This window comes from Leucoraja erinacea, chromosome 12 (assembly GCF_028641065.1).
Source record: "Leucoraja erinacea ecotype New England chromosome 12, Leri_hhj_1, whole genome shotgun sequence".
NCBI lineage: Eukaryota > Metazoa > Chordata > Chondrichthyes > Rajiformes > Rajidae > Leucoraja > Leucoraja erinaceus.
In genome coordinates, this window is record NC_073388.1 from 6,022,530 (window position 1) to 6,154,646 (window position 132,117).

The window sequence follows — 132,117 nt, forward strand, 5'->3', positions numbered from 1 at the left end:
CACATGTTTAATCGATAATGGTTTATTATTAATGTTTAATGCTTTGTGTGTCATTCCTAACTGTCACTGTATGTCATGTTGTCCATTGCGGGCGGAGCACCAAGGCAAATTCCTTGTATGTGAATATACTTGGCCAACAAACTTATTCATAAACTTCATAAACTTGTTCACAGAAACATAGAAACATTGAAAATAGGTGCAGGAGTAGGCCATTCGGCCCTTCGAGCCAGCACCGCCATTCAATATGATCATGGCTGATCATCCAACTCAGTATCCTGTACCAGCCTTCTCTCCATACCCCTTGATCCCTTTAGCCACAAGGGCCACATCTAACTCCCTCTTAAATATAGCCAATGAACTGGCCTCAACTACCCACTGTGGCAGGGAATTCCAGAGATTCACCACTCTCTGTGTGAAAAATGTTTTTCTCATCTCAGTCCTAAAAGACTTCCCCCTTATCCTTAAACTGTGACCCCTTATTCTGGACTTCCCCAACATCAGGAATAATCTTCCTGCATCTAGCCTGTCCAACCCCTTAAGAAATTTGTAAGTTTCTATAAGATCCCCCCTCAATCTTCTAAATTCTAGCGAGTACAAGCCGAGTCTATCCATTCTTTCTTCATATGAAAGTCCTGCCATCCCAGGAATCAGTCTGGTGAACCTTCTCTGTACTCCCTCTATGGCAAGAATGTCTTTCATCAGATTAGGAGACCAAAACTGTACGCAATACTCCAGGTGTGGTCTCACCAAGACCCTGTACAACTGCAGTAGAACCTCCCTGCTCCTATACTCAAATCCTTTTGCTATTCATAAACTTCATAACAAATACCATACATGGTTGCAATCGAGTTGTCTACAGTGCACAGATACCGGATAACAGGAATAACATTTAATGCATGATAAAGTCTAGTAAAGTCATGTATGCGAACTGCAGCCATTAATCTATTGTATCCACACTCTGTTGTATCTCAGTGCCGATCCTGTATATTGGGGCAGATTTTGGGACAAAACAACTTAGTTGTTTTAACGAACTTCTCATTAACATGGGACTAATTAATTTCTGAAGGCACCCAACAGATAGACACAGTGGAGGCAGATGGAGAATACAAGGACAAATATCTCACTCACGGGAGATGCTTCCAGGGGATCTCAGATCAGAGACGGAGTTACTATTCACATGGAGAAACCAGCAGTCATTACAAACATCTACTTATGTGGTTCCATCACTATCTATTACTGTCATAAAGTCACAGACTCACAACAGCCCAACTTGCCCACACCGACTGACATATCCCATCTACACCCGTCCCACCTGCCTGCGTTTGGTCCATATCCCCCGAAACCCGTCCTATCCACATACCTGTTCAATTGCTTCTTAAACGTTGCGATTGTCCCTGCCTCAACTAGCTCCTCCGGCAGCTCGTTCCATACACCCACCACCCTTGGTCTGAAAAAGCTACCCCTCAGATTCCTATTAAATGTGCTGGAGTAACTCAGCGGATCAGGCAGCATCTCTGGAGAACATGGATACTGTAGGTACCGTTTCGGTTCTGAAGAAGGGTCCCACCAAATAAGATGTTGGAAATACATCAGCCCCATCCTAGTTCTCCGACTGTCTTCCTGATTGAATGTTACTGATTATATGCCTCGTTGTCACCTTCCCCTCCGCTAACAATGATCTATTCTACATTTACCCTGATCGTTGTCCCCTTTGATCTCTCGTTTTCACACCTTACCCTTCCATATCTCAATGCTTCCCTCTCCCCTGACTCTCAGTCGGAAGAAGGGTCTCGACCCGAAACGTCACCTATTCCTTCTATCCAGAGATGCTGCCTGTCCCGCTGAGCTACTCCAGCATTTTGTGTCGGTCTTCTGCATAGTAACACAGCTAGTATAGCTGCTGCCTCGATCCTGACCTCGGGTGCTGTCTATGTGGAGTTCGCACATTCTCCCTGTGGCCACGTTCATTTCTGTCAGTTTCCTCCCACATCCTAAAGACGTGCGGGTTTGTAGGTTAATTGGTCTCTGCAAACTACCCCTAGTGTGTCGTGAGTAGATGAGAAAGTGGGATAACAGAGAATATTGTGTGAATAGGTGGTCGATGGTCAGCATGGACCTGATGGGCTGAAGGGCCTGTTTCCATGCTGTATCTCTGAACGAAACTAAATACTTTATATACTGGAGGTCAGCGCACATCTGAATGCAATAAATGATGGCACTAATATTTCATATTTCACCTACACCCCCGAGTCAGGTCGGGGGGAGTTCCCCCTCGCCACGGGTACCATGTAATTCCGTGCTACCTGCTCCATGGTCGGATAGTCGGCGACTAAACCGTCTCCCCCACCTGGTTTGCCAGGTGAGGAGGGGGCTGTGGACCCCCAGCAGGACCAAAAACAAGACCTGTCAAAGGGTGATGAGCTCCTAGCGAGCCAACGGCCGTCCACACTTCAGTAGGAGTTGCGATCACTGTCGTACACGGCATTGTAAGGCACTGTGCCCGTTGATGTTTTCAATGATGATGATGATGACATTTCAATTGCACCCATTTCATTGGCACCCCCATTGAAACTCTACAAAGACCAGCAGGATATAACCATCCTGTGTTGCCCGAACAAGCTCTCAAGATATATAAAAATTAGACCAAATCCCATTTATTGTGAGCTTTGAATAACTTGGGAATGTTTTTCCCTAAAATAGAAACATGACTGATTTTCCTGCACCAACGCAAGTCCCATATCCAAACTGTTGTTATTTAATTCATGAGATTTTAATTCCATCCTCTCCAAGATATCAACCCAATTTTCAGACGTAATATTCTACAATTGGTGGCACGGTGTCACAGCGGTAGAGTTGCACCAGAGACCCCGGTTGGATCCCAACCACGGGCGCTGTCTGCGCGGAGTTTGCGCGTTCTCCCCGTGACCTGCGTGGGTTTTCTCAGAGATCTTCGGTTCCCTCCCACACTCCAAAGACGTACAGGTTTGTAGGTTCATTGGCTTGGTATAAAATGTAAATTGTCCCTAGTGTGTGTAGGATAGTGTTCGTGTGCGTGGATCGCTGGTCTGCGTGGTCCGATAGTGTTATGAGGGATCGCTGGTGGGCACGGACTCTTTATCTCTAAACGAGACTAAAAACTAAACGAAATCTCCAAGAGATCGACCAAATTTTCAGACACAATATACTACAGCTCTAATCCGTATTACATGTGCGTTAGTGTTTATTACATTTTATAAAATCCTTGGGGGTGTTTGTGGTAGATTACCAAGTCTACTTGCTCCACAGTAAATGTGTTGTACGTTTGCGTCATGCCAATATTTAGCAGCAGCGTCAACTCTTGAAAAATTGGAATGAAATTAAATGTTTCTTCGGAGAGTAGATTGTCAGGAGAAGATTGATTGCACTCACCACTTCTCTGCTCTCAATCTGCTACTGATAAACTGCTTAACGTTAAGTTATTGACTTTCAGAAAATGAAATGAAAGCTGATGTTGGCTTCATAGAAAATAGAATTAACTCTTCAATGGATGGTGATATGTTTCTCCTCGTGAATACCTGGCTCAACGCACTCACATTGGGACTTGATCTCCAATGTAGTGAAAGGCCAGGATGGAGTGGATGTGGAGAAGATGTTTCCACTTGTGGGTGAGTCCAGGACCACAGGTCATAGCCTCAGAATTAAAGGACATTCCTTTAGGAAGAAGTTGAGGAGGAATTTCTTTAGCCAGAGGGTGGTGAATCTGTGGAATTTGAGGCCGTCAATCGATATTTTAAGGCGGAGATAGATATATTCTTGATTAGTACATAAAGGCAGGAGAATGGGGTTAGGAGGGAGAGATAGATCAGCCATGATTGAATGGCAGAGTAGACTTGATGAGCCGAATGGCCTAATTCTGCTCCTATTGCTTATGAACTTATGAACTTAGACCAAATAATTCTTAAATTCTAGAGACACAGCAGATGCTAGAATCTGATGATGAATCTGTGAATTCATTGCCACAATTGGTTGTGGAGGCCAAGTCAATGGATATTTTGCAGGTGGAGGTTAATAGATACTTGAATGGTAAAATAGTCAAGGATTATGAGGAGAAGGCAGCAGTTTAGTTTATTGTTACGAGGTACAGCGAGAAGCTTTTGTTGCGTGCTAAAGGGCCTGTCCCACTTGGGTGTCATTTGCGTGTCATTTACGAGACAGGCTGGTAGTGACTGACACGGGACTGTCGAGCAAAAAACGTCTAGCAGTACAACAGTCGCGCGCCAAGTGGTCTTGAGGGCCCTGCTTCTTTTGGGAGCCATTTGTGATGTCGTTCGTACTTAGTCCGAACTCTGTGGCAAGGATTTTCCCAGTGAAAAATGTTCAAAACTACGCGCACTTTGTACCCAGGTGGTCACGTGGTGCGGCGCTCAAATGACGCGCAAATGGCGCGCCGACAGCGTACGGGCGGCGCATGGTTACGGACGTTGACGCATAATAAATTAGCCTCAGCAATGTTCGTGCGTCACCGTGCGTAACCATGCGTCACCACGTGCTACACGTACGCCGTCAGTCACGTCAGCGTATGCAAGGTCAGCGTATGCAAGGGATACGTCACGTAGGTGGCGTGCGAGGATTTTGAGCATTCTAAAATCCTTTGGCGCGGCGCGTTGCCACGTGTCAATGCATATGCCACCACGCGCTATGGGCGCATCACGACACGCCAACCAATTTTTAGGATGTTGCGTAAATGACGCGCAAATGACACCCAAGTGGGACAGGCCCTTAACCAATCAGCGGAAAGACAATACAAGATTACAATCGAGCCATCCACATTGTACAAATATGTTATAAAGGGAATAACTTGAATAACGTCTAGTGCAAGATAAAGTCCAGCAAAGTCAAATCAAAGAAAGTCCGAGGGTCTCCAATGAGGTAGATAGTAGTTGAGGGCTGCTCTCTAGATGTTGGTGGGGTCTTGAAAGTATCCAGAGAACCGGCCTCCACTGCCCTCTGAGGCAGAGAATTCCACAGACTCACAACTCTCTGTGAGAAAATGTGTTTCCTCATCTCCGTTCAAAATGGCTTACCCCTTATTCTTAAACTGTGGCCCCTGGTTCTGGACTCCCCCAACATCGGGAACATGTTTCCTGCCTCTAGCATAGATCCCAGGAATTACAGTAGCTGCCTTACAGCACCAGAGACCCGATTTTGATCCCGACAATGGGTGCTGTCTGTGCGGAGTTTGGATGTTCTTCTCCTGACCACCACGGGTTTTCTCCGAGAGCTTCGGTTTCCTCCCACACTCCAAAGACGTAAAGGTTTGTAGGTTAATTGGCTTCAGTAAAATGTAAAAATTGTCCGCAGTGTGTGTCGGGCAGTGTTAATGTGTGGGGATCGCTGGTCGGTGCGGACTTGATTGGCCGAAGGGCCTGCTTCCGTGCTGTACCTCTAAGCTAGACCAAACTAAGCTAAACTAAAAAGCTGGAATAACATAGGGGGCAGTCAGCATCTGTGGAGAGAAGGAATGGGTGATATTTCGGGTCGAGACCCTTCTTCAGACTGAGAGTCGGGGGAGTGGGAGACATGGAAGGGTGCAGAGAATTAACCATATTTCTCCAGCCCTCAGGCAATTAGCATGGATCACTAATGAAATTAGTCCATGGTCTGGTCAATATAACCTGGGTCATTTGAGTTCAGACAAAGAACATGATTTACTGCTGAGATACAATATAATTCAAGCCTCCCAAACTTGAACGAACTGAACAGCTGATTATATTTTTTGTTTTTATAAATGAGCTTTCAAGATAATAATAGAACATGTTTCTGAAAGGAGAGGGAATAGATGGAGTAACCAGCATGAACAGCATGCTTTTGATTGATATCAACATTAAAGCACACAGATTAGGCACAGTTGAATCAAGGCCTTGATCTATCACTCTACCTTGTCCTGTCTTCTGTTGATTATACTCTTTCAATTTGTAAAGCGGAGAGTCCAAGCCAAATATCGTTCATCATCGCACATACATATTTACACAATAGTGTCTGCAGTCACTGGAGTTTAGAAGGATGAGGGGGTACTTATAGAAACATTAAAATTATAAAAGGACAAAACTTACAAAATTCTTAAGGGGTTGCACAGGCTAGATGCAGGAAGATTGTTCCCGATGTTGGGGAAGTCCAGAACAGTTTAAAGATAAAGGGGAAATCTTTTAGGATTGAGATGAGAAAAACATTTTTTACACAGAGTGGTGAATCTCTGGAATTCCCTGCCACAGAATGTAGTTGAGGCCACACAGTTCATTGGTTATATTTAAGAGGGAGTTGTGCCTAAAGGGATCAGGGGGTATGGAGAGAAGGCAGGTGCAGGATATTGAGTTGGATGATCAGCCATGATCATATTGAATGGCGGTGCAGGCTCGAAGGGCCGAATGGCCTACTCCTGCACCTATTTTCTATGTTTCTATGTTTCTATGGGCAAGCTAGATGCAGGAAAAATGTTCCCAATGTTGGGCGAGTCCAGAACCAGGGGCCACAGTCTTAGAATTAAGGGGAGGCCATTTAAGACAGAGGTAAGAAAAAACGTTTTCACCCAGAGAGTTGTGAATTTGTGGAATTCCCTGCCACAGAGGGCAGTGGAGGCCAAATCACTGGATGGAATTAAGAGAGAGTTAGATAGATCTCTCCTGCATCTAGCTTGCCCAGTCCTTTTATAATATTATATATTTCTATAAGATCCCCTCTCATCCTTCTAAACTACAGTGAATACAAGCCTAGTATTTTCAATCTTTCCTCATATGACAGTCCCGCCATCCCAGGGATCAATCTCGTGAGCCTACACTACACTGCCTCGATCACAAGGATGTCCTACCTCAAGATCTCTCAAGATCACATTAAATAGAATACTATTGCTTAAATATATAGTTATTGGACCTTGCATTTCGGAAAAGTCCCAGCTGAGAGGAAGACAGCAAAATACTGAAAATATTGGGGGCGAGAATGACTTCAGGACAGTTTGTTAGGAAAATGAAGGAAATGGTAACAGAATAATTATACAGCTGAGTGAGTATAATTTTATGGATGAGAAATTGTGTTCAACCAATTGATGACTTCTTTGTCAAAGTAACTAGCATGTTAGATAACGAGGAAGCCAATAGATGTAGCAAATTTTGGTATACAAAAATGTGGTCCTTGAAGTGCCCCATACAAGATTAACGCATTAGATAAGCACCTGTGGATTTGAACGTAATAGGTTAAGTCCAGGGGGTCAGATATGGGGCTTTATGTGTGGGCCAGATATATTGTCAGTGCAGAGGGGCTAGGAGCAAGGCCAAGTGTGCATCCAGAGTCAAGTTCAGGAATAGTACTAGGTGTGCAGTCAAAGCTGGGACAATGGGAGTGTTCAGCTATGATCAGGGGAGAATAGGGGGGGCAGGTGTAAGGCTGGACTCAGGGTCAGGAATGAGAGAAGGTATGCAACTGGAGTCAGGGTCAGGAGTAGTACCAGGTGTGCAGTGAGACCCAGGTTGGTCAACATGGACCGTGTTTGATTATAATCTGATTTCCATACATGAATACACTAAGATCATTCATGTGCTGCACCTGTTGATCAGAGCCTGGGCTCTACTGTGGAATGTAATTAGGAATGTAATTTAGTCTAACCTTATTCATAGCTAATCCAATTTAAAGCATAAATATTGCATTCAAGTGTAAGTTAAATGACAGTATGCACCAGATTGCACAATTTCAAGCTGAAAAATGCAAAAGCTCCCCGCCAATGAGAGGGGGGGAACCCACCTCCCACACCCTTCCCCTTCCTCCCCCCCCCCCCCCCCCCCCCCCCCCCCCCCTTGGTCGTTACACTCCCTCGGGCTTGGTCTCTCACCCAATGTTGGACACCCTGCAGCCATCCACCACAGCATTCTCCACAGTGGTGGAAGGCAATACAGTTCAGACAGTCCTCCTCCTCCTCCTCCTCCTCCCTTGTTCACCCATGGTTGGGGCCCTGACCCTCCGTAGTCGCTGCTACGGACGGCCCGATGTCCAAGCCCTCTGGTCGGGATGATCAGATCGCTGACGTCGGAACAGGTCGAGCACACGCTGCGGCCCGGAGCTCCCAATCGGCCACCTCCTTACCAGAGACCGCGGCTTTAAGATGACGTAGGCCGCAGGCCGGCGGTCGGAGCTCTTCTCCGGCGACCCCCAGCGAGGGATCGGCCGCTCCACGATGGAAGGTCCGCTCCACGCCTGCTGCCAGCAGCTCTATAGACCGAGGCTCCAGGATGTTGTAGGCCGCAGGCCAGTGGTCAGAGCGCTTCTCCAGCGACCCCCCCGACAATGGATCGCCCCGCTCCGTGATGTTAAAGTCTCCGCTGCGCCGGCGCTGAAGCTCTGGGCCCGGTTCCGGGAAAGGCCGCACCAAACCAGCAGTAAGGCCGGGGGGAGGGGGGGGGGGGCGATGAAGCGACAAGGAAGGAAGTCCCCTCTCCGTCGAGGTAGGTGCCTGAAAAATAGTTTCCCCCCTATTCCCCCCCAACACCCCCCACACAAGACATACAGAGAAACACTAAAACATACTTTTGGACATACTAAAAAAAAAACACTAAAAAAGTTGAAACAACAAACCCGCTGTAGGCGAGGCAGCCAACTGGCAGCGCCACCAGAACCGGAGTCTGGTGCGAGTGTGGACGGCTTTCTGACTGTACGTGCGGAGAGAGTGACAGCGGTCGGTACAACGCTGGTCACATCACAGTGAAGGAGCGCGTGTGTGTGTGTGTGGCCCGGACATTGAACTGATGGCTGTGGGTCTCCGCTTATGCTGTGTGTGCCCTGGGGACTCTCACACGCCTCTGTGGAGGCTGTTTAAGTCTATCTTTAATCTTTATATGGCTATGTATCTTGTTGCTTTTGTGTATGACGTTATGGCAAACCAAATTGCTTGTAGGTTTACATACTTGGCTAATAAATTAATTACAATTGCAATGAATCCCCTCATAATGTTCTATATTTTATATGGATCACCCCCTCAGCCTCCTGCGTTCCCGGTTTGATCTTGGAGAAACAAAATAGCCTTTTCCTGCCACTAAAATTTCACAAGTGCAGTTCTCAGCTCAACACTGCCCAATCACTGGAACAGTATTAAATGACTAATTTGTTGCTTGAAGTCAGCTAATCGCTCCTTGGGCATGGTCCCAGATTTGATCGGCCAAAGTACAAGCCAGAAACTCACAAAGGAGTAATGAAGAAATCTAAATAGAAATGGGCATGCAGAGAATGGAGGGATATTGATCATGTGCTGTTTCACCTTAAACCGATGTCCTCTGGTTTTCGATTCCCATACTCTACCCTATCTATTCCCCTTAATTGTGTAGGAAGGAACTGCAGATGCTGGTTTAAACCGAAGGTAGACACAAAATACTGGAGGAACTCAGCAGGACAGGCAGCATCCCTGGAGAGAAGGAATGGGTGACATTTCGGGTTGAGACCCTTCTTTAGACTGATTACATACCTGCCCCTTACATTCTCTGCCACAGAAGGTAGTTGAGGCCAGTTCATTGGCTATATTTAAGAGGGAGTTAGATGTGGCCCTTGTGGCTAAAGGGGTCAGGGGGTATGGAGAGAAGGCAGGTACAGGATACTGAGTTGGATGATCAGCCATCATCATATTGAATGGCGGTGCAGGCTCGAAAGGCCGAATGGGGTACTCCTGCACCTATTTTCTATGTCAAGTCAAGTCAAGTCAAGTTTATTTGTCACATACACATACAAGATGTGCAGTGAAATGAAAGTGGCAATGCTCGCGGACTTTTGTGCAAAAGACAAACAACAAAACAACCAAACAAATTATAAACACAATCATAACACACATATTCTTTTACATAATAAATAATGGAAGGAAAAACGTTCAGTAGAGTTAGTCCCTGGTGAGATAGGCGTTTACAGTCCGAATGGCCTCTGGGAAGAAACTCCTTCTCAACCTCTCCGTTCTCACCGCATGGCAACGGAGGCGTTTGCCTGACCGTAGCAGCTGGAACAGTCCGTTGCAGGGGTGGAAGGGGTCTCCCATGATTTTATTTGCTCTGGAGTTGCACCTCCTGTTGTATAGTTCCTGCAGGGGGGTGAGTGAAGTTCCCATAGTGCGTTCGGCCGAACGCACTACTCTCTGCAGAGCCTTCTTGTCCTTGGCAGAGCAATTCCCAAACCAGATGGTAATGTTCCCGGACAAGATGCTTTCCACCGCCGCTGCGTAGAAGCACTGGAGGGTCCTCGGAGACACTCTGAATTTCCTCAATTGCATGAGGTGGTAAAGGCGCTGCCTTGCCTTACTCACGAGTGCTGAGGCGTGTGATGCCCATGTCATATCCTCGGAGATGTGGACTCCCAGATATTTAAAACAGTTCACCCTATCCACAGGATCCCCATTTATCCTCAATGGAGTGTTTCTATGTTTCGATCCCCCTACATACCCAAAGCATCTCTCAATGTGACACAGTGCTAATCTCAACTGTGAAGCTGTACGGGCTGTAGAAACAAGGAATTGGGCAGCACAGTGGTGCAGCGGTAGAGTTGCTGCCTTGCAGCGTCAGAGACCCAGGATCGATCCCGACTACGGGCGCTGTCTGTACGCAATGTGTGCGTTCTCCCCGTGACCGCGTGGGTTTTCTCCCATGATCTTCGGTTTCCTCCCACATTCCAAAGATGTAGAAACACAGAAACATAGAAAATACGTGCAAGAGTAGGCCATTCGTCCCTTCGAGCCAGCACCAACATTCAATATTGTCATGGCTGATCATCCAAAATCAGTACCCCGTTCCTGTTTTCTCCCCATATCCCTTGAGCTAAATCTTACTCTCTCCTGAAAACACCCAGTTGGCCTCCACTGCCTTCTGTGGCAAAGAATTCCACAGATTCACAACTCTCTGGGTGAAAAGGTTTTTCCTCATCTCAGTCCTAAATGGCCTACCCCTTATTCTTAACATATGACCCCTGGTTCTGGACTCCCCCAACATCGGGAACATTTTCCCTGCATCTAGCCTGTCCAATCCCCTAAAAAAATTAATATGCATCTATAAGATCCCCTCTCATCCTATTAAATTCCAGTGAATACAAGCACAGTCGACCCATTCTTTCATCATATGTCAGTCCCGCCATACCAGGAATTAACCTGGTAAACCTACGCTGCACTCCCTCAATAGCAATAATGTCCTTCCTCAAATTAGGAGACCAAAACTTCACACAATACTCCAGGTGTGGTCTCACCAGGGCCCTGTACAACTGCAGTAGGACCTCCTTGCTCCTATACTCTAATCCTCTCACTATGAAGGCCAACATACCATTAGCTTTCTTCACTGTCTGCTGTACCTGCATGCTTACTTTCAGTAACTGATGTACAAGCACACCCAGGTCTTGTTGCACCTCCTTTTCCTAGTCTGACACCATTCAGATAATAATCTGCCTTCCTGTTCTTGCCATCAAAGTGGATAACCTCACATTTATCCACATTATACTGCATCTGCCATGCATCTGCACACCCATCCAATCTATCCAAGTCACCCTGCAGCCTCATCGCAGCTTACACTGCCACCCAGCTTTGTGTCATCCGCAAACTTGGAGATGTCACATTTAATTCCCTTGTCTAAATCGTCAATATATATTGTAAATAACTGGGGTCCCAGCTCCGAGCTTTGCGGCACTCCACTAGTCACTGCCTGCCATTCTGAAAATGTTTAATGCTGATAAATGTGAGGTGCTACACCTTGGCAGGACAAATCAAAATAGGACGTACATGGTAAATGGTAGGGAATTGAAGAATACAGTTGAACAGAGGGATCTGGGAATAACCGTGCATAGTTCTTTGTAGGTGGAATCTCATATAGATAGGGTGGTAAAGAAAGCTTTTGGTATGCTAGCCTTTATAAATAGAAGCTGGGATGTAATGTTAAAATTGTACAAGGCATTGGTGAGACCAAATCTGGAGTATGGGGTACAATTTTGGTCGCCCAATTATAGGAAGGATGTCAACAAAATAGAGAGAGTACAGAGGAGATTTACTAGCATGTTGCCTGGGTTTCAACAATTAAGTTACAGAGATAGGTTGAATAAGTTAGGTCTTTATTCTCTGGAGCGCAGAAGGTTAAGGGGGGACTTGATAGAGGTCTTTAAAATGATGAGAGGGATAGACAGAGTTGATGTGGACAAGCTTTTCCCTTTGAGAATAGGGAAGATTCAAACAAGAGGACATGTCTTCAGAATTAAGGGACAGAAGTTTAGGGGTAACATGAGGGGGAACTTCTTTACTCAGAGAGTGGTAGCGTTGTGGAATGAGCTTCCAGTGGAAGTGGAGGAGGCAGGTTCGTTGGTATCATTTAAAAATAAATTGGATAAGCATATCGATGAGAAGGGAATGGAGGGTTATGGTATGAGTGCAGGCAGGTGGGACTAAGGGAAAAAAAGTTGTTCGGCACGGACTTGTAGGGCCAAGATGGCCTGTTTCCGTGCTGTAATTGTTATATGGTTATATGGTTATATGACCCATGAATTCCTACTCTTTGCTTCCTGTCTGCCAACCAGTTCTCTATCCATGTTAATAACCTATCACCAATACCATGTGCTCTAATTGTGCACACTCATCTCTTGTGTGGGACCTTGTCAAAGGCTTAATGAAAGTCTAGATACACCACATCCACTGGGTCTGCCTTACCCATTCTACTTGTTACAACCTTAAAAAATTCCAGAAGATTAGTCCAGCATGATTCCCCGTCATAAATCCATGCTGAGTTACTCGGTATAAGTGTAAATTGTCCCTAGTGCCGATCCTGTCACTGCTTTCCAAATGCGCCTCTACAACAGACGTACAGGTTTGTAGGTGAATTGGCTTGGGTTCGAATACTCGGTATAAGTGTAAATTGTCCCTAGTGTGTGAAGGATAGTCTTAGTGATACATGATGAGGGAATAACGTTTAGTGCAAGGTAAAGCCAGCAAAGTCCGATCAAGGATAGTCTGAGGACATTCTCCAATGAGGTAGATAGTAGTTCAGGGCTGCTCTCTGGTTGGGGTGGGATGGTTCAGTTGCCTGATAACAGCCGGGAATAAACTGTCCCTGAATCTGGAGCTGTGTGCGTTTTCACACTTCTGTACTTTTTGCCCGATGGGAGAGGGGAGATGAGGGAGGGTGCGTCTCGCACCCTGGCCATTCCCTCTTCTCCCCTCTCCCATCGGGCAAAAAGTGTTATCTATGTGTATTGTATTTACAGCTCCGTTGTTGCCCCTGCGAGCAAAGCACCGAGGCAAATTCCTTGTTTGGATACATATTCTGCTAATAAATTTAATTGTTATTATTTATTTATTAGGCTGTAGAGGTACCGATCTGTGATTAGTGCGGGTTAGTGCGGGTGTTATGGGGAGTGTGGCATGAGAATGAGGGAGAGATAGATCAGCCATGATTGAATGGGGGAGTAGACTTGATGGGCCGAATGGCCAAACCATGCTCCTATCCCCCATTAACATGAACAATGAAACACTCTCGACTCTCGGTTCTCTTTTCATTTGCTAATTCCACAGCGCCATCGTGTGGGTGAAGTTCTGAACTACAATCTCTAAAGAACAGAACAGAAGGTAGTTGAGGCCACAGTTTATTGGCTATATTTAGGAGGGAGTTAGATGTGGCCCTTGTGGCTAAAGGGATCAGGGGGTATGGAGAGAAGGCAGGTACAGGATACTGAGTTGGATGATCAGCCATGATCATATTGAATGGCGAATGGTGCAGGCTCGAAGGGCCGAATGGCCTACTCCTGCACCTAATTTCTATGTTTCTATGTTTCCATGTACAAACTCCGTACAGGCAGCACCCATGGTCAGGATCGAACCGGGTCATCTCTGGGCTTTGTGAGGCAGCAACTCTACCCGCTGCCGAACCACCGTGTCGAGCCTTCTGGCGGCTGAAGGTACTCAACCAACCTCCTCAATTACTGCCAATAATCCCCCCCAGACAATTTATCATTTATTCAAATCATTTGCTATGTCGCTCTGAAGAAGAGAACCCTAACAATGCATTTCGTTGTCTCTGTACTGTACACTGACAATGACAATGTTTAATCTGAATCTGAGTTACTCCATTGATTTGGTTTTGTTGTCTACCCTCAGAAAAAGGGCCCTTGAGTACATTGATCATAGCTGCGATCCCCGCATGCATATACTGTAGAAATCCAGTGGAATTATGGGCTGAAGATAGACACAAATAACCATATAACCATATAACAATTACAGCACGGAAACAGGCCATCTCGACCCTTCTAGTCCGTGCCGAACACGTATTCTCCCCTAGTCCCATCTACCTGCGCTCAGACCATAACCCTCCCTTCCCTTCCCATCCATATAACTATCCAATTTATTTTTAAATGATAAAAACGAACCTGCCTCCCCCACCTTCACTGGAAGCTCATTCTACACAGCCACCACTCTCTGAGTAAAGATGTTCCCCCTCATGTTACCCCTAATTCTTCAGTCCCTTAATTCTCAAGTCATGTCCCCTTGGGCATTTGAATCTTCCCTACTCTCAGTGGGAAAAGCTTATCCACGTCAACTCTGTCTATCCCTCTCATCATTTTAAAAACCTCTATCAAGTCCCCCCTTAACCTTCTGCGCTCCAAAGAATAAAGTCCTAACTTGTTCAACCTTTCTCTGTAACTTAGTTGCTGAAACCCAGGCAACATCCTAGTAAATCTCCTCTGTACTCTCTCTATTTTGTTGACTAATAGCTGGAGTAACTAAGCGGGTCGGGCAGCAAGGGTCATAGAGTCATAGAGTCATACAGTGCGGCCCATCTTGCCCATACCGACATCGTGTCCCAGCTACACTAGTCCAACCTGCCTGCATTTGGTCCATATCCCTCCAAAGCTGTCCTGTCCATGTACCTGTCTAACTGTTTCTTAAACGGTGGGATAGTCCCAGCCTCAACTACCTGCTCTGGCAGCTCATTCCAAATGCCCATTACCCATTGTGTGAAAAAGTTACCCCCCAGATTCCTATTAAACCGTTTCCCCTTCACCTTAAACCTGTGTCCTCCCATCCTTGATTCCCCTACTCTGGGCAAATACTCTGTGCATCTACCCGATCTAATCCGCTCATGATTTTCTACACTATAAGATCACCCCACATCCTCCTCATGCTCCAAGGAATAGAGTCCCAGCCTATTCAACCTCACCCTGTAGCTCACATCCTCTAGTGCTGTCGACATTCTTGTAGATCTCCTCTGAACCCTTTTCAGCTTGACAACATCTTTCCTATAACACGGTGTCCAGAACTGAACATAATATTCTAAATGCAATCTCACCGATGTCTTATACAACTGCAACATGACCTCCCAACTTCTATACTCAATACTCCGGCTGATGAAGGCCAAAGTGCCAAAAGCCTTTTTGACCACCCGATCTACCTGTGACTCCATCTTCAAGGAACCTTGCACCTGCACTCCTAGATCCCTCTGCTCTGCAACAATCCCAGCGGCCTACCATTCACTGTGTAGGTCCTGCCCATGTTAGACTTCCCAAATTGCAACATTTCTCTGCATTAAATTCTTTACTCAGAGAGTGGTGGCTGTGTGGAATGAGCTTCCAGTGGACGTGGTGGAGGCAGGTTCGATTTTACCATTTAAAAATAAATTGGATAGGTATATGGACGGGAAAGGAATGGAGGGTTATGGTCTGAGTGCAGGTAGATGGGACTAGGGGACAATAAGTGTTCGGCACAGACTAGAAGAGTCGAGATGGCCTGTTTCCGTGCTGTAATTGTTATATGGTTATATGTTATATGGATTCCATCGACCATTCCTCAGCACACCTGGTCAAGTTGCTGCCTCTCAGCGCCTGAGACCCGGGACCGATCCTGACCTCGGCTCCCTGCCTTTGTGGAGTTTGCACGTTCTGCTTGTGACCGCCAGGGTTTCCCGACGGTGCTCCGGTTTCCCTCACACATCCCAAAGACAAACGGGCTTGTTGGTTAATTCGCCTTCGTAAATTGCCCCAGTGCACGGGAATAAGTGGGATAAGTGTGTACGGACGATGGTTGGTCGGCACGGACTCGGTGGGCCGAAGGGCCTGTTTCCGTGCTGCATCTCCAAACTAAACTAACAGTCTTTGTGATATACGATCCAATTCTGAAATAGCCTGCGTACAATTTCCTCATTAACAAAAGGTATTGTATTTCATTAAGCCTAAACATTAATGATGCCAATATTAACTTTCATTCTTCCGTTGAACAGTGAACCGCGATGGTTGCCGTGGGAACCGGTGAGAAACTATCAGTCCCACAACTGGGAAGCTGTGTTTTAATTATTTTTAAACAATGCATTAACAGTACGTGAGTGTACGCTTACATGCAAAAATGAGTGGAATCTGCAACCACAATAGCTCGTGGACGCCGGTGAATTAGTGGTAAACGGTGGCAGTATGGTGAAATAACAGAACCTGCAGACTATCGAACAGAACACAGAGTGCTGGAGTAACTCAACGGGTCAGGCAGCATCTCTCCAGGACGTGGGATAGGTGACGCTTCCGGTCAGGACCCTACGTCTTTGTGCGAATGAAACATAAACCAAAGGAATAGTTGGGTCTCAAGCCGGGTGTTGAGCAGCCAGGTTGATGTCTCTGTTGGCGTCAATGTCTGCCAGGCCCTGACACAGCTCCATTTGGTGGGTGGTAGAGCGGGCACCCAGAGATGACATGGTTGGCTGTCTGTTGTTCTGCTCCACATTCACAGGCTGGGCTCTAGCGGAGAGGGCCCACATCTCCGCACGCTGGCATTGAAACGCCCAACTCCAGTACCAGGTCCGTTGAGCTTCACCCACGCTCCTCTGGGGAGGTCAGACCCTGGACAGCTTTTATCTGGTGAAGAGATGCAGCTGTGTAGTGGAGATAAGGTTGCCTTCCACTCCTGTGACCACTTGGTGGCTATCCAGTGTGCTTTTGTCTCAATTGGCTGGATGGATGCTAGGAGTTGTTTTCCATGTGGAGCAAAGGGGTGATGGGATTTCAGTTGGGGTGGCCTCTGCTCTTTGGGACCCTACTTCAGTCTGAATTACTCCAGTGCTTTGTGTTCGACACAAGATTCCAGCATCTGAACAGGACAGGATTAGCAGGATAGACATACTCCAGCTCCAACGTGCTGGAGTAACTCAATGGGTCAGGGGGCATGTCTGGAGAGAAAAGATGGGCTACACGTCGTGGTGATGTCGGGGGACCCCGGAGCACCAAGACTGAAATCCACGAGAGGAAACGGTCACGGGGGGAACATGGAAAATCCGCACCCGAGGTCAGGATCGAACCCGGAGTCTTGGCGGCGTGGTGGGCAGTGGCCTATAGCTTGTTGCACCTCTCTGCCACCAAACCTGTTGGGGGGTCATTTCGAGAGGTGTTACTCCAGGGGTGCTCCAAGAACGGGGAGGGAGGTTGGCTATGGGGAGGAGATGGGAAAATGGGACTAAGAGGCAGGAGATCTTTTCCATGATTGAATGGCGGACCCAAATGGCCTGATTCTAATTTAAATAACCCACTAAACAGACTTATATAAGGTCGACTTGAATGAGCCAAATTCGTACAATGTGTAGATTGAAGGGAAAGATACAGAGTGCAGAATATAGTTCTCAGCATTAATAATGGAGATATAATGCTGTGGAAGTTCTGTGTACAGTAATAAAGTAGGCAGGAACAGGAAGGCACATTACTATCTAAATGGCGTCAAGTTGAGAAAAGGGGAATTACAACGGGATCTGGGGGTCCTTGTTCATCAGTCTATGAAAGTAAGCATGCAGGTAGTGAAGAAAGCGAATGGCATGTTGGCTTTTATAACAAGAGGAATCGAATATAGGAGCAAAGAGGTCCTTCTGCAGTTGTACAGGGCCCTAATGAGACCACACCTGGAGTATTGCGTGCAGTTGTGGTCCCCTAATTTGAGGAAGAACATTCTTGCTATTGAGGGAGTGCAGCGTAGGTTTACAAGGTTAATTCCCGGAAATGGCGAGACTGTCATATGCTGAGAGAATGGAGCAGCTGGGCTTGTACACTCTGGAGTTTAGAAGGATGAGAGGATCTCAAACTGTGTCTCCAAACTAAACTGAACTAAACGAATTGGTACGATGTACAAAAGATTAGGTTTCCAGTCCAGGAATGGAACGGAAATAATTCTGATGAAGCTGAAAGCAACGTAAAGGTTTTAACGGACTTGGCTTCAGACATCACCAACCGACACACAGTTCACCAGTCCATAAGCCAGCGGGAAGCTGAACTCACGCCAAAAGTTTAGAATGCAAGTCAGATAAACTCGTGCCCAAAAGTGAAAATGTTCCTTAGATACAAATCCAGTTCCCGTTGCTTAGAAACAAGAGAGTTTTTAAAGGATTGAATGAAGTCTACAATGAACCATAAGCCAAACTCGCAGCCCCGCAATCTGAATGATAAGACCATAAGACCAGAAGATCTAGGAGCGAATTAGGCCATTCGGCCCATCAAGTCTATTCTGACATTCAATCATGGCTGATCTATCTTTCCCTCTCAACCGTATCTCCTGCCTTCTCCCCATAAGCCCTGACACCCGTATTAATCCTTGATTAGTACAGATGTCAGGGCTTATGGGGAGAAGGCAGGAGATAGGTCTGACAATCTCCACTTTAAAAATCCCCAATGTCTTGGCCTCCACAGCCGTCTGTGGCAAAGAATTCCATAGATTCACCACCCTCTGGCTAAAGAAATTTCTCGTCATCTCCATTATAAAAGAAAAGATTTACAAAGATGTTGCCTAGACTCAAGGGCCTGAGCTACAGAGAGAGGTTGAGCAGGCTAGGAGGAGGATGAGGGGTAATCTGATGGAGGTGAAAATATCATGAAAGGAATATATTGGAGTAACTTCACAGAGTATTTTACCAACCATTAGTGGAATCGAGAAGCAGAGGGCATAGGTTTAAGGTGAGGAGGGAAGATTTAAGAGGAACATGAGGAGTAACTTTTTCAAACAAAGGGTGGTGGGTGTATGGAAACAGAAACATAGAAAATAGGTGCAGGAGTAGGCCATTCGGCCCTTCGAGCCTGCACCGCCATTCAATATGATCATGGCTGATCATCCAATTCAGTATCCTGTACCTGCCTTCTCTCCATACCCCCTGATCCCTTTAGCCACAAGGGCCACATCTAACTCCCTCTTAAATATAGCCAACAAACTGGCCTCAACTACCTTCTCCGGGAGAGAATTCCGGAGATTCACCACTCTGTGTGAAACAAGTTTTCCTCATCTCGGTCCTAAAAGATCTCCCCCTTATCCTTAAACTGTGACCCCTTGTTCTGGACTTCCCCAACATCGGGAACAATCTTCCTGCATCTAGCCTGTCCACCCCTTAAGAATTTTGTAGGTTTCTATAAAATCCCCCCTCAACCTTCTAAATTCTAGCGAGTACAAGCCGAGTCTATCCAGTCTTTTTTCATATGAAAGTCCTGACATCCCAGGAATCAGTCTGGTGAACCTTCTCTGTACTCCCTCTTTGGCAAGAATGTCTTTCCTCAGATTAGGAGACCAAAACTGTACGCAAAGGCCAGGTGTGGTCTCACCAAGACCCTGTACAACTGCAGTAGAACCTCCCTGCTCCTATACTCAAATCCTTTTGCTATGAATGCTAAGATACCAGAGGACCTACTTCACTGCCTGCTGCAGGCATGCCTACTTTTAATGACTGGTGTACCATGACACCCAGGTCTCGTTGCATCTCAAACAAATCGGCCCACCATTCAGATAATAGGAATGAGCTGCTGAAGGAGGTAGTTGAGGCAGACCAACATGTCCCATCTACACTAGTCCCGCCTGCCTGTGTTAGGCCCATATCCCTCTAAACCTGTCCTATCCATGTACCTGTCTAAATGTATCTCAAATGTTGTGATTGTACCTGCCTCAACTATCTCCTCCAGCAGCTTATCCATGTTCTCCAGGGATGCTGCCTGACCTGTTCAGTTACTCCGGCACTTTGTCTCTTTATTGTAAACCTGCATCTGCAGTTACTTGTTACTATATTAAAAAAATATCCTACACACACTGGGGACAATTTACATTTATACCAAGCCAATTAACCTACAAACCTGCACGTCTTTGGAGTGTGGGAGGAAACCGAAGATCTCAGGGAAAACCCACGCAGTCACGGGGAGAACGTACAAACTCCTAATATAGTCAGGATCGGCAGTTGTGAGCCTGTGGAATTCTCTGCCTCAGAGGGCGGTGGATGCAGGTTCTCTGGATACTTTCAAGAGAGAGCTAGATAGGGCTCTTAAAGATAACAGATTCAGGGGATATGGGGAGAAGGCAGGAACGGGGTACTGATTGGGGATGATCATATAGCTATAGCTATATTTAAGAGGGGGTTAGATGTGGCCCTTGTGGCTAAAGGGATCAGGGGGTATAGAGAGAAGGCAGGTACAGGATACTGAGTTGGATGATCAGCCATGATCATATTGAATGGCGGTGCAGGCTCGAAGGGCCGAATGGCCTACTCGTGCCGCCCAAATTCTTTTAATCCTCTACTGCCTTTCATGTCATTCTTGTTACAAATGTTGACATCACTGTCACCGACCGTCCTGAAAAGGACGCAAGTTTCCGGCGACTATCAGTGGGAAGCCATCACTTGTCGCAATAGATGATGGTGGTAGCAGAATTCGCTCGGGATACTTCCTGTTTCCCAACCCCGCCACGACATGGACAGTTCTGCTACGGGTCTATTCTTCTAATAGGACTTTGACGACGTTGATTTCAAATGGCTACTTCGTCAAATTCTAGGATTCAAATTAACCCGCAGTGGATAATCTGTAACGGTCAGGGGCCACGTTTAAGAAGGAACTGCAGATGCTGGAAAAATATCAAAGGTAGACAAAAATGCTGGAGAACCTCAGCGGGTGAGGCAGCATCTATGGAGCGAAGGAATAGGTGACGTCACTCCGTAGATGCTGCCTCACCCGCTGAGTTTCTCCAGCATTTTTGTCTACCGTCAGGGGCCACATCAGTAACAAGATTTTTTAATACTAAAGTGCATTGACTTTCCCCGCAAGGTTTCAGGGGTCCGGTGTAAACCGGCAGTGCTTAAACTCCCACAGAAAAGTGCTCTCCAATGAAGTGAACTCATGCACAATGAGCGATGTGGGACATTTTCATTCCCTCAGCTGCTGGTCAGAAGTCATTGAATTCTTGGGAGGCCTGGCAGGAGTTTAGGTTATCAGATAAAATGAAGTGTTTTTAAAGAAACTAATGGAGACCACATGGAAACGATTCAGCTTCGGGAAAGCTCAGAGCGGAGTTGAAATCTTGTTGGGTTTTAGAGGGGGGACATCAGCATCTGACTCACCCTATTATGCAAAGATGTGCGCACACATGCATAACCTGATATACACTTTAGAGATAGTGTGGAAACAGGCCCTTCGGCCCACCGAGTCCATGCCGCCCCGCGGACCCCGCACATTAACATCATCCTACACTCACTAAGGACAATTTTTACATTTACCGAGCCAATTAACTGACAAACCTGTACGTCTTTGGAGTGTGGGAGGAAACTGAAGGGTGGGGAGGGGGGGAGGGGGAGAATGCTTCCTGCAGCCGTCCTTTTTATGGCGCGGGAGTTTAGACCACCCCCCTTGACCACCTCCAGCCAGCCCTTTGTCCATGGTCCTTCTTTGAATATTTGCTGGTGGAATCCTAAATAGACACAAAAAGCCGGAGTAACTCAGCAGGACAAGGCAGCATCTCTGGAGAGAAGGAATGGGTGATGCTTCGGGTCGAGACTCAGTCTGTATAAGTATCTCGACGTGAAACGTCACCCATCCCGTCTCTCCAGAGATGCTGCCTTGACCCGCTGAGTTACTCCGGCTTTTTGTGTCCACCTTCGGTTTAAACCAGCATCTGCAGTCCGTTCTTACATCGTTCATAACCCTTGCCCATGTTGATGCCTGTGACTTTTAACTCCGCAGAGGGATTATACTTACAGTAGATGTATTGGTGCAATACATGGTGGAATGCTGGAGAAACTCAGCGGGTGAGGCAGCATCTATGGAGAGAAGGATCTATAATATAGAAGAATAGAAGAATTTATTCCTTCGCTCCATAGATGCTGCATCACCCGCTGAGTTTCTCCAGCATTTTTATCTTCCTTCAATTTTTCCAGCAGTTCCTTCTTCAGCACATTGTGGAATGTTCACTTTCAGCTTGGACACACCAGCTGGTTCGAGTTATACCCGACATAAGATGATCCATGTGCTTCCAATTGCTTTCTGGCAGTGAACAGCAATATCTGGAAGGGGGGAGCGATGGAATTTCCCTGCAGTTACTCAGCGTGGGCTCAAAGTGCTCTGGGTTTTTCTTGCCACTAAATGTCAGTTCAATGCGAAAAGAGCCACAGAACTCTGAAGATAAATGTGGTCGGAATGATTTAGTGGGATGGGACCACATACTCCCCAAACCTCACCCCATAAAACGTGCATGAACACTGCTGAGAAAACAAAATTCACGACATTTGCGTATGAGAGAGGGGAGGGGGACAGGGCTGGGATTTGGGGAATTGAATTTAATTTTCTCCAGTACGGGCCTGAATAGAGTGGATGTGGAGAGGATTCTACAATTCATTTTGTTAATAGAAACATAGAAACATAGACATTAGGTGCAGGAGTAGGCCATTCGGCCCTTCGAGCCTGCACCGCCATTTAATATGATCATGGCTGATCATCCAACTCAGTATCCCGTACCTGCCTTCTCTCCATGACCCTCTGACCCTCTGATCCCCTTGGCCACAAGGGCCACATCTAACTCCCTCTTAAATATAGCCAATGAACTGGCCTCAACTACCCTCTGTGGCAGAGATGTCCAGAGATTCACCACTCTCTGTGTGTCCCCAAACCTCACCCCATAAAACGTGCATGAACACTGCTGAGAAAACAAAATTCACGATCATTAAGCGTATGAGAGAGGGGAGGGGGACAGGGCTGGGATTTGGGGAATTGAATTTAATTTTCTCCAGTACGGGCCTGGATAGAGTGGATGTGGAGAGGATTCTACATATGTGCATATATAATGTGCATGGATATTTAATGTGAATATACCTGGCATTTTTGGAAAACGTGGTAGACTGAACGGTAGTGTGGGTGAGGGGAAGCCTTTAGACTTTAGAGATACAGCACAGAAACAGGCCCTTCAGCCCACCGAGTCCTCGCCGACCAGCGATCCCCGCGCACTAACACTATCCCGCACACACTAGGCACAATTTACAATTTTACCAAAGCCATTTAACCTGCAAACCTGTACTTCTTTGGAGTGTGGGAGGAAACCGGAGCACCCGGAGAAATCCCACACGAGTCCCGGGGAAAACGTGCAAACTCCGCACAGACAGCACCCGTAGAAATAAACGAAGATGAGGATGCAGCAAATTTGTAAGGCAAGCTATACTAAGCTAAACCTTAACCTTCATCTGATCAAAAGGACAACTAAACAATGGACACACTATCCAAGATCGGACCGGTTTGGGGGGATATGGGCCAAACGTGGGCAGGTGGAGCCAGTGTAGCTGGGACATGTTGGCCGGTGTGGGCAAGTTGGGCCGAAGGGCCTGTTTCCACGCTGTATCACTTGATGACTCTAAACAGTGGGCTGTGATAGTTCAATTTGACTTGTGTCTCATTAAAGTACGAGGGGAAAGTATTAAGGGGGGGGGGGAAATCCAAAAATACAGACAGAGGCACTTTCAAATGAAGCACTTGCATGGAATCAATTAACCAATTAAAAAAACACACACAAACCAGTTGCTCCTTCTTTGTATGGGATTTATTGCCGTGATACAAAGGCAGGTTAGTTCCAAAGCAATGTTCACCTCCTGGCACGGTTTGCATGTTAACTGTGGTCTATGGTGTGGAACAGGAACTGCAGCATTCAAAGGTCCAAGATTTAATAAGAATCCATCCTGTTCCAGTCTCTCCTTCCCTCCCCCACCCAAGTCGTACCGGCCTCAAAGTTCTCCTGTGTAGGAAGGAACTGCAGATGCCGGTTTAAACCAAAGATAGACATTGGACATAAAAAGCTGGAGTAACTCAGCGGGACAGGCACCATCTCTGGAGAGAAAAGATGGGTGACATTTTAGGTCGAGACCCTCCTCCAGACTCAAAGTCATCCTGTTGAGTCTCATTGTCTTTAACTCATTTTCACCCAGGCCACAGCTAACAATGGCCTGGTTCCTTTATCATCGTTACTTTATTTTGCATATCATTCATTTGTTCCATATCTCTCTACATCACCGTCAGTATCTCTTGTTTCCCTTTCCCCTTAACTCTCAGTCTGAGGGAGGGTCTCGACCCGAAACGTCACCTATTCCTTCTCTCCAGAGATGCTGTCTGACCCGCTGAGTTACTCCAGCCTTTTGTGTCTATCTTCGCTAATCACAAAGCTCGGACTAAATACAGCCCCTCTCACCAGCCAAGCAAAGATTTAACTGCATTTCCTGTTTTAGATTCCTCAAGCTAGGCTTGTGATGGATGGTTGTTGAAACAAAATGTTAGCTTGTTTTCCAACTCCTAATTGAGCAGAAAAGTTAACCCTTAGCAGGTGGCGTCTCAACTAAGTATAATGCATGACACAAATGCTGGAGTAACTCAGCGGGTCAGGCTGCATCTCTGGAGAAAAAGGAATAGGTGACTTTAGGGATAGGCGAGTTATATAGAGCTCTAGGGGCTGGTGGAATCAAGGGATATGGGGAGAATGCAGGCACGGGTTATTGATTGGGGACGATCAGCCATGATCACAATGAATGGCAGTGCTGGCTTGAAGGGCCGAATGGCCTCCTCCTGCACCTATTTTCTATGTTTCCATGTGACGTTTTGGGTCATAAAAACATAGAAACATAGAAAATAGGTGCAGGAGTAGGCCATTCGGCCCTTTGAGCCTGCACCGCCATTCAATATGATCATGGCTGATCATGGTCCAACTCAGTATCCTGTACCTGCCTTCTCTCCATACCCACTGATCCCTTTAGCCACAAGGGCCACATCTAACTCCCTCTTAAATATAGCCAATGAACTGGCCTCAACTACCTTCTGTGGCAGAGAATTTCACAGATTCAAGACTCTCTGTGTGAAAAATGTTTTTCTCATATCGGTCCTAAAAGATTTCCCCCTTATCCTTAAACAGTGACCCCTTGTTCTGGACTTCCCCAACATCGGGAACAATGATGTTGCCTATTTCCTTCGCTCCATAGATGCTGCTGCACCCGCTGAGTTTCTCCAGCTTTTTTGTGTACCTTCCTGCATCTAGCCTGTCCAACCCCTTAAGAATTTTGTAAGTTTCTATAAGATCCCCCCTCAATCTTCTAAATTCTAATGAGTACAAGCCGAGTCTATCCAGTCTTTCTTCGTATGAAAGTCCTGGCATCCCAGGAATCAGTCTGGTGAACCTTCTCTGTACTCCCTCTATGGCAAGAATGTCCTTCAGGGTCGAGATGCCCTGAAGGGTCTCCTCCCGAAATGTCACCCATTCCTTTTCTCCAGAGATGCTGCCTGACCCGCTGAGTTACTCCAGCATTTTGTGTCTATCTTCAATGGAAACCAGCATCTGCAGTTCCTTCCTTAAGATAATTATGAAGCTTCAAATAACCAGGGATCAGATTTTTTTCAGTCACTTCAAACGTTGACGCTGGAGGAAGTTTTCTTTATGTGTAGGAAGGAACTGCGGATGCTGGTTTTAATCCGAAGATAGACACAAAAAGCTGGAGTAACTCACTTGCCCTTCATTAGATCAAGGCATCTGCCTTCTAGATGGGAAGAAATGATGGGGTTGGAAATAGTTAAAAAGAAATCCAGTGTGAAAGAGCTGTTCTTATGACTTGTGCTCACATCCCATGAGGTAACATGAGCCTGGCTGCAGTTGCCTAGGCAACGAGTCCATGACTGCGGTCACTACAGTAGTGGTGGAGTTAGGCCCCAATCCCTGGAGACCAGAGCGGAGGAGAGAAGCAGTGGGTCTTTGCTGCGTTCAACAAGGCCTCTGGCCAAAAGCTATAACACTGTTACACCGTTTTCGGAACAGAGAACGGGTTTAAAAAAGCACTTAAAAAAAATAAAAACAAGGGTGGCACGGTGGCACAGCGGTAGTGTTGCTGCCTCACAGCGCCAGAGACCGCGGTTTGATCCCGACTACGGGTGCCGTCTGCATGGAGTTTGTATGTCCTCCCCGTGACTGCGTGGGTTTTCTCTGGGTGCTCCATTTCCCTCCCATTAGGGTTGCCACCTTTCTCACTCCCAAATAAGGGACAAAAGGTCAAAATAAGGGGCAAATTCCCGACGGTAATTCATTTTTACCGACTCGGCCGTGGCTAGGTGAATGGTGAGTTCGTCCGGGTGCTGGACTGTACACGAGCCAGCCGAGGAGTTTTGGGCCGGGCGTGACGTTGCGCGCAAAGTCCGGCACCCCATCCACCTCATGAACTGATGATCGGCCATGGGAAGGAGGGGTGGTGGTGGTGTCGGCGGGAAGCGAAAGTCCGAAGGTCGGACAGCTGGCCGGGCTGCCGACCGACAGGGCCACATGCGAGGCGCTGCTGCTGCTGCTGCACTACATCGGGACGGGTGAGGCGGGGCTGGACACGGTGCTCCAACCCGACAGTCCCTTCAACCTGAATAGTTGCAGTCAAATATGGGATAAGAGTGGTCCCGTACAGGACAAACTAATTTAGCCCAATATATGGGATGTTTCCGGCTCATACGAGACAGTTGGCAACCCTACCTCCCACATTACAAAGACATGTCTCTAGTCTGTGCAGGATAGTGTGCGGGGATCACTGGTCAGTGCGGTCTCGGTGGGTCGAAGGGCCAGTTTCCTCACTGTATCTCTAAACTAAACTAAAATAACTAAACACCCAGTGCTTCAGGAGAAATACAACCAAACCTGAATTGACGTTTGAATTTAATGTTACTAGACTAAGTGGGAGCCATTGGGCTAGGACAGGCCTGATGGGCCGAAGGGAATCTATTTAAAAAAAACAAAAAATCTGCTTGAATTTTATGGACTTTTCCTGGCCTGGCACATGCCTTTTGGGCCAAAATGCTCATCCTGGGCTAACACAGGCATTTTGGGCAAAAGGGACTGGTTTCTCGGCTAATAGGTGCCTTGTGGGCCGAAATTGGAGGTTTCAAGCACGCCAAACAACTCATTTCATTTCATTTCCATTTCAAATTCAAGCACAGGGCAGGCCAAACAACTCGTTTCATTTTCAATTCATTTCCATTTCCATTGCAGTTTCAAGCACAGGGCAGGTAAAACAACTCATTGCATGTTTATTTCATTTCCATTTCCATTGCAATTTCAAGCACAGGGCAAGCCAAACAACTCATTGAATTTTCATTTCATTTCCATTGCAGTTTCAAGCATAGGGCAGGCAAAACAACTAATTTCATTTTCATTAAGGGTTAACAAGTAATTTATTGCAAGTACATTGCAGACTCACAGTTCAGTTGCTTCACAGCTTAAGATCACAATTGTGGCCTCTCCCTCTCGATCTGCCCCCTACAAACACTACACACACTAGGGACAATTTACATTTAGACCAAGCCAATTAACCAACAAACCGGTACATCTTTGGAGTGTGGCCGTGTGGGAAGAAACCGAAGATGTCGGAGATGGTTCACTGATCATTATTATCTCACGTTCCAAGGTACATTTTTTTGTATACAGGTCAGCAGATTATTTCCATACTTAAGTACAAGCCCTCAGTAAGTACTGAATGCATAGAAATAACCCATTGGATCCACGTGCAAGATTTAGTTTAGTTTAGAGATACAAAGCGGAAAGTGGCCCTTCAGCCCACCGAGTCCGCGCTGACCATTCACTGTTCTTCGAAAGAGTTCCCAATGATGCAGCAGTGGTCTGAATGTGATTTGGGTAATTCTGTGAAAATAGAAACATTGGAAAGCTGTTTGTCTTAAAACCATCAAAGTGGCACATTGTCAAATCTAGAACTGGAGAAAGCAAATGTAATGAGGGAATGTACGTAACGTTCAGTGCCAAAGAACATGCTTACAACCCAGTGGTATGAATATTGATTTCTCCAACTTCAAGTAACCCTTGCTTTCCCTCTCTCTCTCCATCCCTCCACCACCCTGGTCATTGTACTAGTTTCACTATCGTCCTGCTGAGTTTCACTGTTTGTATCATTCGTTATCACCTTCCCCGCAGCCAACAATGGACCATTGTGGGCTCCACATTTCCTTAATCATTATTGCCGGCTTTGATCTGACTTTTTGCACATCTTTTATTAATTTGTTCTATGTACCTTTTCATATCTTCCACTCAGTGGAAAGAAGGATTTCGACTCAAAATGACACATATTCCATCTCTCCACAGATGCTGCCTGGTCCGCTGAGTTACTCCAACTTTTTGTGTCCATCTTAAGCTTAGAAACAAGCCCTTGTTCTTTGTAAGTCGTTAACTCCTGGTAACTTTTTAAATTTAGTTTTGAGATACAGTGTGGAAACAGACCCTTCGGCCCATCAATTCCACACTGACCAGCGATCCCTGCACATTAACACTATCCCACACACACACTAGAGGCAATTTACATTTTTACTGAAGCCAATTAGCCTGCAAATCCTGTACGTCTTTGGAGTATGGGAGGAAACCCGGAGCACCCGGAGAAAACCCACGCGGTCACGGGGAGAACTGGATCAGGATCTGGATGTAGTACGCTGAAAAATTCTCGTTAGAGCATCACTCAATACTGGACATTTTTTTTACATTTTATTAAGCCAATTAATTGTCAAACATGTACGTCTTTGGAGTGCGGGAGGAAACCGAAGATCTCAAAGAAAATCCACGTAGATCACGGGGAGAACGTACAAACTCCATACAGACAGCACCCGTAGTCGGGATCGAACCCGGGTCTCCGGTGCTGCATTTTGCTGTAAGACAGCAACTCTACCGCTGTGCCACCGTGACTGCGTACAAACTCTGTATAGACAAGCTCCCGAGGTCAGGATCGAACCTGGGTCTCTGGCGCTGTAGGGCAGCAACCTACCTACTGGTAATATAGCAACATCTCTAAACCTGATAAATAGTGGTTGAATGGGAGAAAGCACACGGAAATAATTCGTCTCCTTGTTTCAGAAATAAATATGAAGAACCTTTCACCAGTCAGTTAATTACTACCACATTCAGATCCACAGAGGTTGTTATTTATTTTCAGTGTGTGTTGTGTTGCTGCTCAAAGTATTTATTTTGATGATCCGGGAGGAATTGTAGGCGGATGGTAAAATCTCTCTCTCTCTTTTCCGGATCTGAGCTATTGACCAAGTTCTCCTGCAGAGAGAAGGACAGGTTTTTCCCATCGTAGGAACTGCTGTCCCTCTGTTGATTCTCAAATCCACCCCATCCGCTGCACGAGAAATGTTAAACCAGCTGATCTGGGCGCCTGAGGTTGGCCACAAATTTAGTTGATTAGTCGAGAGATGCAGCATGGAAACAGGCCCTTTGGCCCACCAAATCAGAACCGACCAGCGATCATCCCGTACACCAGCTCTATCCTACACACACTGGGGACAATTACCAAATTTTACCGAAGCCAATTAACCTATAAACCTGCACGTCTTTGGAGTGTGGAAGGAAACCAGGGCACCCGGAGGAAAACCCACGCGGTCTCAGGGAGAACAAGGGAATGGGATTGAGATGGAAAGATAGATCAGCCATAATTGAATTGCAGAGTAGACTCGATGGGCTGAATGGCCTATTTCTGCTCCTTGAACTTATGAACGTGATATTCTGCGTCTAGGCTCTTTTTTGAAATGTAGCTGGGAAGAAAGGCCTTTGGCCCATCGATCACTATGTTCTCCCGCTTCCTCATCCACTCCCAACACACCAGGGGCAATTTGCAGAGGGCCGATTAACTTACAAAATCGCACGTCTTTGGGATGTGGGAAGAAACCGGAGCTCCCAGAAGTTAAGCCTGAGGTGAGAAAAAACTTTTTCACCCAGAGAGTTGTGAATTTGTGGAATTCCCTGCCACAGGGGGCAGTGGAGGCCAAATCACTGGATGGATTTAAGAGTGAGTTAGATAGAGCTCTAGGGGATAGTGGAATCAAGGGATATGGGGAGAAGGCAGGCACGGGTTATTGATTGGGGACGATCAGCCATGATCACAATGAATGTGGACAAGCTTTTCCCTTTGAGAATAGGGAAGATTCAAACAAGAGGACATGACTTCAGAATTAAGGGACAGAGGTTTAGGGGTAACATGAGGGGGAACTTCTTTACTCAGAGAGTGGTAGCGGTGTGGAATGAGCTTCCAGTGGAAGTGGTGGAGGCAGGTTCGTTGGTATCATTTAAAAATAAATTGGATAGGCATATGGATGAGAAGGGAATGGAGGGTTATGGTATGAGTGCAGGCAGGTGGGACTAAGGGAAAAAAAGTTGTTCGGCACGGACCTGTAGGGCCGAGATGGCCTGTTTCCGTGCTGTAATTGTTATATGTTATATGAATGGCGGTGCAGGCTCCAAGGGCCGAATGGCCTCCTCCTGTACCTATTTTCTATGTTTCTGTGTGAAACCACGGGGGGGAAACATGCAAACTCCACACAGACAGCACCCGAGGTCAGGATTGAACCCAGGTCTTTGGCGCTGTGAGGCAGCAGCTCTACCAGCTGTGCCACCGTGCTGCCCTGTCTGTGACGAACTTGTTCCATTTCGCAGAGAAGCCGTTCTTAATGTGTAGACTAGGAACCACAGCTCAGAGATGGGGGATGTGGACTGTATACCCAGCAGATTCCACGAGAGTCCGGCTTCCAAACTAAAAACCACAAACAAATGAAAAGGAACGAGGGAGATGTCTCTGAGATTTCTCAGCCGCACACTTCCAAATGCTCTTCAACAGAGCTACGCTGACCAGGAATTGTGGACACAGCCCAGGCCATCACACAAACCAACCTCCCTCACACTGAGTGCAGGAAGGAACTGCAGATGCTGGTTTGCACTGAAGATGAGACACAAACGGCTGGAGTAACTCAGCGGGTCAGGCAGCACCTCTGGAGAAAAGGTTTTGTTGCGTGCTAACCAGTCAGCGGAAAGACAGTACATGATTACAATCGAGCTGTGTACAGTGTAAATGATACATGATGAGGGAATAACGTTTAGTGCAAGGTAAAGCCAGCAAAGTCCGATCAAAGATAGTCCGAGGTAGACAAAAATGCTGGAGAAACTCAGCGGGTGAGGCAGCATCCATAGATGCTGCCTCACCCGCTGAGTTTCTCCAGCATTTTTGTCTACCTTCGATTTTTCCAGCATCTGCAGTTCTTTCTTAAAGACAGTCCGAGGGTCGCCAATGAGGTAGATAGTCGTGCAGGACTGATCTCTGGTTGTGGTAGGATGGTTCAATTGCCTGATAACAGCTGGGAAGAAACTGTCCCTAAATCTGGAGTTGGATCTGATATCATCTGAAATATGATATTCAACATTGGAATGGTTGTGGGCTTTAGCCTGTTACAGATACGAGTGAATGTATTAAAAATGTCAGCGTGCTAACAGATGGCGTACCAGATTGCGGTCCGTGACAGAGGAAGCATTCTGTACATTACCAGTGACTGCAGTTTGAAGAAATTGGAGGGATTTTCCAAGCCCGGATATTTAAAGATCTTAGACTGCGTGAAGCGGAGGCTTGGGAACAGGATGCAGGATGTGGGTGGGAATGATACTGCAATGAGAGGAAGCTTCGGCAGCTCAAACCAAACACAATCAAACTTATAGACACCAAATGGAGTAACTCGGCGGGACAGGCAGCATCTCCGGACACAAGGAATGGGTGAAGAAGGGTCTCGACCCGAGACATCACCCATTCCTTCTCTCCAGAGATGCTGCCTGTCCCAAATTTTGCGAATATCTTCGGTGTAAACCAGCATCTGCAGTTCGTTCCTACACAATGAAACGTATAATCCGATCTTGCAGCCCACAAATAAATCATTTTGTGTTCACTCATTTGGAATTAATGGGAGTTCTGTAGTGTATTGAACTGTCCTACCTGAAGGGAAGTGCTGGCTCGAAGGGCCGAATGGCCTCCTCCTGCACCGATTATCTATGAAGTTAGCACATGATTAACAAAGGTGAAATGGTTGGACTTGTCAGGGGGGAAGATAGAGCAGATAGATGATAAATGTCAGCACGGTGGCGCAGCGGTAGAGTTGCTGCCTCACAGCGCCAGAGACCCGGGTTCGATCCTGACTACCGGTGCTGTCTGTGTGGAGTTTGCACGTTCTCCCCGAGACCCGTGTGGGTTTTCTCCAGATGCTCTGGTATCCCCCCCCCAACTCCAAAGACGAACAGGTTTGTAGGTTAATTGGCTTTGGGGAAAAATTGTGCGTAGGATAGTGCCAGTGTGGTCGCTGGTCGGCGTGGATCTGGTGGGCCGAAGGGCCTGTTCCTGCGCTGTATCTCTACACTAAATTAAAATAAACACTGGTCGATGTCACCCTGGTACATGTGACAATAATAACCTAAACTGAACTGTGCGCCTCTAAACACAAACTTTATAAAAACAGCGTTATATTTAATCAGGGAGATCGAGGAATCTTGATTATCACATAATCGCTCTACACTGGAGTCTCACGAGCTTCGTTGGCTCGTCTCCAGTTGGTCCAAAATGCTGCCGCTCGCCCCTGTCATTGCAAAGTGCTTTGAGCGGCTGATCTTGGCTCACCTCAAAGCCTGCCTCCCCCCCACACTGGACCCCCATCAGTTTGCCTACCGGACCAACAGGTCTACAGAGGACGCCATATCGGCGGCCCTACACTCTGCCCTGACCCACCTGGACAACAACAACTCCTACATCAGGCTGCTGTTCATTGATTTCAGCTCTGCCTTTAACACGGTCGTCCCCGCCAGCTTGATCACCAAACTCAGTGGACTTGGCATCTCCACCTCCCTCTGCAACTGGACACTGGACTTCCTCACTAACAGACCACAGTCTGTTAGGGTCAATAACCTCACCTCCTCCACTATAACACTGAACACCGGAGTGCCACAGGGCTGTGTGCTCAGCCCTCTCCTCTACTCCCTCTTCACCCACGACTGCATCCCAAAGTACGGATCCAACGCCATTATTAAGTTTGCTGACGATACCACAGTAGTAGGACTGATCAGCGACAACGATGAGTCAGCCTACAGGGATGAGATCCAGCACCTGACAGCCTGGTGTGCCGACAATAACCTCATCCTCAACTCCAAAAAGACGAAGGAGATTATTGTTGACTTCAGGCAGACCAGAGGAGGCAGTCATACCGCCATCCATATCAACGGGACTGAGGTGGAGCGCGTCTCCAGCTATAAATTCCTCGGAGTGCATATCTCGGAGGACTTGTCCTGGTCCCTCAACACCTCCAAGCTGATCAAAAAGGCACAGCAGCGCCTTTACTTCCTGAGGAGGCTCAAGAAAGCTCACCTGTCCCCCCAGATCCTGACCAACTTTTACCGCTGTACCATAGAGAGTATCCTGACCACCTGCTTCACAGTATGGTACAGCAGCTGCACTGCTGCGGACAGGAAAGCACTACAACGGGTGGTGAAAACCGCGCAGTACATCATCGGTGCCCCGCTCCCTGCCATGGATGCCCTCCACCGAAAACGGTGTCTGAGACGGGCTGGGAAGATCATCAAAGACCCCTCACACCCCAACCATGGACTGTTTGCCCTCCTCCCATCAGGGAGGCGGTACAGGAGCCTCAGGTCACGTACCAGCAGGATGAGGAACAGCTTCTACAACAACACAATCACACTGCTGAACTCGGAGTCCCGGCGATAGATTTCTCTGGTCCCTCCGTCCCCCTTTGTTTAATCATTCTGTATTTCCTGATTATTCTGTATCTTCTCTCTTTCTATTTTTTTTTTTTCTTGTTTTTTCTCTTTATGTACAACTACTACGGACTGACGCAAAACTGCATTTCGTTGTACTGATACTTGTATTTGTGCGATGACATTAAAGTTGAATTGAATTGAATTGAATTAACCGGAACTCGAAAGAGGGAGCACATTACGCCAATTTTGGCCTCCCTTCACTGGCTCCGAGTTCATTTTAAAATTATTTTATTTGTTTTTAAATCATTGAATGGCCTCGCCCCGCCTTACCTCTCTGAGCTGCTCCACCTATATGCTCCTGCCCGGTGCCTCAGGTCAGCGGATCAGCTGCTCCTTGAGGTACCAAGGTCTAAGCAGAAGCTCAGAGGGGATAGAGCCTTTTCTGTTGCTGCCCCGGCACTCTGGAACACCTTGCCACTGCAGATCAGATTCAGATTCAGATTCAGATTCAATTTTAATTGTCATTGTCAGTGTACAGTACAGAGACAACGAAATGCATTACCAGGCCCCTTCACTGTCCATCTTTAAATCCTCCCTAAAAACTCACTTTTATTCACTGGCTTTCGACACTGGCTGAGACATTGTTCCTGTTTTAGTGCTTTTAATGTCTTTTAATTTTTTTACTGTTTTATAGTCCTGTCGTCTTAATGGTTTTAGTAGTTTGTAATAACTTTTTGTTGACTTCCCATGTACAGCACTTTGTGGTAACTGATGTTGTCTAAAAGCGCTTTATAAATAAAGTTATTATTATTATTATTATAATTGTTGTCACCGGCAACCCTTGAATTGTTAGAACCCATCCACAAGTTCATGGTCATGTGTTGTTCATAAGCAGAATTAGGCCATTTGGCCCATCGATTCTACTCCGCCATTCAACCATGGCTTCTATCTATCTCTCTATCTACCCTTTTTCTATCTATCCATCTATCTCTCTCTCCTAACCCCATTCTCCTGCCTGAACCCTTGACACCTGTACTAGTCAAGAATCTACCTATCTCTGCCTTAAATATATCCATTGACTTGGCCTCCACAGCCTTCTGTGGCAATGAATTCCATAGATTCACCTCCCTTTGACTAAAGTAATTGCTCCTCATCTCCTTCCTAAAGGGACATCCTTTCATTCTGAGGCTGTGAGCACTGGTCCTAGACAACCCTCCCACCCCTGGGGAAACATCCTCTCCACATTATGGCATGAAGGGTCATTTAAGAATGTACTGAAGGCTAAACTGCCAAAATTCACACACAAAGACCACCCAAGTATTCCAAGATTTGGAAAACAAAATCCTTCGACATTTTAAAGCACATATTTGTGGACATTTTTGTTTTTGAGATATTTTGGTGTTTATGTGGGTGACATTACGGCAAAAATACATTAAGCAAGAAAGACAACACAGCTGATTTGATTACAATTTAGAAAACATGTCTATTAAATACACAGTAAACAAATGATGGCGAAAGTACAAAATAGTTGGCATTAACTTACAGAGCAAAAAGCCAGCTTTAAATGACTAACAATAGTTTGGACTATATACAACAGAGTATAAAAAAAAATGTAAAGGCATCACCTTATCTGATGGTTATTTCCTAGCTGTTAAGTGCACAATGCAAATATTTATTGCATTATCAAAACCTTGAACATGGACATAGTTATCACTAGTTTAAAAAAGTCTGTGCCTGCACTGGCCTGTTCTACCTTCCCCCCCCCCCCCCCCCCCCCCCCCCCCCCCAATCCCAACAAAACTTAATGAGCCAAATTTTGAAAACATATATATAAAAAAAACACACAGCTTATCAAATGCTATACACTGTCATGAGTTGGTATTTTGAAATTAGGCTATTCACAAATCTGACGAAGAAATGACTATATATTGATGACCAATACAGTGCAATGTTATGGGCTTTACAGCCAAAGCCATTTAAATATATGTACATTATATACCTTGCCCCATTCAAATGGTTTAGTGCCTCGACATACATCAGGGGCGGCACGGTGGTGCAGCGGTAGAGTTGCTGCCTCACAGCGCCAGAGACCCGTGTTCAATCCTGACTACGAGTGCTGTCTGTGCAGAGTTTGCACCTTCTCCCTGTGACCTGTGTGGGTTTTCTCCGGGTGCTCTGGTTTCCTCCCACACTCCAAAGCCATGCAGGTTTGTAGGTTAATTGGCTTCGGTAAAATTGTAAATTGTCCCTAGTGTGTGTGTGTGTGTGTGTGTGTGTGTGTGCGCGCGTGTGTGTGTGTGTGTGTGTGTATGTGTGTGTAGGATAGTGCTAGTGTGATCGCTGGTCGATGCAGACTCGATGGGCCGAATGGCCCGTTTCATCGCTGTATCTCTAAAGTCTAAACATGTTGATGAATTGACTGTTATTTAATAAGTTTAGCTGGGCAGTTTATTTTTCAGGTCTAATTTACCTCTTAATATCTGGCACTGAAATGATCTGCCGTTCTAGACTGGGCATCCAATCCCACAGGCAAGTCATTATTAGCTTAGAATGTCTAAAGGAGCGAACCAAAATGTCACCTATCCATGTTCTCCAGAGATGCTGCCTGACCTGCTGAGTTCCTCCAGCACTTTGTGTCCTTTTTGTGTATTAACCAGCATCTGCCATTCCTTGTTGTCTAGCTTAGAATGCCGTCTTCTTTTTGAAAAAAGTAAGTCATGTACATTGTTGTTTGCAAGGTTCTGAATTTATAATTACATTTGTGTTGAGCTCAACCCAATTCATTTACCCCAATGCAAGCTTGAAAAGCGGGCACTACTTTTAACACCAGCCATTTAAGGGCCTGTCCCACTTCGCCGTCATTTGCGCCTCATTTACGCGTCATATGTAAAATAGGTCGACGCGTTGTGATGCGCGACGTCGCGCACAAATCACGCGTCAGCACAGCCGTGTGGTGCGCGTGATGTCATTAGAATATCCTGCGGCGCGCGGCAACACATGGTTACTGACGTTGACGCACGGTGACGTAACCATGTGTCACCACGCGATACGTCGGGATGCCAGCGTGCAACGCTAATGCATCAGCGTGCGTACGCGATACGTCACGCAGGTGGCGTGCGAGGATTTCGTTACATTACAAAATCCTGGACCTCATGCGATCCCACCGCATGCGATTCCACGCCTCACCATGCGCAATGCATGCGTCACCCACGCGTCGACCTATTTTACAAGACGCGTAAATGAGGCGCAAATGACGGCCAAGTGGGACAGGCCCTTAACTTCACCAGCCTTAGTGCATCTAATTACATCCAACTTGAAAACAAAAGGTAACAAAACAGTTAAGCCAATTCCGAATCCAACCTTTCTGTCCTGGGCCTCGTCCACGGCCAGAGTGAGGCCCACCATAAATTGGAGGAACAGCTCCTCATATTTCGCTTGGGTAGTTTACACCCCAGTGGTATGAACATTGACTTCGCCAATTTCAGGTAGTCTCTGCTTTCCCCTCCCCTTCCCACCTCTCCCAAAGCCCACTGTCTCCGCCTCTTCCTTTCTTCTTCCCGCCCCCCCCACCCCATTAGTCTGAAGAAGGGTCTTAACCCAAAACATCACCTATTCCTTCGCTCCATAGATGCTGCCTCACCCGCTGAGTTTCTGCAGCATTTTTGTCGACCAGCCAAATATCCAAAATACATTTCCACCGCATGTTATATTTGTACTGCAATCTTCTTTGCTTTGCCTGGACTTAATGCTCAGGGCTGAACCAGGATCCGTAAAAGGATCCTTTGGCCTTTTAAGGGGACTCGTCTATTTAAGGGCACATTGCAATATTTATATCTCAGGCACATTTCTATACAGGTCCATCACTGATTCTCCGGCAACTGGTGGTCCGGCACCTCCTTTAATCCGGTCAAAATCACGAGAGCGCGCTTGAAATCCACCCCCCGGAGGTCCCTCTGAAAATGTGTCGCCTAGGCCGGGTGAGGCGGCCGATCTCGACCTCATCGGGACTTCCGCGGGCGATCCGGGAGTGGAATTTGCCCCTTTGCGGCCGGGAGCTCTGGAACTCCGGCTCGGCCAATCCGTACTCACGGCCGACTTCCGAGGCCGATTCGGCGGAACGTTCTGGCACCGTTGGACACCTCCCGAAGGCCGTGACCTCCGTTTGTCCAGCAACACGTTAATCCAGAAAGGCTCTGGAACCAAGGTTAGGCCGGAAAGTCGGTGATGGGCCTGTACCTTCGGGACTACAATACTAACAACTGACTTGTGTACTAAAAGACATCAAGTCACAACTATGGTAGAAAATTAGCCAGATCTAGATAAGTTATACACATTCCTTGTACAAAATTATTATCAGAAATGTTTTCAAAAATATTGAATCCAAAAGCTAAAGGCTAATTTATTCTAAATACGAATGCAAATTCACCCGCCTGTGAATACAACCATCCCAACAGAAATGGTACCAAATAAAATGGGCCTCATTTTCACTCTCCCAGACGAGACAAGCTGACTTGGCATTAAAAAGGACAAAATATAGAGATCTTTTATTTATTCTTTGAGCCTGGCAAATGTCACTGACTGGGCAGGAATAGTGAACAATCCAAGCTGGAAATTTAAATTTTGGGGCAGGGTGGAGTTGCTGCCTCACAGCGCCGGAGACCCGGGTTCGATCCTGACTACTCATGGGTGCTGTCTGTACGGAGTTTGTACGTTCTGCCCCGTGATCTCCAGGTACTCTGGTTACCCCCCACAAAGACGTACAGGTTTGTAGGTTAATTGGCTTTGGTGAAAATTTCTAATTGGCCCGAGTGTGTAGGATACGGGGATCGCTGGTCGGCATGGACTCGGTGGGCCGAAGGGCCAGTTTTCTCAACAACAATAAAAGGGAATCATCTGCGGCATCTTAACATTTTAATGAAGCTCTTTTGTGGACCACTTAAAGTTGTGTGTATGTCGAAACATCCAATTGTCTATTTATTATTGTAACCTTTCCAGAATGCGCAACATAAGTATTTACTACCATGTATAAATGTCAGTGGCGTTTACAATAGCAGCTAAACCAAATGTAATTATTTTTCCATCAGTGTATTGGTAAAATAATACTCAATGAACTGTACACAAGGCTGTAAACTGCGTTGCTATTTCTTTCCCTCACAATTTTGAGCCATTATAAGACGACAGAAATGATAAAATACTCAAAGGACGTATGGATTAAGAGCATAATGAAGGGTCTCGACACGAAACGTCACCCATTCCCTCTCTCCAGAGATGCTGCCTGTCCCGCTGAGTTACTCCAGCGTTTTGCTTCTATCTTAAGTGCATATTTTGTCTCATCCAATTCGATAGAACAGAAGATGGCGTTTTCTGCCAAATAATCACCAAAATCCAAGTTTGTGACTCAGGAAGACTAGTGACGACATCACATGAGTTTCAGGCAATGGGATAAAAGTCTGACACATTTTGGAAATACTGTTTCAACCAAGAGACTAAGATAGACTTGAAAATAAACTGCCTCAGATATAAGATATTTTATGAGGGAATTCTCTCCGCAGATGCTGCCTGAGCATTAGCTTCAGTGTTAATGTCGATTGTGATACCTTTAGTTGGAGAGAATGATTTAAGGGATATTGAATTTGAGTCTTGGGCTAGGCTTGGTCATTACAGATTTTGGGGTGTTTTAATATAGAAAATAACTCCCAATCCTATAACTGGATTAAGGGATATACGTATTTTAAACAATCCACATTGGCAGAGGTTGAATAGGCTGGGTCTCTATTCCTTGGAGCGCAGGAGGATGAGGGGTGACCTTTTTGAGGTGTACAAGATCATGAGAGGAATAGAAGATTCCGTCTCTCCAGAGACGCTGAGTTACTCCAGCTTTTTGTATCTATCTTCGGTTTAAACCAGCACCTGTAGTTCCTTCCTACACATGAGAGGAATAGATCGGGTAGATGCACAGAGTCTCTTGCCCAGAGTTGGTAAATCGAGGACATAAGTTTAAGGTGAAGGGGAAAAGATTTAATAGGAATCTGAGGGGTAACATTTTCACACAAAGGGTGGTGGGTGTATGGAATGAGCTGCCAGAGGAGGTAATTGAGGCTGGGACTATCCCAACGTTTAAGAAACAGTTGGACAGGTACATGGATAGGACAGGTTTGGAGGGATATGCTCGCAGGTGGGACTAGTGTAGTTGGGTCAAGTTGGCTGGTGTGGGCAAGTTGGGCCGAAAGGCCTGTTTCCCACACTGTATCACTCTACGACCCTGACACATAACCGCACTTTTACTTGGGTCGAATATACGAGTTGAATAACCTTGAGCAAACATGGCGGGAAATTTAGGGAACTTTCCTATTTTGAATAAATGTTGAGCCAGGAAAGCTAACTCAGCCTCAGATTCACGTTCATGTGATAGGAACAGAATTAGGCCATTTGGCCCATCGAGTCTATGCCACCATTCAATCTTTCCCTCAACCCCATTCTCCTGCCTTCACCCCATAACCCCCGATACCATTACTAATCAAGAATTTGTCAATCTCCGCCTTAAAAATACCCAATGACTTGGCCTCCACAGCCATCTGTAACGATGAAACCACAACACTCCAGTTAAAGAAATTCCTCCTCATCTCCATTCTTAAGGCATGTCTGAGGTTGTGGCCTCTGTTCCTAGACTCTCCCATTAGTGGAAACATCCTCTCCACATCCACTCTATCCAGGCCTTTCACCGTATAGCAAGCTTCAATGTGGTCCCCCTCATTAATTGACACAGATTAGAAAGTGTTATAGAAACATAGAAAATAGTTGCAAGTGTAGGCCATTCAGCCCTTAAAGCCAGCACCGCCATTCAGGCTGATCATCCAAAATCAGTTTCCTGTTCCTGCTTTCTCCCCATATCCCTCGATTCCCTTAGCCCCAAGAGCTAGATCTAGCTACATCCAGTGAATTGGCCTCTACTGCTTTCTGTGGCAGAGAATTCCACAGATTCACAACTCTCTGGGTGATAAAAGTTTTTCCTCATCTCAGTCAAAAATGGCCGACCCCTTATGGAGGTTTGCCACATGGAACTGAACCAGATTAGGGTGTTAGTCTTTCATGATTCAATCACCCTCACATCGATGCTTGGTGTGTCCATCTGAATAAGACATTGACAGAAAATAGGTTCCTGCTATAGATGGCAATATTCAATATTGCACATTGATGGCATCAGAGACCGGTCAAAAAAAATAAATATACGGGGAAGCACAGGAACTATTTAAATTTAGTACTACGACAGATTTTCCAAAAATCACACTAGGCGACCTATACACAGGTTTAACTTTGTTAATGAAGTATATCATATGCCTTAAGGGCCTGTCCGACTAACACCAACACAGCGCACCCGTCATAGTCTCAGCAGGTCGCCGAAAATGTTACAAATGGTGGAAATCCACCGGCGACCAGAAAAAGGTACGACTCTTTGGGCGACTACTCACAACCATACAGGCGTCACCCTGCGACATGTTGCTGGATTTTCAACAGTTTGAACATTTTCGGCGACCTGTTGCAACGATGATGGGTGCCGGCAAGTCGCTGAAAAAAATCCCGTAAGTGGGACAGGCCCTTTACACACAACCAAGAGCGTTTAAGAAATCTCCCTTTAAACATTGTGTTAGGTTCTTTCTCCACCCCCCCCCCCCCCCCCCCCCCCCCCCCCCCCCCCCCCCCCCCCCATAAAACATTCCCGAATACAAACAGAAGGAAATGATATTCTCAAGATAGACACAAAAAGCTGGAGCAACTCAGCGGGACAGGCAGCATCTCCGGAGAGAAGGAACGGTCTCTGGTCGAGACCCTTCTTCAGATTGAAGAAGGGTCTCGACCCGAAATGTCATCCATTCCTTTTCTCCAATAGACAATAGACAACAGGTGCAGGAGTCGGCCATTTGGCCCTTCGAGCCAGCACCGCCATTCAATGTGATCATGGCTGATCATCCACAATCAGTACCCCACTCCTGCCTTCTCCCCATATGCCCCGACTCCGCTATCTTTAAGAGCCCCATCTAGCTCTCTCTTGAAAGCATCCAGAGAACCAGCCTCCACCGCCCTCTGAGGCAGAGAATTCCACAGACTCACAACTCTCTGTGAAAAAAAATGTTTGCTCATCTCCGTTCTAAATGGCTTACCCCTTTTTCTTAAACTGTGGCCCCTGATTCTGGACTCCCCCAACATTGGGTATATGTTTCCTGCCTCTTGCGTGTCCAAACCCTTACGTTTGCTGCCTGTCCGGCTGAGTTACTCCAGCCTTTTGTGTCTATCTTCGGTTTGAACCAGCATCTACAGTTCCTTCCTATACAGAATGACATTCTCGCTGGCTTTGAAAGGACTAAAGGTTTGGTCCACTATTGGCGGCAGCCATTTTTGTTCCTCGAAGGTCCCCTGTCCTTCTTCAGTAAGACCTTTGCTGGTCAAAGACATAGTTGCCTGACCTCTTCCTCCTTGCATTCATAATACTTCCATGTAAAGGCATCCGCTCCAGTTGGAATGTTACGTACGAGGCAGTGCTGGCACTACAAACAGTTTATATCAGGCAGGGGTATGAAGAGTTCACTCTTTGTATACTCCTTATAGGACAGGAAAAGTACAAGGACAAAGGACCTGCATCCTTTCACCTATTTTTGTGTCTTCGCCCTGGGCATTCTGTTATAAAAGCGCCTCTAGTTCGGATCAGTGTCCACTTTTTACTCAAAATGCCAGAGTAACTCAGCGGGACAGGCAGCATCCCTGGAGAGAAGGAATGGGCGACGATTTGAGCCTGGAGAAGGACCTCGACCCGATACATCACTCATTCCTGCTCTCCTGTCCTGCTGAGTTACTCCCAGCGTTTTGTGTGGCCCATCTTCGGTGTAAACCAGCATCTGCAGCTCCTTCCCACACTCGATACTCTCTCGTACTCCTCCAGACTCCATCGGCCCAAGAGTTCGGGTACGCCCCTCGGATTGTCTGCAGCCGCGCCTGGCTCCGTCCCGGGTGAAGGCAGGCTTTAGATCAGGATTTCCACCATCTCGTTGTCGGAAAAGTCCTGGGCGCTCGGCATCAAGGGGCCTCTCCTGTCGAGCGTGCTGCTTAGAAATGGGGTATAGTCTGCAGAGAGGAACAAAAAAAAAGGAAAACAACAGTTAACAATACCGCAAACGTTCTCAACAATCCCTTCCTCGCGAACCTCAACTGGGCCAATCGGTGAGAAGTCAACCCAACCTGTCACACACGTGACCAGACGCTGACTTCAAACACAGTAAATAAGTTTTCAAAAAATCCTTGGAAGAGATTAATCTCGTTCATTGCCGTTTTCCCACCTACAGAGCTATAATGCGTGCCTGCCAAAGATATGCACAATCCAGCTTTTTAAAAATTCACAGGGTTTGTAAGATAAAACCCGAGTTACCGAAACAATGCTTTCGTGTCGGGTCACACACGTGACCGGCCGTGTTTGACCTCCGACCCGAAAAACAAACATTGTCGGCATACGTGTGTAAAAATTTCACTTGATAAACTTAAAAAAATATATATATATATGGATGGTATATACATACGCACAGTACAAAACAATATACCTGTAATGCTTTCAGAATTAGAACAGATGTATTCCACAGTTTTCCCATATTTTGGGTCACACACGTGACTACAAATGGCCCAACTTCATTTTATGAAGTGTTGAATTTTTCCCACTTTAAGTAACTAACCCACAACAGCCTACTTCTCCCTCCCCTCTCTGCGCCTATCTATGTCTTGTGGTCTGATGAATTTTGAATTTGATCTTCCAAATAGATTAACGGAAAACTGGGCATCTCAATTCACCGTAAGTTCATATACTATAGGAGCCGAGTTGGGCCATTCAGCCCCATCGAGTCTACTCCGCCAACATTCAATCATGGCCGATTTATCTTTCCCGCTCAACCCCATTCTCCTGCCTTCTCCCCATGACCACTGGCACCCGTACTAATTTACAATCTGTCAATCTCCGCCTTAAAAATACCCAACGACTTGGCCTCCACTGCCTTGTGTGGCAATGAATTCCACGGAAAATCACCACCCTCCGACTAAAGAAATTCCTCCTCGTCTCCTTTCTAAAGGCACGTCCTTTTATCCTGACAGCTAGATTGTGAAAGGTTTACAGATACAGGCACAGATAATTAAGTATTCTAACGAACTTAAATGCTTGCAGTATTATTGTGTTATTAGGAGTCATGCAAATAATATCTCTGGAATGTTACCTATCAGGTTTAAGGAACTATACAAAACAATCTGTAAGGACATCCGGGAGACTTGTTGTTTGTCTTTGGTGTGAAATACTTTGCTAAATAATTCACACAGGAATCCATTTCACCTTCACAGTGAAATTTAAGTTTCCATGAAATTAATCATCACCTTATTGACAGTTTTTAGTTTAGTTTATTGTCACGTGTACCAAGGTACAGTGGATGGCTTTTGTTGCAAGCTAACCAGTCCGAGGAAAGACAATACACGATTACAATCGAGCCATTTACAGTGTCTAAGTACATGTTAAGGGAATAACGTTTAGTGCAAGGTAAAGCCAGCAAAGTCCGATCACGGATAGTCCGAGGGTCACCAACGAGGTCTGAAGAGTGGGTCTCGACCCGAAACGTCACCTATTCCTTCACTCCAGAGATGCTGCCTGAGTCACTCCAGCTTTTTGTGTCTACCTTCGCTGTATAGAGTAGTTCAGGACTGCTCTCTGGTTGTGGTAGGATGGTTCAGTTGCCTGATAACAGCCGGGAAGAAACTGTCCCCGAGTCTGGAGGTGTGCATTTTCACACTTCTGTACCTTTTGCCTGATGGGAGAGGGGAGAAGAGGGAGTGGCCGGGGTGCGACTGGTCCTTGATGATGCTGCTGGCCTTGCCGAGGCAGCGTGAGGTGTCGATGGAGACAGCGGTCAACGCTAAACTAGGAAAAAGACGCCTTTTCCAAATCATTTACTACATTTTTGTTCTCTCATTGAACCTTCTAGAAATCTTGATTAAGTATTTTATGCGTGGCACGGTGGCGCAGTGGTAGAGTTGCTGCCTTACAGCGCCAGAGACCCGTGGTCTGATCCCGACTATGGGTGCTGTCTGTACGGAGTTTGTACGTTCTCCCCGTGACCTGCGTGGGTTTCCTCCGGGTGCTCCGGTTTCCTCCCACATTCCAAAGACGTACAGGTTTGTAGGCTTCGGTAAAGATTGTAAACAGTCCCTAGCATGTAGGATAGCGTTAGTGTGCGGGGATCACTAGTCGGCGTGGACTCGGTGGGCCGGAGGGACTGTTCCCGTGCTGCATCTCTACACTAAACTAACTTTTTAGGGCCAATAAATGGAAAAGGTGCTTATTTATGTTACTGGTGGGGTCACGTTGAACATCTTCTTCTTAGGCCCTCTAGGGAGCATAGGTCCATGGACTAATGTCCTCCTCCTCCCTCGGTTGTTAGAAGTTCTTTCGAGATCTCCACAGTTGAGCCCACTCTCAGACATTCCTGTCTGGACACCTCTTCTCCAGCTGTTCCTGGGGCGACCTCTTTTCCTTTACTCCCTTTGGGGTTCCATTTCAGGGCTTGCCGGGCGATGTTTGTGGCAGGTTTCCCGAGGGTGTGTCCAATCCAACTCCGTTTTCTCCTTCCAATTTGTAAGTCAATGGGCTCCTGGCTTGCTCTTCTCCACAGGTCCACACTGCTTACTTTGTCTCCCCACCAGATGTTTTCTCCTAAGGCAGGTGTTAATGAATGGCTGCAGCCTGTTTGTAGTGCGGTTGGTGGTTTTACATGTCTCTGATCCACACAGCATCACCCGTTTCACATTTGAGTTAAAGATGCGTATTTTTGTGTTGATTGAGATGTGTTTTGAGCTCCAGATCTTCCCGAGCATGTTAAACACCAGCCTAGCCTTATTGATTCTACTTTTTATGTCTGCCTCTGCCCCTCCGGTGATGTCCACAACACTGCCTAGGCATGTGAATGTTTCTACCTCCTCTAGAGCAGAAGGATGGGTTTGCTGGTTTTGGAGTGGATCCTCATCACCTGTGTCTTGGCCGTGTTGGGTGCACGACTAAGTTGTGTTGCAGCTTGTGAGAGTCTGTCTGTCTTCTCTTGCATCTGTATCTGTGTGTGTGTGTGTGTGTGAAAGGAGAGCTACGTCTGCAGGTCAGGTAATGTAGAAATAGTCTTATGGACAACAGGCTGTGAAGATTTTTGACCTCATCGGTGGCCAGGTCAGTTACCTCATCAAGAGTGAAGAGTGGTTTATTGTCTTATGCACCGAAACAGAACATTTGTGATCATAATTCAGCAATCCCTGTCGGAATCTAAACCCATGTATTATACGAGTCCACCACTGATTCTCCGGCACCTCCTTTAATCCGGGCAAAATTACTGGAGCACACTTGAAATCCCCCCTGGAAGTCCCCGACCTCATTGGACTCCACTCGGAGGTTGGTCCGGCAAAACGGATAAGCCAGAAAGTTCTCTGGAACCAAGGGTGCCAGAAAATGGGTGGTGGGCCTGTAGTGACCAGGGTCAGAGGTCAACTAGCCTCGGGCACCTACATAGTCCTCCCTCTCTTCTCCACAGCTCATACAGTTTACCAACAATCAAATGTGCAGGAAGGAACTGCAGATGCTGGTTTAATTGGAAGATAGACGCAAAATGCTGGAGTAACTCAGCGGGTCAGGCAGCATCTATAGAGCGAAGGAATAGGTGACGTTTCGGGTTGAGATCCTTCCTCAGACCAAATGTTTGGCACAGACATTTTGGGCTGACGAGCCTGTTCTTCTTGCACTGTACAGTTCTTTGTTTTGTATATTTCAAACAATAATATATTTTGCGCCCATATTTATACCTGGGCCCATGTTTTATTTTGAACTATGCACCAAGATAATAATAAATGTCATGGTTAGCAAAAGGTTGCTCAATCTTCAACAAGGGTTATGCAAGGTCAGCAAGTCACGTTATCGAGTTGTAACACAATGATAAATCACAGATTAGCCTTCGTGTAACTCAGGATGCAGCGTTGCATCAGGAACAACTGGGTCTTGAAAAATACACCAAACCCTGGTGACTCTGTATACTGAAGATGCACACAACAAGCTGGAGTAACTCAGCGGGACAGGCAGCATCTCTGGGGAAAAGGAATAGGTGACATTGCGGGTCGAAACAGGACACGCAAGAGGCAGGAAACATGTGCCCCATGTTGAGGGAGTCCAGAACCAGGGGAGTAAGCCATTTAAAACGTAGACGAGGAAACAATTTTTCTCACAGAGAGTGGTGAGTCTGTGGAATTGTCTGCCTCAGAGGGCGGTGGAGGCCTGCTCTCTGGATGCTTTCAAGAGAGAGTTAGATAGGGCTCTTAAAAATAGCGAAGTCGTCAGTGGATATGGGGAGAAGGCAGGAACGGGGTACTGATTGGGGATGATCAGCCATGATCACATTGAATGGCGGCGCTGGCTCGAAGGGCCGAATGGCCTACTCCTGCACCTATTGTCAATTGAGACCCTTCTTCAGACTGAGAGTCTCTGGAAAGGGAAGCGAGAGATATAGACGGTGATGTGGAGAGATATAGAACAAATGAATGAATAGGCAAAAAAAAAACGATGATGAAGGAAACAGGCCATTGTAAGCTGCGGGTGAGGTGAAAACGAGTTACAGACAACGAAACTCACCAGGACGACTCTGCAATCCGTCTCAGTGTACTAATCCTATACACAAGCTCACAAGTTACTCCCAGCGTGATAGGAGCAGAATTAGGCCATTTGGCCCATCAAGTATACTCCGCCATTCAATCATGGCTGATCTATTTTTCCCTCCCAACCCTGTTCTCCCCATGATGCCTGTCACCCGTACTAATCAAGAATCTATCAATATCTGCCTGAAAAATGCCCAATGACTTGGCCTCTACCGCCGTCTGTGGGAATGAATTCCATAGATTCACCACCCTCTGACTAAAGAATTTCCTTTCTCATGTACACTTGTCCTGCATGTAAGATGTGCTTAGTTTAGTTTAGTTTAGAGATACAGCATTGAAACAATCCGTTTGGCCCACTGAGTCCGCACCAGCCAGCGATCCCCGTACACTAACACTATCCTACACACACTAGGGATAATGTGCAATTTTCACCGAGGCCAATTAACCTACAAACCTGCACATCGTTGGAGATGTGGAAGGAAACCGGAGCACCCGAAGAAAACCCACAGGGTCACGGGGAGAACGGACAAACTCCGTACAGACAGCACCCGTAGTCATGATCGAACCCGGGTCTCTGGCGCTGTGAGGCAGCAACTCTACCGCTGCGCCACCGTGCCAGCCTCTTGCGCCACCCGTAGCCGCGTGACAGGCAGCATCTGGAGAGAAGGAATGCCGTGGGACCAAGAGAATAAGAGAGCTGTGAATCGTAAGTTAGGGAGGAACTGCGAGATGCTTTCGGATTTTCAACTGATCGGATAGGTGGGGACACCAGAAGGCTGGGGGAAGGAGACAGCAGGGGCCGAGAGGGGACTCAGCAAGTGACAAAATTGGCAGAATTCATGTCTGGAGACTCCCCAAAGGAATGGGTGGCCTCCAATTCGGGCTGCTCGAGGACCCTTCTTCGGAGACGGAGTGGGAGGGGGAGTGAAGTTAGGGGAGGTCAGCTTGGTTATTGGGAAAGGTGTTCGGCGAAACGAGAGCTTGGTCTCACCGATATAGATCTGGACATCTAGAGCAGATGCAATAGATGAGGTTGGAAGAGATGCAGGTAAACCTCTGTCGCACCTGGAACGATTGCTTGGGTCCTTGAACGGAGTCGAGGGGGGAGGTAAAGGGACAAGTGTTGCATCTCTTGCGGTTCTTGCAAAAAAGTAACGTTGGTAAAGGAAATAAGCCATTGTTAGATGTTTGTTGGGTGAAAATGAGAAGAGTTGTGAGCAGTTCAGCTTGGAGGGAGACAGGATCAAACCCCTGCATATATTTAGCTTAGAGATACAGCTGTGGAAACAGGCCCTTCGGCCCACCGGGTCCGCGCCGACCAGCGATCCCCGCACATTAACACTATCCTACACACACACACACAAGGGACAATTTTTACATTTACCAAGCCAATTAACCTACAAACCTGTACGCCTCGGGAGTGTGGGAGGAAACTGTGAAGATCTTGGAGAAAACCCACGCAGGTCGCGGGGCAAACGTACAAACTCCGTACAGACAGCGCCCGTGGTCGGGATCGAACCCGGGTCTCCGGCGCTGTGAGGCAGCAACTCTGCCGCTGCGCCACCGTGATGACTGTCCCCCAAGTGACATTGGATGTGACATGAACGTACCATTATAGTTGCCTGTTGCTTCCAGCTGTGTGGAGCTGCTGGTGCTGGTGCTGAGCTTCACGGGCGCGAGTGACACAGCGCCCAGCTTGTTGTGCTCAGGTCCACGCTCCGTCTGGGTGCTGCTGTCACGACTCCCCGTCTTGGAGTGGGCTGACGGGACGGGCGTGGAGGGCAGGATGGGGGAGGAGGAGGAGGACTGCAACTCGTTTCTGTCCGGGCTCAGCAGGAAACCTGAAAGAACGGGAGGGACACAACTGCAACTAAACAACCGGCTACGTTTCACATCCCGGTATCAACACGGTGGCACGGAGGGTGGTGAATCTGTGGAATTCATTGCCACAGACGGCTGTGGAGGCCACGTTAAAAGATATCTTTAAGGCGGAGATTAGCAAGGAATAGGAGCAGAATTAGACCATTCGGCCCATCAAGTCTACTCCGCCATTCAACCATGGCTGATCTATATTGATCTGAATAACAATATTATTATTATTATTATTATTACTATTAATGTTTAATGTTTTATGTGTCATTCCTAACTGTCACTGTAAATCATGTTGTCACTTGTGGGCGGAGCACCAAGGCAAATTCCTTGTAGGTGAATATACTTGGCCAATAAACTTATACATTCATTCATTCATTATCATCTCTCTCCATCCGAACCCCATTCTCCTGCCTTCTCCCCATAACCCCCGACACCCGTACTAATCAAGAATCTATCTATCCCTGCCTTAAAAATATCCATTGACTTGGCCTCCACAACCGTCTGAGCAAAGAGTTCCACAGAATCACCAAACTTTTGACTAAAGAAATTCCTCTTTATTTCCTTCCTAAAGGAACGTCCTTTAATTCTGAGGCTATGACCTATAGTCCTAGTCTCTCCCACTAGTGGAAACATCCTTTCCGCATCCACTCTATCTATGCCTTTCATCATTCTGTAAGTTTCAATTGAGGTTAACCTCAACTCCAGCGAGTAGAGTCCCAGTGCTGTCAAATGCTCATCATATGCTAACCCACTCATTCCTGGAATCATTCTTGTAAACCTCCTCTGGGTCATTCAAAGGTAGATAAAAATGCTGGAGAAACTCAGCGGGTGAGGCAGCATCTATGGAGCGATGGATTAGGCAAAGTTTCGGGTCGAGACCCTTCTTTAGACTGATGTCGGGGGGGGGGGGGGGGGGGAGAAATGAAAGGAAGGGGCGGAGAGTAGGCTAGTGTGAGAGCTGGGAAGTGGAGGGGAGGGAGGGAGAAAGCGAGGGTCATTCAAATGGGTTCCGGGCGAGGAATCTTTTGACGAAGATGTTTACCTAAACTGCCCTTCCAGCTCCTGTCCTCCTTCTTCTCCTCAATGATGGGGTTACTGGACAGCAGTGAGGAGTAGGACGTGGGCCCAGAGGTGGCGTTGGTGATAGAAACCAAGGACTTTGACGGTCTTAACGCAGTTGGCTGTTCCGTTTTCACTTGCTCCCTCCTTGACCTCTGCTGGAGGACTTTGATCATCGCATCCTTCTCAATTATCTGAGCATGAAGGGTCTTAATCCTAAACAAATCAAGACAGGGGATACAGAGGATCAAGAAATGTCAAAGTCCAGAAAAAGTTATAACAAATCTTCCTCACAATATCACAAGTTTAGTTTTAGTTTTCCAGACGCAGCGCGGAAACAGGCTCTTCAGCCCACCGGGTCCGCCCGCGCCGGCCAGCGATCCCCGCACATTAACACGATCTTGCACGCACTGGGGACAATTTATGATTTTCCTGAAGCCAATTAACCTACAAACCTGTACATTGTGGGAGGAAACTGGAGTACCCGGAGAAAACCCACACGGGTCACGGGGAGAATGTACGATCTCTGTGCAGACAGCACCCGTGGTCGGGATCGAACCCGGGTCTCTGGCGCTGGAAGGCAGCAACTCCACCGCTGCGCCACCGTGCCGCAGAAAAAGTTGTAATTTATTGGTATTGGTTTGTGACATATAGTATAGGAGCGAGGTGTCACATAAACCTATGTAAAATATATTGGGTGTGTATACCAATTGTAAGCAATATTGATTTCTCTAACGTCAAGTAACACCCGGCATTTCATCCCTCCCCCACCCAAGTCGCAACAGCCAACAATGGCCCGTTTCCTTCATCATTGTTACTTGTTTGCATATCCTTCATTCATTGTTCTTTATCTCTCTACATCACCGTCTATATCTCCCCTTTCCCCGACTAGTCTGAAGAAGGCTCTCGACCTGAAACGTCACCCATTCCTTTCTCTCCAGAGAGGCTGCCTGTCCCACTGAGTTACTCCAGCTTTTTGTGTCTATCTTCGTAAACAATATCTACTTATTTTACATCAAACGTGGCCACCCGCTCGAATGACACCATTGCATATTCCCCACCTGCTTTCCATGTCAAGACACCTCCGATTAGCCATGAGGATTTCTTCCTCTTCCTTCTGAATCCTGGCCTCCAAGGACGTTTCGTAGCTTCCATTTGGTGAGTGGCCCAAGGCTGTCGTATCCCTACCAATAAACAAGCCGGGACAATTATCACCAGAGTTTAATCCTACATTCATACACAAGTCCAGAAGTTCTCGGAGCAGAATTAGGCCATTCAGCCCCTTCAAACTCTGTACAGACAAGCACCGGTAGTCAGGATTGAACCTGGGACTTTGGTGCCGTAAGGCAGCAGCTCAACTGCTGAGCCACCGGGATACTCGTACACAAAAATGAATTTCCCTGTACATGTGACAAATAACATACCATAAACCATAACACAACAAAGAACGAAGGTAGGCACATTAAGCCAGAGTAACTCAGCGGGCCAGGCAGCATCCCTGGAGAGAAGGAATGAGCGTCTCCAGAGATGCTGCCTGTCCCGCTGAGTTACTCCAGCATTTTGTGTCTATCTTCGATTTAAACCAGCATCTGCAGTTCCTTCCTTGACGATAAAATGATGAAGTGACAACTTTATTGTCTATTATTAAGTGGGGGTGGGAGATTGCAACCTTCACGTGGTCCGCCTTGTTTCGACGAATGCTATCAACCCGGCGTGCATAATCAAGTAAGATCAAATAGAACAAGTCCTACAACTTTAGGCTGTGCACCCCATACATGATAATAACAGTAAATCGTTTAAGAAAGAACTGCAGATGCTGGACAAATCGAAGGTAGACAAAAATGCTGGAGAGACTCACACGCTAAGTTTCTCCAGCATTTTTGTACAACGATACATCGACCATGTTTTGAGTACACTAGAATCTGGGATCACAGCAGCAGCTTAGAGCGGGGGGGGGATTTTTTGTGGAGCTTCTCGCCACGTGCGTACCTTTGAGCAGCCACGGTTGCGGCCGCATCCAATGCGAATTGGCGCATCACGCTTTCCTCCAGGTACTTCTGTTCCCACTTGGTCATGTCCGCCTCCAGCGCCAGGATCCGCTCCTCCTTTTCACGCAGCAGCTCCATCAAAGCCGTGGCGTTATACTCTGGGCCGCAGGCAGTGTGCGTTGTGCCCTGGCGCTTGACAAGGACAAAAGGAAAAGGCAGTCAAACAACCGTGAGGAGGTGTACAAAAGGTGCAGCAGCGCCTTTACTTTCTGAGGAGGCTCAAGAAAGCCCACCTGCCCCCCAGATCCTGACCAACTTTTACCGCTGTACCATCGAAAGCATCCTGACCACCTGCTTCACGGTACGGTACAGCAGTTGCACCGTGGCGGACAGGAAGGCACTACAACGGGTGGTGAAAACCGCTCAGTACATCATCGGTGCCCCGCTCCTTGCCATGGATGCCCTCCACCGAAAACGGTGTCTGAGACGGGCCGGGAAGATCATCAAAGACCCCTCACACCCCAACCATGGACTGTTTGCCCTCCTCCCATCAGGGAGGCGGTACAGGAGCCTCAGGTCTCGTACTAGTAGGATGAGGAACAGCTTCTACAATAATACCATCACATTGCTGAACTCGGAGTCCCGCCGATAGATTTCTCCAGTCTCTCCGTCCACACTGTTCAATTATTGTTTGATTATTCTGTATTTTTATTTTTATTTCTATATTGCACTATACTACGGACTGACGCTAAACTGCATTTCGTTGTACCCATACTCGTATTTGTGCAATGACATTAAAGTTGAATTGAGTTGAATTGAATTGAATTGAAAACCTCGAGTAGAATAGTGTCGGAAGGAACTGCAGCTGCCGGTTTAAACCAAAGATAGACACACAAAAAGCTGGAGTAACTCAGCGGGACAGGCAGCATCTCCGGAGAGAAGGAATGGCTGACGTTTCGTGTCCTCAGTCTGGAGAAGGGTCTCGACCCGAAACGTCACCCATTCCTTCTCTCCAGAAATGCTGCCTGTCCCGCTGAGTTACTCCAGCATTTTGTGTCTATCGTTAGTGTAAACCAGCATCTGCAGTTCATTTCGAAATTTTTTATTTTAGTTTAGTTTAGAGATACAGCACTTAAACAGGCCCTTTGGGCAGGTCACGGGGAGAACGTACTAACTCCATACAGACAGCACCCGTAGACAGTGTCGAGCAGGGGTCTCTGGCGCTGTAAGGCAGCAGCTTTTTCACACAGAGGGTGGTGGGTGTATGGAACGAGCTGTCGGAGGAGGTAGTTGAGGCTGGTACTATCGTATCATTTAAGAAACATTTGGACAGGTACATGGATAGGGAAGGCTTATAGGGTTGTGGACCAAACACGGGCATATGGGACGAGTGTAGATGGGGCTTGTTGGTTGGTGTGGGCAAGTTGGGCTGAAGGGTCTGTTTCCACTCTGTACGACTCAATTTTCACCCAGTGAGTTGTGAATTTGTGGAACTCTCTGCCACAGAAGGCAGTGGAGGCCGATTCGCTGGATATATTCAAGAGAGTTAGATATAGCTCTAAAGGAATCAAGGGATATGGGGAGAAAGCAGGAACGGGGCACTGATTTTGGATGATCAGCCATGATCATACTGAATGGCGGTGCTGGCTCAAAGGGCCAAATGGTCTCCTCCTACACCCATTTTCTATGTTTCTATGAATATGACATATTACTATTTTATACTGCTGGAAATAGGCTGGGGCTGGAGGCAAAATGGAGGCAAAAGCTGCAACGGGCCTTTGTGGTCAGCTGCAGTTAGAACTGTAAAATGGCTTCTCTTGCATATGGACTCCAGTGGGGACTTCTGTACATTCTGTACTAACCGGGGGACTGTGCTTATGTACGGGAATAGTCTGGCTGCGCTGAATGCAAAATGTATTTCATTGCACCTTTGTACACATACTAATAAAGGACCCATAAGCTAAACGAAAACTAAATGAAACTTAAACGAGAACTAAAACTATACTCAACCAAACTAAACTATACAAAACATTTTGAGGGTTTCAGTTTGCTATTTCCCAACTCTCTCCCTTCCTCTCAAAGGCGATGGCCGACACCACAATGAGGTTCAAGAATTAAAAGCCATTCAGCAAAATCTCCAAGAAGTTATTGTTCACATTTACTCGAGTCGGGATGGAAAGGAAATTCAATGAATGTCTGTTAGTGGAGATAGCAGGCAGGCCTGACCTCACAAAGGTCAGGGGTCACATACTGCCACAACAAATCCATGGACTTCCTTCCTGAAAGGTCAAATCGTGAACTAGAGGGGCTTTTAGATTTTCCCGAAACATCTTCACCATTTCAATAAACAATAGGTGCAGGAGTCGGCCATTCAGCCCTTTGAGCCAGCACCGCCATTCAATGTGATCATGGCTGATCATCCCCAATCAGTACCCCGTTCTTGCCTTCTCCCCATATCCCCCGACTCCGCTTTCTTTAAGAGCCCTATCTAGCTCTCTCTTGAAAGTATCCAGAGAATCAGCCTCTATTGCCCTCTGAGGCAGAGTATTCCACAGACTCACAACTCTCTGTGAGAAAAAGTGTTTCCACGTCTCCGTTCTAAATGGCTTACCCCTTATTCTTAAACTGTAGCCTCTTAGTCTGGACTCCCCCAACATCGGGAACATGTTTCGTGCCTCTAGCATGTCCAAACCCTTAACAATCTTATATGTTTCAATAAGATTCCCTCTCATCCTTCTAAACTCCATGTACAAGCCCAGCCGCTCCATTCTCTAAGCATATGACAGTCCTGCCATCCCTGGAATTAACCTTGTGAACCTATGCTGCACTCCCTCAATAGCAAGAATGTTCTTCCTCAAATTAGGGGACCAAAACTAATTTCACCAATATTCAACCAATACTCCAAGTGTGGTCTCACTAGGGCTCTGTACAACTGCAGAAGGACCTTTTTGCTCTTATACTCGACTCCTCTTGTTATAAAGGCCAACATGCCATTCGCTTTCTTCACTGCCTGCTGTACCACCATTTTTAATTTAAATTCCAGACATGTCCATTTGATTTCACAGCAAACCAACACCTCTCCTTCCATAAAAGGCTTAGGAAGTTTGGCCTGTCCCCAACTACTCTCACCAAATTCTATAGATTCATCGTGAAAACCATTTCATTGGAATGCACCGTATCTTGGTTTGGGAACAGCTCCATCCAAGACCACATGAAATTGCAGAGAATTGCGGACACAGCCCAAACCATCACACAAACCAACCTCCATTCCATTGACTCCATTTACACCTCACGCTGCCTTGGCAAGGCCAGCAGCATCATCAAGGGCCAGTCGCAGTATGGCCACTCCTCTTCTCCCTCTCCCATCAGGCAAAAGGTACAGAAGTGTGAAAACGCACACCTCCAGATTCAGGGACCGTTTCTTCCCAGCTGTTATCAGGCAACTGAACCATCCTGCCACAACTGGTGAGTGGTCCTGAGCTACTATCTACCTTATTGGAGGCCCTCCGACTATTTTTAATCGGATTTTACCTTGCACTAAACGTTATTCCCTTTATCCTGTAACTGTACTCTGTGGACAGCTTGATGGCAATCGTGCCTTGTTTCTCCGCTGACTGGATAAACACGGTACAAAATATTTTCACAGTACCTCAGTAAACGTGCCAATAAAACAAACTAAACCAAACCTGGCCGTTATGCTCCTTATACCTGCGTAAACTATATGAAACATTTTGTGGGGTTAATTCTGCTATTTCCCAACTCTCTCCCTTCCTCTCAAAGGTTAAGGCCGACACCACAATGCGGTTCGAGAATTAAAAGCCATTCAGCAAAATCTCCAAGAAGTCATTATTCACATTTACCAGTGTCAGGAAGTAAAGGAAATTCAATGAATGACTGTTGGTGGAGATAGCAGGCAGGGCCTGACCTCACACAGGTCACGGATCACATACTGCCGCAGCAAATCCACGGACTTCCTTCTTGAAAGCACAACCGCGAACGGGTCGGGCTTTAGGTTTTCCCGAATCATCTTCACCATTTCCATCATTTTTAATTTAAATTCCAAACATGTCTAATTGAATTTAAGTTCCTCCCACGGCCAACAAATGAGACTTGAACTGGTAAGGGCGACACGGTGGCGCAGCGGTGGAGTCGCTGCCTTACAGCGCTAGAGACCCGGGTTCGATACAGACTATAGGTGCCGTCTGTACATTCACTGTGTGGGTTTTCTCCGAGATCTTCAGATGCCCTCCCACATTCCGCAAAAGGTATCGCAGTATAAGGAGCATAACGGCCAGGTTTCGCAACAGTTTCTTCCCCCGAGCCATCAGACTCTTGAATTCCATGTCATGTGCCGCCACTAGTATCTATTTTATCTTTTTATCTATTTTATCCTTATGTTAATTTATGTTGCACGGTGAGCCAGATGCAACGAAATTTCGTTCAGACTTGCATTTGTTGGTGTATTTTTGAATGACAATAAAGTCTTTGATCGATTGATTGATTTAAGCTGGTAGCAAGTTGTAGTGAATTTTGTTCTCATTTGTATAGATTTCAGCTGACAACGTACATTTAAAAAGTATATCGAACACTTATACACTTTAAATTACGTTTTAAAGTATACGTTTTAAATTACGTTAATTCATCTGCAACTTATACAAATAAGATGATAACTCAGTTTCTTCTCCGACTCAGCAGGCCGCGGACGCCAGCAGGATCAACAAACTCATCAGGAAGGCTGGCTCCGTCCTGGGAATGGAGTTGGATTCATGGGAGGTGGTGTTGGAGGGGAGGATGCTCCTCAAACTGCGGAGCATCCTGGACAATACAGCTCACCCCCTCCATGACACACTGGTCAACCTGAGGAGGACCTTCAGCAACAGACTGGTTCCACCAAGATACAGCACAGAACGCCACAGGAGATCCTTCTTCCCTGTGGCTGTCAAACTGTACAACCTCCCCCATCGGGCGTCAGGTAGACAGACTCTTCCCAGACTCTTCCCTTCCCAATCTTTGCACATCCCCAATCCTTTCCACTCGTCAGTTTAATTTCATGTGTCATGTATGTTGTGTTTTAGGACGGTTGACAGATCAATTTCCCTCCTGGGATAAATAAAGCTCTATCGTATCGTGTGAAGCTGGGAGGAAGTTGCAAGGTACCTGCTGCATTCGAAGGGATTCCAGTTCCCTCTCGAGTCGGGTCCGCAGCCTGTGTTCAAGCTGTTCCCGTTTCTCGCAGGCCGCCTGAAGCTGGATCAAGGCCTGCTGCATCCGCTCCACCTTGTCCACGTACACCTGCTTCCTCTTCAGCTGCCATCAGGGTGGGGAGAAACGAGAGTCAGCACAGCAGACGTGGCACAGACAGACAGACATGCAGACAGAGACATGCACATGCAGACACACTCACAGACACGCTCACACACACACACACACTCGCAGACACACACAGAGACACACAGAGACACACACAGACACACACACAGACACACACACAGACACACACACACACACACACACACACACACACACACACACACACACACACACACACTCGCAGACACACACACACTCGCAGACACACACACACTCGCAGACACACACACACGCAGACGCAGACACACACACACACACGCACACACATCCTCCCCATCATGCATTGGGAACCTAGGCTTTGAGGATAACAACAATGGTGTATCTTGGGTAGCTCACAACCGAACAGTAATGGCGTCACGGTGGCGCAGCGGTAGAGTTGCTGCCTCACAGCGCCACAGACCCAGATACGATCCTGACTACGGGTGCTGTCTGTACGTTCTCCCTGTGACTGCGTGGGTTTTCTCCGGGTGCTCCGGTTTCCTCCCACACTCAAAAAAGACGTGCAGGTTTCGAGGTTAATTGGCTTTGGTAAAAATGTAAATTGTCCCTAGCATGTGTAGAATCGCTGGTCGGCATGGACTCGGTGGGCCGAAGGGCCGGTTTTACCATGCTGTATCTCTAAATTCTAAAGTAGGAACATTTAAATATCCAATTTTAGGCAACCTCTATCAACCCCCCCCCACACCCCCCCCGTCTTCCCTTTCTCCCCTCCCCCCCCCCCCTCACCCCTTCCCCCGTGTCCCACCTTGACTTGCACCTATTTCTCTCTCCCGACATTCCTTGCTTTAGTTTTTGTTTTGTTTAGGGATACAGCGTGAAAACAGGCCCTTCGGCCCACAAGGTCCATGCTGACCAGCCTTCACCCCTACACTAGTTCTATCCTACATGCCAGGGCCAATTTACAGAACGCAATTAGTCTGCAAACCTGTACACCTTTGCAGTGTGGGATGAAACGGAGCACCCGGAGGAAACCCAGGGGGTCACGGGGAGAACGTGCAAACTCCACACAGACGGGCTGGATGGACCCAGTGGGCCAAAAGGCCAGTTTCCACATTGAATCTTGCAATCATTTCTACAGATAACAACAGCATCCAACCCCTCATCTTACCTCGTCTTCCAACTTGACCACTTTGCCTTGGGTGTTGTTCAGAGCCTGATCTCGGATCTCAATGTGCCGCCTTTGATCCTCGTTATTGGCCCTGAGGGCGGACAGTTCCATCTCCAGCTTCTCCTTGTCTCTCAAATTTTCCTTATCTGGAAAGGCAACAGGTAAATAACGGAGGGGGGGGGGGAAAAAAAAATCATTCATTGCAGAAAACAGGAAATTCCTTTAATTGCAATGCATTCACATCGAGGGCCGGTGGGTACATGGAACGAGCTGCCAGTCTGAAGAAGGGTCCCATTACAAAACATCATCTATCCATGTTCTCCTGAGATGCTGGCCGTTTCACCCGCGGAGTTACTCCAGCACTTTGTGTCTTTTTCCGAGCTGCCTGCTTGAGGACAATAGACAATAGGTGCAGGAGTAGGCCATTCGGCCATTCGAGCAAGCACCGCCATTCACTGCGACCACGGCTGATTGAGACAGCAGAGGGAGGTAGTATAACAACATTTCAAAGCCATTTAGACAGATATATAGATAGGACAGGTTGAGGGGGATATGGGCCACATTCAGGCAGGTGGGATTGGTGTAGATGGGACATGTTGGTCAGCGTGGCCAAGTTGGGCCGAAAGGCCTGTTTCCACACTGTGTGTGACTATGACTCTAGAAAGGGCTTAATACACATGAATTCCTTCCAACACATTAATATTATTCTCATTTCTCCCTCATGCTACACTTTAGGTTGTGACTCCTCTAATTTAAACATATTTGTGCTTTCCCCTTTAACCTTCCTCACACTTCCGTGCACCTATTTAAAATACTCTTAGATGCCGCTGTTGTATCTGCCTCCACCACCACCCCTGGCCGTGTCCTCCAGGCACCCACCGCCCCCTGTGTACAAAAGCTTGCCCCATACATCTCCATTACTCACTAATAACGTCATTAGAGTATAATCACCCTCCATTCTTATGGCTATCTCTAAAGTAAACCACACTAAACCATGCCTTCCAGAGATGGACATTTCCATCCTGGGGTAAAGGTTCTGACTGTCTACCCTATCTATTTATTTATTTTTTAATATTTATTTTACTAGAAGCAATTGTACAAAGATAAAACATTCGGCATCTAAAATTAGACAGTTATTGTACAGCTTCATGTTTAACCTTATAACCTAAATTATGAAAATGAAAAAAGAAAAAAGGAAAGAAAAAGAAAACAAGAAAGGAAAAAAAGTAGAAAGTGAAAATATAGATCGAAAAAAACAAGAGAAAGACCCCTAAACTACCAAAGTAGTTGTGGCAGAAAGATATCGAGCCTGCACCGCCATTCAATATGGCTGATCATCCAACTCAGTATCCTGTACCTGCCTTCTCTCCATACCACCTGATCCCTTTAGCCACAAGGGCCGCATCTAACTCCCTCAGGAAAAGCTCCAGCTGGTGCATCAGTCAGCACTATGATGGCGGTGACATGCGAGAGACGAGATGAAGATGCTTTTGCAGTTGCATCTTTGTATGTGTTGATGGTTTGGAGATTTCCGATGCTGGCTGGTAGGCTATTCCAATCCCTTGCTGTCTTGAACAAGGGGTCACAGTTTAAGGATAAGGGGGAAATATTTTAGGACCGAGATGAAAAAAAAACATTTTTTACACAGAGAGTGGTGAATCTCTGGAATTCTCTGCCACTCAGTATCCTGAGAACCAGTGGATGTGGTGTACTGGACTTCCAGAAGGCTTTCGACAAGGTCCCACATAAGAGATTAGTATACAAACTTAAAGCCACATGGCATTGGGGGTTCAGTATTGATGTGGATAGAGAACTGGCTGGCAAACAGGAAGCAAAGAGTAGGAGTAAACGGGTCCTTTTCACAATGGCAGGCAGTGACTAGTGGGGTACCGCAAGGCTCAGTACTGGGACCCCAGCTATTTACAATATATATTAATGATCTGGATGAGGGAATTGAAGGCAATATCTCCAGTTTGCGGATGACACTATGATGGGGGGCAGTGTTAGGTGTGACATGCTAGAGACGAGATGAAGATGCTTTTGCAGTTGCATCTTTGTATGTGTTGATGTTTTGGAGATCTCCGATGCTGGCTGGTAGGCTGAGGTTATCCCTTTGCTGGCTTGAAACAAGGGGGTCACAGTTTATTAGGATAAGGGGGAAATTTTTAGGACCGAGATGAGCGAGACCTGGGTTTCATGGTACACCAGAGAGTGGTGAAGGCATCTGGAATTCTCTGCCACAGAAGGTAAGCGAGGCTTTCCAGTTCATTGGACCACACCTGGAGTATTGCGTGCAGTTTTGGTCTCCAAATCTGAGGAAGGACATTATTGCCATAGAGGGAGTGCAGAGACGGTTCACCAGACTGATTCCTGGGATGTCAGGACTGTCTTATGAAGAAAGACTGGATAGACTGGGTTTATACTCTCTAGAATTTAGGAGATTGAGAGGGGATCTTATAGAAACTTACAAAATTCTTAAGGGGTTGGACAGGCTAGATGCAGAAAGATTGTTCCCGATGTTGGGGAGTCCAGGACAAGGGGTCACAGCTTAAGGATAAGGGGGATATCCTTTAAAACCGAGATGAGAACTTTTTTCACACAGAGAGTGGTGAATCTCTGGAACTCTCTGCCACAGAGGGTAGTTGAGGCCAGTTCATTGGCTATATTTAAGAGGGAGTTAGATGTGGCCCATGTGACCAAGGGGATCAGAGGATATGGAGAGAAGGCAGGTACGGGATACTGAGTTGGATGATCAGCCATGATCATATTGAATGGCGGTGCAGGCTCGAAGGGCCGAATGGCCTACTCCTGCACCTAATTTCTATGTTTCTATATAGTTAAGAGGGAGTTAGATGTGGCCCTTGTGGCTAAAGGGATCAGGGGTTATGGAGAGAAGGCAGGTACAGGATACTGAGATGGCGGTGCAGGCTCGAAGGGCCTACTCCTGCACCTATGTTTCTATGTTGAAGAAAAATGAGTTAGAAAGTGCGAATGAAGTGCCGTGCGGAATGAAACAATTTCCAGGTTGGTAGCATCTGCTTGCCGTGCCCGTGGGTGCTTGGGTTAACTGGACGAGGTCCTCCATCCTTAAATCAATAGTGGTGTTCTTGATCTTGTGGAATGTTGTCAGTCTGATGAACTTGCGAAGTTTAAGGTCCAACTTTCCAGAAAAAACAATTCAAGTCTATCCATCCTCTCCCTGTAGCTGAAAACCTCTAATCCAGGCAACTAGATATGATATTAGTCAAAGTTAGTGCGAGTTCGAGACTGTACTCTGCTAGGCCCAACCCTAGGCCTGGGGTAATCGCCTACACAAATTCATCATTGGCCATCAATGTAGATTTTATTGAACGTTTCACTTGTCTAACAGGTTTTCAGGTGCAGTAGGGACACACCCTGGAGTTTTCCGATTAGACGGTTGTTGGAGTTCATGCAGCACCTGTTTATTGATCAATTTTAAATTCATTGTGAGGCCCGGTGGCGCAGCTGCCGCCTCCCAGCGCCAGAGACCCGGGTTCGATCATGACGTCAGGTGCTGCCTGTGTGGAGTTTGCACGTTCTCCCTGTGACCTCATGGCTTTGCTCGCTGTACTCCGGTCTGTGCGGGTTTGCAGGTTAATTGGCCTCCGTAAAAACTGCCACTCATAGAAAACAGGTGCAGGAGTAGGCCATTCAGCCCTTCGAGCCTGCACCGCCATTCAATCTGATCAAGGCTGATCATCCAACTCGGTATCCTGTACCTGCCTTTTCTCCATACCCCCTGATCCCTTTAGCCAACAAGGGCCACATCTAACTCCCTCTTAAATATAGCCAATGAACTGGCCTTGACTACCTTCTGTGGCATAGAATTCCAGAGATTCACCACTCTCTGTGTAAAAAATGTTTTTCTCATCTCGGTCCTAAAAGATTTCCCCTTTATCCTTAAACTGTGACCCCTTGTTCTGGACTTCCCCAACATCGGGAACAATCTTCCTGCATCTAGCCTGTCCAACCCCTCAAGAATTTTGGAAGTTTCTATAAGATCCCCCCTCAATCTTCTAAATTCTAGCGAGTACAAGCCGAGTCTATCTTGTCTTTCTTCATATGAAAGTCCTGACATCCCAGGAATCAATCTGGTGAACCTTCTCTGTACTCCCTCTATGGCAAGAATGTCCTTCCTCAGATTAGGAGACCAAAACTGTACACAATACTCCAGGTGTGGTCTCACCAAGACCCTGTGCAACTGCAGTAGAAACTCCCTGCTCCTATACTCAAATCCTTTTGCTATGAATGCTAACATACCATTGGCTTTCTTCACTGCCTGCTGCACCTGCATGCCTACTTTCAATGACTGGTGTACCATGACACCCAGGTCTCGTTACATCTCCCCTTTTCGGATGTGACAGTGAGCTAACAAAGAGCGAGCGTTTATTATTGTCACGTGTAACAAAGTACAGCGAAAAGCTTTGTATCCAAACAGGTGAGACATACCATACATATATACAATCAAGTCAAAATCAAGAGCGAAAGAGGATCAATGGCTGGCATCAACACAGTGGGCCGAAGGGCCTGTTTCCATGCTGTATCGTCGAATCATTAAAATGTTTAAAAAGGAACCATCCAAATACTTTTAAAAGATTTTTGCCTCCAATGCTTCTGCTTTTAAAATATCTAGTGAAATAATAGTTTTGTAGATCGTGGATTTGGTTTATTATTGTCTCGTATAATAAGCTATATTTAAGAGGCAGTTAGATGTGGCCCTTGTGGCTAAAGGGATCAGGGGGTATGGAGAGAAGGCAGGGGTGGGATACCGAGTTGGATGATCAGCCATGATCATATTGAATGGCGGTGCAGGCTCGAAGGGCCGAATGGCCTACTCCTGCACCTAATTTCTATGTTTCTAAGTCTTGAATAACAAGCTTTGCTTTGCATGCCATTAAAACATTTAAGATATATCCATTCATAAACACAATTCATAAATTCCTGATGTTTGGGGGCACACGGTTTAAAAATAAGGGGCAAGCCATTTAGAACGGAGACGAGGAAAAACTTTTGTTGTGAATCTGTTTTGTTGTGAAAACAGAGTTGTGAATCTGTGGATTTCTCTGCCTCAGAAGGTGGTGGAGGCCGATTCTCTGGATGCTTTCAAGAGAGAGTTGGATAGAGCTCTTAAAGATAGCGGAGTCAGGGGATATGGGGAGAAGGCAGGAACGGGGTACTGATTGTGGATGATCAGCCATGATCACAGTGAATGGCGGTACTGGCTCGAAGGGCCGAATGGCCTACTCCTGCACCTATTCTCTATTGCAAACTGTAAATGGCTTGATTGCAATCATGTATTGTCTTTCTGCTGGTACACAAAAATGCTGGAGAAACTCAGCGGGTGCAGCAGTATCTATGGAGCGAAGGAAATAGGCAACGTTTCGGGCCGAAACCCTTCTTCAGACTTCCTAATGGTGTCCAGCTCCAGTTTCACAACCTTGTCTCTCTGCTGACAGGTTAGCACGCAACAAAAGCTTTTCACTGTACCTCGGTACACGTGACAATAAACTAAACTGAACATTCGTCAAAATCAAGTATAACATAAAGAGCAAAAGGTGATCCGTGGCCAGCATGGACACAGTGGGCCGAAGGGCCTGTTTCTATGCTGTATCCATGAATCATTAAATTCTTTAAGCAGGAATTAGCCTTATACTATAAAGAAATATTTTGCCTCCAATGGTTCTGCTTTTTAAAAAATGCAGTGAAATACTAGTTTTGTGGATCCTGTGTTTGATTTCATTTTTGTTCCAGTACGTCTCTATACGTGGGGAAAGCTGTCCCTGGGGGAAGTTTACAGGCTCTTTATTGACTGTAATGTTTATACTCAGTTGGTTATGTCATATATAGAGTGATGCAGTGTGGAAACAAGCCCTTCGGCCAATTCTGCCCACACCAGTCAACATGTCCCATCTACACTAGTCTCACCTGCCTGTGCTTGGCCCATATCCCTCCAAACCTGTCCTACCCATGTACTGGTAACAATGTCAACTTCTCTACATTGGCGAGACCAAGCGCAGGCTCGGAGATCGCTTCGCTGAACACCTCCGCTCAGTCCGCCTTTACCAACCTGGTTGCTCAGCACTTTAACGCCCCCCCCTCCCATTCCCACTCTGATCTTTCTGTCCTGGGCCTCCTCCATTGCCAGAGTGAGGCCCAGCGCAAATTGGAGGAACAGCGCCTCATGTTTCGCTTGGGTAGACAAAAATGCTGGAGAAACAGCGGGTGAGGCAGCATCTAGGAGCAAATGGAAAAGGCAACGTTTTGGGTCGAGACCCTTCTTCAGATGTTTACACCCCAGCGGTATGAACATTGACTTCTCTAATTTTAGATAGCCCTTGATTCTCCCTCCATCTCCTCCCCAGGTCTCCCACAGGTCCCACTGTCTCTGCCTACTTCCTTTCCCCCCCCCCCCCCCCGATATCAGTCTGAAGAAGGGTCTCGGCCCGAAACGTCGCCAATTCTTTCTCTCCACAGATGCTGCCTCACCCGCTGAGTTTCCGCAGCATTTTTTGTCTACCTATGATTTTTCCAGCACCTGCAGTTCTTTCTTAAACATGTACCGGTCTCATTGTTTCTTAAAACGCTGTGATAGTCCCAACTACCTCAACTACCTCCTCTGGCAGCTCGTTCCATACACCCACCACCCTTTATGTGAAAAAACAAGTTAGCCCTCAGGTCCCTATTAAATCTTTTCCCCTTCACCTTAAACCCATGTCCTCCTTTAGACTGATCAGGTAAAAAGCTTGGCCATGGTCAACATGTTAACAAAAACTCTGACCATCCAAAAGAACTTAAGTGGACGGGCATGCAAATCCATGGGTTTTGTTTACTTTGATGAACAAGATTTCAACAGCTACAAAAATTATGATCCTTATATGAAAAAAAACCTTCTGTGAAAACACTTTGAAAATAGTTGAAGAAAGGGCCTTTGTTGGAAGTTCTGTGGGAAAGTAGCAGCTTCACTGCTTGGTATGCAGAGGGTCAGTTCTAAATTTGTACGCCAAACTCCATCAATTGAAGGACAACTTCCTCTGCTCCATACAGATGCCATTTGTCATGGAATGCCTTCTCTCAGGCATCTAAGCAGCCAAAAGGCCCAAGGTGGGACACGGACCCTTGCAAGCAGAATTTAGTTATTAGTTTAGAGATCCAGCGAGCAAACAGGCCCTTCGGCCCACCGAGTCTATGCCAGCACACTAACTACCCCGCACAAGTCTGTGGCATTCTCTGCCTCAGGGGGCGGTGGAGGCAGGCTCTCTGGATGCTTTCAAGAGAGAGCTAGATAGGGCTCTTAAAAATAGCAGAGTCAGGGGATATGGGGAGAAGGCAGGAACGGGGTACTGATTGGGGATGATCAGCCATGATCACATTGAATGGCGGTCGGTGCTGGCTGAGAAAGGCTGAATGGCCTACTCATGCACCTATTGTCTATTGTCTAACAGTACCCTACACACACTAGGGACAGTTTTACATGTATTCCAAGCCAATTAACCTACAAACCCATCCGTCTTTGGAGTGTGGGAGGAAACCGAAAATTTCGGGGGAAACCCGGGGAGAACGTACAAACTCCGTACAGACAGCGCCCGTAGTCAGGATCTAACCCAGGTCCCTGGCGCTGCAAGGCAGCAACTCTACTGCTGTGCCACCGTGCGCCATGTGTTAGTCTATCAGCCTTCGTTTGTTGAAATAATCAAAAGGAAATTTTAATTCCATGTACAAGATATGTTCATAAGTGATCGGAGCAGAATTAGGCCATTCGGCCCATTGAGTCCACTCCACCATTTAATCGTGGCTGATCTATCTTTCCCTCTCAACCCCATTCTCCTGCCTCCTCCCCATAACCTCTGCCACCCGTACTAATCAGAAATCGATCTCCGCCTTACGAATGTCCATTGACAATATCCACAGCCATCTGTGGCAATGAGTTCCACAGATTCACCACCCTCGGACTAAAAAAATACATCCTAGATTATCTCTGCAACTGAGACACACATATTTAACTTTGTCTTTAATCAATTTTATAACCACTCATTTCTTGAAACCCTAAAATAAATCACATCTCCTTCTTAATAAAGGAAAGAAACACAGAAAAAAACAAACAAATTCCAATATTCTATAGCCTTCAAAAAGTGCTAGAGTAATGCCCCTGTCCCGCTTAGGAAACCCGAATGGAAACCTCTGGAGACTTTGCGCCCCACCCAAGGTTTCCGTGCGGTTTCCGTGCGGTTCCCGGAGGTTTTAGTCAGTCTCCCTACCTGCTGCCACTACCTGCAACCTCCGGCAACCACCTGCAACCTCCGGGAACCGCACGGAAACCTTGGGTGGGGCGCAAAGTCTCCAGAGGTTTCCGTTCAGGTTTCCTAAATGGGACGGGGGCATTCCTCAGCGGGTCAGGCAGCATCTTTGGGGAACATGGATAGGTAGCTTTTCGGGTCAGGACACTTCTTCAGATAGGACCTTCTCCTCTGAAGAAGGATTCTGACCCGAAACATCACCTATCCATGTTCTCCAGAGATGCTGCCTGACCAGCAGAGTTGCTCCAGCACTTTGTGTTCAGCGTTATTTGGCTGCTGCATTAAAAATCCTGTCTTGCACATGTTGGCAACCAGCGTGTCAGAAGCTAAAGAAAATTGTGGTTGTATTTTGTTTCAAGACTGTAATGGGCGGTGCTGTGGTAAAGTTGCTGCCTTACAGCTCCAGAAGCCCCAGTTCAGTCCTGACTATGTGTGCTGCCTGAACAGAGTTTGTACCATCTCCCTGCGACCACGTGGGTTTTCTCCAGGTGCCCTGGTTTCCTCCCACATTCGAAAGACGTGCAGGTTTGCAGGTTCATTGGTTTGAATAAAATTGCAGATTGCCCCCAGTGTGTAGGATAGTGCTAGTGTGCGGGGATCGCTGTGCGGTGCGGACTCGGTGAGTCAAAGGGCCTCTTTCAGCGCTGTATCTCTAAACTAAACTATAAGCAGGGGTCATTGTTGCAATCATTGTGACGACAACAAAAGACTTCACCTTACGTAGAAGATAGACACAAAAAGCTGGAGTAACTCAGCGGGACAGGCAGCATCTCTGGAGAGAAGAAATGGGTGACGTTTCGGGTCGAGACCCTTCTTCAGACAGAGTTAGGGGAGAGGGAAGCAGAGATATGGAAGGGTAAGGTGTGAAAACGAGAGGGACAAAGATCAAGGAAAATGTGGAATAGAGAGAGCACAGAGGAGATTTACTAGAATGTTGCCTGGGTTTCAGCAACTAAGTTACAGAGAAAGGTTGAACAAGTTAGGGCTTTATTCTTTGGAGCGCAGAAGGTTAAGGGGGGACTTGATAGAGGTCTTTAAAATGATGAGAGGGATAGACAGAGTTGACGTGGATAAGCTTTTCCCACTGAGAGTAGGGAAGATTCAAACAAGGGGACATGACTTGAGAATTAAGGGACAGAAGTTTAGGGGTAACATGAGGGGGAACTTCTTTACTCAGAGAGTGGTGGCTGTGTGGAATGAGCTTCCAGTGAAGGTGGTGGAGGCAGGTTCGTTTTTATCATTAAAAATAAATTGGATAGTTATATGGACGGGAAAGGTATGGAGGGTTATGGTCTGAGCGCAGGTAGATGGGACATGGGGAGAATACGTGTTCGGCACGGACTAGAAGGGTCGAGATGGCCTGTTTCCGTGCTGTAATTGTTATATGGTTATATGGTTAATAGTTAGCTGAGGGTAAGTTGACAACGAGGCTTACAATGTGAAATAATAATAATTTTAATTAATTGATAATGATTTATTATTAATGTTTAATGTTTTAACTGTCACTGTATGTCATGTTGTCACTTGCGGGCGGAGCACCAAGACAAATTCCTTGTATGTGAATGTTTGGCCTCTAAACTTATTCATCCATTCATAAGCAGCTTTACATTAATGGCGTTCAACCCTCAATGCCAAATGTCAGTGTCAAAGGTCAATTCTGCGGCCCTTTCAATGGCTAAGAGCCCTTCAGTGGATTGGCCACGGACCTTGGTTACAGAAGTCATTGTCTCTAGGAGTTGGAACAAGAAAGGCGTACTTACTCTGCCCCATGAGCTGAGCGATGGTCTTGCGGTTGTCTTCAGAACCCTCGCATTCTTTAACCGCAAGTTGCTTGTTTGCAGACTCCAAGCGATCTACAATTCACAGAACAGGAGGCAATGAATGCCCGGAGATGCTGGAACTCAGCGGGTCCGAGTCCACCGAGTCCACGCCGACCTGCGATCAGCCCGGTACAAGGGCGGCATGGTGGCGCAGTGGTAGAGTTGCTGCCTTACAGCGCCAGAGACCCATCAAGTCTATTCCGCTATTCTATCATGGCTGACCTATCTTTCCCTCTCAACTCTTATAGAAACGTACAAAATTCTTAAGGGGTTGGACAGGCTAGATGCAGGAAGATTGATCCCCGATGTTGGGGAAGACCAGAACAAGGGGTCACAGTTTAAGGATAAGGGGAAAATCTTTTAGGACCGAGATGAGGAAAACATTTTTCACACAGAGAGTGGTGAATCTCTGGAATTCTCTGCCACAGAAGGTAGTTGAGGCCACAGTTCATTGGCTATATTTAAGAGGGTGTTAGATGTGGCCCTTGTGGCTAAAGGGATCAGGGAGTATGGAGAGAAGGCAGGTACAGGATACTGAGTTGGATGATCAGCCATGATCATATTGAATGGCGGTGCAGCTCGAAGGGCCGAATGGCCTACTCCTGCACCTATATTCTATGTTTCGATGTAACCCCATTCTCCTGCCTTCTCCCCATAGACCCCGACACCCGCACTGATCAAGGATTTGTCTACCTTAAAAAAAATCCATTGGCTTGGCCTCCACAGCCATCTGTGGCATGGAATTCCACAGATTCACCACCCTCTGACTAAAGAATTCCCCCCTTTCTAAAGGTACGTTCTTTAATTCTGAGGCTGTGGCCTCTGGCCCTAGACTCTCCCACCTGTGAAAACACACAGTTTGCAATATTACCAGTGCTGGTTAATCAAGATCATTTAGATGAAGACTACATACACGTATTCACTTGTCGACATCGTCAAATACCAATCCCATGAGCTCATTTCAAATCCTGTTCCCATTCCCCCTACAACGTTGCCCTTTCACCCACTTTGTCAGCAGGCATACCGTCGAGTTACGTCAGAGCTGGCTTTGGGATCAGCTCTGCCCAAGACCACAAGAATTTCATAGAGTTCTAGATGTTGCCCAGTCCGTCACACAGACCAGACACCCCCACCATCGACACCTCACGCTGCATAGGGAAAGCAGTCGAAGTAGACAAAGACTTGTCCCACCCCGGTCGTTCCTTCTTCTCCCCGCTCCCGTCCGGCAGAAGGTACACAAGTTCGAAAGTGCGATTTCAGAATCGGAAACAGCTGTTTTTCTGTTCTGCTATCAGGCTTCCGAACAGCCCTTCCTTCTCGAAATCTTTTAAAACCATTTGGTTCAATCTTATTTTAGAGATCCAGTGTGGGAAACAGGCCATTCAGCCCATCAAATCCACGCTAACCATCGATCCCTCCCTCACACTAGCACTATCCTACACACTAGGGACAATTTCCCTGGTAGACAAAAGTGCTGGAGAAACTCAGCGGGTGAGGCAGCATCTATGGAGCGAAGGAAATAGGCAACGTTTTGGGCCGAAACCCTTCTTCACACAACATTTTACCTACATCCCTGTACGGCTTTGGAGTGTGGGATGAAACTGGAGCACCTGGAGAAAACCCACGCGGTCCCTGGGAGAACATACAAACTCCGTACAGACAACACCCATGGTCAGGATCGAACCTGGGTCTCTGGCGCTGTGAAGCAGCAACTCTACCGCTGCGCCACCGTGCCGCCCCGGCACGCACAAAACTGAGAAATACAACATGGAATGTGTGGGAAGGAACTGCAGTTGCTGGTCTAAATCGAAGATAGACACAAAATGCTGGAGTAACTCAGCGGGACAGGCAGCATCTCAGGAGAGAAGGGGTGGGTGACGTTTCGGGTCGAGACCCTTCTTCAGACTCTCCAAGCAGGTATTCTTTCCCAACCGGCAAACCAGGGCCCTATGATTTTTTTATAGCATGTTTTAAAATCTCTGATGCTGTGAGGCATCAACTCTACCACAACGCCACCACACCGCACTGAATCCCCGAGACGTGCCTTACCTCTGAGATCTCGATTGAAATCGTGGAGCCTCCGGATCTCCCCTTCCAGCTTGTTGCGCATGGCTTTCTCCAAAGTCTCCTTCTTGGAAGAGGACTTTGCCAGGTTCTCGTAGGCTTCCGAAACTCGCTCAATCTCCATCTCCAGCTGCAACAAGAGGAAGGGTCTCTGAGTAACTGCTCTCTATGTCCAGCCCATCCAGTCCCGTCACAAACCATTCGGAAGCGTGCAGGCAGAAACAAAATGTTACTGCAGCTGCAACCACACAGCAACAAGTTACTTCCATTACAATACTTCACCGTTCAGTCATTTAGTATAGTTCAGTTGAGCTTAGAGATAGAGCGTGGAAACAGGCCCTTTGGCCCAACGCCGACCAGCGATCCCCGCACACTAACACTATCCTACACACACCAGGGACAATTTATACATTTACCAAGCCAATTAACCTACAAACCTGTACGTCTTTGTAGTCAATAGACAATAGGCAATAGACAATAGGTGCAGGAGGAGGCCATTCGACCCTTCCAGCCAGCACCGCCATTCAATGTGATCACGGCTGATCATCCCCAATCAGTACCCCGTTCCTGCCTTCTCCCCATATCCACTGACTCCGCTATCTGTAAGAGCCCTATCTAACTCTCTCTTGAAAGTATCCAGAGAGCCGGCCTCCACCGCCCTCTGAGGCAGAGAATTCCACAGATTCACCACTCCCTGGGTGAAAAACGTTGCTGCGTGAATCAATATTCACACCGCCAAATACGAGGTGCTGTTCCTCCAACTTGTGTTGGGCCTCACTCAGACAGTGGAGAGGTTGCGAGGGCTGTTTTTTTTTTTACCTTCTGCAGTTTAGCCACCTTGTCGTAGTAGCCCTCCAGCTCCTGGCGAAGGGCCCGGTTTTCTTCGGAGAGGATCTCCACCATCTGCTGGGCCCGCAGCACGATGGCCAGGGGGTCTCCAGGGAAGGTCTGGTACATGTGGTTGGCAGGGGGCGGCGCTGGCTGGGGCATGATGCCCATGGGTAAAGCCTGCGACTGCATCCCAGACAACGACCCCAGGGACGCCTGCGAAGATGACGGACTGTGCTGATAACTGTGCTGCTGGAATAGCTGCCCATCTTGACTCTGCCTGTTAACACAAGAATACAGACGCGTCACGATTAACATGCATGTCTCATCTCCCTTTGTGCAGGAAGGAAGTGCAGATGCTGCTTATGCACTGAAGATCGACACAAAATGCTGGAGCAACTCAGCGGGACAGGCAGCATCCCTGGAGAGAAGGAATGGGTGACGTTTTGTGTCGAGCCACTTCATCAGACACTTCTTACCTTTCATATTCCATCAGTTTAGTTTATTGTCACGTGTACCGAGGTACAGCGAAAAGATTTTAGTTTAGTTTAGAGATACAGTGCGGAAACAGGCCCTTCGGCCCACCGACCCAGCACATTAACACTATCCCACACACACTCGGGACAATTTACATTTACACCAAGCCAATTAACCTACAAATCTGTACGTCTTTGGAGTGTGGGAGGAAACCGAAGATCTCAGAGAAAACCCACGCAGGTCATGGGGAGAACGTACAAACTCCGTACTGACAGCACCCGTAGTCAGGATCGAACCCGGGTCTCTGGCGCAGTAAGGCAGCAACTCTACCGCTGCGCTACCGTGCCGCCTGTCAGCAGAAAGACAATACAAGATTACAATCGAGCCATTCACAGTGTACACGGGAAGGGAATAACGTTGAGTGAAAAGTAAAGCCAGCAAAGTCCGATCAAAGATAGTCCGAGGGTGACCATTGAGGTAGATAGTAGTTACTTGGGTAGCTTACACCCCAGCCATGGTGAATCCGTGGAATTCATTGCCACAGACGGCGGTGGAGGCCATTTCAATGGATATTTTTAAGCTGCAGATTGTCAGATTCTTTTTTTTTATTTTTTTATTTTTTTTATTTTTATTAGAAGTACGGTAAATTACAATTCTACACAACACATATATCTTGATACATTTTTTGTACCGCTTCATTTTTTAAAATTTTTTTTTAGAGCTTTAAGAAAAAGGTAGAAGTTAGGAAAGTAAAGAAAGTGCAAGAGAGTCGTGCAGTGCAAGAGTGTAAGGAAAAGAAAGCCCCTTAGGAAAGAAGTTAGAGAAGGAAGTAAAGTGAGAAAATAGACCCTAGAAAAGAGAGAAAGAGAAAGTAGAAACAATCGCTCTATTATAACATTAAACTCCGCAGAGAGGGGACTACCAACCAAGTCTGTTTTTGTTATTTTACCTCCCGTTACCAGGTCCTGATTCCGCTTATTTATATATTTGGTTTTTTTTAGATTACTATTGCACCTCATACTTGTAATAGGTCCAGAAACATAGACCACGTCTTTTGAAATTGGTCTGCTTTACCTGCTAGGAGGAATCTCATCTCTTCCAGATGTAATGTTTCAAACATATTTGATATCCACATTTTTATTGTTGGTGTCGGCGCATTTTTCCAGAATTTAACTATAAGCTTTTTTCCCATTATTAGCCCGTAATTAAATAAATTCTTCTGAAACACGTTTAATTCAGGGTTATCTTCCGATATTCCGAAGATAATCCATTCTGGTTTTGGTACCAGTTTTATTTTGATCAATTTTGAAAAAATATCAAATATTTCATACCAGAATTTTTGGATTTTTGTACAAAAAACAAAAGAGTGCGCTATGGTAGCTTCTTGACATAGGCATTTATCACAGATTGGTGAAACATTAGGGAAGATTTTATTTAATTTAGTTTTTGAATAATATAATCTATGTAATGTTTTAAATTGGATGAGCGTATGCCGTACGTTGATCGAACATTTATGCACCTGTAGTAAATGATTATCCCAGGTCTCTTTTGAGATTTTGAGATTGTCAGATTCTTGATCAGTACCTGGGTGTCAGGGGAGAAGGCAGGAGAATGGGTTTGAGAGGGAGAGGTAGATCAGCCACTGTTGAATGGCGGAGGGGACTTGATGGGCCGAATGGCCTAATTTTGCTGCTAGAACGTATGAATATTGAATTCTCCAATTTAAGGTAAATTATACAAACACTCCTGTTTATGAAGGAACTGCAGATGCTGGAAAATGGAAGGTAGACACAAATGCTGGAGAAACTCAGCGGGTGAGGCAGCATCTATGGAGCGGAGGAAATAAGCAACATTTCGGGTCGAGATTACATCGGGGAGACTAAGCAGAGGTTGGGCGATCTTTTCGCCGAACACCTCCGCTCAGTCCGCAATAACCCACCTGAACTCCCGGTGGCTCAGCACTTCAACTCCCCCTCCCATTCGCAATCCGACCTCTCTGTCCTGGGTCTCCTCCATTGCCAGAGTGAGCAACACCGGAAATTGGAGGAACAGCACCTCATATTCCGCCTGGGTTGTTTGCGTCCGGTTGGCATGAACATTGAATTCTCCCAATTTTGCTAGCCCTTGCTGTCTCCTCCCCTTCCTCAACCCTCGGGCTGTCTCCTCCCATCCCCCCGCCCTCGGGCTCCTCCTCCTCCCTTTTTCCTTCCTTCTCCCCCCCACCCCCCATCAGTCTGAAGAAGGGTTTCGGCCTGAAACGTCGCCTATTTCCTTCGCTCCATAGATGCTGCTGCACCCGCTGAGTTTCTCCATCATTTTTGTGTGTCTTTTCGGGTCGAGACCCTTCTTTAGGGTCTTGATCTTTTCTAGCTTCCAGTTCCTCGACCCCTCCCACCAACAATCAATCTGAAGAAGTGTCACCTATCCCGACACGAAACGTTGCCAATCCATTTTCTCCAGAGACGCTGCCTGACCTGCTGAGTTACTCCGGCACTTTGTGTGTCTATCTTTGGTAAACCAGCATCTGCAGTTCCCTTCACATTTCAGAATGACTTTACTGGAAAATAGTGGCCACAGTAATGGAATTCCCCCAATACCCGCAGACAAGTAAAACAAGTTAATGAAATGTGACTGCCGTTGTTCTCTCTTCACACATACCAGTGACGGGAGTCACGCCACCACTTCCCCGTGCCCTCTCCCCAGCCCAGCGCAGTTCCCACACATTTCAGAGTTTGTACGTTCTCCCCTTGACCTGCTCGGTTTTCTCCCACGTGCTCCGAGTTCCCCCCCCCCCCCCCACACACACACACCAGACGTGCAGGTTTGTAGGTCAAATTTAGTTTCTGTAAACTGTAAATTGTCCCTCGTGTGTACGGGGTGATCACGGGTTGGCGCGGACTAGGTGGGCCGAAGGGCCTGTTTCCACTCTACATCTCCAAAGTCTAAAGCCCACCCATTTCCCCACTAAACTGCACCCCGGCCCCTCCCCCCCCCCCCCCCCCCCCCCCCCTCCAACCCCACCCAGATTTCTCCCCCCTACAGTCTGAAGAAGGGTCCCCACCCAAAACGGCACCCATCCACGTTCTCCACAGATGCTGACTGACCCGGGTATTAGCTACAGGGAGAGGTCGGACAGACTTGGATTGGTTTCTCTAGAACGCTGGAGGAAGAGGGGAGAGTCTATTAAATTGTGAGAGATATTTGATAGGGTAGACAGTCAAAACCTTTTTCCCCCAGGATGGAAAAATCGAATACTAGAGGGCGTAGCTTTAAGGTGAGAGGGGCAAAGATTAAAGGAGATGTGCGGGGTAGGTATTTTTTTTAATCCTTCGTTCATCTTTCTATCCAACTACCTATTCATTTATTTTTGTAAACTACACAGTGGGTGCCTGGAACGTGCTGCCAGGGGTGGTGGTGGAGGCAGTACGATAGTGGCATTTAAGGGGCTTCTGGATAGACACATGGATATGCAGGGAGTGGAGGGCGATGGATTCTGTGCAGGCAGATAAGAGTTGACTATGGCTTCGTGTTTGGCTCATACATTGTGGTGCTGTCCTGTTCATGTGCAACCAGTGGTGTCCTCTTCTCTGGTCTAGGAGTCAAGAAAATGCATCTGCTCCGACCATAAACCTATTTTGTTTCAGGTTAGTTCAGAGATACTGCACAGAAACGGGCCCTTTGGCCCATGAGTCCGCGCCGACCAGCGATCCCCGCACACTAACAACATCCTACACGCATTAGGGAGAGTTTTACATTTATACCAAGCCAATTAACGTACAAACCTGTGGAGTGTGGGAGGAAACCAAAGATCTCGGAGAAAACCCACGCAGGTCACGGGGAGAACGGACAGACTCCGTACAGACAGCAGCCGTGGTCAGGTGCGAACCCGGGTCTTTGGCGCTGTAAGGCAGCAACTCTACCGCTGCGACACCATGTTGCCCATGTCGTCTGGTTCATGACTCCCCTACCCATGTAAAGGACTCTGTACATTCACCTTGTCTATTTTATGCTCCTCTATAAGATCACCCATCCTCCTGCGTTGCACATACTCCAGATGCGGCCTCACCAACGTCTTGTGCAACTCTAACCTTGCAACCCAACTTCCATAGCCAAAACCACGACCGACCAAGGCCAATGTACTGAAAGCCTTCTCTACTTTCGAAGTATAACCAGGCAAAAACTGATTTCTGGATATAGAGGGTGACGATAAGATTTGAGGAGATGGCGAGGCAGAGATTTAGAGGGGGAATTAATTCCAACTGCAATTTACAAGTGAAGCTTGTAAAGATAGCACTAGATCCAAGGCCCACTGTCGGCAGGCACGGTGGTGCAGCGGTAGAGTTGCTGCCTCACAGCACACAGACCCAGGTTCAATCCTGACTCTGGGTGCTCTCCGTACGAAGACTGTACATTCTCCCCATGACCTGCGTGGGTTTTCTCCGGGTGGTTTCCTCCCACATTCCAAAGACCTATAGGCGAATTGGCTTGGATAAAATGGTAACTTGTTCCTAGTGTGTGCCGGATAGAACTAGGATGTCTGCCTTCAGTCGAGAACACATTGAATAACATTATGAAAGAACTGCAGATGCTGGTTTATTCAAAGATAGACATTGAATGCTGGAGTAATTCAGCGGGACAGGCGGCATCTCTGGAGAGAAGGAATGGGGTGATATTTCGGGGCAAGAGACTTCTTCAGATAGAAGCAGGGTCTCGACCCGAAACGTCAACCATTCCTTTCCTCCAGGGATGCCGCCTGTCCCGCTGAGTTGCTCCAGCATTCTGCGAGTCTGTCTTTGAATAACATTCCAATTCGGCATAAAAGATGATATTCACGAAATGCTGCTGAAAGCCAGTAACACACCAGGAGCTGATGACTTGCATGCCAAGCGTTTAGAAGTGGTGACTCAGGAGACTGTGTTAGCACTTGCCTTACAGAGCTCCATTGTGAGCAGATGCATTCCCACAGACTTGAAGGTGGCAAATGCAATCCGCGGTTTAAAATAAAGGAGAGAGACCCAGGAGAAATTCAGAGCGTCCGTCAGCCTGACATTGGAAATAGGGAGAATGCCAGAATCGAGGATCAAGGTAAAAAACGCTTGTCAAATAAAGGGGCTGTCCCACTTGGGCGATCGAATTGGAGAGTTTAGAAGAGTTTAGGAGAGTTTGAAAAAATGACGTTGAAGACCTCCTTCAACTTTGTTGAAGACTAGCCACGACTAACTTCGGGAAAATTGGACACCGAATAGTGGAGAGTGAAGACCTCCTTTGATCTCCTTCGACCTCCCTTCGACTATGATGAAGACTCTCTTCAATTACCTTCGACTAACATGCCGACCTACTACGACCTACTTAGACGAAACCTACGAGTAAAAAAAAAGTATCGATTTTTTCCATGACGACCTTTTTTTACTCGCGGGCATTTTTCAACATTGAAAAATACGCCGCGACCTAGCTGAGGCCTCGAGTACGCGGAGACCACTCTCGATCATGAAGGAGAGTTACGAAGGCCTAGTGTCGACCACGCTGCGAGTACGAGTCGAGATCAAACTCGCCAGAACTCGCGGATTAGGTCACCCAAGTGGGACAGGCCTTTAATGATCGCTGGTCAGCACAGATTTGGTGGGCCGAAGGGCAAGTTTCCACCCTGTATTTCTACAGTCAAAGATATCTAAAGATGAACTGCAGTGGCTCACCGCCGTCATTTAGTTTGGAGAGAGTTTAGAAATACAGCATGGAAGCAGGCCCTTCGGCCCACTGAGACAATGCCAGCCATTTTCAACCCTTTCCCGCTAGTTCCACGTTTTCCCACTCCTGCATCATTTCCCAACACATCCGGGGCAATTTACAGAGGGCCAATTAACCTACAAACCCGCACGGCTTTAGAATGTGGGAGGAAACCAGAGCACCCAGAGAAAACCCACGCAGGGCACAGAGCGAACATGCAAACTCCACACAGGCAGCATCCGAGGTCAGGATCGAACCCGGGTCACTGGCGCTACGAGGCAGCGGCTCTGCCAGCACCGCCACTGAGCCGTCCCTAAATGATCGCAAGTACAAATAACGCGGTGCTTGACGGCAACACCAAACTCAAAATGTGTTGGGAAATGATGCAGGAATGGAACTAGCGTGAAAGGGTTGAAAATGGCTGGCATTATCTCAGTGGGCCGAAGGGCCTGGTTCCATGTTGTATTTCTAAACTCTCTCTAAACTAAATGATGACGGTGAGCCACTGCAGTCCTTCTTTAGCTATCTTAGACTTTAGAGATACAGCGTGGAAACAGGCCCTTCGGCCCACCAAATCTGCGCTGACCAGTGATCATTAAGGGGCTGTCCCACTTGGGCGGCCTAATCCGCGAGTTCTGGCGAGTTTGCCCTCGACTCATACTCGCAGCGTGGTCGACACGAGGTCGTAGGAGGTCTTTGTAACCCTCCTTCGTGCTCGAGAGTGGTCTCCGCGTACTCGAGGCCTCAACTAGGTCGCGGCGGTTTTTTCAACATGCTGAAAAATGCCCGCGAGTAAAAAAAGGTCGCCATGGAAAAAAAAAATCGATACTTTTTTTACTCGTAGGTTTAGTCGTAGTAGGTCGGCACGTTAGTCGCAGCTAATTTTAGGGTAGTTTCCATGGAGACACAAGGAACAGCAAATTCTGGCATCTGGAGCAAAGCACAAAGTGCTGGAGGAACACAGCAAGTCAGGCAGCTTCTGTGGAGGGAATGGACAGGTGACATTTCAGGTCGGGAGCCTTCTTCAGACTGATTGTGGAGGTGAGTGGGGGGGAAAGCTGGAAGAGAGGCGCTGGTGAGACAATGCCTGGTGAGTGATAGGTGGGTGCAGGTGAGTTGGCAAATGGGTGGACAAAGGCTCGAGATGAAAAGGAGACAAAAGGATGAGTGAGGAGAGGAATATAAAGGCCGGGAGAGATGCAGGTGGAGACGTTTTCCGGCATACTCCCTCAACTGGTCGAAAATTAAGGAGGAGAAGTGCAGCTGGGGCTTTCACAAATAATTGGCCGTGAAAAACGTGAAAAGATTTAGCCGGAGTTCCCTCTAAACGTAGAGCAGAGCTCATTCATACCACCTAGAACAGTACAGTACAGGAACAGGCCCTTCAGCCCACAATGTTGGTGCTGAACATGCTGCCAAGACCAACTCATATCTGCCTGCTCATAATCCACATCCATTCCCCACATAACTGGTGAATACACCTGGCGTATTCAAGAGAGAGTTAGATAGAGCTCTTGGGGCTAACAGAATCAAGGGATACGAGGGAGAAAAGCAGGAGCGGGGTACTGATTTTGGATGACCAACCATGATCATATTGAATGGCGGTGCTGGCTCGAAGGGCCGAATGGCCTACTCCTGTACTTACTTTCTACGTTTCGAGGCATGTGCCTATCCATACTTGCCCCTTGCACTGTGTTCCAGGCACTCAGTCACCCCTCTGTGAGAAGAAAATTGTCCTGTACATCTCCCTCAGGCTTTGCTCCTCTAATCTTAAAGTTGTGCCCTTTAGTATTAGATAGTTCCATCCTGAGAAAAAGTCTGCCCTATCTATGCCTCTCATGATTGTATACCAGGTCTCCCCTCAACCTCTGGAGTTCCAGAGAAAACAATCCAAGTTTGTGCGACCTCTCCCTGTGGCTAATGCCCCGTAAACCAGGCATCATTCTGGTCTTTTTCTCACAGAGAGTTGTGAGTGTGGAATTCTCTGCCTCAGAGGGCAGCGGATGCCAGTTCCCTGGATACTTTCAAGAGAGAGCTAGATAGGGCTCTTAAAGATAGCGGAGTCAGGGGATATGGGGAGAAGGCAGGAACGGGGTACTGATTGGGGATGATCAGCCATGATCACATTGAATGGCGGTGCTGGCTCGAAGGGCCAAATGGCCTACTCCTGCACCTGGGATGAATGTTGTCGAATAGACACAAAATGCTGGAGTAACTCAGCGAGCCAGTCAGCATCTCCGGAGCGCGGTGTCAGTCTGAAGAAAGGTTTAAACCCGAAACGTCACCTATTCCTTCTCTCCATAGATGCTGCCTGACCCGCTGAGTGACTCCAGCATTTTGTGTCTACCTTCGGTGAAAGGCAGCATTCTCAGTTTTGAGAATTCTGGCTTATATCGAAGGTAGACACAAAATGCTGGAGTCACTCAGTTCCTGAAGCTGGTGTTTGCAGTTCATTCCCGCACATCATTCTGGTCAACCTCCTCTGCTGCCCACACTCCCAATCAAATAATGGTTCAAACAATGGTCGGAAAAAGGGTCTCGACCTGAAACGCCACACTCCGGGGATGTTGTCTGACCTGCTGAGTTACTCCAGCATTTAATGCCTGTCTTTGGTAAACCAGCATCTACAGTTCTTTGAAGAAGGAATGGGTGACACCTGAAATTTCAATTTTATTTTTAACATGTTTTATCACTCATTTATTATTTATTTATTTATTTATTTGTTCGTTTATTTATTCATCTATTTATTTATTCATCTATCCATCTATTTATTTATTCATCATCTATTTATCTATCTATCTATCTATCTATCTATCTATCCATCCATCTATCTATCCATCCATCTATCCATCCATCCATCCATCCATCCATCCATCCATCCATCCATCCATCCATCCATCTATCCATCTATCCATCTATCCATCCATCTATCTATCCATCCATCCATCCATCCATCTATCCATCCATCTATCTATCCATCCATCTATCCATCCATCTATCCATCCATCCATCCATCCATCCATCTATCCATCCATCTATCCATCCATCTATCCATCTATCTATCTATCATCCATCTATCCATCCATCTATCCATCCATCTATCCATCCTATCCATCCATCTATTTATCTATTTATTTATTTATCTATTTATTTATTTACTTATTTATTGTTTTGTTTTTTTATGATACTGCCTGTAAGGGAAATTCATTTCGTTGTCTCAAATTGAGACAATGACAATAAATTTGAATACAATACAATACAAAATGTTACCCATTCCATCTCCAGAGATGCTGCCCAAGTTACTCCAGCTTTTTGTGTCCATCTGCAGTTCCTTGTTGTTATTAGCAATGGTCAACTGGGTTGGTTTAGAGATACAGCACGGAAACAGGCCCTTCGGCCCCCCAAGTCCATGCCGACCAGCGATCCCCACATATTAACACTATCCTAAACAGACTAATGACAATTTTTTACATTTACCAAACCAATTTACCTAGGAAGGAGGAAACTGAAGATCTCAGAGAAAACCCACGCGGTCACAGGGTGAACGTACAAACTCCGTACAGACAGCACCCATAGTCGGGATCGAACCCTGGTCTCCGGTGCTGCAAGCGCTGTAAGGCAGCAACTCTACTGCTGCGCCATCGTGCGCTGTTGGGAAATGCTCTCTCTTGAAAGTATCCAGAGAACCGACCTCCACCGCCCTCTGAGGCAGAGAATTCCACAGACTCACCACTCTCTGTGAGAAAAGGTGTTCCCTCGTCTCCGTTCTAAATGGCTTACCCCTTATTCTTAAACTGTGGCCCCTGGTTCTGGACTCCCCCAACACCGGGAACATGTTTCCTGCCTCTAGCGTGTCCAAACCTGTAATAATCTTATATGTTTCAATAATATACCCTCTCATCCTTCTAAGCTCCAGAGTGTACAAGCCCAGCTGCCCCCTTCTATCAGCATATGACAGTCCCGCCATCCCGGGAATTAACCTTGTAAACCTACGCTGTACTCCCTCAATAGCAAGAATGTCCTTCCTCAAATTAGGGGACCAAAACTGCACACAATACCCCAGGTGTGGTCTCACTAGGGCTCTGTACAACGGCAGAAGGACCTCTTTGTTCCTATACTCAACTCCTCTTGACCACTGGACCACTCGGGTACAGGTGGCAAAGCAGAATAATTTTTAAATCATTGAGACTTTGGTGTTGGCAAACTCTGAAACCACACAGCGAAATGCCTAGGAAGGAACTGCAGATGCTGGTTTACAACAAAGATGGACACAAAATGCCGGGACACAAAGTGACTCAGCGGGACGGGCAGCATCTCTGGAGAGAAGGAATGGGTGACGTTCTGGGTTGAGGCGTCACACATTCCTGCTCTCCCAGAGATGCTGCCCGTCCCGCTGAGTCACTCCAGCATCTTGCGTCTATCTGCTGAATGATACTTGGAATGATAGATGGCGGACGGGTGTCGTTTTTGTTTACCTGATGGCACCATAATCCGGAGGGGGCAGGTATCTCACACCGGGAGTATCCAGCCGGACATGCTGCAAATTGTGGCCCGGCTTCAGAATCTCCGACATCATTCCCAGTCGGAAGTCGCCGTAGTAATTGCCACAGTCCTGAGCCTTGGGCGCGAGGGTGAGGGTGCTTTTGTAGGGGTAGTCGGGCGGGGGTCCGCGAGGGTCCAGCCCCTTCACCGATATCTGAGGGAGGACGTGAGCGGCGCTGGTGTAGAAGTCGCCGGCGTGCTGCGGCGAGATGATGCCGCCGCCGCCGCCGCCGCCGCCGGCCATGGACGCCGCCTGCGCCTTGACGCCGTTGGTGGCCAGCGAGAGTTGCATCAGGCGCTCGCTCAGCGAGCGGACGTGGCCCTGCTTCAGGTCCTTCAGCCCGTCGTCCTGGTGGACCTTGGCCGCTCCCACCCGCTGCACCGTCGACCTCCCCTCCGTCCTCATCTTCTGGTTGTTGATGCCGGTGACGAAGAAGGCGGTTCCTGCCGCCGTGTGCTGCTGCCCCCTGAAGAACTGCGACTGCACCTTGGCCTCCTCGTACGTGGGCAGCTCCTCGGCGTTCTGCGCCGGCCCCCCGCCGATGCGGACCTGCAGCTGCTTCTCCATGGCGCCGTTGTCGACCTGTAGCTCCTGACCCTGGGGCTCCTGTCGTGCGGAATGCGGGACAATCTGCCGCTCATCTTGGGTCATGCCATCGACTGAGCTGATGACCGAGCCCTTGCTGTTGAAGGCGATGACGTTCACCGTGGCTTGCTGGTGGAGGGCGAGCAGGTTGCGGCTGTCACTGGGGTTCCCATAACGAAGTTGCTCCTGTAACAATCGCTGCAAAACTGTCCCACTGGCACCTTCTTCCGAATTTCTCATCTCAAGCTTGTTCGGTGTTGGGGACGCAAGTCAAGGCCCGTCTCGTCTGCAGGAGGGGAAGAAAAACGAACCGCACAGTTAGAGATGGGGGTCGCTTCACACCTCATCATCCTGCTCACAATTTAAACTTGTTTGAAACTAAACTATTCAGTTCAAGTTAGCTTATTGTCTCAGTTTCTGTTTCAGTTTAATAATAATAATAATAATAATAATCTTATTTATATAGCACATTTTTAGTCAACTTGCATTGACCCCAAAGTGCTTCACATAATTACATTACATTTACACACAGGCAAAGGTGGGTGAAGTGTCTTGCCCCAAGGACACAACGACAGTATGCACTCCAAGCGGGATTCGAACCGGCTACCTTCCGGTCGCCAGCCGAACACTTAGCCCATTGCGCCATCTGTCGTACCACTTTTTTAGTTTAGTTTAGAGATACAACACAGAAACAGGCCCTTCAGCCCTCCGAGTCCGCGCCGACCAGCACACTAGCACTATCCTACACAGCAGCAACCAGGGATGATTTACAAGCCCACCAAAGCCAATTAACCTACAAAACCTGAAAGTACGTCTTTGGAATGTGGGAGGAGACCCGAGAACCTGGAGAAAACCCACGCACATCATGGGGAGAGCAATGCAAACTCCGTACAGGTAGCACCCAGAGTCAGGATCGAACCCGGGTCTCTGGCGCTGTAAGGCAGGGACCCCCGGCCCCCTGCCGCCCCAAACTGAAGGTAGCAAGAGGCAGGCGGACCACTGCGTGGGTGTCACCAGGGCTGGAGGGTCCAAGCTAGAGGGAGAGGTTGAGTAGGCTGGGACTCCATTCCTTGGAGCGCAGGAGGATGAGGAGTGAACTTATAGATGTGTATAAGATCATGAGAGGAATAGATTGGGTGGACGCAGGGGACATGGGTTTAAGGTGGGGGGGGGGGGGGGAGGGGGAGATTTAATTGGAATCGGAGGGGTAACGTTTTCACACAAAGAGTGGTGGATGTTTGAAATGAGCTGCTGAAGGAGGTAGGTAGACAAAAATGCTGGAGTAACTCAGCGGGTGAGGCGGCATCTATGGAGCGAAGGAAATAGGCAACGTACTGAAGGAGGTCGTTGAGACGGGGACTATTGCGAGGTTTAAGAAACATTGAGACAGGTACATGGATAGGACAGGTTTAGAGAGATAGGAGCCAAATGCGGGCAGGTGGGACTAGTGTAGATGGGACGTGTTGGTCGGTGTGGGCAAGCGGGGCCGAATGGCCTGTTTCCACGCCGTATCACACTATGAAAGGATTTGTTTCCAATGATCTTTCTGGCCCTGGACAAAAGAATAGAATTATTGATTTGCAATGCGATTTGGAAAACCGGGAACAACATCGCACCTGGGAATGTCTGGTCTGAACCATCGTGGCAAACCAGGCCTTCATGATCAATCCTTGAATCAGCAAGATCACTTAAGACACTAAAGGGCGTGTCCCACTTGGCCGTCATTTACTCGACAGGCCAGTAGTGACCGACGCACGTGTCATCACGTGTCCTCACAGCCGTCTGGAGCGCGTGACATCATTTGAATACCCAGTTTATGATTATTTACTCAGTTTATGATATTTACGGTGATTTTCCAAAATGTTCCAGATCCTTGAGTGATACTAGCAATTGGAAAAAGTGCAGATTTACTGCCCCTATTCAAACAAAGGGCAAGCTGCAGACCAAAATTAATCGGTGGGAAGGAACTGCAGATGCTGGTTCTTCCTGAGGAGACTAAAGGAGGTCCATCTGTCTCCTCAGATTATGGTGAACTTCTACCGCTGCACCATCGAGAGCATCCTTATCAACTGTATCACAGTATGGTATGGCAACTGCTCTGTCTCCGACCGGAAAGCACTGCAGAGGGTGGTGAAAACTGCCCAACGCATCACCGGTTCCTCACTCCCCTCCATTGAGTCTGTCTAAAGCAAGCGTTGTCTGCGAAGGGCGCTCAGCATCGCCAAGGACTGCTCTCACCCCAGCCACAGTCTGTTTACCCTCCTCCCATCCGGGAGGCGCTACAGGTCTCTCCGTTGCCGGACCAGCAGGTCCAGGAACAGCTTCTTCCCTGCGGCTGTTACATTACTTAACTCTGCACCTCGGTGATTGCCAATCACCCCCCCACCCCCGACACTCCTTCCCCCAGAAAAATTGCACTACTGCTACTGTATGTACATACATATTTATTGCTCATTATTCTATGTTCGCTCTTCTGGGTGAGATGCTAACTGCATTTGTTGTCTCTGTACTGTACACTGCACAATGACAATAAAGGTTCAATCTGAAATTGAAGATAGACACAAAATGCAGGAGTAACTCAGCGGGACCGGCAGCATCTCTGGAGAGAAGGAATGGAAGATGTTTCAGTCTGAAGAAGGGTCTCGACACGAAACCTCACCCTGTCCCACTTCGCCGTCATTTACGCGACAGGCCGGTGGCGCGCGAAGATTTCGTACAGGATGCAATCCTGGCGCGCTGCACGATACCGCGCGCAACTCCACGCTCCACGCCACTCCATGCGCCCGTCCCACGCTACCAGGTCGCGTAAATGGCGCGCAAATGACGGCCAAGTGGGACAGGCCCTTAACATTCACAAAACCCTGCCTCAGCATAAGCTTCAGAATAGACCATAGAACAGCACAGAAACAGGCCCTTCAGCCCACAATGTCAATGCCAAGAAGCACCAATCTCCTCTGCCTGCATGTGATCCATAGCCCTCCATCCCCTGCATATCCATGTGCCTGTCTAATAGACTCTTAAACACCACTATCGTATCTGCCTCCACCTCCACCTCCATCTGCGTTCCTGGCACCTCATTGAAACACACAGAATAGTCAAAGGCTTGGATAGAGTGGGTGTGGAGAGGATGTTTCCCCCGAGTGGGAGAGTCTAGGACTAGAGGTCACAGCCTCAGAATTAAAGTACGTTCTTTTTGGAAGGAGATGAGGAGAAATTTCTTTAGTCAGAGGGTGGTGAGTCTGTGGAATTCTTTGCCACAGACGGCTGTGGAGGCCACGTCAGTGGATATTTATAAGGCAGAGATTGACAGATTCTTGATTAGTACGGGTGTCAGGGGTTACGGGGAGAGGGCAGGGGAATGGGGTTAGGAGGGAGAGATAGATCAGCCATGATTGAATGGCAGTGCGGCACGGTGGCGCAGCAGCGCAGCGGTAGAGTTGCTGCCTCACAGCGCCGGAGACCTGGGTTCAATCCCGACTACGGGTGCTGTCTGTATGGAGTTTGTACGTTCTCCCCGTGACAGCGTGGGTTTTCTCCGAGATCTTCTGTTTCCTCCCACACTCCAAAGACGAGCTGGTTTGTAGGTTAATTGGCTTGGAAAAAGTTATATATAATTGTCCCTAGTGAGCGTAGGATAGTGTTAATGTGCGGGGATCGCTGGGCGACGTGCTTGGTGGGCCGAAGAACCTGTTTCCACTCTGTATCTCTAAACTAAATTAAACTAAAAAGTAGACTTGATGGGCCGAATGGCCTAATTCTACTCCTATCACTTATGACTGTGTAAAAATCTATCCCCACACTTCTCCTTCTATGTTGTCCTACTCACCCAACCAAGACGTCTATTAGTATTGGTTTATTCTTGTCCCACACACCGACTGCGAAGCAGTGAAAAGCTTTTGTTTTGAAGGCTATCCAATCAAACCAGATAATGCTGTACATGAATATAACCAAGCCAAACTCAAGTACATCAGTTAGAGCAAAGAGAAAAATCCCAGAAGGTAGAATATAGTTTCTCAGAACTGTGTCTGAGTTTAGTTTATTGTCACGTGTATAGAGGTGCAGTGAAAAACTATTTGTTGAGTGCTGTCCATTCAGCAGAAAGACTGATTCCATTCAAACCGCCCACAGTGTACAGATAACGGCTAAAAGAGAATGACGTTTAGTGCAAGATAAAGTCCAGTAAAGTCAGATCAAAGATAGTCCAATGGTCACACACGAGGTAGACTGTAGCACAGGGCTGGTGTGCCCTGTAGTCTTTGACATTTCCATCCTGGGGAAAACGTGAAGTGCAAGATAAAGTCCAGTAAAGTCAGATCAAAGATAGTCCAAGGGTCACACATGCTGTAGATAGTAGTTGCTTGGATAACTTACAACCCAGCAGTATGAAGAGGGCACACAAAAATGCTGGAGAAACTCAGCGGGTGCAGCAGCATCTATGGAGCGAAGGAAATAGGTGACGTTTCGGGCCGAAACCCTTCACCAGGCTGAGAGTGAAGAGGGTGGTGAATTTGTGGAATTCATTGCCATACGATTTTGATCATGCTTTTATACAGGGGATAGATATCTATAAGATAGATATCTATATGATTTTATACAGGGGAGATCGTATATCTATAAGATCTCCCCTCATCCTCCTGCGCTCCATAGAATAGGGACCCAGCCTACTCAACCTCTCCCTATATCTCACACCCTCTAGTCCTGGCAATATCCTCGTAAATCTTTTCTGAACACTTTCAAGCTTGACAACATTTTTCCTATAACATGGTGCCCAGAACTGAACCCAATATGCTAAATGCGATCTCACCGACGTCTTATACAACTGCAGCATGACCTGCCAACTTCTATACTCAATACTCTGACTGATGAAAGCCTTTTTGACCACCTTATCCACCTGCAACTGCACCTTGATGGAACCATGCGCCTGTACTCCTAGATCCCTCTGCACTTCAACACCCCCCCGACATCAGCAAGACTATAATCACTTCCATGGCAACAAGGCCCTTGTGTCATTTCACAATTCAAATATGAAGCAGTGTGTAAAAGTGGTTTGGCTACCGCGAAAAAATAAATCAACAATAATGTCCTACATACTCAGGTGATTATACTGTGTGGTATGTGGTTCCACCTATTAGGGTGGAATTTATATAAGCCCTGTTAATCTTGTATCTTTACAATTGCTTGCAATTATATCAAGGAGTTGCACATGATCTTTCAAATCCATTTTTTGTTTGTCACATATAACTCCTCAAAGAGAACTCGCATTGAGGCTGATGTCAAAGGAAAATGCCAGGAATAAAGTTGGCAGTCCTTTCATCTCAATTAAGTTTGAAATATTCCAATCACAGACCACACATGGAATGTGCGGGAAGGAACTGCAGATGCTGGTTTAAACCGAAGACAGACACAAAATGCTGGAGTAACTCAGCGGGCCGGGCAGCATCTCTGGAGAGAAGGAATAGGTGACGTTTCAAGTCGAGACCCTTCATGCTATACTTAAGAGGGAGTTAGATGTGGCCCTTGTGGCTAAAGGGATCAGGGTACATGGAGAGAAGGCAGGAACGGGATACATAGTTGGATGATCAGCGGTGCAGGTTCGAAGGGCCGAATGGCCTACTCCTGCACCTATTTTCTATGTTTCTATGTTTCTTCAGACCGAGAGGGAATCTAGAAATATGGACGGGCAAGGTGTGAAAATGGCAGATTGAAGCAGGTAATGATCTGATGATCCTGGGCCTCTCCATGGCCAGAGTGAGTCCCACCGTAAATTGGAGGAGCAGCACCTCATATTTCACTTGGGTTAACATATTTCGCTAGTTAACACCCCAGCGGTATGAACATTGGCTTCTCCAATTTCAGATAGTCCCTGCTGTCTCCCTCCTTCCCCTCCCCTTCCCAGCTCTCCCACAGCACACTCCCTCTTCCTTTCTTCTTCCCACCCCACCCCCACATCCGTCTGAAGTCGGGTCTCGACCTGAAACGTCACCTATTCCTTTGTCCCATAGATGCTGCCTCACCCGCTGAGTTTCTCCAGCATTTTTGTCTACCCTTTATATTTCCTTGATGGTTGTCTGCTTTGATCTTCCGTTTTCACACCTTACCCCTTACCCTAATTTCCCTCTACACTGACTCACAATCAGAAGAAGGGTCTCGATCAAAACGTCACCTATTCCTTCTCTCCAGAGATTGCTTGCAATTATATCAAGGAATTATAACCCGCTGAGTTACCCCAGCATTTTGTGTCCATCACCTCATGGAATGTTACCTTGGTTTACTCTTTTGAAGTATTTGTGTGCATGTTCCAACATCAGGGGTTTGAACCAAATGTTGCTTTATTGTTGCACAAAGTACTTCTTCAGTGGATTAGATGAGTGCTATTCAATTATTAAATTAGTTCAATTTGCTTTTATTATGCATGAACAACTTAGCACTAATACTCTGCAACAATGGTGAAATACTCAAGAGGTTTTAACTGTAAAAGCCACCTTATTATCTCAAGGATTAAGAGATGTCACCTTCAGATATGCAGGGCTATTCTACAGGGTGCTATTGGATTTGGAGACAGATGCTGGAATCTTGAGGCAAAACACAAAGTGCTGGAGTAACTCAGCGGGTCTGGCAGCGGCACTTCTGGAGAACATGGACAGGTGACATCTCAGGTCAGGACCCTTCTTCAGACCCGGACTGAGTCCGAGGAAGAGTCCCAACCCAAAACATCGTCTTTCCGTGTCATTCACAGAGAGTGATACAGCGTGGAAACAGTCCCTTCAGCCCAACCTGCCCCATCGACACTAGTCCCACCTGCCTGCATTTGGCCCATATCCCTCTAGACCTGTCCTATCCATGTACCTGTCCAAACGTTTCTGAAGCCTCTCCTTGTCTCCTTAAGGTTGTTAAGGGCTTGGACACACTAGAGGCAGGAAACATGTTCCCGATGTTGGGGGAGTCCAGAACCAGGGGGCCACAGTTTAAGAATAAGGAGCAAGCCATTTAGAACGGAGACGAGGAAACACTTTTTCTCACAGAGAGTGGCGAGTCTGTGGAATTCTCTGCCTCAGAGGGCGGTGGAGGCCGGTTCTCTGGATGCTTTCAAGAGAGAGCTAGATAGGGCTGTTAAAAATAGCAGATTCAGGCGATATAGGGAGAAGGCAGGAATTGGGTACTGATTGGGGATGATCATCCATGATCACATTGAATGGCGGTGCTGGCTGAAGGGCCTAATGGCCTACTCCTGCACCTATTGTCTATTGACCTTTAAACTTTGTCCCTCTCACCTTAAAGCTCTGCCCCCCGGTCTTTGACATTTCCACTCTGGCAAAAAGCTTCTGACTGTCTACCCTATCTATGAATCTTTGCAGATGCTTAAGCGTAGAATGCAACAGTGACTAGGGCCGGCACGGTGGCGCAGCGGTAGAGCTACTGTCTCACAGCACCAGAGACCCTGGTTCAATCCTGACTACGGGTGCTGTCCATAGTCACGTTTGTACGTTCTCCCCGTGACCTGCGTGGGTTTTCTCCGGGTGCTCCGGTTACCTCCCACACTCAAAGACGTGCGGGTTTGCAGGTAACTTGGCTTTGGGAGCCGCAGACTCCGGTAGGAGGGGGCCAACTCTGTGTCCACGCCGCTGAGGACGTCCCGCAGCCCCGGCGTCGGACTTTTAACACCCCGGCGTGCGGTCCTGAACATCGGGCCGCCCGTAGCGGCAACTGCGGAGGGCTTGGGGAGGCCCTGACCACGGGGAATAGTGGAGGAAGAAGACTGACTTTGGTGCCTTCCCACACAGTGGGGAACTTTGATTCTGCTGTGTGGGGATGTTTTATGTCAAACTCTATAGTGTATTGTGTCGTGTTGATTTTTATTGTATGGCTGTATGGGAATTCATTTCACTGTGCCATCAGGCACATGTGACAATTAAATCTATCGTGATCTTGAATCTTCATTAAAATTGTAAAGGTGGCCCATGTGTGAGTTGGATGGTGATCGCTGGTCAGCATGTACTCGGTGGGCCGAAGGGCCTGTTTCCGCGCTGTATCTCTAAAGTCTAAAGACAGTAAATATCAGCTGCCTGCTCCCCTCAGACATAATAGCAACCCCAAAGGTGCCTTTCACTCATCACTTTACCCCAATTGTGAATCTCTGATCAAAAACACAAAATCACTGACAAACATCCACTCAGATCTTGTGCAGCAGCAGATTGCTTACGAGGCACTTCATTGCCAAGATCCAGAAAAATAAATTACCAAGCTCCCATTCCCCAAGTTCCCAGGTAATACTATTCCCTTCTCAAAGGCATTATTTTAAAAATAAAGTAATTCAATAGCGTGGTTGGTGGTATTCTTTGTGTGAGGAAGATTAAGGTTTCAAGTTCCACTCCAGGGAATTCATCCTTCAATGAGTACGCTGATGTCTTTCTGCTTATTAGTTTAGTGTAGTTTAGTTTAGAGATACAGCGCGGAAACAGGCCCTTCGGCCCACCATGTCCGCACCGACCAGCGATCCCCACACACTAAAACGATCCTACACACGCGCGCACACACGCACGCACTTACTAGGGACAATTTTATATTTATACCAAGCCAATTAACCTACAAACCTGCACGTCTTTGGAGTGTGGGGAGGACACCAAAGATCTCGGAGAAAACCCACGCAGGTCACGGGGAGAACGTGCAAACTCCGTACAGACAGCACCCAGAGGCGGGATCGCAACCGGGTCTCTGGCGCTGCAAGCGCTGTAAGGCAGCAACTCTACCGCTGAGACACCGTGCTGCCCTCTAATGGAAGTTATCATGAATCGTGAGGGGGAGGGGGTTTTAAAGGGAGCGGGGGGGGGGGGGGGGGGGGACGAATCAGCCCTCACCAGAAGTAACGGTTTTGCTATGAGGGCGGCATGGTGGCACAGTGGTAGAGTTGCTGCCTCACAGCACCAGAGACCTGGGTTCAATCCCGACCTCAGGTGCTGCCTGTGCGGAGTTTGCATGTTCTCCCTGTGACCACGTGGGTTTTCTCCGGGTGCTCCGGTTCCCCCCCAGCGGGTCAGGCTGCATCTTTGGAGATAAATGGTGAGGTGATGCTTCAAGTCGGGACCCATCTTTCCACCAGTCCTTCAGATGTTAGATCCTCGGTGATGTTCAACTCCGGCAATATGGAGATTGCTTTCTCTATCCCTTGCATTCTCTCTCTCTCTCTCTCCGTCCCTCCCCCATCATCATCATCCTGCTAGTTCCACTGTTCGTATCCCTCCGCTATCACCTCTTCCACAGCCAACAGTGGACCATTGTGGGCTCCATCTTTCCTTGGTGCCGGCCCGGATTTATTTTGAACCTTTCCATACCTCTCATTTCCCTCTCCCCCTGACTCTTAGCCTGAAGAAGGGTCTCGACCTGAAATGTCACCCATTTCTTCTTCTCCAGAGCTGCTGCTGCCTGTCCCGCTGAGTCACTCCAGCATTTTGTGTCTATCTTCGATGATGGGTGATGGTTGGTTTAACATAGAAACATAGAAAATAGGTGCAGGAGTAGGCCATTCGGCCCTTCGAGCCTGCACCGCCATTCAATATGATCATGGCTGATCATCCAACTCAGTATCCCGTACCTGCCTTCTCTCCATACCCCCTGATCCCTTTAGCCACAAGAGCCACATCTAACTCCCTCTTAAATATAGCCAATGAACTTGCCTCAACTACCTTCTGTGGCAGAGAGTTCCAGAGATTCACCACTCTCTGTGCAAAAAATGTTTTAGCATCTCGGTCCTAAAGGATTTCCCATTTATCCTTAAGCTGTGACCCCTTGTCCTGGACTTCCCCAACATCGGGAACAATCTTCCTGCATCTAGCCTATCCAACCCCTTAAGAATTTTGTAAGTTTCTATAAGATCCCCCCTCAATCTCCTAAATTCTAGCGAGTACAAGCTGAGTCTATCCGGTCTTTCTTCATATGAAAGTCCTGACATCCCAGGAATCAGTCTGGTGAACCTTCTCTGTACTCCCTCTATGGCAAGAATGCCCTTCCTCAGATTTGGAGACCAAAACTGTACGCAATACTCCAGATGTGGTCTCACCAAGACCCTGTACAACTGCAGTAGAACCTCCCTGCTCCTATACTCAAATCCTTTTGCTATGAATGCTAACATACCATTGGCTTTCTTCACTGCCTGCTGCATCTGCATGCCTACTTTCAATGACTGGTGTACCATGACACCCAGGTCTCTTGCATCCTGGCCAGCGCGATGAGAAGACAAAAGGTTTGCAGATATTCTTGCCTTTATGACTACCATAAATGTTTAAAGAAATTCCGCAAGTTAACAGGTTGAACCTCCTCCAATGGCCTGTTGTAAACACCAGCCTTATGTAAATAACACCAGCAAAGGATCAAAGACATTGCAAAGGAATGAGATCACCAAAATAGCTGAGATAATCTTTAAACAATAGCACCTGTAATTCCCCTTCAAAGCACTTGTTCAGCTAGGAACATCACATAATGTGCACTTTTAACCCAAGATTAGATTAGCCCGGGCAAAGACTCAGCATTAATGCCTGCATTAACACATCCAAACTCGGGCTCACTAGAAAATTACACAACATGCTGGAGTAACTCAGTCTGAAGGCGGCTCTCGACCCCGAAACGTCACCCATTCCTTCTCTCCAGAGATGCTGCCTGTCCCGCCGAGTTACGCCAGCATTCTGTGTCTCTCTGCTGGATTAACTCAGCGGGTCAGGCAGCATCCCTGGAGAACGTGGATGGATAGGTGACGTTTCTGGTCGCGACCATTATGAGGAAGGGTCCCGATGTGAAACGACACCTCTACACGGTATCCAGGGGTGCTGCCTGACCCGCTGTTACTCCAGCACTTTGTGTCTTTATCTCTTGTAAACCTGCAGTTCCTTGTGTCTCCAGCTCACCGGCATCTGTCCTGGTAGTTGTGCAAGAGTCAAGAAGCGAGATTCATTGTTAATAGACATAAATTGCTGAGGTAACTCAGTGGGACAGGCAGCATGTACCTGAAGAAGGGTCTCGACCCGAAACATCGCCCATTCCTTCTCTCCAGAGATGCTGCCTGACCCGCTGAGTTACTCCAGCACTTTGTGACTATCTTCATCATGTACCCACAATGGAACAATGAGATAGTTACTTGCAGCAGCAGAACAGGCCTGGTAATAGAGTATTCAGATAAAATACAATTAAAAAATATATTAACCCCAATTGTAGTGTAAAAATTGTCTGGTACAGAACAATTGTCCAACTTCCAGTATAGTTCCTTTGTCGACTCTTCGGAAGGTACAAGTGCAAAAAATCCCCCAAGTCCTTAGAACAACCAAAGGCAGCCTCATAGAACATTTAGTTGATGTTTTATAGTGTTCAAGAGTTTAATTTAGAATTACATGGTCAGAATCAGGCCCTTCAGCCCACTAGGTCCATGCCGCCCAGCGATCCCCGGGCACTAACACTTTCCAAAACCCACTAGAGACAATTTACAACTTTACCAAGCCAATTAAACTATAAACCTGGATGTCTTTGGAGTGTGGGAGGAAACCAAACCTGGGTCTCTGGTGCTGTGGGGCAGTAACTCTATCTCTGCGCCTTTGTGAATTGATCAATATTCATAAGACACGATTAGGATTAGGCCATTCGGCCCATCGAGTCATAAGGAATGGGAGTAGAATTAGGCCATTCAGCCCATCACATCTACTTTGCCATCCAATCATGGTTGATCTATCTTTCCCTCTCAACCGCATCCTCCTTTTTTCTCCCCGTAACCTTTGACACTCTTACAAATCAACCTCCGCTTACTGTAAATGGACTGATTGTAACCAAAGTCTTTCCGCTGACTGGTTAGCACGCAACAACAGCTTTTCACCGTACCTCGGGACACGTGACAGTGAACTGAAATGAACTAATAATGATTTGCTCTCCACAGCCGTCTACGGCAAAGAATTCCACAGATTCACCGCCCCCTGACAAGGGAGAACATGCGTACTCCACACAGACAGCATCCGAGCTCAGAATCGAACCCGGGCCTCTGGCGCTGTGCCACCGTGCTGTGTTGGATGCAGATGTGGGATAAGGTAGAACTAGTGTGAGCGGGTGGACCACTGGTCAGTGCGGACTCAGTGGGCAGAAGGGCCTGTTTCCGCACTGTACCTTCCCATGTCAAACTGAACTGAAACTGAAGACTGAGACAGAAGGAAGCAACAATAAATGGCATCCATTTTGAAGGCCGGCCTTTTTGAGGGTTAGTTCACATTTTTTTAATTTCCAGACAACTTACTCACAAACCAGACTGTCCAGTCCCAAATTAAGCAGATGATAGTCCCAGAGAAACATAGAAACATAGAAATTAGGTGCAGGAGTAGGCCATTTGGCCCTTCGAGCCTGCACCGCCATTCAATATGATCATGGCTGATCATCCAACTCAGTATCCCGTACCTGCCTTCTCTCCATACCCCCTGATCCCCTTAGCCACAAGGGCCACATCTAACTCCCTCTTAAATATAGCCAATGAACTGGCCTCAACTACCCTCTGTGGCAGAGAGTTCCAGAGATTCACCACTCTCTGTGTGAAAAAAGTTCTTCTCATCTCGGTTTTAAAAGATTCCCCCCTTATCCTTAAGCTGTGACCCCTTGTCCTGGACTTCCCCAACATCGGGAACAATCTTCCTGCATCTAGCCTGTCCAACCCCTTAAGAATTTTGTAAGTTTCTATAAGATCCCCTCTCAATCTTCTAAATTCTAGAGAGTATAAACCAAGTCTATCCAGTCTTTCTTCATAAGACAGTCCTGACATCCCAGGAATCAGTCTGGTGAACCGTCTCTGCACTCCCTCTATGGCAATAATGTCCTTCCTCAGATTTGGAGACCAAAACTGTACGCAATACTCCAGGTGTGGTCTCACCAAGACCCTGTGGTGTGGTATTCAATTTCAATGTATTACTTAAAATTAATATTAAGAGCACAAACCTTTTTTGCTCGCTTTGGGAACTCGGGCTAACTGGTAAAAACAACCTCAAAAAAAATCTTCAAGAATATTTTAAAACAGGAAAGAAATGGCAAGCTAAGGCTCTTACAGGCAAGAAATTAAGGGCAGATGCCAATACTGAAGTGAAAGTAGGAAATAGTGTTGGAGAAATGCGACTAGCGTGGAGGATGCAATGGCCTCAATGCATGAGCAGCCAATGATCGAGAAGATATGACAAAACGCTGGAGTAACTCAGCGGGACAGGCAGCATCTCTGGAGAGAAGGAATGGGTGACGATTTGCGTCGAGACCCTTCTTCTGAAACCAAAAATCCTACAGCGGAGCAAGATAGACCACTCCTTCTAAATGCAATGGGCTGACGTGTAGTAGGCAACGGAGCGGAACGTGGGGCTTTTTTTCATCCATTTTAGTAACCCGACCCGACCCGACTCGCAGTGTAATCAACGTCGCGGGGGAACAGTTTGTGTTAATAAATTATAATTCTGAAAATGAGGGGACGATTTTTCCCAAAGAACGTTTTATTTTTACGAGGATGTTTCCGTAACCGGCTTCCGTCTCCGCACTAGTATCTTTGCTCCGCTACAGGATCTTTGGTGCGGAGACGGAAGCCGGTTACGGAAATGGGGCCGAAAATTACCCATGACCGTACTACGTCTTTTTCGTCGAGTGGACCATCTTGCTCGCTGTAGGGTCTTTGCCCGAAACATCTCCCGTTCCTTCTCTCCAGAGATGCTGCCTGTCCCTCTGAGTTACTTTGTGTTCTTTGTGTTCCCTCTTTGTGTCTATCTTTGGTTTCAACCAGCACCTGCAGTTCCTGCCTCCACATATAGAACAGTGCAGCACAAGGACAGGCCCTACGGTGGCGTAACCGAGAAGGAGCCGCTGGACGTGAGGAGTGAGGAGGGCGAGCCGGGGTAACGCCTCCAGCGTCTTCTAAGTCGGCTGCAGGAGGTGCCAATAATGTTGTCGCCCGCGTCTGTAATATTTGCAAAATTAATTTCACTTTGCAGTTGCATACGAGAAATAAGGCACTATTGAATAAAACACTATACTGAAGAATGGTCTCGACACAAAACGTCACCCATTCCTTCTCTCCAGCGACGCTGCCTGCCACACTGAGTTACTCCAGCACACACCAAATGCTGGAGTGACTCAGCCGGTCAGGCAGCAGATCTAGAGAAAAGGAATAGGCGACAATTTGGACCGAGACCCTTGTTCAAACTGATTCTGGTTTTCTTATAGAACAGTAAAGTACAGGAACAGACAACAATATCTGTACCAAAAGTGATGGTCATGGCAATTATTTTCCATTACTCTCTCTAGCTCTCTCTCTCAGCCACACCTTGCCACGTCCCAGTCTGTTTTTATTCTCCTCATCAGAGCCAGACACACAGGTGAGTAATAAACCCTCTCTGCTCTATCAGCGCCACGCTAGCTGTATCATTCCTATTCCCCTGCTCTGCACCTGACCACAGACATTCCTTCCATAGACACACAAGGCTGGAGTAACTCAGCGGGTCTGGCAGCAACTCTGGAGAGAAGGATTGGGTGGTGTTTGGGGTGTAGATGTCACTCATTCCTTCTCTCCAGAGATGCCGTTTGGCCCGCCAAGTTACTCTAACAAGCATTCTGTCTATCTCCGATTTAGACAATAGACAATAGGTGCAGGAGTAGGGCATTCGGCCCTTCAAGCCAGCACTGCCATTCAATGTGATCATGGCTGATCATCCACAATCAGTACCCCGTTCCTTGCCTTCTCTCCATATCCCTTAACTCCGCTATCCCTAAGAGCTCTATCTAACTCTCTCTTGAAAGCATCCAGAGACCCAGCCTCCACCACCCTCTGAGGCAGAGAATTCCACAGACTCACAACTCTCTGTGTGAAAAAGTTTTTCCTCGTCTCCATTCTAAATGGCGTACCACTTCATCTTAAACTATGGCCCGTGGTTCTGGACTCCCCAGCCACTCCAATCTATCAACATATGACAGTCCCGCCATCCCGGGAATTAGCCTGGTGAACCTACGCTGCACTCCCTCAATAGCAAGAATGTCCTTCTTCAAGTCTGGAGACCAAAACTGCACACAATACTCCAGGTGCGGTCTCACGAGGGCCATGTACAACTGCAGGAGGACCTCTTTGCTCCTATACTCAACTCTTCAAACCAGCATCTGCAGTTTCTTCCCACACATGGACATTCCCTTGGCCTCTGTAAAAACTGTCCCTAGTGTGTAGGGTAGCACAAGTGTACTTGGTGATTGTGGTCGGCATAGTCCCGTTGGGCCGAAGGGCCTGCTTCCGCGCCTATGCTAAACACTAGACTATCAGCAGGTAGGTGGGTAATTTGAGAGGGTGCCACATACACTTCCTGCCCCTTACAAAGGGCTTCTTTGTGCTACCAAAAACCTGCACTCAAAATGCTTCACACCATTCTTATGTGGCATGGTGGCTCAGCGGTAGAGTTACTGCCTCCCAGCGCCAGAGACCTGGGTTCGATCCCGACCAAGGGTGCTGTCTGTATGGAGTTTGCACGTTCTCCCCGTGACCTTTCTCCGGGTGCTCCGGTTTCCTCCCATGCTCCAAAGACGTACAGGTTTGCAAGCTAATTGGCAATTGGTATCATTGCAAATTGTTGTGTTGTGTGTGTGTGTGTGTGTGTGTGTGTGTGTGTGTGTGTGTGTGTGTGTGTGTGTGTGTGTGTGTGTGTGTGTGTGTGTGTGTGTGTGTGTGTGTGTGTGTGTGTATGTGTGTGTGTGTGTGTGGATGGTGTTAGTGTGCGGGGATGGCTGGTCGGCACGGACTCGGAGGGGCCGAAGGGCCTGTTGCCGCGCTGGGTCTCTCAACTAAACTAAACTAAACCATCCCAAGGGCTACTTCTCCCACACTGACAGTAAAGGAACAGAGGATCCAGGAATGAGTGGGAATATTGTTCCATTTTCCAAAGGAGGCTCTGTGCATATCCTTTAATCTTTTCCTGCCCGCCCGGTAATCTCTTCCTGTGACAGAACTGGGAATAGAAGGTCTTTCTTGGGAGCGGGATGTGGGGAATGTGAACGGGAGGGGCTGGTAGTGGAGGATGGGGGAAGGGGAGGACGGGGAATTTAAACCACATTGTGTGCAAATTAAGTGCGTTTCCAACAACTGGGCTCTTTCAAAAGTTAGGAAATGGGTGGAGACGAACACAGTCTCCTCTTTGGTAAATGTCACTGACTGTGCAGAAAGAGCACGCAACTGACCGAATCTCGGTGCAGCCAACGCCAAGGCTCTGTTGGGAAGGACCACAGTCTTGGGTCCTACCACTGCTAGATAGGGCTCTTAAAGATAGCGGAGTCAGGGGATATGGGGAGAAGGCTGGAACGGGGTACTGATTGGGGATGATCAGCCATGATCACATTGAATGGCGGTGCTTGCTAGAAGGGCCGATGCCCTACTCCTGCACCTATTGTCTATTGACATTATGGGGGCCCAGTCCTGTGGGGTCACCCCTCAAACAAGGGAAGGGATGTCACTCCAGGGTGGGCTAAGGTGTTTGGTATAAAGACTGAGTGTGACACCAGCAATATTGAACGAATGCTTTCCACTTTAAAACACTTTAAGAGATGCTGCGTGGAAACAGGCCCTTCGGCCCACCCTGTCTGGGCCGACCAGCGATCACCCCGTGCACTGGTTCTAATCCCACACACTTGGAACAATCTACAGATGCCAATTAACCTACAAACGCACCTACGCACGTCTTTGGAGTGCGGGAGGAAACCAGAGGACTCGGGGAAAACCCACGCAGGTCACGGGGAAAACGTACAAGCTCCGTACAGACGCTAGCACCCGTGGTCAGGATCAAACCCGGGTTGCTGGCGCTGTGGGGCAGCAACTCTCCCGCTGTGTCACCCAAAGCATGAAGCGTTTTAGCACGGTTTTTGTTTTGTGTACACTTTTTATTACGAATAGATTTTATTTATGATTTTTTTTTTTTAATGTAACCCCAAACAACGCATCAGACCAATGCAAGGTTTTTAACACACGAACAATTCATTTCATTCATAACTTTTTACTGAAGATTTTTTTTTTTTTTTTTTTAAAAAGCAGCTTTCCACAAAGTCACGGGAAGATACATTTCCTGAGTTTTTCTCCGTCATTCTTAACACTTCCTGTAGTCGGTTCCACCCTGGACAAGTTATTTTTTTGGCCAGGAAACAACATTCTTGTTTCTCCTTCCGGGAAACCATGACTAGTAAGTCATGTCGCCTTTCAAAGTCAAAGGAGAAAGCCTTTGAAATGTGGAGACAAAGAACTACAGATGCTGGCTTAGACCAGAGATAGACACAAAAAATGCTGGAGTAACTCAGCGGGCTAGGCAGCGTCTCTGGAGAAAACGGATAGGTGATGGGTGATGTTTTGGGTCTGAAGAAGGGTCCCAACACAAAACATCGCCTATTCCTTTTCTCCAGTGATGCTGCCTGACCCGCTGAGTTACTCCAACATTAAGTTTTGTTTAATTTAGAGATACAGCGCAGAAACAGTGCCTTTGGCCCACCAAGTCATCACCGACCAGCGATCCCCGCACATTCGCACACACACACTGGGGACAATTTACAATTTTTACCAAGCCAATTAGTCTACAGACCTGTTTAAGAAGGAACTGCAGATGCTGGAAAATTCGAAGGCAGACATAAATGCTGGAGAAACTCAGCGGGTGAGGCAGCATCTATGGAGCGAAGGAATAGGTGACGTTTTGGGTCAAGACTGAAGAAGGGTCTCGACCTTAAACGTCACCTATTCCTTCGCTCCACAGATGCTGCCTCACCTGCTGAGAGTCTACAAACCTGTATGTCTTTAGAGGGAGACACAAAATGCTGGTGCAACTCAGCGGGTGAGGCAGCATCTCTGGAGAGAAGTGGCTGTCTTAAACATATCGGTGAGGTCGGTTCAGGCGAGGAGATGATGAAAATGCAGAGTTGGGCTCCCTGAAGTCTCAGTCCAAAGCTTATTGTTTGCAATTTGCTCTCAGACAAAATTCTTTGGGGGGAAAAAAAAATGTGAACTGGCCTTCATTGTGTCGATTACACCTTCAAAGTGATTAATGCTGCACTCAATATTATGAGGCGAAATGTCCAAATGCTGCAAAGGATTGTTGAGATTGCTGATTCACTGCATGTATTGACTGCCTGAGATTAAATGAAATTACCATTCATAAAATGGCAGGCATATTAGCCTCACAGCGCCAGAGACCGAGATTGGATCAGCCCCGGGTGATGTCTGTGTCGAGTCTGGAGTTTGCGACTGGCTTTCTCCATCATTTATCCAAACTTATCCTCATAAAAATGCAAGTCCTTACACAGGATGAAACTCGATTTAAAAAGTAGGGTGAACACTGTAGGTGGTCATTTATTTTTACATTCATTATTTACGCAGCAGCACTTCCGGAGGCCCGAGTTCGATCCTGACATTGGGGGCCGTCTGTGTGGAGTTTGCATGTTCTCCCTGTGACCGGGTGGGTTTTCTCCAGGTGCTTCGGTTTCCGCCCACATCCCAACGAGGTGCAGGTTTGTAGGTTAATTGGCCCTCCGTAAATTGCCCCTGGTGTGTCGGGAGTGGTTGGGAAAGCGGGATTAACATAGAACTAGGGTTAACGGTATAAAAAAAAGTTCTTAGTTTAGAGATACTGCGTGGAAACAGGCTCTACAGCCCACTGAGTCCGCGCCGACCAGCGATCCCGTACACTAACATAATCCGACACGCGCTCGGGACAATTTACAATATTACCGAAGCCAATTAACCAATAAACCTGTACGTCTTTGGAGTGTGGGAGGAAACCAGAGCTCCCTGAGAAAACCCACGCAGGTCACGGGGAGATCGTACAAACTCTGTACATACAGCACCCGGAGTCGGGATCGAACCCGGGTCTCTGGCGCTGTGAGGCAGCAACTCCACCACTGTGCCACCCAAAGTTTTGTTTTTTTTAAGCTCAGTTGTAAACCAACAATTCACAATTCCCATTTTGAATACATCCCGGTTTTCTGACTTCCACATTCATTCCTCCGAGCGCACAAGGTAAAATTTGAGGAGGAAAGGAACGTCACTTATTTACATTATGAGGCAGAAACATCACAGCAGAAACATTGAGAGCATTTGATATTGGACGCCAGTGAGGTTCAATGTTTCAGGCTGGAATGGACATTCCAGAACTGTGTTCCCAGCACCGGGCATCTGTACATTGGCGAAGTCCAGCTATGATTATAAACCAATGATCGTTCTCAAGCTGCATCTTCTGAAACAACTAACGGCAAGCAAGACAGAGACACACGGAATGGCGGATGCTAGAATCTTGAGCAAGACACAAAACGCTGGGTCAGGCAGCGTCTGTTGAGGGAATGAACAGGCGACGTTTCGGGTCGGGTCTGAAGAAGGGTCCCGACCCAAAACGTCACCCGTCCATGGAAGGGTCCCGACCTGAAACGTCACCTGTCCACGAGTCCGAAGTAGGGCCCCTACCAACCCAATACTTTGTCTTTCCAGACGCGGCACGTTGGCGCAGCGGTAGAGCTACTGCCTCACAGCGCCAGAGACCCGGGTTCAATCCTGACTAGGGTTGCTTGTCGGTACGGAGTTTGCACGTTCTCCCCGTGACCTGCGTGGGTTTTCTCCGAGATCTCCGGTTTCCTCCCACACTCCAAAGGCGTGCAGGTTTGTAGGTTAACTGGCTTGGTGTAAATATAAAATTGTCCCTAGTATGCGTAGGGCAGTGTTGATGTGCGGGGATCGCTGGTCGGCACGGACTTGGTGGGCCGAAGGGCCTGTATCCACACTGTATCTCTAAACTAAACTTAAACTAAGATGTTGTACCACTCCAGTACTTCTGTATTTAACTCAGCACGATCTTGCGTTCTCTGATGCATGGGTGAACACGATACAGCTGCCTCCATAAATTCTCTCCAACTTCAAACAAAAACAATACGAGCAATAAACGCGGAAATTCCAAAGTTTTAAGAGCAGATGAGGAACTCTTCTGTATACATTTGGACCCGAACTGCAATGGTATATGTACTTAAGTGGTTTAATTCTGAATGAATCCTAAACGCAGTCATACTTGTAAGCACCTGCAGCTCCACTTAACACTTTGCTGGTGATTTGAGACTCAATTTAATGAGACAGGAGACAGGCGCAAAAAGCTGGTGTAACTCAGCGGGTCAGGCAGCATCTGTGGAGAACATGGATAGGTGACGTTTCACAGAGTGCTGGACTAACTCAGAGGGACAGGCAACATCTCTGGAGAACATGGATAGGTGACGTTTCACAGAGTGCTAGAGTAACTCAGAGGGACAGGCAGCATCTCTGGAGAGAAGGAATGGGCGACGGACAGGAAATGGGAGGATGGAATTTGCCCTTTTTTGTGGAAAAGCACAAACCGGCAATTTATCCGATTGTCAGATAGATGTTCCTGTTGTGATTGCACTCCCATCACCCAGCTATAGGAAGGTCTGAAGAAGAATCTCTGGAACTCTCTGCCACAGAAGGTAGTTGAGGTCAGTTTATTGGCTATATTTAAGATGGAGTTAGATGTGGCCCTTGTGGCTAAAGGGATCAGGGGTAAGGAGAGAAGGCAGGTACAGGATACCGAGTTGGATGATCAGCCATGATCATACTGAATGGCGGTACAGGCTCGAAGGGCCAAATGGCCTACTCCTGCACATATTTTCTATGTTTCTATGTTTCTAAGGGTCTTGACCTGAAACGTCACTGATTCCTTCTCTCCAGAGATGCTGCCCGAGTCGGGAAACCACCTCTATGTCCGTTATTAGACTTCTGGACGGTCCTTCCACAAGCCGATACCCCAACCTACCTCACTGCCGACTGCGGGCATTTCTATTCTGCAACTATTACACTTCAACGCCGAGAAACTATGGTATTTTGTCTTTGCTCTACCTATTGAACTTGTGTTTGGAATCAAAGATAGACCTAAAGGGCTGAAGTAACTCAGCAGGTCTGGATAGTGGTTATGGAGAGGATGTTCCCACTAGTGGGAGAGTCTCAGCCAAGAGCCCACAGCCTCAGATTTAAAGGGCGTTCCATTAGGAAGGAGATGAGGATGAATTTCTTTAGTCAGAGGGTGGTGAATCTGTGGAATTCACTGCCACAGAAGGTAGTGAAGACCAAGTCAATGGATATTTTTAAGGCGGAGATTGGCTGGTTCTTGATTACATAGAAACATAGAAAATAGGTGCAGGAGTTGGCCATTCGGCCCTTCGAGCCTGCACCACCATTCAATATGATCATGGCTGATCATCCAACTCAGTATCCTGTACCTGCCTTCTCTCCATACCCCCTGATCCCTTTAGCCACATCTAACTCCCTCTTAAATATAGCCAATTAACTGGCCTCAACTACCTTCTGTGACAGAGAATTCCAGAGATGTATTAGTACGGTTGTCAGGGGTTATGGGGAGAAGGCAGGAGAATGGGGTTAGGAGGGAAAGATAGATCAGCCACGATTGAATGGCGGAGTAGACTTGATGGGCCGAATGGCCTAATTCTGCTCCTATCACATGAACAGATCAGGCAGTGCCTCTGAAGAACATGGACAGGTGATGTTTGAGGTTAGGGGCTTTTTTTCCCCCCACTATTTCTGTTATCGATCTTTGCCGATCACATTTCTGATTATAATGCCAACGATCAGAAGGGAAAAGGGTGGTGGTTATTTCCTCTGACATCCTCTCTCTCCCTCCCTCCCTGTATTTAACACACTTACACAGAGTTCTTTGCCACAGTTTGACTGCAACACCTCATTAACTGAGGACTTTTTTTTACACAAGACTGCCAGAGTCCATTAACAGCCTTGCCCAGACTGAGAGAATGGAATGTCAAACACAGCAACGGGGAAACAGAGGAGAAATATTTCCAGAGGGAAGGGGCCAGAAACTCCTTAAAAGAGCAGAGCCGATGATGATAATAATAATCCGGATAGATAACAATGCAATCCGGAGAGATAACATAACTCAGAGCGGCAGAGCCAGCCAGCGCGAGGGAGGAGAAGCATTGTGCGGCTAGTCTCAACAACAGACAAAGGGGCCAGTGTGGGAAAGATCAGCTTCAGAACCCACTAAACCGAGACGTTGAAAAGAGGGAACTCAATCTTCGGGAAGGACTGGCCAAACCGCTTGGAGAAAAACCCAAGCCAAGAGTGCCAGAAGCCTTGAAATAGTCACGGGAATGAGAATTTATGTAAAAATCTGTCAAATCTCAAGCAGGACAAAGTTGACGACTCCTGCTTAGAATCCAAGCACAGATCAACCGTTCTGTTGCAAGTGTGCGATGCCTTCATTTGTAACGGTTCAACAGCTTTTTATTTTATTTAAATCATTCACAGCATTAACTTGCATGTGGAGAATGTGATTTTTTAAGTATAGTTTTAGTTTAGGGAGAGCATGGAAGCAGGCCCTTCTGCCCATCATCGATCACCTGTTCACACTAGTTAGAAACATAGAAAATAGGCACAGGGATAGCCAGCACTGCCATTCAATACGATCACAGCCGATCATCCAAAATCAGTACTCTGTTCCTGCTTTCTCCCCGTATCTCCCGATCGCTGGTCGGCACGGACACTGTGTGGGCCGAATGGCCTGTGTCCGTGCTGTATCTCCGAAGTCATGTCTACAGTAAGGCTTTAAAATTATTTTCGAACAGCCATTTTGAAACAGGGGCATGCACGGCACCAACTTCTCCCCGGGGAATCCTCAAGTTCCGTCCAACTTGAAACATCGCCTGGCCCGCTGAGTTACTCCAGCACTTTGTGTATTTTCCAGCATCTGCAGTTCCTTGTTCCTACAATAACTTAACAGCTCAAGTCTGAAGAAGGGTCGCAAGCAGAAACATTGCTTGTCTGTGCCCTCCACAGATGCTGCCTGACCCACTGAGTTAGCCCACAAGTTCACAAGTGATAGGAGCAGAATTAGGCCATTCGGCCCATCAAAGCTACTCCGCCATTCAATCATGGCTGATCTATCTCTCCCTCTCAACCCCATTCTCCTGCCTTCTCCCCATAACCCCCGACACCCGTACTAATCAACCAGCAATTAGTGTTTTAACCCAATTTCTACAGTGCAACACTAGAATACTGTGAAGGTGTCTCAGCTTTAGGCCAAAGATGTCTTTGTTTTAGGTATTTTGCACTGGATGAACTATTTGGAGATTAGAATTCGAGGCACTAGTGAAAGAGGGAGCAGTATTTTTTTCCAAGCCTGAAGCCAACAGGTCTCCTTAACCAAACTCCACCGGGACGCAGACAAATTAAACATTGATTCACTAATTCTGTCCGTGGCGGTGTGTAGATTGGCCACCTCGCTCACCCACGCAACGCTGGTGCAGTTTGTCGACACCAAACCCCACTGGGATATCCCGAGGAAGATGCTGCCGATCCGGACTTTGCTTTACTTTAGAGTTACAGCGGGGAAAACAGGCCCTTCGGCCCACCGAGTCCATGCCGACCAGCGATCCCCGCACATTCACACCACCCCTACACACACACACTCGAGGGGCAGTTTACAGTCTTTTATCAAAGCCAATTAACCCACAAACCCCGCAGTGTGGGAGGAAACCGGAACACCCGGAGAAAAACCCGCGCAGGTCACGGGGAGAACGTACAAACTCTGTACAGACAGCGCCCCCTGGCAGGATCTAACCCGAGTCTCTGGCGCTGTGAGGCAGCAACTCTACCACTGCGCCACCGTGCTGCCCATTTGGGTCGCGTCTCATTACGATTCTGATTATGTGTGAAATACATAAGAGGCAAGAAACAGGAGTCGGGAATGTTTGATTGTTCCATGCACTGGGAACGGGCGAAAGAGATTCTTGCTTGCTGCGACTTCACTGACCCGTGAAAGCGAAAACAAAACAAATAAATAAATCCGCAAATCATCATTCATTCAATAAATTAATAATCAGTAATGATAGGTCATTGGATGCATCCCAACAACGCTGCCTGAAGAAGATCCTGAAGACTAGCTACAGAGACCACTTCACAAACGAGGAGATCTATCGGGGAACTACAACTAAGCCTCTAAGCTAGGACATAGAAACATAGAAAATAGGTGCAGGAGTAGGCCATTCGAGCCATTCAATATGATCATGGCTGATCATCCAACTCAGTATCCCGTACCTGCCTTCTCTCCATACCCCCCGATCCCTTTAGCCACAAGGGCCACATCTAACTCCCTCTTAAATATAGCCAATGAACTGTGGCCTCAACTACCCTCTGTGGCAGAGAGTTCCACAGATTCACCACTCTCTGTGTGAAAAAAATGTTTTTCTCATCTCGGTCCTAAAACATTTCCCCCTTATCCTTAAACTGTGACCCCTTGTTCTGGACTTCCCCAACATCGGGAACAATTTTCCTGCATCTAGTCTGTCCAACCCCTTAAGAATTTTGTAAGTTCCTATAAGATCCCCCCCTCAATCTTCTAAATTCTAACGAGTACAAGCCGAGTCTATCCAGTCTTTCTTCAAGACATAGAGGTACTCAGGATGAAATCTGCAGGACATGTACTCAGAATGTCACCAGAACGTGCACCCAAGATAGCAGTGACACGGCAATCTGACGGAAGAAGGAAAAGAGGCCGACCAAAACTCACACGGAGGAGAACATTCCGGAAGATTTGGAAGCCCGGGACGCAAGCCTGTCGAGGGTGGAAGATGTCGCACAAGACCGAACAGAATGGCGAAAGCTTGCTGCTCAATGCACTCAACAGTGTGGGAGGAACTAAGTCTAAGTTAGTCAGTAACGTTAGGTGACCAGACTACAATAGTGCAAAACCCAAGTACTTGATGCAACCACGACAGAGTCCACCGTGGATCGTTGTTGAGGGAGAGAGCAACAAATAACTCTACGAATAACCAGAGTCCCAATGGTCGGTCCGTCGAGGATGGGCCCACATGTGCCAGTGGTCAGTCACGGACACGTCGCCGAGTGTGTGTGGGACCCACCGTGTGTGGGGGGCAGAGGGGACGAAGAGAGATCATCAGGACTAGGATTGACACTTTTGGAACTATGTTGGCGCCCATATACATAGAAACATTGAAATAGACAATAGGTGCAGGATGAGGCCAGTTGGCCCTTCATTGTGATCATGGCCGATCATCCACAATCAGTAACCCGTTCCTGCCTTCTCCCCATATCCCCCGACTCCGCTAGGCCCTAGAGCTTTAAAGGGCCTGTCCCACTTTCACAACCTAATTCACGACCTCTGCCGAGTTTGCCCTTGATTCATACTCGCAGCATGGTCGTCACAAGGTCGTAGGTAGGTCGTGATGCTAGTCGTAGGTACTCGTGGCATCAAGTAGGTCGGGGCGTTTTTCTAGCCTGATGTAAAATGTCCACGAGTAAAAAAGGTCGTGAATTAGGTCTTGAAACTGGGACAGGCCCTTAAGTCTCTTTTAAATTCATCCAGTGAATTGGCCTCCATCTGCCTTGGAGGTGGAGGCGGGTTCTCTGGATGTTTTCAAGAGAGAGCTAGATAGGGCTCTTAAAAATAGTGGAGTCAGGGGATATGGGGAGAAGGCAGGAACGGGGTACTGATTGTGGATGATCAGCCGTGATCACATTGAATGGCAGTGCTGACTCGATGGGCCGAATGGCCTACTCCTGTACCTATTGCCTATTGCCTTCTGTGGCGGAGAATTCCACAAATTCACAACTCTCTGGGTGAAAAGTATACGTGGCGACTCTTTGCGTATTTTATCTATTGTATGCAAAACAAGGAATTTCATTACACCCAAGGTACACGTGACAATAAAGTATCATCACCACAAACACAACAATGCACTGAAGTTATGCATCGTTCAGGCAAGGTACACCGCTCCATGCAGTCTCCCTCCTTCCCTGGTGGTGGAGATACCGAACCACACCCTGGTGCTAACAGTCAGTATGGCTCTCCACTGTGCACCTGTAGACATTCAGTAGTCCTCAATCCTTGGTGAACTCTCACCACCCTCTGACTAAAGAAATTCCTCATCTCCTTCCTAAAAGAACATCCTTTAATTCTGAGGCTGTGACCTCTAGTCCTAGACTCTCCCACCAGTTACTAACGATTTGTTACTAACACCTATGAGAGAGGGAAGCGAGTGTCACCAAACTTCTGAATTCTCTGGGGTGGAACCCTCTCCAAGACAGACGTGAAACTCACCGTTTGACCTGTTTTTACAAAATGTTAAATGGTCAGCTCGACATAGACACCAAACCCAAACCAATTAGGAGCAGATGAGGGCATTCGATCCAATTTGTGATCCCAGCTACAGCAATTGTGTACAGCAATTCGTTCTTCCCCCGCACAATTAAAGCATGGAATAATCTCCACCCAACTATAGTTACCCAACCAGATGCAACTACATTTTAAAGTAGCTCTTTCTTCCCAATAACCCATTTCTGGCTTAAGCCCTCCCTTCACCACCTCCAGTTTAAATTCCATTTGGAATACTTTGGAGGACCAAGAACCAAGAAACCAAGTGGAAACATCCTCTCCACATCCACTATAACAAGCCTTTCACTATTCTGTACGTTTCAATGAGGTCCCCCCTCTCACTCTTCTCAACTCTTTGTTGAGGACACCACCATGGCTAGATGAACAATGATTATTGCATCACAACACATGATGATCATGATAGAATGGAATTCAAGGACATGCTTTGGTCAGAGGGTGGTGAATCTGTGGAATTCTCTGGCACAGACGGCTGTGGAGGCCAAGTCAGTGGATATATGTAAAGGAGAGACAAATAGATTTGTGATCAGTACGGGTGTCAGAGGTTATCGGGAGAAGGCAGGAGAATGGGGTTAGGAGGAAGGGATAGATCAGCCATGATTGAATGGCGGAGTAGACTTGATGGGCCGAATGGCCCAATTCTGTTCCTATCACTGATGATCTGATAAATGGCGCGAGAACAGGAACCTTGCTCTCAACGTTAGCGAGACCAGGGAGCTGACTTTTATTACGTCTGAAAAGTCACCCATTCCTTCTCTCCAGAGATGGAGGTGCCTGCCCCGGAGTTACTCCAGCATTTTGTGTCTATCTTCGGTTTAAACCAACATCTGCAGTTCCTTCCTCCAAAGCTGGATCTCATCTCATTGAAACATATAAGATTGTTAAGGGCTTGGACACACTAGAGGCAGGAAACTAGTTCCCGGTGTTGGGGGAGTCCAGAGTTTAAGAATAAGGAGTAAGCCATTTAGAATGGAGACGAGGAAACACTTTTTCTCACAGATTGTGGTGAGTCTGTGAAATTCTCTGCCTCTGTAGTGGAGGCTGGTTCTCTGGATGCTTTCGAGAGAGCTAGATAGGGCTCTTAAAAATAGCGGAGTCAGGGGATATGGGGAGAAGGCAGGAACGGGGTACTGATTGTGGATTGAATGGTGGTGCTGGCTCGAAGGGCCAAATGGCCTACTCCTGCACCTATTGTCTATTGTCTGACTTTTGACTTCAGGAGGGGAAAGCTAAGGATTCATGAACGGCATGGGATGGTGATGGAGAGGGGCAAAAGCCTCACCTTCCTGGTCCAGCTTATCTCTGAAGATCCGTGCTAGATGCAGCCCATTGGTGCAAATACACAAAGGAAGCTGACCAACGCCTCTCCATCTGCAGAAGATTGAGATTTGGTGAAGATAGACACAAAAAGCTGGAGTAACGCGGGCAGCATCTCTGGAGAGATGGAATGGGTGACGTTTCGGGTCGAGAAGCCTCTTCAGACACGATTTGGTACGTTGCCGAATACTCTACTGATTGTCTACGCTTGTACGGTAGAGAGTATACTGACTGGCGGCATCATGGCCTTGTTCGGTAGCTCAAACACCCGCAGGGGTACAGCGGTAGAGTTGCTGCCTCACAGCGCCAGAGACCCGGGTTCGATCCTGACTGTGGCCACTCCCTGTACGGAGTTTTACATTCTCCCCGTGACCTGCGTGGGTTTTCCCCGGGATCTCTGGTTTCCTTCCACACTCCAAAGACGTACAGGTTTGTAGATTAATTGGCTTGGTGTAAATGTAAAATTGGCCCTAGTGTGTGTGTGTGTGCGTGCGTGTGTGTGTGTGTGTGTGTGTGTGTGTGTGTGTGTGTGTGTGTGTGTGTGTGTGTGTGTGTGTGTAGGATAGCGATACTATACGGGTGATCGATGGTCGGCGCAGACTCAGTGGGCCGAAGGGCCTGTTTTCGCACCATATCTCTAAACTAAACTACATAACCGCAAAAACCGCTGCCAGTTGTTGCACGCAGCTGTTAAGTACGCGGCCAGGTGCACCATCGGGCTGGGACGGTTTCCAGGAGATTTGACGGAGTTCCAGGGACTTCCCCAATTTGCCTTCCAATTCATCTTCATTATTCCATCCATCAATAAAACTTACAACAAACATTCCAGATTCCATTGGAAATGTCCAATTGTGCTGCAGCTACCGAGTCATAGAACCTTACAGCATGGAAACAGGCCCTTCAGCCCAACTTGCCCACACCGACCAACATGTCCCAGCGACATTACATCTCCCACTAGTCCCACCGTTTGGCCCATATCCCTCCAAACCCGTCCTATCCCTGTACCCGTCGAAATGTTTCTTACACTTTGCGATAGTCCCAGCCTCAACGACCTCCTCCAGCAGCTTGGTCCATACACCCGCCACCTTTTGTGTGAAAAGGGTGCCCTCAAGTTCCTATTAAATCTTCTCCACCCACCACCTTAAACCTATGACCGCTGGCTGTCGATTCACCTACTCTGGGCAATGGGATCGTATAAAGATGGAATTCCTGAGATGGCAGGACTTTCATATGAAGAAAGACTGGATAGACTCGGCTTGTACACGCTAGAATTTAGAAGATTGAGGGGGGGGGGGGGGGGGGGGGGGGGGGGGGGGGGGGGGGGGGGGGGGATCTTATAGAAACTTACAAAATTCTTAAGGGGTTGGACAGGCTAATGCAGGAAGATTGTTCCCGATGTTGTGGAAGTCCAGAACAAGGGGTCACAGTTTAAGGACAAGAGGAAAGTCTTTTAGGACCGAGATGAGAAAATCATTTTTTACACAGAGAGTGGTGAATCTGTGGAATTCTCTGCCACAGAAGGTAGTTGAGGCCACAGTCATTGGTTATATTTAAGAGGGAGTTAGATGTGGCCCTTGTGGCTAAAGGGATCAGGGGGTATGGAGAGAAGGCAGGGATGGGATACTGAGTTGGATGATCAGCCATGATCATATTGAATGGCGGTGCAGGCTCGAAGGGCCGAATGGCCTACTCCTGCACCTATTTTCTATGTTGCTATGTTTCTATGAATTCCAGCATGGTATCAAACGCTTCAGCCCAGGGAGGCTGTGCCAACTAGCAACCACCCATTTTACACTGATCCTATGTTAATGCTATTTTATAGTCTCCACATGTTCTCATCAACTCCCTCTCCCTCGACCCCCCCCAGGTGTCCACCACTCACCTACACACATGGAACAATTTGGAGTGGCCAAGGTAACCAAGCAACCTGCACATATTTGGGGGAAGCCAGAGAAAGTACCCACAAGAAACCCTGGCAGTCAGAGAAAGAGCAGCAAAACTCCACACAGCACCCGAGGTGAGAATCGAACCAGAGTCTCTGGTAACGTGAGCCAGCAGCTCCCACACTGTCCGACAGTCATGCCCTCTAATCTCCAGTTTGAACATTCCACACTATTTACCCACAGTGTCAGCTACCTCCCTCCAAAACCGCTCTCGCCCCCCATTTTGTTTGAAGTCGCCATTCTTCTTACGCAGAAACAGGCCCTTCGGCCCACCGAATCCGTGCACATGTATTTTTTATTTCTATTTATTTTTTCAGCGATCCCCGCACACTAACACTGTCCTACACACACACTTGGGACAATTTACACATACAACAAGCCAATTAGCCTACAGCCCTGTACGTCTTTGGAGTGCGGGAGAAAAACGGAAAATCTCGAAGAGAAAACCCACGCGGTCACGGGGAGAACGTGCAAACTCCGTACCGACAGCGCCGGTAGTCAGGATCAAACACGGGTCTCTGGCGCTGTAAGGCAGCAACTCTACCGCTGCGCCACCTCTTACGGCCCTTTAACACTTCAAGTTTTCTCCTCCGACACCAGTACAAATCAAGAATCTATCCATCTCTGTGTTTAAAAATATCCATTGACTTAACCTCCGCAGGCTTCTGTGGCAATGAATTCCACAGATTCACCGCCCTCTGACCAAAGAAATTCCTCCTCATCTCCTTCCTCAAAGAACGCCTTTTTATTCTGAACCCCATGACCTCTGGGCCTGGACTCACCCCCACTAGTGGAAACACCATCTCCGCATCATCTCCCATGGTTGGGCCACATACAAATACAAGATGTATTATACAGCATCTTTCCAAGCCAATGTTGTATTTCTGTACTGCTGTCATGTTTTGCGATGCCCACTATCTTCAACATCATAAGCAACAACAGTCTCTTCTGTCGCTTACTATTCAAAAGTGAAAGACCACGACATTCCTTTTAGAATTAATTCCTTGGGATTTGATACATCGATTCAAGGTATTACCTCAGTTTTATAATCAGTGTCATGGAAACCGGCACCTTTGACCCAACTTGCCCACGCCGACCAATATGCCGCATCTGTGGAATTCTCTGCCTCAGAAGGCAGTGGTGGCCAATTCTCTGGATGCTTTCAAGAGCGAGTTAGATAGCGGAGTTAGGGGATATGATGAGAAAGCAGGAACGTGGTACTGATTGCGGATGACCAGCCATGATCACAGTGAATGGCGGTGCTAACTCGAAGGGCCGAATAGCCTACTCCCGCACCTACTGTCTATTGCTACACTAGCCCCACCGGCCTGTGTTTGGCCCATATATCCCTCTAAACCTTTCCTACTTGCATAGAATGGATGTGGAGAGGATGTTTCCACTAGTGGGAGAGTCTGGGACCAGAGGTCATAACCTCAGAATTAAAAGGATGTTCTTTTAGGACGGAGATGAGGAAGAGCTTATTTTGTCAGAAAGTGGTGAATCTGTGGAATTCTTTGCCACAGAAAGCCGTGGAGGTCAAGTCAGTAGACATGTTTAAGGCAGAGATGGATAGATTCTTGATTAGTGCGAGTGTCAGGGGTTATGGGGAGAAGGCAGGAGAATGGGATTAGGAGGGAGAGATAGATTAGCCATGATTGAATAGCAGAGTAGAAGTCTGAAGAAGGGTTTCGGCCCGAAACGCTGCCTATTTCCTTCGCTCCATAGATGCTGCTGCACCCGCTGAGTTTCTCCAGCATTTTTGTGTACCAGCAGAGTAGACTTGATGGGCCGAATGGCCTAATCTTGCTCCTATCACTTATGACATGATCTATCCATGTACCTTTCCAAATGCTTTTTAAACCTTGTCTCGTAACAAAGTAGACACCACCATTCACTGAGAACGGTGTTAGTGTCAGCCAAGAACAATAAACATAGAACAATACCGCTCAGCCCCCACCCAAGTAGCACCAGCTTCTCGTTCTCACCTAGCAAACAGCACACAATGGCCAGTTTCCTTTATCAGCATTTTTTTTTTTTTTGCAGATCTTTAATTCATTTGTTCTCTAACACCGTCTATATCTCTCGTTGCACAGGGCCTGTGCCGACAAACGCTCATCATAGGTTCACCGACTCATTCCTGGGATCATTCTTGTAAACCTCCTCTGGACCCTCTCCAGAGCCAGCACATCCTTCCTCAGATATGGGGCCCAAATTTGCTCACAGTACTCCAAATGCGGCCTGACCAGAGCCTTCAGCATTAAATGTTCAAGAAGGAACTGCAGATGCTGGAAGATCGAAGGTACACAAAATTGCTGGAGAAACTCAGCGGGTGCAGCAGCATCTATGGAGCGAAGGAAATAGGCGACGTTTCGGGTTTCGGCCCGAAACGTTGCCTATTTCCTTCGCTCCATAGGTGCTGCTGCACCCGCTGAGTTTCTCCAGCAATTTTGTGTACCCTCAGCATTAAATCCCTGTTTGTCTATACAAACCCTCTTGAAATAAATGTGAGCATCGAGTTTGCAACAAGACCATCAACCCTATCACTTCCCCTTGCATTCGACCTCCTAAAGTGCAACACCTTTAATACTCCCCAGACTTCCCCCCCACACCCCCAAGAAAATATATATTAGCCACCAGAAGCAACTTCAAGGGATGAAACCTACCTCAGGTTCTGCAGTACAGTATACTTAAACCATTTCCTTTACGTAGAACGCAATCTGAAGTTCTTTGTTATTGTAACTTAATTTCTCATGGGCATCTAGCCAGTGACAAAGCCAATACTGTGCAGGATGTAAGACAATTTCGGAAACTCAGAAGCAGGTGGGACCCACTGTAAATGTTCTCATACAAAGATCCTATCTTTCCCTCGCCTTTTCTGCTTCCCTGATGAGCTAGCCCTTCACCCATCCAAATCACACACACACACACACACACACACACACACACACACACACACACACACACACACACACACACACACACACACACAACAACCCCGCAAGTCCTTGTAAACGAAAATAATTTGAATACCAGTGATGAGAGCACATCTTGTTCAGTGGATCGAGAACACTAACTCAAAACACTCCTCTCCTCCTCAAAGTTATTTGAACATTAGAATGACACTGAACTCACAACACGACCTTCCCAGAGCGTTGGTCTATATTTTTTTCTTTTGGTATTTTGTTTAGAGTCCCTTCGGCCCACCGAGTCGGTGCCGACCAGCGATCCCCGCACACTAACACTGCCCGACAAGCACTGGGGACAATTTTACATTTATATATACACACAAAGCCAATTAACCTACAAACCCGCACATCTTTGGAGTGTGGGAGGAAACCGGAGCAGCCGGAGAAAACCCACGCAGGTCACAGGGAGAACGTGCAAACTCCGTACAGACAGCGCCCGTGGTCAGGATAGTACCCGGCTCCCTGGCGCTGTAAGGCAGCAGTTCTACCCGCTGCGCCACTGTGCCGTCCGAAGTGCATGTCAGAAGTGGGATTCAAACTCACACAATAGACAATAGGTGCAGGAGTAGGCCATTCGGCCCTTCGAGCCAGCACCGCCATTCAATATGATCATGGCTGATCATCCACAATCAGTACCCTGTTCCTGCCTTCTCCCCTGACTCCACTATATTTAAGAGCCCTATCTAGCTCTCTCTTGAAAGTATCCAGAGAACCTGCCTCCACCGCCCTCTGAGGCAGAGAATTCCACAGACTCACCACTCTCTGTGAGTGGAGACCAGAACACTCGCTTCACTGCCGAACTTAGGGTCTGGCTCCTCAGACCACTCGGCCATCCTGACATCTGCTCTAATTATTTAACGACGCAAGTGCCATACCCACTTTATTAATGTCACGTTCTTTTGAGACTGGGAATTCTCAGAGGAGGCAAAATTCCTTTCACAGATATTGTGCGCAAAACATGCACTTCCTCGTACACTTTGGTGTCGACAACACTTCATAAAACAGCATCTTACAAGTCACAGGTAGATGCAAAATGCTGGAGTAACTCAGCGGGACTGGCAGCATCTCTGGAGAGAAGGAATGGGTGACGTTTTGGGTGGTCATATATAGCTTCTCTCCAGAGACGCTACCCGTCCCGCTGAGTTACTCCAGCATTTCTGTGTCTACCTTCGATTTAAACCAGCATCTGCAGTTCTTTTCTGCACATCTTACAAATCACCTTGGACAATGTCCAGTACATTTTTTTGTTGTTTCTCAATTCTGGTACAAGGACAGTAGAGGCATCCATGGATTGTTTGCTCTGGAACGCTGGAGGTTCAGAGACCTTATAGAAATATATAAAGTTTTGAGAGGTAAAGATCAAGTAGTCAGTCAGAACCAGACAGCAGTCCTGAACTACTGTGTAAGAAGGAACTGCAGATGCTGGTTTGAACCGAAGATAGACACAATTCAGTAACTCAGCGGAACAGGCAGCATCTCTGCAGTGAAGGAATGGGTGACGTTTCGGGTTGAGACCCTTTTCCTGAACGACTGTTGGACTTTGATCAGTCTTTACTGGCTTAACCTTGCACTAAACTAAACATTATCCCCTTATCATGCAGGTAGACACAAAATGCTGGACCATCTCAGAGGGTCAGGGCCTTGTGTAGACCCAAAACGTCGCCCATTCCTTCTCTCCAGAGATGCTGCCTCACCCGCTGAGTTCCTCCCGCATTTTGTGTCTACCTTCGATTTTGCCAGCCTCTGCAGTTCTTTATCACACATCCCTTATCATGTATCTGTCCACTGTGAATGGCTCGATTGTAATCATGCATTATCTTTCCGCTGGCTGGTTAGCACGTAACAATGGCTTTTCACTGTACCTCGATACACATGACAATAAACTATGAACCTTTTCCCCCTGCCAGGGTGATGCTAGTTAATGCATGAAAAACAGGATCGGAGGATACTGATTGGGGATGATCAGCCGTGATCATATTGAGTGGCGGTGCTGGCTCGAAGGGCCGAATGACCTACTCCTGCCAATAGGTTTGCATGTGTCTAAAAGGACGCAGAGTGCTGGAGTAACTCAGTAAAGCAGGCAGCCTTTATGTGGAAGCATTTATCCATGTTCTCCAGAGATGCTGCCTGAACTGCTGAGTTACTCCAGCATTTTGTCTCTTTTTTTTTGGTAAACCAGCATCTGCAGTTCCTTGTATCTCCAGCTCGCCAACAATCTGTCCTAATTGTGGTGCAGGAGTCTTTGGAATCTTGGTCTGCATGGACAGACGTGGTGGGCCAAAGGGCCTGTTGTTGTGTCCTGCTGTTCCGTGCTCTACATGCCAACATGCGCACAGTTGGAAAAGGGTTGTGGATGAAAAACATTGAAAGGCGGTGCTGTCTCGAAGGGCCGAATGGCCTACTCCTGCAACTATTGTCTATTGTCTGCCTGAACTGCGTGCATGTTCATTTTGCCTCTCTCATTGTGTGTCTTCCACAGATGTTTCCAGGCAGTCCTCAAAAGTAAGTGGCTGTATGGAGTGAGCTGTCGGAGGAGGTAGTTGAGGCAGGGACTATCCCAACGTTTAAGAAACTGTTGGACAGGTGCATGGGTAGGGCAGGTTTGGAGGGATATGGACCAAGCGCAGGCAGGTGGGACTGGTGTAGATGGGGCATAATAATCATAATTTAATAGCCAAGGATGTCTTGCAACAAACGAGGAATTCGGTTGGCTATACAGTCATAACACAGCGACAGGACAGGTTGGTAAGTGTGGGCTGAAGGGCCTGTGTCCACACTGTCAGACTCTGTGGGGTAAAACCTTCAGGCAGAAATTGCATTGATTATGTGGGCAAGGGTGAAAACTCTGGAAGGAAAGCGGCTTGGGGAATACTGGAGAGGGGGAGAGGGGGAGAGGGCGAGAGGGGTGTGAGAGGGGTGTGGGAAGGACAGCAAGGGGGGGATAGTTTGGTCCCAGCACTTACCTCCCCTGGAGTTACTCAGCGCTGCCGAGCGGCGGCCGGCGACTCGCTGGTCACTTCTGCCACGTCGAGGAACATCCTGGCGAAGCTGCTACTCTGAAACTATCCCTGGCTACAATGTAAACTCCCCAACTCTCTCTCTCTTTCTTTCTCTCTCCTCCCTCCCTCTCTCTACCCTCCTCCCTCTCCTTCCCTCTTGCCCAGAGCGACTTCACCCCCAAACCAACCCTTCCACAGTTAAAACCTCAACTTTTCAACAATCTCCAGTAATGCTAAATGGTCATCTTTTCTTTCTTTCCTTCTCCTCTCTCTTTCTTTCTTTCTCTCTCTCTCCTTCTCTTTCTCTTTCTCCTCTCCTTTCTTCTCCCTCTGCTCTCCCTCCCATCTACTCCCTCCCTCCAGGAGTCAAGCCGCTGGTAATAATTAGTCTGCTCTGGCTCATTCTGTGAGAATGACAGGAATGCAGGAAACAACCTTCCCTCCCCCTGTGTCCAGAGAGAGAGAGAGCGAGAGAGAGATCGCACCAACTTCACAGGCACAAAGAAAAAGTTGCATTTGAACTGCAGGGGCGAGTGGGTGGGGAGAGAGGAGAAGAGAGGGGAGAGGAGAGATGAGGGGGGTGGAAGGAAGGAAGGGAAAAAAGAGTTCTGGCCACTAACTACAGGAGTGGGTTTGCTAAAGGAAGTCCCGTCCACAGCCAAACTCCCATTTGTTACCAAAGCAAAACGTTCCCTGCCTGATTCGCCAAGTGCAAGTCAATCCTTCAGAGAGGCAACAAAGATTGCACTGTCCACAGAATGTCACATTATCCCTGGTGCAGGGCGAGGGCGCCACTTGTGGTATCCATTTACTGAAAGGTGAACCTGGCCGCTTGCTAATTCCAAGAGTGTTTTATTGTCTGCATCCCCGAAACGGAACCATGAAATCCTTTATACTTGCTTTTGCAATCACTTATTTGACTAGACTGCGAACTTGCATTAACCCATTCGCTCCTAAACAGAAAACCACTCCTTTCAGTTCAAAATTCCAACTTTTCAATCTTCAATAACATCAAATTAAAAAAAAAAAATTCTCATCCCCCTCCCCCCCTTTCTTCTTCCTCTCGGGCAGAGCTACAGAGAGGTAAATGGCAAATTTACCAGAATTCACAATTAAAAAGATGCAGATATAGAGTTCATTGAAGGTGGCTTTGCAGGTTGGCCAAAAAGGCTTTTGGCACAATGACCCCATATATATACACACACACACACATATATATATATATATATATATATATATATATATATAATATATACAGCCCCCTCCACCCTCCTCGCTGCTCCCCCCCTCTGTGTGTGTGGGGGGTGACGCAGGCCCCCGCAACTGCACGTTGAGTGGACGGGACCCAACGGGTCCCACTTGGTCTAGTATATGTATACATACATACATATATATATATACGGAGTGCCCTCCGTAATGTTTGGGACAAAGACCCATCGTTTATTTATTTGCCTCTGTACTCCACAATTTGAGATTTGTAATTTTTTTTAAATCACATGTGGTTAAAGTGCACATTGTCAGATTTTATTAAAGGGTATTTTTATACATTTTGGTTTCACCATGTAGAAATTACAGCAGAAGGGCAAGAGGCGGAGTGGGGGGGGGAGGGGAGGAGGGGGGATCAGGGGCGTCACAACAGGAACCCGTCAGTCACGCCTGCGCAGTTAGGGGCTATGGGTGAGTGGTGGAATATTGCGTTGCGTTGGGGGAACGGGTTGCGTTGGGGGAATGGGTGAGTGGTGGAATATTGCGTTGGGGAATGGGCTGCGTTGGGGGACCAGGGCTCCCGTGTGACTGGGACCCAACGGGTCCACTTAGCCTGGTTTATTACATTGTTTACAGAATACTATGTTTACACATTCTGTTGTGCTGCTGCAAGTAAGAATTTCAATGTTCTATTTGGGACATGTGACAATAAAACATTCTTGACTCCTGCGATCGTGTATCGTCTTTCCGCTGGCTGGTCAGCACGCAACAAAAGCTTTTCACTGTACCTCGGTACACGTGACAATAAATGGAAATAAACTCAAATCATCTGCAGAAGGAAACTTGATGTAATGTGTAGCCTTCCAGTTTTATAGTTCTTACTCTGACTCACATGACTTTCAATTCCTCAGAGACAGGTGGTTACTTATGAAGGTTTCTCTGTATTTCCACCACCCCACTGTACATGCCTTTGAAAGGTCAAAATGCCCAGGATTTCACAGAATTCACTCCCAGTAATAACAGCTTATCTTATACACAAACGTTGACTATCCCAACGTTTAAGAAACAGTTAGGCAGCTACATGGATAGTTCGGAGGGATATAAACCAAATGCTGGCAGGCGGGACTCATGTAGATGCGACATGTTGGCCGGTGTGGGCAAGTTGGGCCAAAGGGCCCGTTTCTATGACTCTATGACAACTGGTTCAGAATGAAGTGATTCTCTGATTAGTTCAGTTTAGTTTATTGTCACATGTAACGAGGTACAGCGAAAAGCTTTTGTTGCGTGCTATCCAGTCAGCGGAAAGACAATGCATGATTACAATCGAGCCATTTACAGTGTATAGATACATGAAAGGGAATAACGTTTAGTGCAAGGTAAAGCCAGCAAAGTCCAATCAAAGATAGTCTGAGGGTCACCAATGAGGTAGATAGTAGTTCAGGACTGCTCTCTGGTTGTGGTGGGATGATTCTGTTGCCTGATAACAGCTGGGAAGAAACTGTCCCTGAACTGGAGGTGTGCGTTTTCACACTTCTGCACCTTTTGCCTGATGGGAGAGGGGAGAAGAGGGAGTGGCCAGGGTGAGACTGGTCCTTGATGGTGCTGCTGGCCTTGCCAAGGGCGATTAGCTACAGTGGCAATACAGATATAATTACTTCTCCACAATCAGCTGCATTTAAACTCGTGAATTGCCTCTAAGTGTTAGGTCTCAACCTCTGCCGGGGAAGAAATTTGTCCAGGTTTAGGTTTGAGTTTATTATAGTCACATATACCACGTTACAATGAAAAAGGTGGTAAATGCAATCCACAGTTTAAAAACAGGATAGACACAGGATGCATACAGAAGGGTGGTACGGAGGCACAGAGATAGAATTGCTGCCTCATAGCACCAGAGGCCTGGGTTCAATCCTAACCATGTGTGTTGCCTGTACGGAGTTCATACGTTCTCCCTGCATCAACTTGGCTTTTCTCCGGGTGCTCCGGTTTCCTCCCACACTCCGAAGACGTGCAAGTTTGCAGGTTCATTGGCTTCTGTCAATTGTCCCTAGTGTGTAAAATAGTGTACAGGCTGATTGCCAGTTGGCGTGGAATCAGTGGGCCAAATGGCCTGGTTCCGCGCTGTATCTCTAAAGCCTAAAGAAAGTTAGCTTGATATTAGCAATAGAGAATATGCCACAATCTTATCTTTGGGGGGATCTTATAGAAACATATAAAATTATAAAAGGACTGGACCAGCTAGATGCAGGAAAAATGTTCCCATTGTTGGGCAAGTCCAGAACCAATTCCACACTCTTAGAATAAAGGGGAAGCCATTTAAGACTGAGGTGAGAAAAAAACGTTGTCACCCAGTGAGTTGTAAATTTGTGGCATTCCCTGTCACAGAGGGTAGTGGAGGCCAAATGGATTTAAGAGAGAGTTAGATAGAGCTCTAGGGGCTAATGGAGTCAAGGGATATGGGGAGAAGGCAGGCATGGGTTAACGATTGGGGACGATCAGCGATGATCACAATGAATGGCGGTGCTGGCTCGAAGGGCCGAATGGCCTCCCCTGCACCTATTTTCTAATCTATTATCAAGCTGCAAAAAATACTTTGAAAAAAACAATAGTTGGCTTTCACAGAAGGTTTGGGTTTATAGTTTATTGTTACGTCTTTAATATCAGTTTGGTTTCACCGAAAAAACTGATCCAAACAGACCAAGTGCACTCGACACACAAACATCAAGTCAAACTCAAGAACTATAGATAGAAAAAAGGGGCAGAATATAGTTCTCAGCATTGTAGTGCATCAGTTCCATGGACCCAGTCAAATATCAGCAATGGGGTCGAGGTGAATGGGACAAAATCTCACTTCCCCCCCCCCCCCCTGGAAACTGTTTGGGATATTCACCTCCAAGCAGATAAAATGGAAACAATTCTTTTAGACTTCCATTGGGCATAAACCCAGACCACGAGCTTTCAGTAAATTAAGTAGATCAACTGAATTGTTAATACACTGGATTTGTCAAGAGTCAAGAATATTTATTGTCATATGTACCGGCATATGGACAATGAGTGTCTTACTTGCTGCAGCTGAACAAGCCCGTAAACACATTAACACACAGACGTGTATATGTAATAATCAATAAAGCAATAAATTAATAACTCTACCAGCAGATAACCATGATATTGCTGAACCAAAGTCCACACCCAAGGACAGTCTTTAGAAGATTAGATTTGCTGAGAGAAGGTAGTGTGGGTTCAACCTGGTGGTTACAGTTTTCCGGCTCCTGAACCTTCAATTCAAGATGGTGGCGGAGGTAAGGAACACTTTTACAAGGAGTTGTGGACACTGCCCGGTCCATCACGGACTCTTAGTTTAGTTTGGAGATACAGCGCGGAAACAGGCCCTTCGACCCACCATGTCCGCGCCGACCAGCGATCCCCACACATTAGCACTGCCCCCAGTGGCGGACTGGGTCTAAAAATATTGGTTGCCAGGAGACAAAGGGGGCCCACTTCATCAGGGGCCCACTTGATATAGGGGGCCCCACCATCAGGGGCCCACTTGCCATCGGGCAAGCTGACACCCTGGCCAGTCCACCACTGACTACCCCACACCCACACACACACACGAGGGACAATTTTACATTTACACCAAGCCAGTTAACCTCCAAACCTATCCATCTTTGGAGTGTGCGCGCGCAAACTCCGTACAGACAGCACCCGTGGTCAGGGTCTCCGGCGCTGTAAGGCAGCAACTCTACCGCTGCGCCACCGTGCTGCCTTTCTCTCCACCATCAAAGGGATCTACAGGAGTCGCTGCCTCAAAAAGGCAGCCAGCATCATCAAGGACTCACACCACCCTGGCTATGCTCTCATTTTAACTCCTGCCATCAGGAAGTAACGTACCGTCCAGGTTCAGGAGCAGCTGCCCCGCTGCAAGTTAGGGGCAGTACGGTGGCGCAGCGGTAGAGTTGCCAGCGACCCGGGTTCGATCCCGACTACGGAGTGCTGTCAGTACGGAGTTTGTACGTGTTCCCTGGGACCTGCGTAGGTTTTCTCCAGGTGCTCCAGTTTCCTCCTACACTCTAAAGATGGACAGGTTTGTAGTTTAACCATCTCTGGTGTGTAGGATAGTGTTAGTGTGTGCAGTGATCGCTGGTTGCCACGGACTCGATGGGCCAAAGAGCCTATTTTCTATGATATATCTCAAAAAACTAGCATTAACCAACCAGCCCCATATTTTGTAGTTAAGTCCCTTTGTTCTTGAATAGCTCGCCAGTGAAATTGTCTCAACATCTTCTCTGTCAAGCCCCCTTATATGTTTGAATAAGGTCACCTCTCATTCTTCTAACTCTGGGGAAGATAGACCCAAGCTGTCTATCGTTTCTTAACAGGAGGTTTATGAGAATGATCCCAGGAATGAGTGTTTGACAGCACTGGGCCTCTACACTGGAGTTTAGATGGATGACCAGGTCTTCACTAAACTTACAAAATAGCAAAAGGCTTGGACAGAGTGGATGTGGAAAGGATGTTTTCACTAGAGGGGGAGTCTAGAACCAGAGTCATAGCCTCAGAATTCAAGGGTGTTCTTTTAGGAAGGAGATGATTAGATTTGTTTTTGTCAGAGGGTGGTGAATCTGTGGACTTCATTGCCACAAATGGTTGTGGAGGCCAAGTCAATGGATATTTTTCCAGCGGAGATAGATAGATTCTTGATTCGTACGGATGTCAGGGGTTATGGAGAGAAGGGAGGAGAATGAGGGAGAGATAGATCAGCCATGATTGAATGGTGGAGTAGAATTGATGGGCTGAATGGCCTAATTCTGCTCCAATCACATGGACTTATAGCGCATTCCATAGAACTTAAACCTCCAGCACCGATGGGGAAAGCAACAGGGTTCATTCTGAAGTAGGGTCTCGACCCAAAACGTCACCCATTCCCTTTCTTCAGAGATGCTGCCCGTCCCGCTGAGTAGTTAAGTCCCTTTGTTCTTGAATATCTCTCCATTTTGTGTCTATCTTTATGTTTTAACTGATGACCAGTCAATAGAAGGTAGACAAAAGTGCTGGAGAAACTCAGAGGGTGCAGCAGCATCTATGGAGCGAAGGAAATAGGCAACGTTTCGTCCCGAAACGTTGCCTATTTCCTTCGCTCCATAGATGCTGCTGCACCCGCTGAGTTTCTCCAGCACTTTTGTCTACCTTCGATTTTCCAGCATCTGCAGTTCCTTCTTAAACGGCTAGTCACCAGAACCAGGAACAAAATAGAAAACAGGCATGTTTTAAGTTGGGGAGAAGGGGAGGGAAGGATTGGAGTGAACAAAGGCATTATCTGTGACAAGGTGGAAAGCAAGTGAACATCTAAGTGGCACAGATGGTGTTGATGTAGGCTGAAGGAGGGTGGGGGAAGCTTGTTAATTATTCCTGATCTGTCTACTGGAGGAGTAAATCGGAAATGAATGAGGGCCGACAGGAAAAGACAGAAGGACAATAATACTGGATTAGTGAGACGCGGTATATCACAGCTGCAGTAAATGTGCAACTGAATAGAATGCTGTTAATACCCGGCAAGCCAAGTCAGAGGAGAAACGGAGTTAGCATCTTATTTGTTTAAGAGGGAGCTGCAGATGCTGGAGAATCGAAGGTTACACAGAAAAGCTGGAGAAACTCAGCGGGTGCAGCAGCATCTATGGAGCGAAGGAAAGAAGAAGGTCTGAAGAAGGGTTTCGGCCCGAAACGTTGCCTATTTCCTTCGCTCCATAGATGCTGCTGCACCCGCTGAGTTTCTCCAGCTTTTCTGTGTAACCTTAGCATCTTATTTGTATAGTTTGCAGCTGATTAAAAAGCACATCACATCACAGCTTTGTATACATCTTAAATGCACATTAAATGAGCAGCACGATGGCGCAGCGGTAGAGTTGCTGCCTTACAGCTCCAGAGACCCAGGTTCGATCCTGATTACGGGCGCTGTCTGTACGGGAGTTTGTACGTTCTCCCCGTGACCGGGTGGGTTTTCTCCGGGATCTTCGGTTTCCTCCCACACTCCAAAGACGTACAGGTTTGTAAGTTGATTGGCTTTGGTCTAAGTGTAAATTGTCTAGTGTGTGTAGGATGGCGTTGGTGTGCGGGAATCGATGGTCGGCACGGACTTGATGGGCCAAAGGGCCTGTTTCTGCAATGTAGCTCTACACTAAACTAAAATTCAACTGCAGCGGACACACATAACAATTCAATGTAGTTAAATTCATAATAAAATTAACACGACACAAAAAGAAATCTCTGATGTAAATCTCCACACTACCTCAACTCTTACAAAGGCTTTTCAAAGAATTCCAAGAATTAAAATAAGTAAAATAGTTGGTTCAGTTTAGTTAGTTTAAGTTTATTGTCACTTGTACCGAGGTAGAATGAAAAGTGTAGGAAAGGAAATGCAGATGCTGGTTTATTCCAGATAAGACACAAAACGCTAGAGTGACTCAGCGGGTCAGGCAGCATCTCTGGAGAGAAGGAATGGGTGATGTTTTGGGTCGAGACCCTTCTTCAGACTCTGAAGAGTCAGTGAAAAGCTTTTGTTGCATGCTAACCATTCAGCGGAAAGACTGTACCCGATTACAAATACTGTCCAATGTTTTGTTCTTTAAGGAACCCGATCAAGACTGAGGGATGTTATGAATACTTTCTTGTACTTCTACAGGTGTAGGTTGCAGAGTAATATTGACTGGTAGCATCACGACCTGGTTTGGCCACTCGAACAATAGAGATTGGTGGACACTGCCCGTTACATACAGGAGTCGCTGCCTACAACTGTAGATGCCGGTTTACACTAAAGATAAACACAAAATGCCGGAGTAACTCATCGGGCCAGGCAGCATCTCAGAGGAAAGGAATGGGTGACGTTTTGGGTTGAGACCATTCTTCATACCAGTCTGAGGACAGAACAGAACATTGTGTTTAAGAAGGAACTGCAGATGCTGGAAAATCGAAGGTAGACAAAAGTGCTGGAGAAACTCAGCGGGTGCAGCAGCATCCATGGAGCGAAGGAAATAGGCAACGTTTCGGGCCGAAACCCTTCTTCAGTCTGATGAAGGGTCTCGACCTGAAACGTCACCCGCTCCTTCTCTCCAGAGATGCTGCTGGTCCCGCTGAGTTACTCCAGCGTTTTGTGCCTATCTTCGCCACCTCAGAAAGCCAGCCAGCATCATCAAGGACCCACACCACCGTGACGGGGGATCATGACAGAAGCCTCCACGTGGCGATCCCCGGAAACGGCGACACCATGCGTCGGGCAACGTGTTGGACAACGACAGAAGCCAATGGCGAGCGAGACGTCGTCTGGCACACGAGCGGACGAACCACCCTGGCCACGCTCTCATTTCACTCCTGCCCGCAGGAAAATGGCAGAGGTGTCCAAAAACTGTGACCTTCACGGTCAGTCATGATACGTTCATTACGGAGAGTCGGTTTTTCAAGGAGGACTCTCTCTAACATCTACAGGTGCACAGTAGAGAGCATGCTGACCGGTTGCATCGTGGCTTGGTTCGGCAACTTGAGTGCCCTGGAGAGGAAAAGACTACAAAAAGTAGTAAACACTGCCCAGTCCATCATCAGCTCGGACCTTCCTTCCATCGAGGGGATTTATCGCAGTCGCTGCCTCAAAAAGGCTGTCAGTATCATCAAAGACCCACACCATCCTGGCCACACACTCATCTCCCTGCTACCTTCAGGTAGAAGGTACAGGAGCCTGAAGACTGCACCAACCAGGTTCAGGAATAGCTACTTCCCCACAGCCATCAGGCTATTAAACCTGGCTCGGACAAAATTCCAAGATTATTAATAACCCATTATCTGTTATTTGCACTTTATCAGTTTATTTATTCATGTGTGTATATATTTATATTATGGTATATGGACACACTGAACTGATCTGTAGTAAATGCCTACTATGTTCTGTGTGCTGAAGCAAAGCAAGAATTTCATTGACCTATCAGGGACACATGACAATAAACTCAATTGCTCTTGAAGAACAGCTTCTTCCCAACAACCATCAAGCTCTTGAACATGCCAAACGCAAACTGAATTACAAACTGGCTTGGTTGCAGTGAGAACGTTGGGCATTTTGAAATAACTTTGTTTTTCTCAATTTATTGATTTTTGTTTTAAATTACGTTATCGATGAGTTCCGTGCTTTCAGGCCTGTTATGCTGCAGCAAGTAAGAATGTTATTGTTCTAGTTTCAGTACATTTGACAATTAAACACTCTTGACTCTTACATTAACAAAACGTTGTGCTACCCACTTGTATAAAAAGATTTGAGGGTGGCACGGTGGCGCAGCGGTAGAGTTGCTGCCTAACAGCGCCAGAGACCCAGGTTCAATCCTGACCATGGGTACTGTCTGTACGGAGTTTGTACGTTCTCCCCGTGACCTGCGTGGCTTGTCTCCTACGTTCTAAGGACGTGCAAGTTTGTCGGTTCATTGGCTTGTGCAAATTGTCCCTGGGATGTAGGATGGAACTAGTGTATGTTGGTTGGCGCGGACTCGGTGGGCCTCAGGGTCCGTTTCCGTGCTGTATCTCTAAACTAAACTAAATTCAAGTTTTAAAGGGGTTTTTTTGTCATATGGACTTGATGTGCACAGCAAAGATTAAATTTGACCTTGCTTTAGCTTGACGGACACATGAAATGCAAAAATCTGCATCATTCAAAACATTAGGACATCTAAAATTAGCTCAGTAAGAGGAATTCACAAGATGCAGCACTTTACAGCACTTACAGTGCCAGAGACGTGGGTTCGATCCCGACTACGAGTGCTGTCTGTACGGAGTTTGTACGTTCTCCCTGTGACCTGCGTGGGTTTTTCCCCCCAAGATCTTTGGTTTCCTCCCGCACTCCAAAGACGTACAGGTTTGTAGGTTAATTGGTTTGGTATAAATTTAAATTGTCCCTAGTGTGTGTAGGATAGTGTTAGTGTGCGGGGATCGCTGGTCGGTGCGGACCTGGTGGGCTGAAGGGCCACTTTCCGCGCTGTATCTCTAAACTAAACTAAAAAATGTAAACTCTTTCGTTATGACAGTGGAATAACAACCGTTGTAACGGACCTGAAGTACAAATAGGGGAGAAAAAGTTCGAATTTTAATTTGAATCTTTCCAGATGTCAGCCAGATCTTCAGATAAATTCTTTCATGATGTATTTACATTAACGTGAAGTTTTTACGAAAGCATTGCTGGTGACAGGTAGCATAAATCTGAGAAGTGTTTATACTAAACTTCTAGCAGTACATTTTTGTTTTTTGGTTAGTTTAGTTTGGAGATACAGCGCGGAAACAGTCCTTTCGACCCACTGAAACCACGCCGACCAGCGATCCCCACGCACTAACACTCTCCCACACACACTAGGGACAATTTACATCTATACCAAGCCAATTAACCTACAAACCTGTACGTCTTTGGAGTGTGGGAGGAAACCGAAGATCTCGGAGAAAACCCACGCAGGTCACGGGTAGAACGTGCAAACTCCATACAGACAGCGCCCGTAGTCGGCATCGAACCCGGGTCTCCGGCGCTGTAAGACAGCAACTCCACTGCCTCCAATGCAACTCCGGCCACCCTTCGAGCCAGCACCAACATTCACTGTGATCATGGATGATCATCCACAATCAGTACCCCGTTCCTGCCTTCCCCCCCTTTTCCCTTAACTCCGCTATCTTTAAGATCTCTACCCAACTCTCCCTTGAAAGCATCCAGAGAATTGGCCTCCACTGCCTTCCGAGGCAGAGAATTCCACAGCTTCACAACTCTCTGGGAGAAAACGTTTTTCCGCGTCTCCGTTCTAAATGGTCGACCCCTTATTATTATTATTTGTCCCCTATCCTCACGGATTGGGGTCTGTTGGTCGGGAAGTCGAGGATGAAGTTGCAGAGACGAGTGCTGACACCAAGTCCCACTAGTTTGGAGACAAGCTTGGATGGTACAACGGTGTTAGAGGCTGAGCTGTCGTCTATGAATGGGAGGCCGGCGTATGTGTCTCTCTTATCCCGGTGTTCCAGGGATGGGCGACTGGTCCTCGGACGATGGTATCGTCCGTTGACCAGTCGTGGCTGTGGGTGAACTGCAATGGGTCAAGGCCGCTGGGTAGACTGGATTTAATGCGTTCCAAAACTAGCCCCTCAAAACATTTCACGATGGTGGATGTTAAGTACATGTACCCCAAGATCCCTCTGATCCACAACACTCCTCACAATTCACAATTAATTCAACATCCTCCCCCCCGGTCTCTCAAAATGCATCACCTTGCACTTACCTGCAAACCCCCCTCATGAGTTTGTCTTTTATTATCTTCTATACTTGTTCTATTAAAAATTCTGGCCAATCTTTTCAGCTGCCACCCATCCATCTTTGTGTGATTATAGTTTTTTTTTAAGCTAACCAGAGAAGTTGGTCATGGGACTGCAGTGAAACCGAGCATGTGTTGTGAACTGTTTAACAGAGGTATATTGACCGGACTGCGAAACACAGGCGAGGGTTTGTAATAATGTTGGTCACGGCTCAATTGTTATGGGGTGCGAGGTTTCCACAGCCTGACAGCTGAAGTGTGAGAGGGAGGTTGTGTTTGCGAATGCTGCACAGACGGGCAAAGTAATGTCAATGATGTACGCTGAAGACAAAGAGAAAGCTTCATTCCTCGTGCTCTGTGGACGAGACAGGACACAAATAGTCACCCTGCACAAAATCTGTTAAAAATGCTTTTTCAGTCGTGCAAATACTAATATCCTTGAGGGGGGAGAAGCTTCCCATCCTTACCAGTCTGTCAGAGTCAAACAGCATGGAGACAGGGCAGTACAACGCCAGAGTCACGGGTTCGATCCTGACCACGGGTGCTGTCTGTACGGAGTTTGTGCGTTCTCCCCGTGACCGAGTGCTCCGGTTTCCTCCTACACTTCAAAGACGTGTAGATTTGTTGGGTTAATTGGCTTTCGTTTAAAAAAAGAAAGAAAAAAAAAAAAAGAATTGCCTCTAGAGTAGGATAACGCTGGTGCACGGGGTGATCACTGGTCGGCATGGACTCGGTGGGCCGAAGGGCCAGTTTGTATCTGCTAAAGTCGAAAGTCCTCCCAGTTTTGCACCCTTCACAACAGGGGCAATTTACAGAAGCCACATCCCAAAGATGGACAGCTTTGCAGGTTAATTGCCCCTAGAGTGTCATCCTCATCCTAGACCAGTGGTTCCCAACCTTTTTTTGGCCATGCCCCACCTAATCACCTCTAAAATCCTGATGCCCCCCCCCCCCCATGTGGTGATATATAATTCTTATCATTTAAAGTGAACTCCGTTTCAGCTGAAGAAGCTTAAAACTCCATTTCCTTGGAACATGGCATCCATGAAAAAGAAAAATGAAATAAACAAAAGACAGTTAAAGTTCTGAGCAAGAAATTACTAAAAAATTGTAAAAAAAAAAGAAAAAAACATTAGGTGGTATTAAAATAATAATAATAAGTATGATAATAAAAGAGTTCACAGGTAATAAAGAGAGAGAAAATTTCTATATTAGAATATTGAAACATTTGTGGATTGTCTCATACGAAAAATCGAAAATTTGGACCCAGACCTCCTCAGTCACGCTCAATTGCCCCCCTGTGGGGCGTATGCCCCACGTTGGGAACCACTGTCCTAGACAGTCATCCTCATTTACCGGCCACCTAAACCAAACCCCTCCTTCCTATCTGACTTCACTGAACTCCTCACACATGCCTCATCCCTCTCTCCACGTCTGCTGCTACTTGGTGACTTAAATATTCACATGGACTCCCCCACCTGCAAGCTCGCATCTGAATTCGCCATTTAACTGGACAACTTCTCTCTCACTCAGCACGTCACCTTTCCCAAGGTCAATGACAAAGGTCACATCCTTGACCTGGTCTGCTCCACAAATCAACCGGTACTCGACCTCCATCCATGCCTCTTCCCCCTCTCTGATCATAAGCTTATACAGTTCACCATCCCTTCTCCGACACCTCGCCCCCGCTTCCTCCGAGAAATCACCTTCCGTAATCTAAAATCCATTGATCCCCACCATCTCTCTGACCTGCTCTCCACCACTCTCCCCCTGGACTCAACCCATATCTCACCTGATGATCTCACAAACCATCTCAACTCAACCTTGTCTACCTCCCTTAACACTCTGGCCCCCCTCAAAACAAGAACCGTAACTTTCAACACATCTTCACCCTGGTACACACCTGCACTTCG

General features: G+C 47.2%; 1 protein-coding gene across 1 annotated transcript; it reads right to left on the reverse strand.

The window, feature by feature from the left end:
• Window positions 1-38,691: 38,691 nt before the first annotated feature.
• Window positions 38,692-119,695, reverse strand: amot (angiomotin). Its single transcript, XM_055643519.1, has 12 exons — window positions 118,650-119,695; window positions 82,598-83,536; window positions 71,913-72,201; window positions 71,079-71,223; window positions 68,970-69,062; window positions 58,895-59,040; window positions 57,574-57,723; window positions 52,418-52,608; window positions 51,490-51,612; window positions 50,412-50,644; window positions 49,108-49,338; window positions 38,692-42,910 (listed from the first exon to the last, which is right to left on the reverse strand). The coding sequence occupies exons 2-12, from the start codon at window positions 83,488-83,490 to the stop codon at window positions 42,810-42,812; spliced, it is 2,595 nt and encodes an 864-aa protein (XP_055499494.1). The 5' UTR covers window positions 83,491-83,536; window positions 118,650-119,695; the 3' UTR covers window positions 38,692-42,809.
• Between the last annotated feature and the right edge of the window lie 12,422 nt (window positions 119,696-132,117).

Coding starts and splice junctions, on each gene's coding strand:
- amot (XM_055643519.1), bottom strand. CDS start 83,490: ATGAGAAATTCGGAAGAAGGTGCCAGTGGGACAGTTTTGCAGCGATTG. Junction 72,202..82,597: donor CCGGATTATGGTGCCATCAG/GTAAACAAAAAC, acceptor TTGTGTTAACAG/GCAGAGTCAAGATGGGCAGC. Junction 51,613..52,417: donor GCAACCGTGGCTGCTCAAAG/GTACGCACGTGG, acceptor GTTTATTGGTAG/GGATACGACAGCCTTGGGCC.